The 144179-nt window shown below is 41.0% G+C and overlaps 4 protein-coding genes, 2 non-coding genes and 2 pseudogenes across 9 annotated transcripts; 4 read left to right on the top strand and 4 right to left on the bottom strand.

The window, feature by feature from the left end:
* The first annotated feature begins 24780 nt into the window (after window positions 1–24780).
* On the top strand, window positions 24781–48641 carry APELA (apelin receptor early endogenous ligand). 4 transcript variants are annotated; one of them, XR_004383362.1, is made up of 4 exons: window positions 24781–25031; window positions 26426–26515; window positions 32844–32919; window positions 47766–48641. XR_004383362.1 is itself a non-coding variant. In XM_032863828.1 (3 exons), exons 1-2 carry the CDS (start codon window positions 24956–24958, stop codon window positions 26512–26514), a joined length of 165 nt encoding a protein of 54 aa, XP_032719719.1. In that variant the 5' UTR covers window positions 24781–24955; the 3' UTR covers window position 26515; window positions 47766–48641. The 4 variants fall into 4 exon arrangements, 3 of the variants coding, with proteins under 3 accessions (XP_032719719.1, XP_032719731.1, XP_032719741.1); XM_032863828.1 differs by lacking the exon at window positions 32844–32919; XM_032863840.1 differs by lacking the exons at window positions 32844–32919; window positions 47766–48641 and adding an exon at window positions 39645–39664.
* Window positions 48642–64052: 15411 nt separating this feature from the next.
* Window positions 64053–65468, top strand: LOC116871176 (tripartite motif-containing protein 60-like). Its single transcript, XM_032863718.1, has one exon. The coding sequence runs from the start codon at window positions 64053–64055 to the stop codon at window positions 65466–65468; it is 1416 nt and encodes a 471-aa protein (XP_032719609.1).
* Window positions 65469–77798: 12330 nt separating this feature from the next.
* Window positions 77799–77888, top strand: LOC116871872. Its single transcript, XR_004383543.1, has one exon. It is a non-coding gene; the product is annotated as a small nucleolar RNA SNORD45 (small nucleolar RNA).
* Window positions 77889–80419: 2531 nt separating this feature from the next.
* On the bottom strand, window positions 80420–80523 carry LOC116871744. Its single transcript, XR_004383498.1, has one exon. It is a non-coding gene; the product is annotated as a U6 spliceosomal RNA (small nuclear RNA).
* An 8314-nt stretch (window positions 80524–88837) lies between these two features.
* On the bottom strand, window positions 88838–90247 carry LOC116869310 (putative tripartite motif-containing protein 75). Its single transcript, XM_032860396.1, has one exon. It carries the CDS (start codon window positions 90245–90247, stop codon window positions 88838–88840), a length of 1410 nt encoding a protein of 469 aa, XP_032716287.1.
* Window positions 90248–105512: 15265 nt separating this feature from the next.
* On the bottom strand, window positions 105513–105876 carry LOC116871224 (annotated as a pseudogene).
* A 1735-nt stretch (window positions 105877–107611) lies between these two features.
* On the bottom strand, window positions 107612–110515 carry TRIM61 (tripartite motif containing 61). The gene is made up of 2 exons (XM_032860535.1): window positions 110034–110515; window positions 107612–107630 (listed from the first exon to the last, which is right to left on the bottom strand). The coding sequence occupies exons 1-2, from the start codon at window positions 110513–110515 to the stop codon at window positions 107612–107614; spliced, it is 501 nt and encodes a 166-aa protein (XP_032716426.1).
* Window positions 110516–111321: 806 nt separating this feature from the next.
* LOC116869412 lies at window positions 111322–117009 on the top strand (annotated as a pseudogene).
* The last annotated feature ends 27170 nt before the right edge of the window (window positions 117010–144179 follow it).

Genomic DNA, 144179 nt, shown 5'->3' on the forward strand with positions numbered 1-144179 from the left:
TAAGAAGACAACAAAATCCAGAGAAGTGTTTTGTTGTTTTCAAAGGGAGAAAGAGACTTGAGCAAGTTCATACCCTGGAAAGGAAGCCAGTAGAGAAAAATGGAAGAGAGGCAGAAAGAGGACACTGAGCAATCAGTGGGGGACCCCAGCTACAGCACAACTAGCTAGTGTGTGTCCGTTAGTATTCCTTCCTCAGGAACAAGAAAGCCAAGCAACCAATGGCTGACTGAAGGAAAAATGTGACATGAAGTAATCACTCATACCGCAGTAAATAATAGTCTTTAGAATCCAGACTCATAATTTTAGATACCTCCTTAAAAAAAAAAATTCATGGGGCACCTGGGTGGCTCAGTGGGTTAAGCCTCTGCCTTCGGCTCAGGTCATAATCTCAGGGTCCTGGGATCGAGCCCCGAATCGGGGCTCCCTGCTCAGCAGGGAGCCTGCTTCCCCCTCTCTCTGCCTGCCTCTCCGCCTACTTGTGATCTCTCTCTCTCTCTCTCTGTCAAATAAATAAATAAAATCTTAAAAAAAAATTCATCACAAAGAGATACTTGCATTCCCATGTCCACTGCAGCACTATTCATAATAGCTAAGATGTGGAAACAACCTGAATGTTCACTGATGGTTGAATGAATAAAGAAAATGTGGTACATACATACAATGAAATAGTTCAAGCCTTAAAAAACAAGGAAATTCTGCCTTATGTGACAACATGGATTAACCTTGAAGACGTCATGCTAAGTGAAATAAGTCAGTCACAGCAGGAGAAATATTACATGATTCCAATTATATGAGCTATCCAAAACAGTCAGTCTGCTCACAGAAGCAAAGAGAACTGTGGTTGCCAGATGCTGGGTAGAGGGGAAAATAGGTATAAAATTTCAGTCGTGCAAGATAAAAAATTTGTAGAGATCCGCCACCCAGCAATGTGCCTAGAAATAACAGTATCATGTTGTACACTGAAAACTCTTAATGCTGCATCAAAATCATTTTTATTGCATAGCTAAGAATCCTTTTGTGGAGAAAATGTTAAATTACATATATAAACAAGGAGAAATAGGGGCACCTGGGTGGCTCAGTCAGGTAAGCATCCAAATCCTGGTTTTGGCTTAGGTCACCATCTTAGGGCTGTGAGACTGAGCACCCCCTTGGGCTCCACCTTCGGCAGGAGGTCTCTTGAGAGTCTTTCCCTCTGCCCCTGCCCCCGCTCACATGCACACTGCTCTCTCTCTCTCTCTCTCAATTAAGTTAAATAAACCTTTAAAAAAATAAAATGAAGATCAAAAGTTGTTAAAATAACTATGTTAAACATAGTTTTCTAAATATATACATACTCTATTCCTTGTATGTGCTTTTTTCTTCAACAACTTGTGATTATACTCTATAGTATGTTTTGTAATATTTTGCCCATTTGCAATGTTTTATAAACATTTTTCTTTTAATAAATATAGACTTTTTAAAAAATATAGACATGTTAATGGCTATCTAACATATTACCATATTGCTAAACCACACTTATTTAACCGGTCTTCTATTTATTGGGAATTTAGTTTTGATTTTTAAATATGTAACCAGAGCTGGATTAATATCTTCATATAAACATCATTACATATTTGTCTTATTTCCTCAAAAAAATTCCTCGAATTAGAATCACTGGGTCAAAGGCCATACACGTTTTTAAGGCATGTAATCATACACATTGCCAAATTGTCAGAAAGGTGTTTAAAGCAGCTTTTTTCAACACACCAGCTGTGAATATCTCCCCTTAGTGAATGTCATACAGCACATTATGAAGAGTAAGTTCTAGAAAGTTATGGTCTTAGTGTGAATCCTAACTCCAATACTTACTAATGTTTCCCTGCTATAATCTTAGGCAAGGAATTCAGCTCCTCTGGGTTCAGTTTCCACTTCCATGAAATGAAAATAATAAGTTTCCAGGGATGCCTGCATGGCACAGCAGGTTAAATGTCTGTCTTCAGCTTAGGTCATGATCCCGAGGTCCTGAGATCAAGTCCCACATTGGGCTCCGGAGCCTGCTTCTCCCTCTGCCTCTGCTGCACCCACCTCCCCCTCCACCAGCTTGTGCTCTCTCTCTGACAAATAAATAAATAAAATCTCAAAAACAACAAAAAAAAGTTACCCCATCGTGGAACCACTGCCAGAGTTTAAGTGAAAAGAGTGCCTGGCTGGCTCAGTCAGTAGAACATGAGACTGCTGATCTCATGATCTTGAGTACAAGCTCTACATTGGGAGTAGAGTTTAAAAGAGGAAAGGAGGGAGGGAGGAAGGAAGGAAGGAAAAAGAGATATACTTGACTAGTGTCTGACTTAGAGTAACCTCTTTGTAGTTATTATAATTATTTTATCTGCTTTAAATTATATTTTTACTGATAGTGAGATCAATATACAATTATATGAATATTCAGTTTTCTACTTTTTTATTGTCCATTTCTGTTTTTCCTTTTATGACTTGACTGTTCATTTCCTTTGTCTATTTTTATTAGAGTGTTCACCTTTGTTCTCAATTCATAAATGATTTATATTTAAGGATAACAACTTATAGGACATATATTTAGCAAATATTTTTTAAATTTGTCAGTTGAATCTTAGCATTTTGTGATTATCATGTAGAAGTTTTTTCAACATTCTATTAGGAAAATTTGCACCCGAAAAAGTTGGAAGAACAGTAAATGAAACACATTTGCCAAACAATTAGATTCAACATATTTATTTATTTTTAAAGATTTTATTTATTTATTTGACAGGGAGATAGGGAGCACAAGTAGGCAGAGCAGCAGGCAGAGGGAGAGGGAGAAGCAGGTCTCCCACTGAGCAGGGAGCCCAATGTGGGACTCAATCCCAGGACCCTGAGATCATGACCTGAGCTGAAGGCAGCTGCTTAACCCACTGAGCCACCCAGGCACTCCAGATTCAACAATACTTTAATGAATGTCCTCTATCTATCTCTATATTTTGCTGAGACATTTCAAAATATTTTTGCAGACATCATAGCACTCCCATCCACATGATTTAGCATACCTCTCGTAAAAATTGAGACATTCTCATTTTTATCCACGAACACCAATCCTTCAAATATCAGATACACCTAATTTAGAGAAGTTTTTAGTTGTCTCATTAAAATTCTAAGGATAAACAAATAAACAAGCCTATTAGTCTTCAAAATCCAACATCTTTTGGAGACTAAGCTCTCCGTTCCTGTAAAATTTCTAGTAGGCCTGTAATCATCTACAGAAATCACAAGTGAAAATCACCAGATCTGACTTCTGCCCACAGCAACCTTCGCACCACAGCTGCTGCAAAGAACAGCAGAAGCAGAGAATTGGCCCGAAGCCATGAGAAGCCCACATCACCCTCCATCACCCCACTCCCTCTCTTTTCTAAATATTCCTCATAAAGTAATTTAAATGAGCTTAAGAGCTAAACAGAAGACACCTGGGAACAACTGCTTGAAAGGCAGTTGTGGAAGTTGTTAGCCTCATATAAACACGAGCAAACAGACCAAATAGCAGCTTGAAATATTTAGTTTAACCTTCCGTGCATCGACCGGACATGCAGCTCATTTGTCTGGTAATTACCTCCCATCTCCTAGGCACAAATTTATCTGCTTCAAACATTCCCCAGCAGAGTAGTCTTCCTTTATTCATCTTGGTGCAGTAAAAAAAGGCGGCGTGATATTCCCAGAATTCTTGTGCAACAACATATGCAACAGAGAGAGATTTCTGTTTTTTCCCAGTCATTTCTCTTTACTCAATATTCCACCAGAAGGGAATATTGTTATCGAAATCTAAACCAAATGATGCAAAATAGAGGTTATGAAATATGTGCTCGTCTTAACTCTCCCACTAATGTGACTATTGAAAGTTAGGAGGGATTCAAATATTTTGCTTTTAAATATGACTTTGCAGAGGCTGGAAGTCATTAAAGACTGCACAGCTCAGCACCTGTTCGGTGACATTTAATGAAAAGCAGAAACATCTCCCTTTAGCCACGAATTCTAACAATTTTAAATTATTACCAGTAATGGGCCTGAAACCCATTATGAAAAGTGTGGGGTTTTTGTGCCCTGGAATTTATATCATCAGCAAATCCATGGAAGGAAGAACTTGGGCTGCATCTGCGAGAGAGTGGGTAGAGTCCACAATAACGTGCAACCAACCAGGCATTCGTGAGAGCCCCTTCCAGCCCACACAGCAAGCTAAATACAAAGGGTATTTCCTCCTCTGCTCAGCACCACTCCTTCCTTGCATTTAAGACTCAAATTCTATTCTCACACACAGTTGTTACTTCTCCACATTTTATTAATGCATTTTAAAAAAGGACACAATAATAAAAGTACTGGCTAATACCTATGATTATTTAGAGTTTACAGGTCCCTTTGTATAAATTGTCTTAATACAGAACATGTAAGGGCTCCCAGGTGGCTCAGATACCCAAGTGTCTGCCTGCAGCTGGAGTCATGATCCCAGGGTGCTGGGACAGAGCCCTTCCGACTCCCTCCTCAGTAGGGAGACAGCTTCTCTCTCTGCCCCTCCCCTACTGCTCATGTGTGCTATGCATTCTCTCAAATAAACTATTAAAATACATATATATGACATGTAATAGAGATGCAACCGAGTTCTGTTAAATCAATTTTCTCATTTTTCAATATTTCACAATGATCCTTCAAGAGAATGTGGATAAATAATATAACCATTCAACAGGTAATAAAAGTGGGGCTCAAAGAGATTTCATGACTTCCTCAAGTCATACAGGAAAATGATACTGGGTCTGCCTCAGGAGGTGAGTGACAGAAATTTTCTGTCAACCTGGTACTTGTGCCTCCATGACTCTATACGCAGTACTCAATTCCTTATGTACTCAATTCCTCTCCAAAGCGGCAAGGCTCTGGGTGTTTCTACCCCGGGCACCATTCACCACTAGGGAGAGCAATCTGGGAGGGGTTGCAGGAAATGTAAGCCCTGATGTGCTACTTGCTGTGGTCAGCCAAATCCCTGCTAAATGGAAAACACAGACATCAACATCCATCACTATGAGAAGGAGCAAAAGAACCTGGGTGTTTTACAGAGCAGGGGATTAAGCAAATGGAAACCACACTGCTGAGTTTCAAAGAGACATCAGTAAACTCCAATACAAAGTGCATTTCTGGTGGAGGACTAAAGCTAGAGCTCTGGAAAGATAATTATTAGACATTTGCAGTCAAAGTACCAAGATGGTTAAGGATCCCAGGAATCATGAAAAGCTTAATGTTATTCAATTCAGTATGTGATGCCATGTCTCCCTAGCTTCTGCCGCTGGCTAAAAAAAGATTCTGTTTTGTTCCTCTTCTTATTGTCAAATCTTCGGGGTGCCCGGCCCACTCAATCAGTAGAGCATGTGACCCTTGATCTTGGGGTCGTGAGTTCGAGCCCCAAGTTGGGTGTAGAGATTAAAAAAAAATAAAAAGTTAGGGGCTCCTGGGTGACTCATTCAGTACTGTGTCTACCTTCAGCTTAGGTCACGTTCTCAATCAGTACTGGGTCTACCTTCAATTTAGGATTGAGTCCCGAGTTGGGATCCCTTCTTGGCTGGGAGCCTGCTTCTCCTCTCCCTCCACCTGCCACTCCCCCCGCTCATGCTATTTTGCTGTCAAATAAATAAATAAAATCTAAAAAAAAAAAAAAAAAAAAGTTAAAAACAAAATCTTCTATTCCTCCTACCCTGACAGGTGAATCGGGCAGCAGGAAAAGAGATTAATGTATCATGTTATCAAGAATGAAAGAAGTGGACATTTTACAAGATTGTGCTCACACTGAATGTCATTTGCCAGCCATTGTTGTCTCAACCTGAATGTAATTTAAAGGGTAGTAGAACTGCCATTAACAGTGAAAGTCAGGACTCCTGGCTGGTTCAGTCGATAAAGCACACAGCTCTTATCTTGGGGTCATGAGTTCAAGCTCCATGTTGGGTATAGAAATTGCTTAAAAAGAAAAAAAAAAGAAATCACAAAAGCTGGCATTTTGTTTGCTAAGCCCTCTACTGAGTGCTTGACTGCATTCTCATTTATTCTTCACCCCACCCCCTTTTTAAAAAGATTTTATCCACCCATTTGGCAGAGAAAGAGAGAGAGACACAGTGAGAGAGGGAACACAAGCAGGGGGAGTGAGAGAGGGAGAAGCAGGCTTCCCACTGAGCAGGAATCCTGATGTGGGGCTCAATCCCAGGACCCTGGGACCATGACTTGAGCTGAAGGCAGATGCTTAAGGACTGAGCCACCCAGGTGCCCCCATCTCTTTCCTACTAGACTTTATCTCTATTATCAGAGAAGAAATCTTAAACACACAGTTAACATGAGCTAAAACTTATACCCAGTTTTTCTGATGGGGCTCTTAACTATTATATTATAATGTCTTAATCGAAATAAAATGGCATATGTAAAAATTAAAATAAATGGGGGCTCTTAACTATTATATTATAATGTCTTAATCGAAATAAAATGGCATATGTAAAAATTAAAATAAATGGGGGCTCCCGGGTGGCCTAGATTGTTGGGCCTCTGCCTTTGGCTCAGGTCATGATCTTCAGGTCCTGGGATCGAGCCCCATGTTGGGCTCCTGGCTGGCTCAGTGGGAAGCCTGCTTCTGCCTCTCTCTGTTTCTCTCAAATGAATAAATAAAAACTTAAAAAATAAAAAAATAAACAAAAAGAGAGGGAAATAGAAAAATACCTGAGATGTTACTCACATTCTCTTAAAAAGGCACATTTCCTTTTGTTTCTTTTTTTTTTTTTTAACTATTATTTATTTATTTGTCAGAGAGAGAGAGAGAGAACAAGCCAAGGAGAGGTAGAGGGAGAAGCAGGCTCCCCGCTAAGCAAGGAGCCCGATGTAGGACTCGATGCCAGGGCTCTGAGATCATAACTGGGCCGAAGGTAGGTGCTTAACTGACTAAGCCACCCAGGCGTCCCATCATTTTCATGTGAAATATGCAGATGATGTTTCTTGTCACATCACAAAATGTCATCATAAATGATGTCAATAAAACATGTTCTACAGCACATGAGTGCCTAGCCCAGGACTGGGTGACTGTGGTATCCATCTGGGACAGCTACTACAGACGGTCTGGAAGAGGTAAAGACTCCTTAGTGTTCTCTCCTGACTTGATTTCGAATGGAAAGTAAATATCTGCTTTCTCACTGCAAATGGCAAGTCTTAATGCTTCTTGACTTAGTAACAAGAGTCAAAATATGTCACACAGAGAGAGAATAAAAGACCCACAGTCATCAACCTCTTGGGGGGGGGGCAGAATCATAATATATATTACTTTCCACATTCCAAAGCTGAAAAGTACTGCTTTTTAAGGAGTATTTATGGGGCATCAAAGTCTTCTTAACAAGGATTAGTTGATTTGATGGCAAAGATAGTGAGAAGATCTTCTCTGCAAAAGCAAAGGTGGTTTCATTTTTAATTCTTTAGTTTGACCCCTACGGTCGAGTAAGTAGGTACTTCTAGATTGATGGTTAAAGCTAACTTGATCAAATGAAAAAGTTTGGAAATAAAACCGCAGATAGCTAAATGTGTTGAGATTATTCTAAAACATGAACTGCTGACATCTTCAAGAATTGAGCTTCTTAAAAAGAAAAAGGAAAAGGAGAAAAAAAAAAAAAGGTGAGCTTCCAGAAAGTACCGGAAGCCAAAATCATACAGGTGGCCTTAAAAAGCATTTCAGGTAGTTAGGAGAGGTACAAAGTTATTTGTTGAGCTGTTTTTTTAAAGTTAATGTTTGTTGACCATTTTGTGACAATAGCCAAGTTTATTTCAAAATGCTTTATTTACTCTATTACACTTACTAGAAGAGCCTTTTAAAAGAGAAATTATAGACCTATATGTTTAAGTACAACCCATGAAAATACTGAAAAGGTAATAAGGACATCAATATAAACATTTTGGAAGCTACTTCCTCGCTGTATATGTAACTATAACCGCCCCCCCCAGCCCCGCCCCAGGGGAGGTGGAACTATTTGGGAAGATTAAAAAAAAAAAAAAAACCTGCATAAAGGTTTTGAGGCTACCTCCTCCCTGTCCCTTAAATAATGGAAATAAGATCAACTCTTTTCCCTCTTGCATCTATACAGATCTTTATTAGTCCTAAAAATGATAAGCACCCTATCATTTTAAAATTCTCTAAGTTGGGGTGACTGGGTGGCTCAGTCATTGAAGTGTCTGCCTTGGGTGTTTGTGATCTCAGGGATTGAGCCCTGAGAAAAGCTCTCCCTTCAGCAGTAAGTCTGCTTCTCCCTCTCCCTCAACCTTTGTGATCTCTCTCACTCTCTCAAATAAATAAATAAAATCTTTTTTAAAAATTCTCTAGTTTTATAGGGTGCCTGGCTGGCTCAGTTGGTAGAGCTTGTGATTCTCTTAATCTCGGGGATGTGAGTTCAAGTCCCACACTGGGTGTAGAGATACTTAAAAATAAAATCTTTAGGGGCACCTGAGTGGTTCAGTCAGTTAAGCATCAAACTCTTGATTTTGGCTCAGGTCATGATCCCAGGATCGTGAGATGGAGCCCTGCACTGGGCTCCATGGGGCCTGCTTAGGAATCTCTTTCTCCCTCTTCCTCTGCCCTTCCCCTTCCCTCTTTCTCAATACCTCTCTAAAAAACTTAAAATAAAATATTTAAAAATATATATTTGCTTTGATTTTCTAAGTTTATATGAAAATTACTTTTCACATGTAAATTCCATAGAAAGAAATGGCTGGGAAAAGTAACGGTTGGGGCAGAAGGCCAGCAATTCAGTTAAGTCTGAATTTGTCCCTCCCGTGCCCCACCCACCACACACACTAAGCACTCTTCATTTGTCCATCTCAATATATAGTCAATATATTCTGATAAGATCTCTTTTAATGAGAATGAAACTAATACCAGCTACACAAAAATAACCACATTTATCTTATCTTATCTTATCCTAGGACAAAGGAAAACAGAAACAGCTTTGCAATTGAGCAATGCTGTGGAGTTTAAATAAAGTCAGTCTAGTAGGTTCTTAGTTCACGATTTAAGATTTAATTCAGAACTTCATTTTTTATACACTGAATGGAAACTAGTGAGAAGTTGAATGCTGGTCTTCTATGAGTCTGAACACCAATTTTAATTAACTGGAAACCATTAACAGTCCTCTCTTTATTCCTTTACTGTATTTTCTTTTTTTAATTTTTTTTTTCAAGATTTCATTTATTTTTTTGAAAGAGAGAGCACGTGTGCACACAGGAGCAGGGGGAGGGGCAGGAAGAAGCAGACTCCCCACCCAGCAGGGAGCCTGATTCAGACTTGGATCCCAGACCCTGAGATCCTGACCTGAGCCACAGGCAGAGGCTTCACCGACTGAGCCACCCAATCACCCTTCTCTACTGTATTTTCTACTCAAAACCTGGTTTCTTTCCAAAAGGAACTCCATTAATTGAAGGAAATCTTTCCTAAGTCTTTGTTTCTCTCTCTAGAAGTAAATATCACATATTACCCAAATTTGGAATAATGCAATTTCATAGCACAAAACTTATTTTCTCTATAAATCATTTCTTTATTTAAAAATTATTATGAGCTATCATTTAAAAAAAAAAAAAAGGAAAACATCTAAAAACCAGGCATAAAATGCTATTCACTACAGGACAAAATTTAGCCAGAGAAGCACTCCCACGTATTACTCTAGAGTACAGAATGAGAACAAATCAGTCATCAAATGTGTAGAATGACATTTTCATTAGAAAACATTAGAATATACATTAGAATACGGAGGATGAGAAGAATCAGGGAAAAAAAAACACTTTTTTTAAAAAAGGAAGGAATAAAACAAAAAAAGGAAGGAATACTCCAAACTGCCGCTAAGTGGTAATATTATGAGTAATTTTTTTTTCTTGCTCCTCGCACTTTTTCTACACTCTAAGCCTTATTAAATTTGACAAGGGTGCAGAAAGATCAATGACTTGAAATTGCAAAATCATAACAAAGGAGGTTTACATGTTATTGATCAGGAGTCACAGTTCCAAGCTAGTAAGTTCCTGTCATATGTCCCATAGGCCCTCCTTCTGTCAGCCAGGCAACTTCAATGCAGAATGAGAGCAGCAGTTTTGCCAACATGATAAAATAATAACGAAATCCAAATACTTCCTTGTGTTTAAACCTTAAGATTTCAGAGGAAATAAAAATAATACGAAAGGGCCTTTTCGATACCCCTTCTGTAGTTTATTATCAGAAAACCCAGACAAGGTTTTGAAACCAAAGTAACTGATTCCTTCAGACCTAAGTGTTTTAGTTTCTCAGGGTTTACAAAAATCCCTGAAATGGGTACTATTGATCTAATTTGTGAAGTACGGAGATTGAAGCTTTATTCATTTGCATAAATTAAATGTACCAGTCATTGATCCAGAGCTGACCTTTGTCACTTGGTGGTTGTTTTCTGATTCTCTGGACACAAAGGGAGTAGACAGTAAATTAGAATGACTACCTTTGTCTGGCATTTAGTGATCCGCAGGACAGGTCTTCAGCAACAATGAGTCAGCCCTGGGCTGTGTTCTCTCTTCTGTGTGGACAGGGACAGAGTACCCTTGTGGGATTTAACCCCTACCTTAGTCTGGAGGCCGTGCAAATTAGATGCTTTCACAAAGTTAGAAAAATAACTTCCCAGCTACATTACGATACAAACATGTTCCCCTGAACATAATGCAGTTGAGTCATAAAAATGGTCTGTAGCATGGGTGGTCAGAATATAAAAGCATATACAATGAAGATGGAATCTATTTTGGAAAATATCATTTCCCGGTCTGGTAAAAGCCTTCCAAAGTCAGCTATTTTTCGAAGAAATGTTAAATTACCTTCTGTTTGTTCTTTATCTTTCAACCCTTCTTTGCCTTACGATTACTAAAAATAAATCAGGTCCCTCGTATATGGTGCAGATACAGTGCATAAATAAAGTGCTTGCATCATTTTTTTATATTTTGCTACTTGGAGCTAGGTTTTGGGGACTTACAAAGGTTAATATTTATGAACACAGGTGAAGGCATTATCCTGCAGTATTAAAGCAAAAGTCCAGGGGTTTCCTGCGGTGACAACAAAGTCTTCAAATCCCTCTTCTCCACAACAAAAGTGCACTTTGGAGTTCCTGTGGTAAAAGCTTGGATGTTCAAGTCTGACTGACAGGGTAAACACAGAACAGCAGATGGCAGGACTCCTGTAGAGAATGTCTTTGCATTCCTTAGCCATCAAGTATGGACTGAGCGCCTACTGTGTACCACACATTCCTCTAGGGTCTGTGGATAGATGCACAGAAGACAAGATCCCTACTTTCAAAGAATTTATATTCGTGGGGAGAGACCACTGAAAAAATAAATAAATAAATTTGAGATTGCATTAAATGTGCCAAAGATAAGAAAACAGGACAATATGAGAGAATGTAAGTAGAGGGAGTGGCAGAGAACATGAGAGAAAGCCATTCTACAGAAGGAAAAAGTTTTCCTGGATCCTCTTAGTGTCACTTCTAAACATTGAAGTGACAGAGTAACAGGAGAAAAGCATATAAATTATTTTAAAAGATTTTATTTATTCATTTGAGAGAGAGAGAGCGCACGCGTGAGCACACAAGCAAGGGGAGGGGCAGAGTGGGAAGCAGGCTTCCCCACCAAGCAGAGAGCCGGATGAGGGAGCTCTATGAGGGGCTCAATCCCAGGACCCTGGGACCGTGACCCGAGCCGAAGGCAGACACTTAACAACCGAGCCACCCAGGCGCCCATATAAATTTATTTAATATAAATTTTACATGACATGGGAGCCTTCTGAAGAAAATGAAGAACCAAAGAAACAGGTATTTTTATGCTAGGTTTGATGAAGAGTGGACAGTCAGATAGATATGTGACAGGGTAGAGTCTGAGCTAAGTTTAAACCAGGGGAAATTTTAGGAAGGCATATTTGTTCAGATTTTTCTTGGGGCCCCTTTGACTTAGGAGCTAAGGATGCACCTTTCCTCTAGGTATAGGAAGGGCACCTCTCACGTATGTTCTTTGTTACCTACTTTATGAGGTATGGGAAGACAGAACATCAGAGTGACATACCTGCTTTTGCTATTTTCTCAAACTCCTTCAGCTTAAAATATTTGTTATGCCAGGTGACATATTTTGGGGTGTCATGTCCTAAACCCCATCACTATCCCTGTGAAGTTCTGAAAAAATTTCTGAGAAGGGGAGACAGCAGGTGTAAAGATCCTGTGGGAGGAAAACGTGTAGGTTTTATAAGCAATGAAACATACGAAGGGAAGGGTGGGGTAGAGGGCAAGGATAGATAGATAGGCTGTACCTCAAAGGACCCAGAAGGAACTGGTACCATATTTTTTTTTTTTTCTGTGTGGGAAATCTATCCAAAATGCCTCTCACCATTTATGACTTTGCTCAAGAAAAGTATTTTTTTAAAGATTTTATTTGTGTTTTAAGTAATCTCCATACCCAACATGGGGCTCAAACTCACAACCCTGAGATGAAGAGTTGAACACTCTACTGACTGAGCCTGCCAGGCACTGCATCAGCATTTGTCTTTACATTCCTAATGTTTATCCTTTGTATGCGTCCAGCATAGCTGAGCTGTGTTGTGTTGAGAGTAATTTCCACAACAGTAAACCAGCTACTTTGTTGGAAACTGCAGGTTAAAACAGTGGTTATGAGCGTGGGCTCTGGGTTCTAAAGTCTGACCCAACCTCTTAGTCCTCGGGAGATAGGCATGTTATTAGCCATTCTGTGGCTCACTTTCACGGCTAGTAAAATGGAGAATGAGGAGCGCCTGGCCAGCTCAGACTGTAGAGATAGCACGTGACACTTGATCCAGGTCATGAGAGGGTTCAAGCCCCATGTTGCAGGTAGAGCTTACTTTAAAAAAAAAAAAAAAAAGAGAGAGAGAGAGAAAGAATAGTTTCTTTCTTTCCCACTTTATTTTATTTATTTATTTACTGAAAGAATAGTTTCTGGGGGCACCTGGGTGGCTCAGTGGGTTAAAGCCTCTGCCTTCGGCTCAGGTCATGATCCCAGGGTCCTAGGATGGGGCCCCGAGCATTGGGCTCTCTGCCCATCGGAGAGCCTGCTTCCTCTTCTCTCTGCCTGCCTAGCTCTCTGCCTACTTGTGATCTGTCTGTCATATAAATAAATAAAATCTTAAAAAAAAAAAAAAGAATAGTTGCTGCTTCCTAGTGTTGTTATGGATAATATAGAGAACAACATATGAACTCATGGTGCTTGTCACATACCATGAGTTCTGTAAAGGGTTGCTCTTTTTATTATTAAAGCATTTGTTATTGGTGAACTGAGCTTTTCTGCCAAATGATGAAATATCAAGGATGTTGACTTAACTTCCCGCAAAGCTGTACGTGGCACCTGTGATAAGTCACTGTCTTAAAACTATATAACTCAGAAAGCTTATTTGGGGGTGCCTGGCTGGCTCAGTTGGTAGAGCATGGAACACTCTCTCTCTCTCTCTCTCTTTTTTTTTTTTTTTTAAGATTTTACTTATTTGTCAGAGAGAGAGAGAAAGAGCATAAGTAGGCGGAGCGGCAGGCAGAGGGAGAAGCAGAGGCAGGCTCCCTGCTGAGCAAGGAGCCTGATACAGGGCTCTATCCCAGAACCCTGGGATCATGATCTGAGCCAAAGGCAGACGCTTGATCCCCTGAGCCACTGAGGCATTCCAAAGCATGGAACTCTTGATTTCGGGGTTGTAAATTTGAGCCTCATTTTGGGTGTAGAGATTACTTAAAAATAAAAATATGTAGGGGCACCTGGGTGGTTCAGTAGGTTAAGTCTCTGCCTTCGGCTCAGGTCATGATCCCAGAGTCCTGGGATCGAGCCTCTGCTTGGCAGGGAGCCTGCTTCCTCCTCTCTCTCTCTCTCTCTCTCTCTCTTCCTACTTGTGATCTCTCTCTGTCAAATAAATAAATAAAATCTTAAAAAAAAAAATAAAACAAATAAAAATATTTAGAAAGCATATTTGCTGTTAAGTCATTAGTTGAAGTTAGACCATGAAGTCATGTTAGCATTCTTATTTATGAATCAGTGTATCATATCTAATATGTACTTGAATAACACCATTTAGTAATGCCATTTATGTTGAACATATTAGGTCTCTATGCGTATTTAAAAAGGGCTGGCTAGAATCTGATCAACACTCACTCCCAGGTGGAAGAAGGAAAAACCACTGGTGTAGGAATAAAAAACATATTACCTCTTACCAATCAACCATAGTGGGACTATAAGAGCAGGATGAATTTTGCTAACATAGATCTTCATGACAATTTGAGAGATAGTTTATGCAAGCTACACCTAGCATTATCCATACTTCATTTTTAATCTGTAGGTAGCATTAAAGAATCATTAAAAGTAAATGGTTTCCAAAAAGATGGAAGAGAAAGCCAACTCTTCAGTAATTCTGACTTGAAATTTCCCTCCCCGCACAATTTTGTTGATTGAGATGAAATGATAAAAAAAAAAAAAAATGAGATTCAAAAGGTATTAGAGAGGGGAACCTGGGTGGTTAAGTCAGTTAAGTGGCTGCCTTTGGCTCAGGTCATGATCCCAGAGTCCCACATCGGGCTCCCTGCTTAGTGGAGAGCCTGCTTCTCCTCTCGCGGCCTGCCTCTCTGCCTACTTGTGCTCTCTATGCCTCTGTCAAATAAATAAATAAAATCGTAAAAAAAAAAAAAAAAAAAAAAAGGAATCAGGAAACAGAGCAGGTATTCAGCAAAAAACAAAGTGAAGAAGTTGATCACCTTTGTCAATTTTATTTTTAAAATGAGGTTTTAAAGAAAATAACACTCCATTGTCCTCTGCTACAATCCGGAGGAAACATTGATATGTTAACTATCCTCTTTGCCTGTCTTGCTGAGGTGTGATTAGATGACTAGCGAAGTATTTTCAAAACTTTTTAAAGTTGTTTCCATGAGATGGTAATCCCAGCTCCACAACTTCCTCAAATTCACTTAACTTGCTATGGCTTTGTGTTACATTTTACCAAGAGAAATCACGTTGTACGGTAACTACGTTTGCAAAACAGGTTTTCCTAGAACTAAACAATTATAGACTCCATCGAAATTCCTGCACAGTCAAGCTCTCCTTTAGCCTCCCCTTTGTCCTGTTGCCTCTGCTCCTTTTCTCATCCCATCTTCCCATTCTTCCCTTTTACTTCACACTTTATTCTTTTCCTTTTCAAATGACCAGATTGCCATAAACATTTTTCCTTCACATACACACACACACACACACACACACACACACACACTGCATCTGCTGCTGATTGGCTTCTTCCAAAAAGGACAAAGGGTCAAGTTAGGGGAGCTGTTCCTCAGTTTGTTCCTAGAGATTTGGCAGACTGGCTGAGATCAGTAGAAGGGACTGTCATTACAACTCTGCAGACAATTAAGTAATTGGATCCGTATGTTGCTGGCTTACAAGATTTTAAAAAGCAGTTAACTTTACAGTGGAGTTCTGATCTCAGTAAAAAAGGATGCAGAAGTAAAAGGACACACCTGTAATTATTCTTCTAGCTTACCTCTTACCAAGGGAGTATACCAGTCTTTTATAGAGAATTTGTATTCGTGCTATAACAGAGTTTTGTGCTTGTATTATAGAGGAATGGGATGTTTTAAAGTATTCACAAGAAAGTGGAAGCCTAACCTAAATAATTAAATTTATTTAAGTACATGCCTACATACCTACGTATGCTATAACTCTAACCATTGTATTTCTAAAAATAACACCTGGTCAGGAGTTTAGCAGCATCAGAAATCCAGTATGATTTGTTCACTGGAAGACAAGTGCAGTAATAAGACTTAAAATTCAAATAAGCTTTATTAAAAAAACAAAATTATTTTCACTGTATATACTTAAGGAAACTTCGCCAAGTTTAACATATGATAAGGGTTGTTTTACTCCTGCATCTGTGGAGAGGTAGCTAGAACTCAGAACTCTCCGGTCTCCCTACCTGGATTCAAACACTAGGTCTGTTTGTAGCTTCTATGATGTAACTATGTAACCTTAGAAAACCATTTCATTTCTCTATACCTACATTGTCCAATTTGTAAAACAAGCAGAAGGGGGTTGTTATGAAGATTAAATCAGTTAATTCAAGTAAAGTTCTTACAATGCTTGGCATATAGAAGGTGATATAGAAAGGATCTTTCCCTTTAAACTTGCTTCTAAAAAGAACCATAACTGGGGCATGTTTGCTCTATCATTAACTTGCTTTGGCTTTCAGCAAGCCATCCAATGCCAGTTTTCTCATTGAGAGAAAGAAAGCAGATTGGACTTTCTTTTCTTCTCTTTTCTCTTTTCTTTTCTTTCTTTTTTTGGACTGCATTTCTAACATTCCTCCTACATGTATTTCTAGGACTTTTATCAGACTTCAAAACACATAAACTGGCTTAAATAATGGTATGTGTGAGTAATATGGACTCAACAAATCTAAAACAGTCACAGTAATTGAGTAATTGATCACAAATATTTCCAGTTCAGGTGCCAAGTTTGGGGAATGCAGAAGTCACAACATAATAAACAATCAAATACCCATTCCAGCCAGGTCAAGAGGCATGACAGGGAACTGTATCCAATATTCTTATCAAATAGCCCCTGTGGGCACTCCTTGTAGAAAGGAAGTTGGAAACTGTTCTGGACCAGTTTATCGGGAAGACAGTCAGGCAAAGTGTGGCAGTGCTAGACAACTAGGCTGAGCATTCTGGGATAACATTAATTGGACTGGATTCTCTGAGAAAGAGAAATGATATTTTGCAGCATACTACTAGGGAGTGAAATAAGGGTCAGGGTTGAAAGGATAAAACACTTGGAAATTGATCAAAAAAATTCTCTGTACTTTGTCAACCACACATCAGTTAGTATGATACCATCCTACTGTTCTATTTGAGACATGGATGCTCTACGCTTACACTTTTTCTTTCTCATAAACTGCAACAAAATCTCTGCATATATGAAGTGTTCATGTCATGCTTATTAAATAAATTAGCGTACCCCCTTAAATTTTCAGCCAAAGGAAATTAAAGTAGAGCCGAAAGCTGGGGTTTCAGAGAACTTAAGAATTTGTAAATTTAAAGTGTAAATATCTCACCTTTTAAATGAAGGATCTGACAAAATAACTCGGCCAAAACCATATGACTTGGTGACAGGAACCAGGACTAAAACTTCAAGTTGCCTGACTTCCAAGGTCATGCTATTTCCATGACACCAAACTACCTTCATTTTTGGTGATGAGCAAAATTATCACAAGCCAAGTTTTAATCTGTCAGTTTAATGTTGCACTCTAGACCACTCAACCTTTATGGTTCAAAGAACTTTCAAAATTCCATAATCTCAAAGTCTTAAATACACCCTTAAAGAATTCTAACATAAGGTTTACTAGCGGTTTTATATCATACATAATAAAATATCACACATAAAAATATCATACACAATAAACAGTAATTATTGCTGAGGAGTTACTATGAAATTCCTGAGACATTTTTGATAAAAATAAGCATATAAGCAAGGTTAAAAGTCGGGGTAGAGAAGATAAACCCAAAATGTCTTACTTATTTTATTTATTTTTTGTTTTCTTAATTCTTTTTTTAAGATTGTATTTACTTATCAGAGAGAGAGGGAGGAGGATCAGAGGGAGAGGGAGAAGCAGACTCCCCGCTGAACTGGATGTAGGGCTTGATCCCAGAACCCCAAGGTCATGACCTGAGCCAAACTCTGATGCTTAACCTGACCCAGGCAGGTGCCCCTCACTTTTTCTTCTTTTTTTAGGAGAGAAATACTACTAAGTGGGATCTCTTCTATGTCAATCGAATAATTTTTACCTAATTTGGTTTTCAATAGAAAAATATAGAAAGATCACCAATAACCTTTTTTGTATATCGTAATAACAAACATCTTCTTGATGCCATTTGGTCAACCGCTTTACCCCATTAAATAAGAATCACCATAATAATGTAGGGGCTATCTGGATGTTCCAGGTACATTGCCACCTCTATTACTTTTATACATGACATAATTGAAAGTCTTCTACATCCAACACCACGTTAACTTTTTTCAGGCTTTCCAGCATATGAGGATTAGGAAGATATCTGTACTCTCCAAAGTGTGTGGTTTTTTGTTTCTGGTTTGTTTTGTTTTGGGAATGCGTGTGTGTGTGTGGTGGTTTTTTTTTTGGACTTATGGTTTCTTGTGAAAATATATATTTTGGCTCAGATATTAGCTCAATGCAGCATTTATGATCAGTAATGTTTTTTCAGCCAGCACATATGCCCAAGGAGATCCTGGGAAAATGTTTGAATGAGCATTGTACTGAATACATGTTTTACCACACTCAATATTCTAATTTTATACATTTGATATGTTCAACATGTCTTATTCACCATTTCCTCTAAGTAGGGAGAATGCCAATTTTGGTCACACAAATTTTCAAAACGAAAAATACTGTTATTTACTATGATTTTGCTTTTCTATAATTTTGGTTGTTAACTCCTCTTCACTGCTCATTTGGGGCCCAAGAATGGCAGTAAACAATTAAGGGAGGCCCGGGAGAACAAATGTGGGAAATGAAAACAGAGAGGGTAGTGGGATTAATCTAGACCCAGAGGTGGTCAAAATGGAAACTAGGGTCAAAAGAAAAATGTATACCAAAACCAGATGTCAGTCAACATATTGGTCCAAAATCCAGCAAGAATCAGAAAGCAGAGAAGTAGGAAAAAAGGAAAACCAGGATGAATTAAGACTAAAGGCAGATAGCTGAAATCTAGGCACGGTATTAGGACAAGCAGTCAATATCACCTGAGCAACCAGGAATTCAAGAGGAAACACTATTGGAAAGACAGACTCTCACTGAAGCCATAGTCTGTCTCTACCAGGATCTATTTCAAATGTTTCCATCTGTGGGTAGGAGCTAATTCCACCACAAAGAGAGGCAGGTGGTTAACCAGAAATCAAGAGCAGATCCTGATACTATTAGGATCTGCTTTACTACACTAGGATACTTAGGAATTTTACTAATTCATTTATTTCACACTAAGTTATATGAGGCGCCTGGCTGGCTAAGTCCACAGAGCATGAAATGTTCCCCTGGTGGTGAGTTCGAGCCCCACCCAAGTTGGGTGTGGAGCCTACCTCAAAAAAAAAAAAAAAAAAGAAAAAGAAAAAGAAAACCAATCCAATAAGTTATATAATGAAGACACAGAAATGAAGAAAACAGATTAAATTTCCTACCTTCATGGAGTGAACACTCTACAGGTTATGGAGCTATAATTACAGAGCACAGCTTTTCAGACTTAAAAGACACGTTGTTCTATCTTTACCTAGATCAATCTCCATAAACTACTATTCTATATTGCTATAATTAATTCCTGAACTTGTTTCCTTTCTTTTTCCTTTTCACCTTTTCCAGGTGGACATTTTTCACATTTTCATTTTCGTTATTCTTTTTTTCCATTTTCTTTATTCTTTATTCTCATCCCTTTTTTTTTTTTTAATATCTCATGACTTCTATATTTAATACTCCTAGGTTCTGGAGAAGACATCAAAAGGTGAAGAACACGTCTCCCCACTCAAGGAGTTTTTATTTCTGCAGACGTTCATATGTCTTCAAGAAACTGTCAGAGCAGGATGAATGTACTATGGCCCACAAGGGAGGCATTAAGTGCTACGGTGGTGAAAAGGCTGTGATAACTAAAGGAAATTCTCCAGATCCCCCAGAAGAGAATTGAAATCACTTTCAGTTGGCAGGAATTAGAAAATGCTTATAGAGGAGACCTAATGAATTTATTTTTAAAAGTTAAATGCAATTAGATAAAATTTAATAAGCATTAAATTCAAGAGTGGGGTCTATGTCTGATTCTTCATTTTATCCCTAGTATCTAGAACTGGAGCCCAGAACATAGTGTTAATTACTCAACAAATATTTGTTTGGTCTGACCTTGAATAATTGAATTAAACCCTAAACAATGAGTAGGACCTCAGTTAAATACCTTGGGACAAACAGAGCAGGCCTTTCCAAAGAGAAGAAACCTATAGCATGAGCAAAATTAGAAAAGAAGAAAATGCTAGCACAGAGTAATTCATCCTAACTTGGATGGATGAAGGTTTTCCCAGAAAAGGCCCTATTTGAAAGTTTAATGATTTTATGTGAGACACACAAGTTTCAGTCACATGGTGGTGAAAATTGGAGTCCAGTATCAGGAAGATGTACCCTGAAAAGGTGGTGAGGGAGTAGAACAGTCAGGGTGCCGTCGTTATTTCAGACTTCTGGCCGAATAGGGGCTGAATGAAATTGGGCAGAGAGACAATTTTTAGGTTAGAGAGCACACATTCATAGGGAGAGAGAGAGAAGCAAATAATAAGATGCAGATGGAAAAGAAGGCAAGACCGATGGGGCAGGACCTCTTGGGACACACAAAGACACGGGATCAAAACCAAAGGAGTAAGAGGTCTAGAACTATATAGACACAAGCCTCACCTTGGCTTTACTATTAGCTATTTAATTTAATTTGGGGCAGATCACTTAATTCTGAGTTTGTTTTCTCATCTATAAAATGGAGGTGAAAAGTAAATCATCAGAGTATGGTGTCTAAAAACAATAATTTCTGCTAAATACTTGGCATAAATAGTATTCCACTATAAAAATAAGCATCTTGGGACGCCTGGGAGGCTCAGTGGGTTAAGCCACTGCCTTCAGCTCAGGTCATGATTCCAGGGTCCTGGGATGGAATCCTGCGTGGGGCTCCTTGCTCAGCAGGGAGCCTGCTTCTCTCTCTCCCTCTGCCTGCTGCCTGCTGCTCTGCCTGCTTGTGTTCTCCCTCTCTATCTCTGACAAACAAATAAATAAAATCTTTGAATATATAGTGGGTCAATTAATTAATATAAGTATCTTTTTGGTGGAATCATACAGACAATACACCTACTCATAGAATAATGAATATAGATAAGTGTATTAGCTTTCTAGGGCTTCTATAGTTCTTCTTCTTCTTCTTTTTTTTTTTTTTAAGGTTTATTTATTTATTTTAGAGGGACAGAGAGAAAGAGATAGAGGGTGAAGCCGGGGGAGGGACAGAGGGAGAGAGAGAAACGCAAGCAGTCTCCCTGCTGAGCATGGAGCCTGACACCAGGCTCCATCTCAGGAGCCTGAGATCCTGACCTGAGCCGAAATCAGGAGTCGGCTGCTTAACCGACTCAGCCACCCAGGGACCCCAGTTCCCTAGGGCATCTCTAACAAAGTACCACAAACTAGGTGGCTCAAAACAACAGAAATCTATTATCTCACCATTCAGGAGGCCGGAAGTCCAAAACCAAAGTGTCAGCAGGTTTGGTTCCTTCTTGGGGGATCAGAGGGAGAGGATGTTCTATGCCTCTCTCCTAACTTTTGACAGTTGCTGGCAATCCTTGGTGTTCCTAGGCTTGTAGCAGCATAAATCCAATCTCTGCCTCTGGAGCAACATGGCCTTCTCCCTGTGTGTCCCTGTGTGTTCTTCTGTCTCTCCTCCTTTCTCTTGTAAGGACTCCCACCAGTCATGTTGGATTTAGAGCCCCCTACTCCAGTACGATCTCAATCTTAATGACTTACGTGTGCAAAGACCCTCTTTCCAAACAAGGTCATGTTCTGACGCTCCAGGTTGACATGAATTTTGGGGGGACACTATTCAATCCAGTACAAGAAGTATGTTCCTAACTTATCCTGACTTTTGTAATGTCTTCAAGAGGCCTTTATTGTAAGAACTAGGATTTGGGCCTAAGAGGGAAGAAAGCAAAATGGCTGGGAGCTCTGTTCATGAACTTTTAACTCCATGGATTCGTCTTCCCAGTTGTATAGTGTTGGAGGCCACACCCTCTTCAGTCGATCATTTTCTCATCTACTAAACAGGGAGTAGTACTCCACAGTGTTTGGAGGAAGATTAAGCGGAGTAATACAAGCAATACACTTAGTCTGGTACCTGGACCAGAAGGACAGGGCCTGGTTCACTCAAAGGAGCCTAACCAGCGCTGTAGGCGGGGTGAAGTGGGGTTTTATGTTCACATAAACAAAGATCATTCAACCTTTTCATCTAGCTCCAGGCTACAAGCACTGTTTGCAGAGCCATTTGCATTGTTTTCACTAATCATTTTGCTAGTGAGATTTCTCCATGTCTGGTTGTTCAATACTAACATGAATGATTTACAACCATTGGTAACCCGCATTCCTTAGAAATGCTGGATCACGTGTCATTGTCCTTCAATGTCTAGCACTTCAGTTTGCCCATCGACTTCATAACACTTTATTGCTGAACCCCCTCCCCAAAACAACTGCTTAAATTTGGCAAGAATACTATTTAAATATATAAATAAATAATGCCTTAAGTTTTGTAAATGTAATACATTATCTTATAACTCTTACAGGTAGAAAACCTGGTATTTTATACCATTTTTTTAATAAGAAAATTGATGTTCAAAGTAGTTACATGACAGAGTTTTTGTTTTGTTTTGTTTTTGAAATAATCTCTACACCCAACCTGGACCTTGACTTACAACCCTGAGATCAAGAGTCACATGCTCTACCGACTTGAGCCAGCCAGACAACCCAAAGTCTATATGACAAATGTAACACTTCATTGTATCCTGATCAGTAGAGATGTTCTATATCTTCCACAGTGCTTGGCTTTTACTGTCCGTATTCTAGGTGTTCATTGTTTATCATCTGGTAATGAAAAAGAAACAATCTTAATATACGCAGTCTGTGGCCGTCACTATTTTATCCTAAAGAAAACTCACTATTCTGCCTTAGAATATCCATAAAAGTTGGCCAGAAGTTATATTGTCAAAATCTGGTTTGTTAACTCTCAATTTTGTTAGCTTGCTGTTTTCCAGTATGCTATAATGGGAAGTTTGAAGGGGAAGTGACAATTTGAACCAACCCTTTGTTACTCATGATGCACTTTTACTTTTTTTATTTTTTACTACTTTTTAAAAATATTTTATTTATTTATTTGACAGAGAGAGAGAGATCACAAGTAGGCAGAGAGGCAGGCAGAGAGAGAGGGTGAAGCAGGCTCCCCGCTGGGCAGAGAGCCCAATGTGGGGCTCGATCCGAGGACCCTGGGATCATGACCTGAGCCGAAGGCAGAGGCTTAACCCACTGAGCTACCCAGTCACCCCTATTTTTTACTACTTTTTAAACGTTTATTTTCAAGTAATCTCCACACCCAGTGTGGGGCTCGAACTCACAACCCAAAGATCAAGAGCTGCAGCTCATCTGACTGAGCCAGCCAGACTCCCTAATGCATTTTTTTTTTTAAGATTTTATTTATTTGAGGGTGAGAGCACAAGCAGGGGGAGTAGCAGAGGGAGAGGGAGAAGCAGACTTCCCGCTGAGCAGGGAGCCCAATGCAGGGCTGGATCCCAGGACCCTGGGATCATGACCTGAGCTGAAGGCAGATGCTTAACTGACTGAGCCACCCTGGCGCCCTCTTCTGGTGCATTTTTATATCTTGAGTCCAAATTCTTGTATCCCATTGATTTTGTGGAGCAATGTACTAATATAGCACAAGAATGTAGTACTCTTTGACATTATGTTCACAGTCATCAAATGGGCAAATAGTCATTGGATTTTAAGTGACTTGAAGAATTCTGTATGCTATTGCCTGTTATAAAGTGCAGGCATAATTAGGCAGGCAGGGAATTTCACAGAGTGACTCATAACATTAGGACAAATTGTGCATTAATTTCAAATCTCTGGAAGCCCAAGGTTGTTCATCAACTCCCTGAACCTTGAGAAGATTTTATTTAAATCTTTTATTTTTTTATTTTATTTAAAGTGCCCTAGAATGGCCACTTATAATAAGTTGCACATGCTTTAGATTTGGTATTTAGGTTCTACCTGTGTTCTAGAGTGTATCTATACCATCCTTTTGGTTCGCTTTATAGGTAAATACAGTGGTTTCTGTTTACGACAGCTACATATGACAAGGAAATGCTTCAAAAAAGATCCCAGCGCATGTGTGGGAGCGACAATAGCAGGCTGTTCCTGCGTCTTCTGAATTCAGTGGAAGATGAACTGAGAACTCATTTCTCCACGTCTCATTTCTGTGCCTGTGGTATGTTAGCCTGGTATTCCACTACATATAAAATTTTTAACGGAACACAGATTTCATGAGTTTGTGGCTTTCCTGAACTTCCTTTTTAAAAAATCCTGGATGGTATTGCAGATGAAAGTGATCTCCATTACTTTTTAAACTGCACTTTGTGAAATAAAAATATAAACATTTCGGAACATTCATTCTAAAACCCCAGGAATGTTGATACTAATAGAAAACCACAGAGATTAAGCAATTTAGAGATTTGGAGTAAATAGGCACCACTTGGCCGTGGGTTTGGTAAAGAGAAAGCATTTCAGCACATGTTCTGCCACAAAGTATTTGGGAGTCTTAAGTCAGAGCAGCAGAATTCCTTCTGAAGAGGACAAAAGAGAGACTTCCTGTCATTTCTATTGGTTTCTGCATGTGGGACCAATATGGGCAATGCAAAGTTTAAACAGATGCAAATGGTGAGGGGAGGGGGCAAAGCCCTGCCTCGTTTTACATATTTCTCCACCTCCAGATTGAGTTTAAGTCTCCCCTAGAAGCTTCCACAGCCGACTGCCACTAAGTTACAGCACGCTTGAATGGTTTACTTCACCAATATTTGCTTATGGAAATAAAGGGGAGTGTCGGGGAGGGGGAGGAGGGGAGGAGGGGTTTGCGACCGAGGGAGGCTCGACCACAGCACCAGTAACCTTGTCTGATGTGATCATTAACCTTTCTGGAAAAAGCTGCTGGCCGTTGTCTGAGGCTCGTCAGTAGAATGTGAGGGGAGCCTCACAGATACCGCACAGACTATTCAAGACTGGTTTACGTTGAGAGCTCTTGCTCTACTTCAGGGGGGCAGGAAAATGAGGTTACAACAATTTCTTTTTGCCTGTCTGCTTTTCGTGATGAGTCTTCTTCTTATCAACGGACAGAGACCAGGTAGGACTTTGATGTGCGTGGACCGAGTAACTTGTTTCTGCCTGTTTGGGCCCGTAGGTGGGAGGGAGCAGGATCATGTTCTTGATGAAAATCACTTAGTGGTGCTTGAGGTACCGGTAAATGTGTAAGATTTCAGGAGAATGTTACCTATCCTGGTAGGTCCAGTATTTGAATGTTTTTTTTAAAAAGTAGGTGAATTTTAAAATGATGATAAATATTTTGCCACTGTTTTTTTTAATTCAAAGAAAATTTATTCCTTAGCTATTTTAGATATGTTGTCCTTCTAAGTAAAAAAAAAAAAAAAAAAAAAAAAAAAAAAAAAAAGGGACTGTTTGGTCTATTCACGACAGAGGTCAACAAACTTGGACAGATTTTTAGGTGAAATATAAAATCCAAAGCAGTTGATTAGAAGAACATGTTGCTGGCTGGAGTGGGGCAATGTTATTAATTTGAATTAACAACAAAAATCATGTAACAGGTTGCAGATGAAATCTTGAAACAGGTTATGATAGCTGTTATTTCTAGTTATATAATTAGATGTCTCACTTAAAAATGCAATTTTAGTAGTATTGTGCTAATGGAGCCAAAAATGTCAGAAATATTTATGGTCAAGATAGCATTAATTGACGACACATTTTTCAAAGATGATGTATGCTGCATCGTTCTTAACCAACAGGAATTAGTAAGCAGAGTTACTCTAATGCGCTTTTACTTCAAAACCAAATATCTTAAGACTTCAAAGCACTTTGGCAAGTAAAAAAAATTAGAAGGTTTTCTGACTCAGGAAAAATATTTAAATAGAGGGGGGTCATATTTATTCCAAATACATTAGGTTATTCAGTTGATAATCTACTTCTCCATTTAGAGCAGAAAAGAGTACATAGCTGGTTAAAAATTCAGTCTCTCCTTTTTAGTTAATCAGAAGTCTGATTGCTGAGGTTATTTCAGATGACATTCCCTAGTTTGCCCTTTTACATAAATAAGAGAAAATGTGCGGGTCAGCAGTTCAGAAAGCAACTGACCCTTCTTACAGTTTATAGCAATTGCTAATCAAACTTTTCTGAACTACGGAACATCTTGGACATGTTCTTGTAAAATTAACATTTGTGATTGATTCATTTCAGAGGACGAAAGGTCCAAGAGCACTGAGGAAGAAGTCCTGCGGAAGGAGGAGGTTATTACAGCTAGATCCTGCTATGAACATGAGCTGTTAGGAATATATTCCGTGTTTTTGATTCATAATCATTTTCAGGTCACAGTCACATCTGAACAAGTAGCAAATAACCACAGTATATCTTGGATCCAAAATATTCCTTTACATTCTCCAGATTAAACAATAATTCATTTTCTGAAAACTGCTCCTAATATTTCCCTTTTTTTTTTTTTTTTTTCAGCTAATTTGGCTGTGAGAAGAAAATTGCACAGACACAACTGCCTTCAGAGGAGATGCGTGCCTCTCCATTCACGGGTGCCCTTCCCCTGAGGTATTTCTGACAGAAAATTATTTTACTACATTTAGGCAATGTTCCAGATGAGATATATCAAAGAAGGTCCATTTATATTTTGTAATATGCGATAATACCTTTAAGGTGATACCATTTCAAGGGATGCATACTGACAAACGAAACAGTAAATGACACGAGATGTGAGAATTGCTTTAGTTGCTCAATGAGATAAAGTAAATGCAGGAAAATCTTGATGATTGTTGATTGTGAGTGATAATATGGGGATTACTACTGTGGTTTGTGTTTAGCAATTTCGTAATTGAAAAATCCAGTACCAAGAGAATGTAATTATGAGAGTATCTTTAAACATATGTTTTGAAAAATGCTGAATAGGTCTGTGTGCCATCCAGAACAAACACATTTCTCCTAAGACCATTGTGTCCTTGGAAAGCCTTTGGAGATATTTGCCCAATGACACCATATAAACCAAGTACCATCCTCGATATTTTAATGATTTATTAAACCAGTTTCTTTTTCTTGGCAATATTTCTTTTAATGTACAACACCAATTTAATATTGATACCAACTCATAGAGTTGGTCTTGATGGTTGCTGCATCTTTAAGGATAAATTCTGAATAGAGTTTTGCTCCTCTCTCTCTCCCCTGCCTCTTTTTTTCCTTACATTCATTGAAAGGCCAATGATTTTATCCAGCACCACTACCAGTAACATTGCTTGAATCAATTAACTTCAAACACTGACCAAGTGTGTATTTCTTCATACTAAAAAATAAATGACTTGGCATTCCATTGTAATTATTTTAAGCTCTTTAATTCTTCTAAAATATATCATCCTTTAAAAAATGCCATTGAAATAGCCCTCAGCTGGTTAGCATACAGAGGCAATAGCTAAATTAGCTTATTCAGTTGGTGTGTAGACTGTTGTGTTTATGGCACTATTCATTCAAGGCACTATTCATTCATGGTTGCCGTGCCTCTTGTTCAATAATACATGCTTTCCAAACCTGGTGAAAGTCCCATAGTGGGACATTAAACGAAGGAGCAAATGAGTAATCATTTATCAAGAGGGCTAAGACAAAAAGCCAAGTTCTCTACACCTGTATCTGTAACAAATTACCCTTTGCTATCAAAATATGAAAAACAGGTCTAGTGGAAAAATCCAGAAAGATACAGTAAGAAATTCCTGAGAAGCCAATTAGTAGGGGCTAAAACATTTTCGATGCTAAAAAATCCTTTGGCATGTGTCGATAATGCATTTCAGTCCCACATACAAATAGCGGTAAAATCTGTGCTTAGGAGGAGTGGAGAAGTTCAAGACTTTCCCAGCACTCCTCCACAAATAACAAAGAGGAGAGGAGGCGTTCCACAGTAGCAAGGGAATTCCTGCATATACTGAGGAAGATACCTTGCGGAACGCAAATAAAAGCCTGCAGCCCCAGGTTGTATCAGCTTTCTGCACAAACCACCTGCCCTAAAAACAAGGGTCACAAGTAAACAAGATAGAGTGGTGAAATTTGAATTGTCAGAGTTAAGGAAAACTTTGTAAACCAAAGGGCAATCTAAAGAAAAGCCATGTCAACCATTTAATAAGAGCAGTCCTTTACCAAATTTGGCTGATTGCTGTAAACAACCGCTCCTCGGGTTACAGTATCGATTTTCTCATTTCTCTTTAGATTAGACCAGCCCTACATTCCAATTAAAGTTCTTCGAAGAATGTATAAAACTCCCATTTTGAAATCCAGTGATAGCATAAGAGCCAACATGGATTAAATATTAAGATACTTTTCCAGGATCTTGCTCAACGATGCTGTAGTAACAAGCACCACCTTCAGATGTGAAAGCGTAATCCTCATTTGTCCCAAATACTTGAACACTTTTTTACATGTTCTGCAACACAACAACTTGACAGTTGGCTAAATCACTAGAGACCTAGGTAGTGGAACTCTAAGGCAGAACCTCCCTTTCACTTATCCCCCCTCTGTTTTCTCCATGTTTTGTTTGTCTCCACTATTTTTTATGTAAGCTTTACACCTATCATGGGGCTTGAACTCATGACCCAGAGATCAAGAGTTTCTGTGCTCTGCTGACTGAGCCAGCCAGGCACTCCTGTTTTCTGCATGTTTTAGATAAAAATCACACATGGTTACAGCTAGGGTCATGTAAGGCTGAAAAAGGATAGGTAAGGTAAACAGTTGACTTTGGAAATTGTCCAGACTAACCTTTGAAGTAGCTTACACTTTTAGCTCCCTTAATAAGAATGTCCTATTATCATTGCCATGTAAATTTTACCAGCTCCTTGAGTCCTTCTCCATGATCTTCAGAGACATTTTCCAAACTGTACAACTGAGTTAATTAAATAGAGAAATATGCTGTGTGAAGTTCATTCTTTGAAGATTTTATTTATTTGACACAGAGAGAGAGTGCAAGTAGGCAGAGAGGCAGGCAGAGGGAGAGGGAGAAGCAGGCTCCCTGAGCCCGATGTGGGGCTCACTCCCAGGACCCTGGGATAATGACTTTTGCCGAAGGCAGACACTTAACTGACTGAGCCACCCAGATACCCCTAAAATTCATTCTCTTGATAAATGTTTTTTCTTGCTGGAATAAGTTGGCATCAGGTTCACCCCTAAGTGAATTAGAGTGGAGGAAAACAAGAGAAAGGATGTCAGGAAATCCAAGTTTACAGGCTAATGTGAGAGTGTTAGAGTGGAAAATGAGGTAGGATCCTTCAATTCTAATGATTTTTCTCATTCACCCATAAAATCTCACTACATCAATGCTTTTCTTTATAAATACGTACTCTAGGGGGCGGCTGGGCAGCTCATTCAGTTAAACGTCTACCTTTGGCTCAGGTCAGGATGGGATGTAACCCTGGACTCCCTGTTCAGCAGGGAGTCTGCTTCTCCCTTTCCCTCTGCTCTTACCCCAGCTTGTGCTCTCTCTCTCTCTCTCAAATAAATAAAATCTTAAAAATAAATAGATACTCGGGGCACCTGGGCGGCTTAGTGGGTGAAAGCCTCTGCCTTTGGCTCAGGTCATGATCCGAGGGTCCTGGGATCGAGCCCTACATCAGGCTCTCTGCTTAGCGGGGGGCCTGCTTCCTCCTCTCTCTCTCTCTGCCTGCCTCTCTGCCTACTCATGATCTCTGTCTGTCAAATAAATAAATAAATAAATCTTTAAAATAAATAGATACTCTAGAGAACTACATAACCTATTAATACATACTCTATCACACTTTAATATAATCTCTACATCCAACATGGTGCTTGAATTTACAATCCCGAGATTAAGAGTCATATGGTCCAATGATTGAGCCAGCCAGGCACCCCTGTCTGGCTTTTAAATAATTGTGACATATGTTCATGTTGTAAAATCTTTTCCTAACAGTATGAAAGAATGTAAAGTCGCAAGTAAAAAGTCTCCTAGTCTAACCTTTGGCCCTTCATTTCCCAGAGGCAATGGCTATGAAAGGGTTTTTGGTAAAGTAGATTTAATTTTTTTTTTATTTAAAAAAGATTTATTTATTTTAGAGAGCTCCTGAGCAGGGCTGTGGGAGGGTGGGGGTGCGAAGGAGGGTGGGGGGGGGGAGGAGGAGAGGAATAATTTCAAGCAGACTGGGGCTGAGCACCAAGGTGGGGGTCGGGGAGGGGTGGATCTCATACAGGGAGATCCTGACCTGAGCTGAAACCAAGAGCTGGATGCTTAACTGACTGAGCCACCCAGGCCCTGGTAAAGGTACATTTTAATACATTATTTTAAATTGAGACCAGCTAATACTCTCTTGTCACTCTTGACTACCATTCAAATATTAAGTATTCTCTACTTTTTGCCTTATTCTTACCTCCTCACAGTTACAGGCTTCCCACTCCTTTGACCAGTCCTCTAGCCCTGCCTGCCAATTCTTTCTGCAATTGTCCTATTTATTGTCTTGGCCCTTCTCATTGCATGCTGTCTCTTTGGCTGAACTGTGAAAGCCAACTCTCTAAAGCACAGAATCTCTACTTTTGTGAAGCATTTTATCTTCCACATTAGCAGGACTTTCTGAGAAAACATTTTTTTTTTTTTTGTAAACTCTACACTCAGTGTAGGGCTTGAACTCACAACCCCAAGATCAAGAGTGGCATATTCTTCTGACTATGCTAGCCAGGTGCCCCTGAGAAAAACTCCTACTTACTTTCAGGCACCTCTGATTCCCATATGCCTACATTTAAACCTCTAATGACCTCTAGTTTCCTTGAACTTCTGAACCTTTTCCAATTCATAAGAGATAATTTCTCTTCCAGAGAAAATGGAGATCATCAAGCTTTAAAATTAGACTGCACTCAGACTACATTTACATCTGCTACAACTTCTGTTTTCTTTTCCTCTCCTGGGTATGGTTAATCTCTCTATACCTCAAGAACCTTGATCTAACAGTCACTCCCTTTCTTACTCAGATGGTTCAGTATGTCAAAACTGGTTTGTTTCTTCTTTTAAGAAGAGGAAAACACGTGCACCACTAACCCCATGGTGCTCTCTAGTGACTAGCCTAGGTTCTTCTCTGCGTAGCCAAATTTCTTGAAAAGGTGGCTGTTTCCTTTCTTACCATCTGCTCCCTGCTGCATTCTGGGAAAGATAAACAGTGACTTCTCAATCCAGTGAACACATTTTGATTCTGGTCTCAGTTATCTTGCTATAGGTCAGATAACGAATAGATTTTCCTTGGTTTTGATGATACCATGCTCCATTTTTATTATCTTTGAAACAAATCACTATTCCTTTCAGTACCTGTACACGGTGTCCAATTGCCTACTTGAAATCACCTTAGCTGTTCTCAGTCACTTCAAGTTCATGCCTACAGTGCATTTGCAAATCTCTGCCATGACTTCTGCATACCCATAGCTTATTCTTGTAACTCAGTTCTCTGTTCCAACATTGTAGATGTCATCAGGAAGGACTTCCCTGCATCTGTTCTCTGCAACACTGGGGCACCTAGGTGGCCCAGTCAGTCAAGTGCCTGACTCTTGATTTCTGCTCAGGTCATGATCTCAGGGTCCTGAGATTGAGTCCCACATCAGGCTCTGTGCTCTGTGTAAGTCTGCTTAAGTTTCTCTCTTCTCTGCCCCTTCACCCGGTGGCTTCTCTCTCTTTCTCTGTCTCTCAGATAAATAAATAAATCTTTAAAATAAATACACAATGCAAAAATAAACTCATATAAGAAAGCAGTACCTCAGGGGTGCCTGGGTGGTTCAGTGGGTGGCCTTTGCCTTCAGCTCTGGTCATGATCCCAGCATCCTAGGAGAGAGAGCCCACATCCAGCTCTCTGCTCAGCAGGGAGCCTGCTAACCCCCAACCTCTCTCTTCTGCCCACCTCTCTGCCTACTTGTGATCTCTGTCTGGCAAATAAATAAATAAAATCTTTAAAAAAAAAAAAAAGCAGTACCTCATTCCACCCAAGGTAACTCTATTTCCTTTTTCATGGTTTGTTTTTCTCCATGACACCTGCCACCAGATTTTGTTACTGTTTAGTATCTGCCTCTCTTCATTAGAATGTAAGTTCCATAAGAACAGAGACTTTGCTTTGATGACAGCTATACACCCAGTGACTGCCATAAGCTCCACAGAAATATTTGATGAACGAGTGAATGAACACTTAAAAGTAAAGTCTTCAATTCCTTCCACTCAGATATGTCTCGGAATCTGGAGAATAATTGTAGAGCTATCATATATTAGATGTTTACTATGTATCAAGCTCTGTGCTATGAAATATATATTTTACCTTGACAGTGTAAATTTTAAAAAAAAATTTTTAAAGATTGCATTTATTTGTGGGAGAGAGAGAAATAGCAAGAGAGAGCACAAGCAGGGGGAGAGGGAGAAGCAGGCTCTTTACCAAGCAGGGAGCCTGATGTGGGGCCCAATCCCAGGACCCAGGGATCATGACCTGAGCCAAAGGCAGAGACTTAACCAACTGAGACACCCAGCATCCCTCAGTGTTACTCTTTGAGCTGCCCGTGCTGTAGTACCCAGTTCTGGTTGGTCTCCCAGGCCTATCATTTCTACCTTGAAATATTTTTAAAAATCTGCTCCCCCTTCATCTCTGTTACCACTATCTTAGTACCTGTTAGAGCTCTCCGGCATGACTTCAACTCCTTAACTCATCACTCCAGCCTCCAGTTCTGGAAAATCCTTTTTTTTTTTTTCTTTTATCAACTGATTCTTCCTAAACTGTAAATCCAACCATGTCACATCTTAAGTGATTGTCCCTGTAGCCTTCAGGATAGTGAGAACTTCCACAATTTAAGAAACAAGACCTTACGAAATAACACCTCTCCAGCATCCTGTCACCTCTTCTCCGCCTTCCCTCTCTAGAAGGGATAAGAAAGAATTAACACCAGCCTCTGTGGATTCAAACTCTGACCACAAGCTGACTCACTGGTGGTCACTGGTAAGTCACTTGTCTGGCTTAAGATCTCTTAGCTTCTAGACCATTAAGTTGGAGTTAGTAATGGTGTTAACTTGGCCATACCCTACCTAGCACGGGGTAGCTGCTAAATTGATAGGAGCCAGAGTTTATTATTAACATGACTTTCGAGTTCGTGTTCTTCAGCTCTAGCTGTTCCTCAAAGTATACTTCTGCCTGCAGTGTCCTTACTTGACGCTTTTCCTCGCTGTTCATTCATCCTTGAGAAAAGCTTCCCAGAGGTTGATGCCCCTATGAATTGCATTAGATGTCTACACTGTCCCTCACCCTATTTGTGTAATTCCGTCAAAGTACTTGCCTCACTGCATTGTAAACCTTAATTGCCTGTACTCCTCCCTCCCTTCCTCCCCAGGATGTAAATTCCCTGAAGGCAGAGGGTGGGTGTTCTGCTTTGTTACATTAACATTTGTTAAGTGGAGCACCAGTACAGAACAATGAGCCCTCAACCTTAGTTCAAAGCTGGCCCACAGGTGATTGGAAATAGGGAACTTCATGACTCATAGGTCCTGGAGAAAGTGCGCAATGTGCCTGGAGGGGTCACCTGGGGGAGGTCAAGGGAAATGCCGACCTAGAGACCAGCCCCAGGGCACATGCCAATATTCCAGACTGGGTGGAGTGCTTTGGGATTCCTGGGTTAGGGTCTTGATCGGGTCAATTCAAACCCAAGGTGGGGAGTTCCCCACCCCCCGCAAGGGTTCATATCTAAGGGCTACTTAAAATACAGGGGCCCTGGGAGGCAAGGGAGATTTGATCACAAGGGCTGTTGGGAAGTGATACCTGAATTTCCATTTCTTTGCTACTTTGCTGGTGGTTCTACAGCTGCGCTCCATAGGAGCTTGCCAGAGAGGCTGGTGTCAGCACAGGACCCCTGCTGGCTGCTTGGTTACAAAACACTGGATCTGGAGGCGGCAGTGCCATGGAGTGGCTAAGCGAACCTCTCCACACTGGGTTGGGTTGATCTTCGTATCATTAGCCGATGAAAATGTCCCTGAATACAGCGAGGCAGTCCATAAATGCTAACAGAAGTGAAATGAAACTTTGAGTTATTATCTTAGCAGTTAAGACTTAACTACAATGACACCCTAACACATATTTTCAGCTTTATTTCCTAATACTAACTTGACAAACTGAACTCTGAGTAGCGGCCACTGGCACCTCATCAGGCCTTCCACCAGAGTACTGACCGTCCTTCCCCAGGTCCACCAGTCCTCCTGAGTCTTTCCATCCTCCAACTAAGATTCTCTAATTCATTATTTCCATAATTGCTGCCAACATCATAGGTCACCCTTTGTTGTTCTGTCTTCATCACACTGTTTTGGAAGAATCCTGACGTCTCCATCCAGTCATGTTCCTGCTGCTGGAGGATACACAAGAAGCCAGACTGGAACCACTTTTATTTATTTTTTTTAAAGATTTTTATTTAGGGGCACCTTGGTGGCTCAGTGGGTTAAGGCTCTGCTTTCAGTCAGCTCAAGTCATGATCCCAGGGTCCTGAGATCAAGCCCCGCCTCAGGCTCTCTGCTCAGCGGGGAGCCTGCTTCCCTTCCCCTCTCTCTGCCTGCCCCTCGGCCTACTTACGATCTCTCTCTGTCAATTAAATAAATAAAATCTTTTTTTTATATTTTTATTTATTTATTTGACAGATCACAAGTAGGCAGAGGGGGAGGGGGAAGCAGGATCCCTGCTGAGCAGAGAGCCCAATGGAGGGCTTAATCCCAGGACCCTGAGATCATGATCTGATCATGGTTTAACCCACTGAGCCACCCAGGCGCCCCCTGGAACCACTTTTAAATTCATCATCTCCCCCTTATCGTCTGGCAAGCTCCCACTGCATTTCTGTGCTCAGCTTGCTGCTTCATGCTCCACAATCACTGGTACTTAATTTTTCTTAAAACCTCTGGTTTTAGGCCCTTCTTTGCATTTTTAGCAGCTGACCTTGCCTCTTCACATTACAAAGAAAAGTCTTCAGATGGTGTATCCCTCAACTTCCCAGCACCAAACTAGAATCCCATCTAATCCGATCTCCACCCTGCTCACCCCAATCCTCCTCTGCCCTCCCACCGCCTGAGAAAGCAAGGCCATTCCTTCTTCTCTGTTGTGGGTCCCCTCCCCATCCCTTCCCACTTTATCAGGAATCTGAAACTGTCCCTTAAACATTTTGTTCATTCTCCTCGATCTCTGGATTATGTAACAACATGGAGATTTAAACATGGTAAGAGGGCTGTGTGGGTGGCTCAGTCGGCTAAGGGTCTAGTCCGCCTGTGGACCAGGTCATGATCCTGAGGTCCTGGGATCAAGTTCCACATCGAACTGAGCAGGGAGCCTGCTTCTCCCCTCTGCCTGCACCTCCCTCCTGCTTGTGCACGCACTCTCTCGCAAATAAATAAAATCCGTAAAATTAAAAAAAAAATGCTGATAAGACTACATACTAAAATAGACAACACACAGCCCGGGCACTTCTCTGTGAATGCTCTCAAACCAGTCTTCTGTACTCTTCATTTCTGATCCACTATTTTCTTTTTCAATACTCTTGTTATATTTAATTGTAAACCCTACACCTAACACTGTGCCCGAACTCAGTTTGTTACAGGTCCATCAGTGCTCACAGTGCCCTGTTCTCAGTCATGCCACTTTGAAGAATGAAGAGTTAGACCAGATAGACTGGTGGGCAGCAAACCAAGGTTTATTGGGCGATAGCAAAGTCAGAGTACTAAGCTCCCAAGAAGGGAGGGGACCCAAGAGGCTTGCCAGTGGAATTTCTAAGTCTTAGGGTTTAACCGGGCTCATGGGAGGGCTGTTTTAATCTGATTAACCCTCCCTGCACCTGTCATCCAACCAGGTTTTTGCCACGTGGGAAAGGGTGGAGGGCTCCTTCCAGGGTGGTATAAAATCCCTTTAAGGGTGGTTTCCTCTTGGGGAGGGAGTGGGGAGAGGGAGGGCGGTGGGGGGGCAGGGGGAGCGTTGTTGTTGCTGCCAGCATGCCTTGCAACTATCCTTCGTCATGACCCTGAGATCAGAGCTGCATCCTCTGTTGACCAACCCAGCCAGGCACCCTGTCTGATCCATTATTTTCCATCCACACCTCAAGCCACTCTAATCCTTTTACACCTTTAAAATAGCCATTGGGGCACCTGGGCAGCTGGGTTGGTGAAGTGGCTGACTCTTAATTTCTGTTCAGGTCATGATCTCGGGGTCCTGGGATTGAGCCCCGCCCTCAGGCTGCAAGCTCAGCACAGTCTTGCTTGAGATTCGTGTTCTCTCTCTTTCTTTTTCTCTCTCTCTCAAATAAATAAATAAATAAATCTTTAAAATAAAATAGCCTAACAACTATGTCTGCAAAAATCCCTTACCTTAGATTTCTGACACTATACTGCTTTTCCATCAAGTTCTCAGCCAACCCTCTGTCTCCTAGGTAGACTTAATCATACCTAAAAGGCTTGCAAGCTCTAGTTTTCCTCTACCTTCTTCTACTCCATTTCAGCCTTTCCTTCTTTCTTTATTTATTTCTTTATTTAAGGTTTCAGTATTTTATTTATTTTACTTTTTTTTTTAGATTTTATTTATTTATCTGAGAGAAAAAGCACAAGCAGGGGAAACAAGCAGCAGACAGAGAGGGAGAAGCAGTCTCCCTACTGAGCAGAGAGTAGGACATGGGGCTCTGTCCCAGGGGCTGGATCACTAGGATCATGACCTGGGCCAAAGGCCGACGCTTAACCCACTGAGCCATCCGGGCGCCCCATTTTGGTTTTTCATTTTAATTGAAGTGTACTTAAAACACAATGTGTTTCACCCATTCCTTTGGCCTAAATCTCTTCTTTACACTGACTGGGGGGAGAAGACCATCCAAATGAAAACCAGTAAAGCCTATTTATTCAGAGCTGATTCAGCAGCTGTCATTTGTTTTTGGCTGAGGACAAGAGATAAGCAGGGGAGTTGGAAAGTTTTATAGTGAAAAAAGAGAAGGCTTTGAGGTATGATCTGATTGGAAGTTGTTGGTATGGGGAAGTTGAAGTCAGGCTACCTAGAAATGAGGCTTCCTATGTGATTGGTTTGGGGTGCATATATGGCTTTCTCTCCTTAGTCCTGAATTGGGATCAGAGTAAAGAAGGGCAAAATTAGGGAACCTGGTAGTTACTGAGAGAATATGGACTATTTGAGGCCAGTTGCTACCCAGGTCATGGTTGGGCTTCCTCAACTGGTTGCTGTAGCATTTGCAGATCAGAGTTCTGTTTTATGGTCTTTATATAGTCTGGCCATGGCCATTGTCCATTTATATGTTCAGTCACTCCTTTCCAAACTTACTTCCTCTCTAGTTCACATGACCCAAGCCTCACTGCTGTCTGCCTTGTACCAGCTGCCTCATACCTACTTTTGCGTCTCTTACCCATTCTTCATATTCATAGCTTCATACCATTCAAGAGCCTTTAGTGATTTCTCATTACTAATAAGATTAAAATCAAATTTTTTTAAAGATTATATTTTTAATTAATCTCTGTGCTCAGCACGGGGCTTGAATTTACAACCCCAAGACCAAGAGTTGCATGCTCCACTGACTGAGCCTGGTACCCCAAAATAAACTTTTTTTCTTCCCAAAATAAAATTCTTTTTTTTTTTTTAGATTTTTTTAAAATTATTTATTTGATAGAGTGAGAGAAGGAGAGATAGCACAAGCAAAGGGAGCAGCAGAGGGAGAAGGGGAAGCAGGCTCCCTGCTCAGCAGGGAGCCCAATGTGGGACTCCACCCCCGGACTCCGAGATCATGACCTGAGCTGAAGGCAGAGGCTTAACCCACTGAGCCACCCTGGTGCCCCCCAAAATAAAATTCTTAATGTAGCCCACAAAACCGCATGATCAAGCACTGCTCTGTCTTCTGCCCTATCTGACCTGACTCACTAGCTGTATATGTCCTTTTTTCACTTCAGAGCTTTCACACATTGTTTCTCTGGACCTAAGATCAGGATGTTCCAGCCCTTCCCTTCACCTAGTTTATTCCTACTCAGTCAAGAACTTTGATCAAATGTTAATTTCACTCCTGTGTGTGCGAGCTGGCTGGCTCAGTCAATAGCGCATGTGACTGGATCTCAGGGTTGTGAGTTCAAGCCCCACATTGGGTATGGAGATTACTTAAAAATAAAATCTAAAAAAAAACATGGGTGCCTGGGTGGCTCAGTTGGTTAAGCATCTGTCTTCAGCTCAGGTCATGGTCCCAGGGTCTTGTGATTGAGCCCTACGTTATGCTCCCTGCTCAACAGGGAGCCTACTTCTCCCTCTCCCCCTCACCCCCCACCATCCTCTGCTCGTGCTCTCTCTCAGATAAATAAAATCATTAAAAAGAAGAAGAAGAAAGAAATTGTGTTAGAGCTTTCAACTTTATGTGGACTCAATTTTTCTCTACTAATATTTTTATATATACAAAAGCTATATATATATATACACACATAATTTAAACACATGTGTAATGCATTTATTACCTTGCCTCTTTAGGTTGCTAAACTTAGTTGTATTTATTTGTAGATCTGGAGACAGTCTTTTTTTTTTTTAAGATTTTATTTTTGTAAGTAATCTCTACACTGAGCATGGGGCTTAGACTCATAACCCCAAGATGAAGAGCAGCAAGCTCTACCAGCTGAGCCAGCCAGGCACCCTGGGAGACAGTCCTCTTGAACCACTCTTCAGTTTCTTTGTATGGACAGCCTTAATTTATTTAACCTGGCTATTGATGGATATTAATGTATTTATGTTATTTTGAACAGCACAATGAACATGTATGCACTCATCTTAGAACACTTGTGCATTTACTTGCAAAACATTTCTAAAAGCATCACTAGGACATGCATATTTTTTAATTTTTTGAAATATTTATGTAGTGTATGATTTACCTATTTTAAGTTGTACTGTTTAATGGGTTTTATTATATTTAAGTAGTTGTGTGACATCATGATAATTGATTTTAGAGCATTTTCATGCCACCCCATAATGAAGTATTCATACCCATTAGCAGGCACTTCCCATTTCTCCCCAGCTCTCTGATCCTAGACAACTACTAAACTACTTTCTCTCCCTATAGATTTGCTATTCTGGACATTTTATATAAATATCCTTAGGATTTTTTTCTTGTATGATCGGCTTATTTCACTTAGCTTAATGTTTTCAAGACCCATCCATATGTAGCAGATATTAGTACTTCATTCGTTTTTAAAGATGAAATAAAATTGCATAGAAAGATTTTGTTTATCCAGTCATTATTATTTTCACTATTTGGTTATTAGGGATAATTCTCCTCTGAACATTCATTTATAATTTAAGTTTATTTATAATCTCTACACCCAACATGGGGCTTGAACTCATGACCCTGAGATGAAGACTTAAATGCTCTAGTGACTGAGCCAGCCAGGCGCCCTTCATTTATAAAATTTTTGTTTGAACAGATGTTTTCAATTCTCTTGGGTATACACCTAAGATTGAAATTGCTGGGTTATATGGCTATTCTCTAACTTACTGAGGAACTGCCAAGCTATTTTCCATAGTGGTTGCAGTATTTTACATTCCTACCAGCAATATATAAGGGTTCCAATGTCTCCACATCCTCACCAACATTTTTTACTTTAACAATCATGGGGGTTAGTACAGTAGTCCCCCCACCACCCTTATCCATGATTTTGTTGTCCATGGTTTCTGTTAACCTGCAGTGAACTGTGGTTCTGAAGCAGATGATCCTCCTGACCTGTCTTCAGAAGGTCAGTGGTTGCCTAACATTGTATGGCGGCGTCTGCGTCATTCTCCTCACTTTATCTCATCTTGTAGGCATTGTTTCATCTCACATTACCACAAGAAAGGGTGAGTATAGTAAGATAAGGTATTTTGAAAGAGAGAGATCATATTCACATAACTGTTAATTGGTTTATTGGTATAATCATTCTATTTTACTAGTCATTGTTGATCTCTTACTGTGCCTAATCTGTAAGTTAAATTTTATCATAGTTGTGTAACAATAGGAAAAAACATAGTATATATACATAGGGCTTGGCACTGTCCATGGTTTCAGGTATTCACTAGGAGGCTTGGAATACATCCCTCGGGCTAAGAGGGACCTACTGTAGCTCTTTGTGATTTTGATTTGCATTTCCCTAATGACTAATGATGTTGAGCATCTTTTCCGGTACTTACTGGCCATTTGTCTGTCTTTGGAGAAATGTCTTTTCAAGTTCTTTGCCCATTTTTCAGTTGGCTTACTTATCTTTATTGTTGAGTTATGAGCATTCTTTATACTTTGAATACAAGTACTTCGTTTGCAATTATTTTCTCCCATTCTGTGGGTTGTCTTTTCACTTTCTGAGTGTTACTCTTGAACACAAAAATTGTTAGTTTTGTTAAAGTCCGATTTGCCTGTTTTTTCTTCGGTTGCTTGTGCTTTAGGCATCATGTTTTAAAACCACTGACAAGGGGCACCTGGGTGGCTTAGTTGGTTAAGCATCTGCCTTCAGCTGAGGTCATGATCCCAGGGTCCTGGAACTGAGTCCCACATTGGGTTCCTTGCTCAGCGAGGAGCCTGCTTCTCCTTCTTCCTCTGCCGTTCCCCCCTGCTTGTAGTCTTTCCTTCTATCTCTGACAAATAAATAAAATTAATAAATAAAAATAAAAAATAAAACCACTGACTAATCCGAGGTTACAAATATAATTTACACCTATGTTTTCTTCTAAGAGAGTCTGTAGTTTTATCACTTATGTTTATGGCTGTGATCCATTTTTTTTTAAATTCTTCTTCTTATTTTTTTAAATAAAGTCTGCCCGAATATGGGGCTCGAACTCACTACTTTAAGATTATGAGTCACATATTCTACTAACTGAGCCAGCTCAGAGACCCTGACTAAGATCCATTTTGAGTTCAGTTTTATATGTGGTGTGTGTGTGAGAGTCCAACCTCCTATTTCTGTGGTCATCCAGTTCTAGCACCATTTGTTTGAAAACACTATTCTTTTCCCCCATTTAATTATGCAGGCACTATTGTTGAAAATCAATTGACCATAAATGCAAGGTTTTATTTCTGGGCTCTCAATTCTATTTCATTGATCTATATGTCATTCCTTGTGCTAATACTGTTCTTTCATGATTATTGTAGTATTATAGCAAGTTTTTTTTTTTTTAAGATTTTATCTATTTATTTGACAGAGAGCACTAGAGGGAGAGCAAGCACAAGTGGGAGGCAGAGGGAGAGGGAGAAGCAAGCTGAGCAAGGAGCCTGTATGGGCCTGGATCCCAGGACTCTGGGATCACAACCTGAGCTAAAGGCAGACACTTTAACTGATTGAGTTACCTAAGTGCCTTATAGCAAGTGTATATATATATATATATATATATATATATATATATATGTATGTATATGTATATTTGTGTGTGTATATATGTATATATGTTATATACATATATACACTATATGTATATACATATACGCATGTGTATATATATATACGTATATGTATATATACATATATATTTTTTTTTTAAACTTTTTAGTTTATTCATTTGCGGGAGAGAGACAGAGAGTACCAGCAGAGGAAGAGGAGAAGCAGACTCTCCTCTGAGCTGGGAGCCTGCCATGGGGCTCGATTCTAGTACCTGGAGGTCACGATCTGAGCCAAAGGCAGATGCCCAATCATCTGAGCCACTCAGGCACCCCCTATAGCAAGCTTTTAAATAAGAATGTGTGAATCCTCCAGTTTTGTAGTTCTTCAAGGTTTTTTGTTTGGTTGGTAGGTTTTGTGGTTTTTGGGGGGGTGGTTATTCTAGTTGTCTTGAATTTCTGTATGAAGTTTAAGATCTGCTTATGGGTTTCTGCAAAGAGCCAGCTGAGATACGGAAAGGATTATTGAATCTATAGATCAATATGGGAAGTATTGCCATCTTAACAATTAAGTTTTCCAACTCAAGACCATGGAATGTATTTCCATCTAGGCAGATTTAATCTAATTTTTTTAAACAATGTTTTGTAGTTTTCAGAATATGAAGTTTACACTTACTTTGTTTCTTAAAGTTTATTTCTTTTCTTTGAGTAATCTCCAAAGTGTGAGGCTTCAACTCATAATCCCAAGATTAAGAGTCTCACACTCTACTAACTGAGCCAGACAGGCACCCCTTCACTTATTCTAATTTATTCTTAAGTATTTTATTCTTTTGATGCCATTGTGAATGGAATCTTCTTAATTTCATTTTTGAATTATTCATTGTTAATATATAAAAATATAATTTGATTTTTGTTTATTGATACTGTATCTTGTAAACTTGGTGAATTTTTTTTATTCATTCTCATAATTTTTAGTAGATTCCTTAGGCTCTATTATGTATAAACTCATGTAATCAGCAGATAGATACTTACACTTCTTTCTTTTTAATTTTTTCTTTTTTTTAAAGATTTTATTTTTAAATCATCTCCATACCCAGCTTGGGGCTTGAACTCAAAACCCCAGGACCAAGAGGAACATGCTCTACTGACTGAGCCAGCCAGGGGCCCCTACTTCTTTCTTTCTAATCTGGATGTCTTTTATCTTCTTTCCTTGCCTAATTGCCCTAATTAGAATCTCTAGTACAATGTTGTATAGAATTGGTGAAAACAGTCATCTTTGTTGTTACTTGATTTTAGATGGAAAGCATTCAGTCTCTCATCATTAAGTATGTTAACTGTGGGTCTTTGTATTTGTCCTTTATCAGTTTGAAGAAGTTCCCTTTAATTCTTAATTCGTTGAAAATTTTTATCCTGAAAGAGGAGTGTTGAGTTTTAACTTTTTTTTCCCTCTATATGTGTTGAGATTATCATGCATTTTTTTGTTTTTTGTTCTATTGAAATCATGTGTGACATTGAAATATTAAATGGTTGGGGAAAAAAATAAAAATTGGGTAAAATTCACCAGTGGAGCCAACTGGCCTAGGGCTTTTCTTTCCTTTTTTTTTTTTTAAGTTTTTTATTTAAGTTTAATTTAACATAACTGTATTACTAGTTTCAGAGGTAGAGTTCAGTGATTCATCGGTTGCATACAACACCCAGTGCTCATTACTGCAAGTGCCCTCCTTAGGTACTGCAAGTGCTTTTCCCATCACCTAATTACCCCATCCCCCCGCCAACCTCCCCTCCAGCAACCCTGTTTGTTTCCCATAGTTAAGAGTCTCTTATGGGTTTTTCTCTGTTTTTGTCTTTTTTTTTTCTCCTTCCCTTCCCCTATATTCATCTGTTTTGTTTCTTAAATTCCATGTATGAGTGAAATCATACATAGGACTTCTCTTTGTGGGAAGTTTTTAAAATTGCTAATGCAGTCATTTTTATTTGTCATGTGCCTAATTAGATTTTTTATTTCTGGGGCGCCTGGCTGGCTTAGTCAGTAGAGCATGTAACTCTTGATCTTGGGGTCATGAGTTCAAGCCCCACGTTGGGTGTAAAGCATACTTCAGGAAAAAAAAAAAAAAGTTTAAATTTCTTCTTAAGCAATTTTGGTAGCTTGTATCTTTTTTTTTTTTTTTTTTTTTTTAAGATTTTGCTTATTTAACAGAGAGAGAGAGATCACAAGTAGGCAGAGAGGCAGGCAGAGAGGGGGGAAGCAGGCTCCCTGCCGAGCAGAGAGCCCAATGAAGGGCTCAATCCCAGGACCCCAGGACCACGACCTGAGCCAAAGGCAGAGGCCTTAACCCACTGAGCCCCCCAAGTGCCCCGGTAGCTTGTATCTTTTTAGGAACTTGTTCTTTCATCTAAGTTACCCAATTTTTTGGTACACAGTTCTTCAGAATATTTCCTTATAATCTTATAAAAATGTTACTGTAAGGTCAATAGTGATGTTTTTGCTTTTATTTCTGAGTTTAGTAATTTGAATTTTTCTTTATTCTTGGTCAGTCTACGTAAGGTTCATTAGTTTTATTGATCTCTTCAAGGGACCAGCTTTGTGGTTTGTTCTTTTTTGTTATAGTTTCTCCATTCTCTATGTCATTTATTTCTATTTTAATCCTTACTTTTTTCTGCTTGCTTTAGGTTTCATTTGTTCTTTTTTTAGTGTGTTAAGGTGAACTGTTACCTTGCTGATAGAGATCTGTCTTTGTCTTCTTTTGATACAGATGTTTAGAGTTACAAATTTCCTTCTAAGCATTATTTAGCTACATCCCATAAGTTTTCATATTCATCTCAAGGTATTTTCTTTCAAGATTGTATTTATTTATTTACTCACTTACTTATTTGACAGAGAGAGAGAGTGAGAGAGGGAACACAAGCGGGGGTGGGGGGGAACGGGTGTGGGGAGTGGAAGAGGGAGAAGCAGGCTTCCTGCCCAGCAGGGATCCCAGGACCCTGGGGTCATGACCTGAGCTGAAGGTAGACACCCAATGACTGAGCCACCCAGGAGCCCCCATCTCAGAGTATTTGCTTACTTCCTTTATGATTTCTGATTTGATCCATTGGTTGTTCAGCAGCGTGTGGTCTCTTCCCACGTATTTGTGAATTTTTCAAATTTATTTGTTCTTGATTTCTAACTTCATCCTGTTGTTGAATCATCTATTTGTCCTTTTAATTTGGTCAGTTTCTGCTTCCATGTATTTTGGGGTCTCTGTTGTTAGGTGCATATATCTTCATAATTCTTGTATCTTCCTCAGTTGACTCCTTTTATCATTATAAAATGTCTTTGTCTCTAATAACTTTTGGTCTTAGAGTTTATCTGACATTAGTATATTTGCTTCAGCTGTCTTATGGTTGCTGTTTGCATATCTTTTTCTATGCTTTTAACCGATTTGTGACCTTTGAATATATGTGTGTTTTTTATACAGTTAGATTAAGTTTGTTTTGTTTCGTTTTACCCAGTCTGACAAGATCGGCCTTTTGAATGGATTGTTCGGTGATTGCACCTTTTTTTTTTTTTTTTTAAAGTAGGCTCCATACCCAGCATGGGGCTTGAACTCATGACCCTGAGATCAAAAAATCGCATGCTCTCCTGACTGAGCCAGCCAAGTTACCCAAATTCACATTTAATGTTATTATTGATATAGTTGGATATACAGTTGACACTTGAACAACCTGGAATTTCATATTGTGTCCTTACAGTAAAGTAAGCTAGATAAAAAGAGATGTTACTAAGAAAATCATAAGGGGCACCTGGGTGGCTCAGGTGGTTGAGCATCTGGCTCTTGATGTCTGTTGGTTTAGGTGATGACCTCGTGGATTGTGAGATTGAGACCCACTTCTGGATCCACACTCAGCTCGGAGTCTGCTTATCCCTCTGCCTCTGTTCTTTCCCCCCCACTCCCTGCTCTTGCTCTCAAAAAATAAATAAAAATCTTAAAATCATAAGGAATAGAAAATAGATTTATAGAATCATATCAAAAAAGAATCCATGTATAAGTGGACCTGTGTAGTTCAAACCCATGTTGTTCAAGGGTCAACTGTATATCTGATATTTTACTTTCTTAGCAGTTGCTCTAGGACTTAAACAGTATACTAATTTATCAGCATCTTCCTCAGATTATGCTATTATTTAAGTCCATGAGATACAGAAATACCTGTATAGCTGTATTCTCTTTCTTTTTAATTTCACTAGTTATATACACATCTGTATATGTTACATATACAAATTTGTTAAAACCATTACTTTCTGCAATTTTAGGTCCTTTAAGGCTGAGAAAAAGAAGGAGAAGAAATACATGTTTATAATAGAGTTATTATATTAGCCTTCTTATTTACCATTTCCAGTTCTTGTCATTAGTGGATTTTTCTGATGTCTTAGTCTATTCAGGGTGCTATAGCAGAGTACCGTAGGCTAGGTGGTATTTCTCCCAGTTCTGGAGGCTGGTTCATAGATATCCATCTTCTCACATGGTGGAAGGCACTAAGGAGCTCTCTGGATTCTACTTGGTAAGGGCATTAATCCCAGCCATGAAGGCTCTACCTCATAGTTTACTCACTTCCCAAAGGCCCTACCTCCAAATACCATCACATTGCAAATTTGATTTAAATACCTGAATTTGGGGGACACACAAACATTTAATTTATACCACTTGAATCAATGTTTCCATTTGCTCTATTCCCTCAATTTCCAGAGACTTCAAAGACCTTTTTTTAAAGCAGGCTCCATACTCAATGTGGAACCCAACGTGGGGCTTGAACTCAAAACCCTAGATCAGGACCTGAGCTGTAAAGAGTTCAATGCTTAACCAACTGAGCCAACTAATTATTTAAAGGAGCGGCACTCCTTTAAATAATTTTTTTTTTTTAAAGAAAATGACTCAGTCGGAAGAGTATATGACTCTTGATCTCGGGGTTGTGAGTTTGAGCCCTATATGGGGTGTAGAGATTATAAACAAACAAACTAACTTAAAAACATTTTTTTTTTTCACCAGCTAAGATTGTTTCATCAGGAGGAAGGGTCACAGAGATCCTTGTACCCTCATTTAAGAACCCTCTGGGTTTGCACTTTTTTGTCTTTTAAGTAAGCTCTACACCTACTGTGGGGTTTGAACTCATGATCCCCAGGAAATCAGGAGTTGTTCACTCTACCAACTAAGCCAGCCAGGTGCCTCTAGGCTGTGCGTGTTTTAAACATGGATACCTAGTAGTAAATTGCTCCGTAGAAAAGCTACGCCACCTTACATTTCCAATAGCAAGTTGTAAGGCGGCTTATACTACACAGTTTTGCCAACGCTGGGTGCTATCAATGTTTTTAATCTTTTCTAATCTGATAAGCAAGAAACCCATCTCATTTTATGTTCCAAATTTAGGCAATCTGAGGTGATTTCTAGAAGAGGCATACCTGCATTTTTTACTGCTATTCATTAAAGTTGACACCTCACTGTGACTGTCAGGCAAGTGAAATGTTAAAGATGTGGAAGCTTCCAAAAATGAACCAAGAGAGTGCCTCATGTCTTCACAAGGGGGTCAAAACGAATTGCCTAGGGAAACCTTGATACCAATGATTGTCTTCCTGTAAAAGATCCATTTTTCTTTTTAAAAAATTAGTTACATGTTGCCCTACCATATATTTAAAAGTTATTGCTAAGTATTAATTTAAATAGCTTCATAACATTAAAAGATTTCTAGGGACCATTTTATCTATTAAAATACCCCAAATTAAGATACTGGGTTCTGGGGGTGCCTGAATGGTTCAGTCAGTAGAGCATTTGACTCTTTTTTTTTTTTTTTTTTTTTTAGATTTTATTTATTTATTTATTTATTTGACAGTGAAAAAAAGAGAGCAGGAGCAGAGGCAGTGGCAGGTGGAGGGAGAGGAAGCAGACTTCTCACTGAGAAAGGAGCCTGATCCTGGGCTCTATCAAAACCCCATATTATGACCTGAGCTGAAGGCAGACACTTAACTTGCTGAGCCATCCAGGCACCCCAGACGTGTAACTCTTGACTTAGGGTTTGTGAGTTCAAGCTCCAGGTTGGGCATGGAGCCTACTTGAAAAAAGATACTGGTTCTGATATGTTTTTGTGGACCTGCTCCACATAAATTGTCTTAGCTAGTAAAATACCAAGAATCAAAATCCAAAATACTAAGACAAATAGCTGGGACTGCTCATGTGGGTCACTGAGCAAATAGAGATTAGGTGAAAAATAATTCAATGAAAAAAATCTCTTTAATAACATAAATTCAGACTTGAAGAAATAGAGGTACTTTTTCTATATTAAAAGGTAAGAAAATACAAAGTATACTGAGAGTTAACTCTCAGTACTGAAAAACATTGGTAAATTTTCATAACTCATTATCTGTTTAAAAAAATTAAGCATGGGTAAATTGGTCTGCTGGATAGCATTTCTTATTATGTTTCTTTCTCCTTTGCCTTCCCAGGGTGGACCTTCTCTAGATAATCGTACCTGGTCTACCAGAAAAGGAATGAAGGAAAGATACCCACCCACACCATAGTGTGATTGCTTAGAAGTTCCTGTACAAAAAGGAATCATTTGAAAGCACCTGGGATGGTTTATTAGTCTTACAGGATTCTCTTCCTGGTTTCTCTTTAGAGGGGAAAATAACAAATTCAAAAGCAATTCCAGTCTGAAGCACAATTATTTGCTTGTATATTAAAAATCTCTCATCTTTTTCTGCACATTACTATTCCTAGAGGAGTTAAAATAAAAACACTTTTTAATGTCTTAGTACAAGAATTAAAATTTTTCTTTCATAATTCTATAATTCTCCACAAGTATTAAAATGTTTGTATACGTTTGTATATGTTTGAGTGATTTTTTTTTTCCAAAAATGCTAAATCTCTAATCAAATGCTTTGACCGTTTGGCTTTACAGAATAAGGATACATTAATTGGTTCATTGATTATTTATATAGTGAAACTAAGAAGCTATTAATTGCTATCAATTTTATATTATAGGCTTTAATGTTTATGAAAGTATTTTTATTTTGAACAAATACCCATAAAGTCATAAAAGAAAGTTTGAAATACTAAGATGTTAATTTCTGAATCTGTCTCTCATCATGTAATTGTAAGAAACCAGTGCTTTATTTCCTTCCCAATGTGAGGTCTTCCCAAGTTGTTAAATACACTCTTAATTTGTATTTATTAAAAGACTAAAGTTAGCACAATGCCATGAAGTTTTTATTTTACTGTAAGTTGATTCCAGGTATGAAATTTATGAAATCTTGATTAGAAATTTTGCTTGTAAACATTGTAGAGTGGAAGAAACAATAAACCGTTAACCCTTATTTTGATAAAATAAAAGTTTGGGAGCACCTGGGTGGCTCAGTCGGTTAAGCCTCTGCCTTCGGCTCAGGTCATGATCTCAGGGTCCTGTGATCAAGGTCCATCCCCATCGTGTCCCCTCCCCCTTCCCAGGCTCTCTGCACAGTGGGGAGCCTGCTTCCCTTCCTCTCTCTCTGCCTACTTGTGATCTCTGTCAAATAAATAAATAAAAATCTTTAATAAAAAAAATAAAAGTTTGGGATTGGTATATTATAAAGAATTTGAGATAGAAATTCTGAAATCACAGTTTGTCTCCCTTTCATAGTTAATTAATGGTATCTTTTGGAATGGAAAGTACTGTAAAACACTGTAATTAACTTTAAACACAAAAGATGTTTTATGAAATGTATTACCTCATTTAAATTGGGTACTATTAAATTGTAATTCCTTTACACAAGTGCATTTCAGTAGAAACAGAAGCTGTTATCAGTTATATTTATGTTTAAAACATGTACTTGTTTTAAATAAATAAATAAATAAATAAATAAGACATATACTTGTTTATATATTTTGTACCAAAAAAAGAAAAACAATACAGTTCAGGGATGCCTGGATGGCTCAGTGGGTTAAAGCCTCTGCCTTTGGCTCAGGTCATGATCCCAGGGTCCTCGGATCAAGCCCCACATAGGGCTCTCTGCTCATCAGGGAGCCTGCTTCCTCCTCTCTCTCTGCCTGCTTCTCTGCCTACTTGTGATCTCTGTCAAATAAATAAATAAAATAAAATAAAAACTCAGTTTGTATTCAATAAGACAGTTCAGATACTGTCTTATTGAATACAAACCAACAGTACAGACTCACATTCACAAAGCTAAAAACTAGCCATATCATTGTAATTAAATGGGTGTAGATATCTGCCCAAACAACTATAAGTTTTCGATAAACATCCAAGTGTCCAGTTGTCTTCATTTTGTATAAGAAATGTTCAGAATGTTGGGCACAGCATGGCAAAAATGCTTCTGATACTTGTCTTTATTTTCATTTTTTATTACTTTCAGTTGTGGCATTTAAGGTTGTAGATCCTTGATACATACCCTGCCACTGCGAGCTTTTTTTATTACTTAATTCAGGATTACCAGGGTAAGGGCAAAAATTCTTTCAAAATCTATAAAAACTCAACAACCAGTCACATGTATGCTGGAAGTGGCATACCAGAACAAATCCATGATAATGGAGCCAAATTTAGTCACTGATGAGATGGAGGGGGAGACCAGAGGACCTCAAATATGTATACTTTAAACTTAACTTCCCCTATGATTTGATGTTTGTTTTATTATTTTTTATAAAAGTTTCAGTTAAAAGTTCTTTGTAATTGCTAACATTTTCAGAACCCAAAGGAAAATAGATGTTACATAGTTTAATCAAGATGCTTAAGGGGATCAGAAGTAATGGTGCCACCCCAATTTGGGGCCATGAGGTGAGTCAGGGAAGTGGAGCAGATGGCAACACGTGGACCAAATAAGAATTGATCCTTCCCTCTTGGCTTAGTTCCTTCCAAACTCTGAAATCAGTGCAGTCTTTGGTTCTGTTTTTGCACTATTTTTATTCCTTCCCAGAGCCAGGACTAGAATATGTGGACACAAAATTTAAGGGCGTGCTCAAAACCTCACTAAACAAGTAATGGTTTAACAACATTTTTGAGAAAAATAAAAACACCCAAAAAAAAATGCATGATGAACAAAATATCAATTTTTTAAATAAAGACAGGATCAACCTAGCCATGTTAGAGCCTGAAGCAAAGGGAAAAAATGAGTAATTCTAATTCAGTAAGAAGAACCTTATTTTAGCATATTGAAGTCGCATTCCAGGCTTTGTTTCTTCTCTTTGTTCTCACTTCCCAAAATGACCTCATTCTGTAAACCCTAGGTCTGTATCCCATTTTCCATTCTTGCCTTCCACCCCGCCAGAATGTTCGTGGAAAGAACATTGGATACTAGCTGTGGCATCTTTTTACATCTAAGCTCTCATCCTACTATAAAATCATAATTGGATTCCAAGGAGTCTCAGTAAGTGGTGGTGAGGTTGGCTTGAGGCTGGTCCCTGTCAACTGCTCTGCAGAAAAGCCCTCAGCCTTATCTGGAAGTTTGTTATTTGATTGTACACTGGGAATCCACAAGAACTACCTATGCCGCCATCTCACTACATATTTAGGAATATTACAAAACTCACTTTTTACAAGTTCTCATAATACCGTATATCAACCGCTTTGTGTCACTTGCTATGTAGTAAGTGGCTATAGAATATTCTCAAAAGTTTTTACTTTGATAATGGGTAAAAGTAAAGAATATTTTGGTATGTATCCATTTTTCTATTTTTAATGTAACATGTCCTGGGAGCATGTGTTACTATATTAGTTTCCATACTATTTTTTCTTCCATTGAGGTGTTAATAAAATTTTTGTGTTTCATAACTCAAATAGTTATGCTTAACTAAGTACAACTTGTATAAACTAAGCCATAAGTATCATGGAAAGTTCAAATACAACAAGTAAACCAAAACAAAAATATTTCTAATTCTTTAGTATTTGGTAAGATATTTTAATAATATTAGCTTTGAAAAATAAAAAACTTCCAAATTTGTAATGTGATAAAAACAAAAACAACAGGGGCACCGGGGTGGCTCAGTGTGTTAAAGCCTCTGCCTTCGGCTCAGTTCATGATCCCAGGGTGCGGGGATCGAGCCCCACATCGGACTCTCTGCTCAGTGGGGAACCTCTTCCCCCTCTCTCTCTGCCTGCCTCTCTGCCTACTTGTGATCTCTCTTTCTGTCAAATAAATAAATAAATAAAATCTTTAGAAAAAAACACCACCAAACAGGGTGCCTTCTGTTAAAATAGCCCTCCCTGTAATGAGATTATAGATGATTGTTGTCCATATTGTTTTCAGAATGTCTGAGCCTCTTTTTAAAAAAAGTATTAATTTAGGAGGGGCACTAGGGTGGCTCAGTCTTGATTTCAGCTCAGGTCATGATCTCAGGGTTGTGAGATCAAGCTCAGCACTGGGCCTGAAGCCTACTTAAGATTCCCTCTCTCCTAACTCCCTAGTTGCCTCCCTACTCTCTAAAGAAAAAAAATACATATTACTTAGGCTTACAATTTAATTTTAAAAGTGCACTTGAGGGGAATCTCAGTGGCTCAGTCAGTTAAGCATCTGACTCTTGATTTCAGCTCAGATCATGATCTCAGGATTGTGAATTGACCTTGCATCAGGCTCCCCTCTTGGTGGGGAATCTGCTTGAGATTTTCTCTCCTTACCTCTTCCTCTGCCCCACCCCTCTGAAGCATGCTCTTTGTCTCTCTCTCTCTCTCTCTTTCTCTCTAAAAATAAACACGTCTTTAAAAACTTAAAAAAAGTATGAGCCACAGGGTGGCTTAGTCGGTTAAGCATCTGCCTTCAGCTTAGGTCATGATCCCAGGGTCCTGGGATCGAGTCCCACATTGGGCTGATTTATCATCAGGGAGCCTGCTTCTCCCTCTGCCTGCTCTGCCTGCCATTCTCCCTGCTTGTGCGCTTGCTCACTCTCTGACAGCAAATAAGTAAGTAAACTCTTTTTAAAATAAATAAATATGGGGAGCCTGGGTGGCTCAGTGGGTTAAGCTGCTGCCTTCGGCTTGGGTCGTGATCTTGGGGTCCTGGGATGGAGTCCCGAGTCGGGCTCTCTGCTTGGCTGGGGGCCTGCTTCCTCCTCTCTCTCTGCCTGCCTCTCTTCCTACTTGTGATCCCTCTCTGTCAAATAAATAAATAAATAAATAATCTTTTAAAAAAATAAATTAAAAGTGCACTTGCTAAAAAGGGAGAGGAGGACAGGGAGGAAAGAAGGGACTCAGCCTTTTGCAAAGTAGTCTCCCTATAACTCTATTGGATTAAGCATTATTTTGAATGTTTTATTTATTTAAAAGATTTTATTTTTTTGACAGAGAAAGAGCATCAGCAGGGGAAGACCTGAGCCAAAGACAGACACCTAACCAACTGAACCACCCAGGCACCCACCCATTTTTAGATGAAGAAACTGAAACTTCGAAAATGGAAGTAAACTAAAATCACACAGCTAGCAAACTGATAGAGCTGGAATGCAAATCCAAGTGCCTTCCAAAATGTGCTCTTAAGTATTAGGATATAAGAGGAGTTTTAAATTATCAAAGCCACATCTTTTATAATAACATGGAATAAAAAGTAGTTTCCTGACCTGCCACTGAAAACTGGGGCAAATTTTCTAGTGTGTAGATTTTTGCCCCCTCTTGGAGACAGATTGCTTTAGTGGTCACTACTTCAGCTTACTTAGCAAGAGCCCTGTGTGTCCATCTGTGTGATTCATACTTAATTCAACAAAGTTTGGATTAATTCCTTCTCAACTTTCCTTCTGCGCTTTTAAGGAAACTTGGAAATCATTCTGTTGGCTTTAGCTGTTTTTTTTAATTAAAATATTTTTTTTATTTATTTGACAGATGGAAATCACAAGTAGGCAGAGAGGCAAGCAGAGAGAGAGAAGGAAGCAGGCTCCCCGCTGAGCAGAGGGCCCGATGCAGGGCTCGATCCCAGGACACTGAGATCATGACCTGAGCCAAAGGCAGAGGCTTAACCCACTGAGCCACCCAGGCACCCCAGGCCCATAGATTTTAGTTTAGTTTAGTTTTTTTGTTTGTTTCTGTTTTTGTTTTTTACCTTTACAAATGATACAGCTCTTTCTCAACTCCCTCTTCAAGGCAGTGGCTGCAATGGCTGTGGTTCAGTCATGGACACGCAACTCTTCTGTCCGTGACCAAGATTGACACACCCTGGAGGTGACGGGACAAGAGATGGCCGCCCGATTCAGGTTCATGTAGCCTTGCTGGAGGGTATCACTCCAGAAGATCAGGTTGAGCTCCTGGCAGGCCTACCTCTAGAGGCTGAGGCTACCCTCCATCAGTGTCAAGTGGCGGCTCTGACCACCCTGAAGAAGCTCACCGCATGCCTGGAGACGAAGTCCATGGTTCCCTGGTCTGCACTGGGAAAAGAAGAAGGAAGACTCCCAAGATGGCCAAGCAGGAGAGAAAGAAGACAGGCAGAGCAAAGTGGCAGATGCTGGACGACTGGCACTCTGTCAGTGTTGTGCCCGCCTTTGGCAAGACAAAAGGCCCCAATGCCAACTCTTAAATCCATTGTAATCCAGATTTTCCCCCAATAAAGCCACTTAGTTCAGTCAAAAAAAGAAAAAAAAAAAAAAGAGGAGGAAAGAAAAAAGAAAGAGCTTTACAAATGAAAGAAAACAAAATGGACCACTTATACCTGCTGCTTCTAAATCTCATTTCTGCTCTCAGGGAAACAGAAATAGGCATTTTCAGATGAATTTATATAGTGTGTGAGTGTGTTTAAGATTTTATTCATTCAGTTGAGAGCCAGAAGGAGAACAAGTGGAGGGGGTAGAGGGAGAAGCAGACTTCCTGCTGAATAGAGAGCCTAACACAGGACTCAATCTCCAGTCCTGGAGATCATGATGAGAGCCAAAGGCAAATACTTAACCGACTGAGCCACCCCAGACGCCGTGTGTGTGTGTGTGTGTGTGTGTGTGTGTGTGTGTGTGTGTGTGTTTTAACACTACATTTGCCATGTCAGATGTCAGTGCTTTAGCTCATAAAAATCTCATTTAATTGGGGCGCCTGGGTGGCTCAGTGGGTTAAGCTTCTGCCTTCAGTTCAGGTCATGATCTCAGGGTCCTGGGATCGAGCCCCGCATCGGGCTCTCTGCTGAACAGAGAGCCTGCTTCCCCCTCTCCCTCTGCCTGCCTCTCTGCCTACTTGTGATCTCTGTCAAATAAATAAATAAATAAAATCTTTAAAAAAAAAATCTCATTTAGTCTCCAAGAAGTCAAATTGTACTGTGTCATGAGCATGCTATAAAGACACACACATTTGTGTCTTTCCACAATGTCAGCTTTATTCGGTCATAAAGCAAGGTTAACAAAATTGTAAAGCAGGTTGAGGATTCCAAACTCCGTGACATTTCACCATGCACTAATTTGTCTACTTACACGGCATACAAAGCCCAACACAAGTCACACAACAAACAAGACAGAGGGTAGGAAGTTAACGAACCAAACGGGAAGTCAGTCTGTGGGTGTGTAGTTGAGGTAAGTCTTGGATCTGGTCCAGGTCAGCTCTTGGCACTTACTGCTTATTATGTTCAAGCAGTGAGGGATCTCGGTTCTGTTCAGAGATCAGTCAGGCAGAGCCTTTGGTGGCAGCTGCCTTTTTTCAAGTGGTCAGACATAGAGGGGTCAATGTCTGAAGAGTCTGACAGTTTGCTGCCAAAATCCTCCCCTTTTAAAGGAATTTAATTAATCTTGGGCCCCTACAAATCTCCTTTGCTTCTGCTTATCAGTTCTGGGGTGTCATCAACTGCTGCTGGTCTCAGTGCTATCTGGCTGCTGCAACACCCATGACTGTTTGTGTCATTGCTTGACATGAGTGAAACATCCTATTCTCTACATATTGTTACCGCCCAACCCCCATTTTCTGTGTGCTGGATGAGAAACAGGTACAAAAAGATAAACTGCCAAAGGTTACACAAAGCAGTGCTTTGGTTTTATATTCCTACGAGCCTGGTTCCAAAGCCAGACCTTAACCATCACTTTTTCCTCTCTACATGCAGAAGCAAACAAATACATGTATGTGTACCCATACATATACACATACATATATGTTTCACACTACATATTAAAACTTTGTCATGTGCCCTTGCAGGCCTTTACTTATGCGCATGAGTGTAGGCAGAGGAAGAGCAAGTTGCTAAAACAAGATGGAGCAGCCAGAGACCAAGAATACAAAGCATCCAGAGAATAATAAGCATGAAAAATCATCTTTAGCTGAGAAACTAGATCACTGATCAACTAGGAAGAGTTTCAGTCCTTACACAGGAAGATTAAGGGTGAAGGCCAGATTGCTTCTGAACTAGTCTTGTGGGATGTTAAATAATTGTTTTTAAAAATTTATTTTATTTGACACAGAGAGAGCGCACAAACTGGGGGAGCAGCAGGCAGAGGGAGAAGCAAACTCCCTGCTCAACAGGGAGACCCATGCAGGGCTTGATATCTGGATTCTGGGATCATGACCTAAATGGAAAGCAGATGCTTAACCGACTGAGCCACCCAGGCACCCCTTAAATAATTCTTTTTTTTTTTTTTTAAGATTTCATTTATTTATTTGAGAAAGAGACAGTGAGAGAGAACATGAGCGAGGAGAAGGTCAGAGGGAGAAGCAGACTCCCCATGGAGCTGGGAGCCCGATGTGGGACTCGATCCCGGGACTCCGGGATCATGACCTGAGCCGAAGGCAGTCGTCCAACCAACTGAGCCACCCAGGCGCCCCCCCTTAAATAATTCTTAAAAGCAATGCGTTGAGAAGAAGAATCCAATGCATAACGATCAACTCCTTAATTAGCACATAGCAGGTAGGCTGGCCCTATCTGGATGGATTATGATGTACCCTACAGAGCATGGCCAGCCTTTCAGGATTCAGTGTCATATCAATGTCATAAATAATTTTTTACGTCATGAACTGTGATAGGAAATGACTCAAATTTTCTGTCTCACGATATTTAAATTAAAACCATGTACTCATCCCACAATAAAAGAACAAAGGAAAAGGGGGTAAGCTTTCACCACTAGCAATTCAAAAGGTTTAGGAAGCACCAATAACAATATTTGGTGAAGAATCTCTAATTCATACCCGTATTTTTTTTTAAGATTTTATTTATTTGACGGAGAGAGAGAGACAGTGAGAGAGGGAACACAAGCAATGGGAGTGGGAGAGGGAGAAGCAGGTTCCCCACTGAGCAGGGAGCCTGATGCTGGGCTCAATCCCAGGACCCTGGGATCATAACCTGAGCCAAAGGCAGACGCTTAATGACCGAGCCTTCACACCTGTATTTTACTTCCCACCACTCACCACTTCCCAAAATTCTTAAGTCACTGAATTGTAGCCAATTCTCCTTTCAAAATTCAAAATTTTATTTTATCATGGTAAGGGTTTAAAATGCTTCACTGGCCAGGGCGCTTGGGTGGTTCCGTCAGTAGAGCATGAGACCCCTAATTTCAGGTTCCATATTGTGTGTAGGGATTACTTAAAAAAAAAAAAAAAAGCTTCACCGGCTTTTCTTTACACTATGAAACCGTAGTGACTTTATAAAGATCAAAATTCTCCATTTTGCCTGAAAAGTATTGCAGCAGCTATTCTGGCCTAGCTCATCGGCTTCCCAAAAGCCATTTTCCATCTTTTCTACTTCATACCCCTCCCTACTTCCCCCTGAGGTGCCAGCCAAGGGTACAGAATCTTTCATTCACCAAGTTCTTTAGAATTACCAGCCTCCTCACTGGCACTTCCTTCAGCATTAAAGTCTTACGAAGTAACTCAAATCCACTCCTTAAATTTCACCTTAAATATCACTTCCTCAGAAGGGACTTTGGGTGAGTCAGAGTTGAGGTGGGGCATAGTTCTACAGGGTGGGACGGACCCACCCACTAACCCACAGAGATGCAAATTGATCCATTAAGGTGACTGCTTCCCTTTCGCTTCAAAGCTTACTACCTCCTCACCTGCCATCCCAAAGTAAGCCCGTCTGCCCCAGAACTCTGCCTTCCCTTAGTGTCTGAGAGGAGGAAGGCGTTCTTTTAAAATCAACCTGAAATCTTACTGTGATCCTCAAAGTGCTCACAGGAATAAAAATCATAAGAATATACAAAAGGTTGCCACTGAGAAAAATCAATTGATGACAACAGCTGCTTGATTACTTAAGGAAACGCCCTCAGCAACGCTCAAACACTCTTCCCAATTTCCTTGGCCACTAAGGGACATTGAGCATGAGCAGGCGATTACCTACCCACTTCCGGAGGGACAGCCAATCACCGCAAGGGTCGCGGGTGTGCTTCTGGTGAGAACCGCCCATTCACGCAGATTAGGGCTCTCTGTTGAATGCTGAATCAGGCTCTGGGGCGCAGCGTTTCTGCTCTGAGAGGTGCTGAGTACGTCGTCGGTTCCAGGTAAGCCGAGGGGGGTGTCGTTAGGTTCAGCTGAGCAAGGGCCTCCTCAGCATCTGCTGGGCGCCAGACCTCGGGGTCATAGCTTGTCTAAGACTGGGTCTCCTCAGTGTGGCGAGGGTCTTGTGAAAACGTCAGCTCCTTATTCTCAGACATGTGGAATCAGGATGGGAGTGGTAGCCCTGTTTCAGTTAAATTTTCGAGAAGATGTTGGTTTGAACGAGAATTGTGAAATTATTGGGTTATTGCCAAAGAATTACCGTCTTTGGTGGAAGAGAGGAGGGAGGCGAGATGGGAAGTTAAGAGAATGGAGTGGTAGCCACCATTTAAAAACCCACTACTCCACATTGCGTACACCTCCTGGACAATTGAAATATCCTTTAACTCTCACAAAGATCTTACCATTGGGAATGAACCATTTCAGCTCTTGAGATGAGCTGGTTTAGGCTCGGGCAAGTTAAGAGTCATCCAAAGTGATGGTGGTTGAAACTGAGAGCTAGAAATCTACCACAGGTTCTCTTTATTCATTAAGTACTTCTTGAGCACCATTGTATTGCCCAAGAATAAGAATAAAGCTGGAGACACTTTCCCACCAAGAAGCTCACAGTCTGGCAGAAAGAGTTGGACATACCTGCTAAGGAATTTCAAAAATTATTGTAGAATCAAATCAGAATTAGGATGTATGATTGGGTGGGGAGCTAAGCAAACAGGCTAGGAGCAGCTCTTGATGGGTCTTAAAGCTTCATTTTTCTTAAAGCAGCAGTTCACAAACTATGGTCCCTTGAGCAGTAACATCATCTGGGAACTTAGAAATAAAACACACCAACTGAATCAGAAACCAGGAATTTGGCCCAGTAGTCTTTTACCAAGGTGTTCGGGTAATCTTGATGCTATCTAAGGTTTGAGAGCTACTTTCTTAGAGTAATAAAGGACTAGTGGAATGTTTTAAGTGGAAGATAAAAGGATTGTATTTATATTTGGAAAGATCAGTATAGCTACAGAGTTAAGGAATTGATTGGAAGCACCATTCTGTTTTGGAGTAGAAAGGGGTCTCATACTATAGTGGGAAGAGAGAAAAGGACAGTTAACTGGGGTGGTAGCAGTCTGTTCCCACAAAGCTGGTTCTTTTGGCTTTATAGTCTGTTAATGGCTTTATTCTGGAAAGTAGGGAAAACTGACCAGTGTGTGCACTTGGAAAAAGTGGGGCACAATGATACCTGGAGTGAGTATTTTATGTTCCTTGAACCCTACTGAGTCCTCTTTTTTTGCACATACTTTTTAAAAAAGTTACATTTTTTTCTTGATTTTTATTTTCCCATTATCCTTTGCAATTCCGTATGCTGTTATATTGGGCAAGATTCTTAAAACTTCTTCAGCCCGTTTTCTAATCTCTGACCATTCTATGCAGCCTCACCCTGAACCCAGTGCACTCCACATCTTTTTTTTTTTTTTTTAAAGATTTTTTAATTTATTTATTTGACAGACAGAGATCACAAGTAGGCAGAGAAAGAGGAAGGGAAGCAGGCTCATGGCTTCGCAGAGAGCCTGATGCGGGGCTCAATCCCAGGACCCTGGGATCATGACCTGAGCCGAAGGCAGAGGCTTTAACCCCCTGATCCACCCAGGCGCCCCTGCACTCCACATCTTAGCTTACTCAGAAGTACCTGTTTTAGGAGCTCAGGAGCCTGCAGTTCTTCATCTTGGGGTTGTGAATTTGAGCCCCCTGTGTGATGTAGAGATTACTTAAATAAACTTTTTTTTTTTAAAAGTACCCATTTTGAAAGTTGTCTTTCTGTTTTTCAAGATTTTATTTATTTATCAGAGAGCAAGAGAGAGTGCACACACAGGGGGAGAAGTGCAGGGAGCCTGATGTGGGGCTCCATCCAAGGACCCTGGGATCATGACCTGAGCCAAAGGCAGATAGATGCTTAACCAACTGAGCCCCTCCATTTTGAAAGTATTAAGCAAGAATGAGAAGTCACTGAAGCCTTAGTCATGAGGTATAACATAGTGTGGACAAGTAGGAAGAATAGGTTGGAAGAGACTATGCTTTATTTTATGTAGTTCCGTGTTATTGGAATTTATTACAAATTGAATGTATTTTAATATAGAATTAAAAGTTCATTTTAAAATTTCTGAAGCTCCTCTCCTGTGCCTCCAAAATCAGTGCAAGAAAATTTCCTACATCACATTATTATAGTGAACCTGGTGGAAGCTAATGCCTTTACCAGTCATGAAGGACTTAGCAACTATATGAGACAGAGCAACTTTTAGGTTTAATATCAGTAATTTTTATATTATGTGCCTACACAGGCGCACGCGCATGACTCAGATACTGTGGGATCAGTTCCAGACCACTGTCAGAAAGCAAGTCAAACGAATTTTGTTCCTCAGTGCGTATAAAAGTTATGTTTGCCTTATACTTTAGTGTGCAATAGCCTTATGTCTAAAAAAATCAGTGTACATACTTTATATAATTTAATGCTAAAAATGCTAACCATCATTTGAGCTTTCAGTGCATTATAATCTTTTTGCTGGTGGAGGATCTTGCTTCTGTTTGATGGCTGGTGACTGATCAGGGTGGTGGTTACTGAAGGTTGGGGTGGCTGTGGCAGTTTCTTAAAATGAGACAGTGGAAATTGCCACTTTGACTCTTCTTTCATGAATGATTTCTCTGTTGACATATGATACTGTTTGATAGCATTGTAGTCACAGTAGAAATTATTTAAAAATTGGGAGTCTATCCTCAAACCTTGCTACTGCTTTGTCAGCTGAGTTTATGGCATATTCTAAATCCATTTCAACAGTCTTCATAGCACCTTTACCAGGAGTGGGTTGCATCTCAAGAAACGACTTTTTTCTCCTTGTCCATAAGCAGCTACTAACTCTCTTTTTATAAAGATCTATTTATTTATTTATTTGACAGACAGAGATTACAAGTAGGTAGAGAGGCAGGCAGAGATCGAGAGGAGGAAGCAGGCTCCCTGCTGAGCAGAGAGCCCGTGCGTGCGGGGCTCCATCCCAGGACCAGGACCTGAGCCAAAGGCAGAGGCTTTAACCAACCCTGAGCCAACCAGGCGCCCCAAGCAGCTACTAACTCTTAATCCATTCAACCACAGTTTGTTAAAACAAACAAAAAAAACCTCAGTATATGAAAAGTACAGTCCTGTAATGCAGATAAAATAAGGTATGCCTGTATGTGTAATAGAAGTATGTGATTTCTGCTAGATTGCTGAGAGCTTTTGAGATTTTATGAGCTGTCTTATAATACTTTCTATTGCACCTTTGTTAAATGGCAGGCACTGTGACATGTGCGTTAATTTTATTTTCGTGTTTAATAATTAGAATATGAGATAGTATTATTTCTTTCTTTGTGAAAAGAAAACTGAAATTCAGAGAAACTAATTTGTCCAAGTGCATACAGCTAGTTAAGTGGCAGAGTTAGATGAAGACCCAGTTCTATATGGTATTGCTGTTTCTCGATGTGTGTTAGGTTTTTGCTGTGATAGTGCTAGAATCAATAAAGCCCTGTCCTTCCTCCTAAAAGTGTTTGAGTATGTTATCAAATGTGAAGAATTGTGACTGTATCAAATATGAAAAATATAAGTTGCTTTGAAATAGACGTAGAGGGATGCAGAGGATTCTGCGGGAGTGTGAAGAAGGGACAGTACAGCTTTGTGATTATCGTGCCAATTAATGCAATGTTGTATGCGTGTACTCAGATTATTGCAGACTCATTTTTTACAGCTCTAATTGAGGATAATAGCTCCTAATTTATAGGGTTGTTCGGAGAGTTGAATTGAATCAGTGACTACATGAAAGATCCTAGCTTAGTGCCTAACACATACTAAACCGTCTTAGAGAAAATTTGTCTTGGTTGGAGTCTCCAAAAGATGCAGAAATTAGTCCCAAGGAAAGAAGGGAGGAAAAGGTAATGTAACCAGTTGAGTCATTTAAGCAGGAAGGAGAACATAACATCTGTTTAAAAAAAAAAGAAAAGGAAAAAAAACTGCTTTCAGGAACCATAGGCAGGTGAAGATGAAAACAATAAGGTATGAAGGGTGAAGGGCTCTGAATGGTAAGCCAAGGGGGGTGCTTTGTCTTGACTGTTGGTGAGTTGTTGACAGGTTTTTAACTGAGAGGAAAGGTTTAATCATTTAAACAGTCATGGTATGAGGGATAAGTTAAAATTATATAGCAAGAAGCAGTAGGTAAATGTGGAACTTGGGATAGTCCACCAGGACAAAGGTAGAGGCAGAAGACACTTATAGATTGAAAGTTACTTAAGGGTGCTAATGAGTAAATGTAACATGTGGGCCATATTTGGATCCAGGTTCAAATAAATGTAAAATAGAAAGGTGGGGCACCTGGCTGGCTCAGTAGGTGGAACATGTGACTTTTAATCTGAGGTTGTAGGTTCAAGCCCCACGTTGAAATGTTGGGATAATGTGAAAAATAAAATCTTTAATAAATAGCTTATTGGCCAAGAACAGTAAACACGTTGGCTGCCATTTATGTGATCTCCTTATTTAAAAGGGGGTTATAGGGGAACCTGAGTTAAGCGTCTGCCTTTGGCGTGGGTCATCATCTCAGGGTCCTTGGGATTGAGCCCTGCATCAGGCTCCCTGCTCAGTGGAGAGCCTGCTTCTCCCTCTCTCTGCCTGCCACTCCCCCTGCTTATGCACACTTTCTCTGTCAAATAAGGAAAACCTAAATAAATAAGGAAGGAAGTAAATAAATGTTAACAATCCCCATTTTTATAGATCAAAGAAATGGGATTAAAAAAAGCTATATGGGTTTTCCTGAAGTATACACTAAGTAGCTGAACCAGGATTCAAATGTAATAGACTTTTTTTCTTTAAAGATTTTACTTACTGTGGGGGGAGAAGGAGGGAGGGAAAGAGGCAGGCAGAGGGAGATGGCAGGGTTCCTGCTGAGCAGGGAGCCCAATGCAAGGCTCAATCCCATGACCTGAGTTGAAGGCAGATGCTTAACTGACTGAGCCACCCAGGCACTCCAGGTGTGTTGGGTATCTTAAAAACAAGCTGGGAAATTTTCTCACTACCTTTTCTTTTCTTTTTTCAGATTTTGTTTATTTGAGAGAGAGCACAAGCAAGAGAGTGTACAAACTGGGGAGCAGCACAGAGAGAGGGAGAAAAAGACTTACCACTGAGCAGGAAGCCCAAAATGGAGCTCAATTTCAGGACCCTGAGATGAAAGGCGGTTGCTTAACTGTCTGAGCCACGCAGGTGCCCCTCTCCCTAACTCTTTTATTTCGAACATTTCAAACCTATAGAAAAACCTTTAGATAAACTTTTTGCTTAGATGCACCAGTTTCTAACTTTTTGTTACACATCTTAAAATTATTGAGACTTCTGAAAGTAAGTTGCCACCATCAAGATGGTGTCCCTGCCTCCCGAACTATATATTGCCTAAGAACAAGGATGTTTTTACTTCTTACCTATGGTAAATTAATATGTTAACACGATTTAATACTGATAGAATATGAAATGTAGTTCATAACTAAAGTTCTCCCATTTACCCAGAAATATTCTCTTAGTTTATCTTTTAAGATCCCAGATTCAATCAGGTATTGTATATTATATTTTTGTCTGTCATATTTCTGAAACTTCTTTGTGTTTTTCATGACATTTACATTTTGAAGAATACATACGGATTGTCTTGTAGAATGCCCCCCTATTTAAGTTACACTACTTGTTTTCTTATGACTGGATTGAGATGGAATTTTTTTTTGCAAGGTTATCTTACAGGTTTTGTTGCTGCTGTTGAAATATGTGAGATGGATGACTATAACTATGAATTCCTATTTTGTTTTGTTTTTTAAGAGCTTCTACACAATGATTTTAGCATTTACTGATGAGTCTTGTGTGACTGTTTCAATACATTGGTGATTGTGGTGTCATATTTTTAACTTAATGTCTTTCTTATCCATAGGAAGGATTCCTAGTCTTGACCTACAGGTGCGTGCTTGCTTGCTTGCTTTTTTATTAACATATAATGTATTATTTGTTTCAGGGCTACTACAGCTGCTTTCTTGAACAGGAAAGTCATTAAGCCTGACTTTATAGCATTGAGTGGGAAGAACAGCAGCCCAGCTGATACGTTCTAGTATGCAATAGACTACAGCCTGTGGAGTATTCTTGGCAAAAGACCTTAGAGCTAAGGGGCAGGGGGATAAACAGGTTTATATAGACTATTACCAACATGCCAATCCAGTGAAACTGGAAGCTGGTCAGTTTTCAAGGTCTGTGGGAGGATATCATCCACTGTTCGTTAGCTGGATCTTGAGCGATAGAGAGCCAAGCTTTACTAAAGGACACACTACCTTACTCACCACCTTTATTCACGGCTCAATGGAGTTTATGACAGCCCTGGCAGACCTCCAAACAGGGGCTAGCTGTCCCATCTGTCTAGACTACTTGAAAGAGCCAGTGACCATCAACTGTGGGCACAACTTCTGTCTCTCCTGCATCAGTATGTTCTGGAAGGATTTAAATGGTACTTTCCCCTGCCCATTTTGCCGTTACTGCTCTCCAGAAGGGAAATTCACAAACAATCCCCAATTGGGCAATTTGATTGAAATTGCTAAGCTACTACGGTTAAGAAGAAGCAAGAGGAAGAGGAAGGAAGAGAAGCTTATATGTGAAAAACATAATCAGGTTTTGACATTTTTCTGTCAGAAGGACCTAGAAGTTTTATGTCCACAGTGTAGTTTCTCCACTGATCACCGGAGTCACTATATTTGGCCCATAGAGAAGGCTGCTCCTTATCATAGGAAAAGATTGCAGAATTGCATTGAACCATGGAAGGAGAGAGTAGAACAAGTTGAAAAGGTGATAACTATGCAAAGCAGAAAATCATTGGAACTGAAGAAGAAGGTACAGTGTAGGAGAGAAGAAATAAAGTCTGAATTTGAACAAATTTTGTTGTTTCTCAAAAATGAGCAAGAGATTGTTCTTCGGCAATTACAAGATGAAGAAATGGATATTTTAACAAAACTAAATGAAAACCTAACAACATTTTCAAGTCATCTTTCCACATTAAAACATCTATCAAAGGAGATAGAGGGTAGATCTACTAAATCAGAGCTGGAATTACTGACAGATGTTAAAAGTATCTACCATAGGTATAAAACCTTAAAGACCCCTGAGCCTTTTTCATTCCAATTAAAGGAATATGGTTACCATCTTGCTCCACAATATTCTGGCCTAAATAAAATTATCAGCCGATTTCAGGTGGATCTAATTCTTGATCCTGAAACAGCACATCGTAAGCTTATTGTCTCAGAAGATAGAAAAACTGTCCAATATGGAAATAAAAGGCATAACTTACCTCATAACCCAAGGAGGTTCTATCTCTGTCCAGCTGTTCTGGGTTCTAGGGGTTATAATTCTGGGAGGCAGTATTGGGAGGTGAAAGTGAAAGATAAGCCTGAATGGATCGTGGGTGTCTGTAAAGACTCTCTTCCCAGAAGGAGAAAGAAGCAACCAATTCTAGCACAGGATGGATTATGGGGTGTTGGACGATGTAGTCAGAGTAATTATATTGCATTGGGTCCTAAAAAAATTAATCTTCTGCCAAAAGTAATACCTAGAAAAATCGGCATTTTTTTAGACTGTGAATTGTGTGAGATTTCTTTTTATAATTTGAGTGATAGATCCCTTCTCTATATTTTTAACTATTATTTTACAGAAACTCTTTGGCCTTATTTCTATACTGGAACTGACTCAAAACCTCTTAAAATCTGTACAGTGACAGATTCTGAATGATGAATTATTGTAAAACTCTTACTTTCGTTGTTTGTTTCATGTGGTGGATAAAACTAAGCCAATGAATGTAGTCTCAACAGTTCTGTTGTGGTTTTTGTTGTTGACTTTTTGCTTTAGTTTTGTTTTAGTTTTGGTTTTCCCTTTAACCAACCAGAATGATTTTATCTTCATTTCAGCAGCTTCTAAAAAAATACAATTATAGGGTACTTGGCTGGCTCAGCCAGTACTACTTGCAATTCTTGATCTCAGGTTGTGAGTTTGAGCCCCACGTTGTAGGTAGAGTTTACTTTTTCTTTTAAATGTGGTTATAATGAGACAGAAGAAAGAAAAGGAGGTGATGCCCATTTGCAGTTGCACCGAAAGCCATAAGATTCTTAGGAATAGACCTAACCATAAAGGATCTTTACTCAGAAAACTACAGAACCCTCATAAAAGAAATTGAAGAAGACACAAAGAAGTGGAAAAATGTTCCATGATAATGGATTAGAAGAACAAATGTTGTTTAAATGTCTGTGCTACCTGGGGCAATCTATACATCCAGTGTAATCCCTATCAGAATACCATCAACTATTTTTTTTAATATACCATCAACTTTTATCACAGAGCTGGAACAAATAATCCTAAAATTTGTATGGAACCAGAAAAGACACCAGATAGCCAAAGGAATGTTAAAAAAGAAAACCAAAACTAGTGGCATCACAATTCCAGACTCAAACTGTTACAAAGATGTAATCAAGGCATTACGGTACTGACACAAGAACAGACACATAGATCAATGGAACAGAATAGAGAGCCCAGAAATGGAGCCTCAACTCTATGGTCCGCTTATCTTCAACAAAGCAGGAAAGAAAATCCAGTGGGAAAAAAGACTCTTCAACAAATGGTGTTGGGTAAATTGGATAGTCACATGCAGAAGAGTAAAACTGTACTATTTCCTTACACCACACATAAAAGTAGACTCGAAAGACCTCAGTGTGAGACAGGAACCCATTAAAATCCTAGAGGAGAACATAGGCAGTAACCTCTTCAACCTCAGCTGCAGCCACTTCTTGCTAGGCACATCTCCAAAGGCAAGGGAAACAAAGGCAAAAATGAACTATTCGGACTTCATCTAGATCAAAAGCTTTTCCACAGCAAAGGAAACAGCAAAACCGAAAGACACAGAATGGGAGAAAGTACTTGCAAATAACATGATCAGATAAAGGGCTGGTATCCAAAATCTGTAAAGAACTTACCAAACTCAACACTCAAAGAACAAATAGTCCAAACAAGAAATGGCAGGAGACATCCAAGTGGCCAGCAGCAATTTCATGTGAAAATGTTCTCAACATCACTTATCATCAGTGAAATACAAATCAAAACCGCAATGAGATACTGCCTCACACCAGTCAGAATGGCTAAAGTTAAGTCAGGAAATGACAGATGTTGGCTAGGATATAGTGAAAGGGGAACCCTCCTACATTGTTGGTGGGAATGCAAGTTGGTGCAGCCACTCTGGAAAGCAGTATGGAGGGTCCCCAAAAGTTGAAAATAGAGCTACTCTGTAAGGCAACAATTGTACTACTGGGTATTTACCCCAAAGATACAAAAAGGGGACACCTGCACCCCAGTGTTCATAGCAGTGTCCACAATAGCTGAACTATGGAAAGAGCCCAGATGTCCCATCAACAGATGACTAGATAAAGAAGTGTGTGTGTATATATGTGTGTATGATGGACTATGACTCAGCCATCAAAAAGAATGAAATCTTGCCATTTGAAACAAAGTGGATGGAACTAGAGGGTATTGTGCTAAGCGAAGTAAGTCAGTTAGAGAACGGTAGTAATCATACATCTCACTGATGAGTGGAATTTGAGAAGCAAGTCAGAGGATCATAGGGGAAGAGAGGAAAAAGATGAAATCAGAGGGAGACAAACCATAAGAGAGTCTTAAAATCATAGGAACAAACAGGGTTGTGGGAGGGGAGTGGAGGGATGGGGTAACTGGGTGATTGATAATAAGGAGGGCACATGATGTAGTGAGCACTGGGTATTATATAAGACAGATGAATCAGGCCTGTACCTCTGAAACCAATAATACATTTGTTTAATTAAATTTAAATGAAAAAAATGTGGTTATAATGCCTGTTTTATAGACACATTATGGGATCAGTTGGAGAGTAATTGTCAATAAAAGTCCAGCATTTTTTTCTGTATTGCATACATATTTTGCTTATATATATATACACACACACAACACACACACATTTTGTCTATATACACACACACACACACTTTATGGAAGGCAGACATGACCATTCCAGGACTACGGGCTCTGTAAAGGCAGCCCCTTTCCACTTTATTCTGTTTACGTCAATATTTCTCTAACATGTTTTGCTCTTTTTATCTTGTGTGTTGACTTAGTATTATGGAATATGAGGTAATACCCCCACCATATACATGCAGCATATACTCATTACATTAGGTAAACACTGTAAATCATCTTCCTTCTGATAATGCAGAATTTAAGAAACAAGGCAGAGGATCATAGGGGAATGGGAGAAAATAAGAAACCAGAGGGAGACAAACCATAAGAGACTTTTTTTTTTTTTAAGATTTTATTTATTTGACAGATCACAAGTAAGCAGAGAGAAGGGGGGAAGCAGGCTCCCCTCTGAGCAGAGAGCCCAATGCAGGACTCGATCCCAGGACCCTGAGACCATGACCAGAGCTGAAGGCAGAGGCCCAACCCACTGAACCACCCAAGTGCCCCCCATAAGAGATTCTTAATCTTAGGACACAGTGTTGCTGGGGTGGGGGTGGACGTTGCGGAATGTGTTGTGTAAGCCGGATGAATCGCAGACCTGTACCCCTGAAACAATCCATGTTCATAATAAAAAGAATGGGAAGGAACGTAGGAGTAGAAAAGAAAAAATCCCTCTATTCCTGTTTGGACACTCTACCCGTGGCTATCTTAAGCTACCACCCTTCATTTCATTTTAGGGACTGATCTCTTTCTCAGAATCCCTTTTGATTTAGATCTTCTAGTTTCGTTTGTTCATTCATTCTTTTTCAGAGTTTGTTAGCGAGAGCATGAGCTGGGGGTGGGGGACAGGCAGAGGGTAAGGGGCAGCAGATTTCCTACTAGGTGCGGACCCAGGACTCAGGTCATGCTTGAGGCAAAGTCAGATGCTTAATTGCTTGAGCCCTGTAGGTTTTCTTTCTTAGGCGTTCTCTATTCTGAAAATTGAATCTCAGTAGATAACATAAAATTTAGACCTGTATCAACAACAAAGAAACACTGCCGAGCCTTTGATTGGAGTTGTATTGAATCTAGATCAATTTGCATAAAATTCAGATCTTGACAATATTGAGGCTTCTAATCCATGTACCCATTTATTTGACTATAACTTCTCTCTGCAATGTTTGTAGTTTTCAGTATACATGGTACAACATCCTGTCGGTGTTAGCCCAAGTACAGTCCACTGGGTTTTCAACAAAGATGATTTTGTTACCTTCAAATAGACATTTTAGTTGCTTCCTTGACAGTCTAAGTCCTTTTCCGTTTTTTCTTTTTCTTCTTCCTTCCTTTTTTTTTTTTTTCCCCTGATTGCACAGACTAGGACCTCCAGCACAATGCTAATTCTTAACATTTTATGATTGGTTTTACCCGTCATTTTACTGCTCCTATTTCCTTATTTGATTTTCATACTTTTTTCTGGTTTTGTTTTTTTTTTTAAGATTTTATTTATTTATTTATTCAACAGAGAGAGATCACAAGTAGGCAGAGAGGCAGGCAGATAGAGAGAGGAGGAAGCAGGCTCCCTACCAAGGAAAGAGCCCGATGCGGGGCTCAATCCCAGGACCCTGGGATGATGACCTGAGCCGAAGGCAGAGGCTTTAACCCTCTGAGCCACCCAGGCGCCCCACTGTTTTCTGTTTTATTTAAATTCAGAGTATTGTTCATTTCAGAGTTTAGTTGTTCATCAGTTGTATATATCAGTTGTATATAACACCATTAAAGAGGACTCATTACATCATGTGTTCCTAATGCCCATCACCCTGTTACTCCATCCCCACATGTTCCTCCCTCTTTTTTTTTATTACTTAGGATACCTCTCAGTCTTTACATAAAATTATTTAATACTGGCAATTCAGTATTCTTTGATCATTTCCCCACTGATGTTATTTAGTTCATCTTCTGTAAATAATGTATAATTTATACATATTTATACTTTTAACAAAATAGGACTATCGAACATAATGAAAAAAAAACTCACGTATGCTTGGTCCTAATGTTAATAGAACATTACCAACACCTTTGAGGTTTCCTTTATGCCCCTTTTCATTATGTTCGATAGTCGTATTTTGTTAAAAGTATAAATATGTATAAATTGTACATTATTTACAGAAGATGAACTAAACATCAGTGGGGAAATGATCAAAGAATATTGAATTGCCAGTATTAAATAATTTTATGTAAAGATTCAATCCCAACCTCTTCAGTTCCTGGTCCTATCTAGTTACCTCTGCTATTTTCAATTTGATAGTCCGTTGTTTCCTGACCTTTTACTGTGTATGTTTATATCCGCAAACAATATGTTAATTTCTTCCACATGTTTTTAAAATTAACAGTTAATTACAACATGTATGGTTAACAGTGTTAATTTCAGGTGCACAATATAGTTATTCAATTCTGTACATTATTCAAAGTTCATAAGTGTACTCTGGTTTCACATATATTTGAGTTTTACATAAAGTTGATTAATCATGTCTTGAATATTTTTCATTCAACATGTTCATGAAATTGATTTGTCATGTTTTTGCTTAAAGTCGTACTTCGTTTTCATTCTACTTTTGATAGATAGTTTGAAACTTTCAACAAACAGCTGCTATGAAAATTATGCATCTGGTTTCTTTGGGGAGTGAGTTACTAAACTTTCTTCTTTATTGTATAATAGCAAATTACTTTCCAAAGTGTTGTGCCAATTTATACTCCCCTCCCGACACACACACACACAGTGTATATATGTTTTCATTGCTCTGCCTCAAGAGTACTTGATTTAAATTATATATATACACATGCTTTTTTTTTTTACTAATTGCAATATGTTAAATGTTATCTCCAGTCTTAATTATTCCCATGATCTCTAATAGAGTATATTTTTGTAGTTTAATAATCACTAGTTTTTCTTCTGTAAAATACCTGTTAACCTCCCACCCTGTTTTCCTGTTAGTGTGTCTTACTGATTTATAAGAGCTCTTTATATTTTCTGGATTTTAGTCCTATAGCAATTATATTCACTGCAGATATCTTCTTCAAAATTTATCTCACTCTTACTGTGTCTTAGTTAAGTTTGATTCAATCTTTTTTCTTGAGGTTTGAATTCTTTTTGAAGATGTTATTTATTAGAGAGTAAGCATGAACAGGGCCAGAGGGAAAGGGAGAAGCAAATGTTCTGCTGAGCTTGGAGCCGGACGAGGGACCCCATCCCATGACTGTGGGATCATGACTTGAACTAAGCCACCCAGGTGCCCCAGAGGTTGTTTTTTTTTTAGGAAATCCTCCCCTACTCTACTCCAGGGCCATTAAAAAATCTATATGTACACTTAATCATCTACTTGGAAGTTGATTCTGTTTGGGGGATGGGTCCTGCTTATTAACTTAACTATACATAATGTATGAATGACTAATGGTTACAACACCATTTATTGAGAGATCCATAATTTCCCCAGGTACCACTTATATCTACATTTAATATGTTCTGCTGGTCTGTTTGTCTATCCTTGGTCTATCCCAATACCATACTCAACTCTTGCAGATCTCTCATTAGTATCTGGTGACAGTTTTCATCTCTTCAAGGTTACCTTGACAACTCATGGCCTCTTCCATACAAATTTTAGCCTGCCATATTAAACACCATAACTTGGGGCACTTGGGTGGCTCAATGGATTAAGCCTCTGCCTTTGGCTCAGGTCATGATCTCAGGGTCCAGGAATCGAGACCCACTTCGGTCTCTGCTCAGCAGGGAGCCTGCTTCCCCTTCTCTGCCTGCCTCTCTGCCTACTTCTGATCTCTCTCTCTCTGTCAAATAAATAAAATCTTTAAAAAAAAATACCATAACTTGGAGATTTTGTTTTATTTGAAATTGCATTGAAGCTATAAATCAAGTTTGAGAAAACTGACATGTTTATTGAATTGCCTAATCCATGTATGCCTTTACATCTATTGAAGTCTTTAAAACTACTACAATACCCACCAGTGGGATACCTTAGGGAAAACTAAACATTCTAACTCACATGACTTCCACGGGGTATTCCTGACATCAAGATTACTCAGAAGAATACTGAATATTAGGCAAGTTTGCATCTGTAGCTTCATTTCCATGAAAACCCTTCTAGTTCACATAGTAGCCCAAGAACACTTTTGGGTTCCCTGTGAGATGGTTCAGGTAGAAGTAAATGAGACATTGAGCAAATGAGAGACCTGCACTGACTTAAAAGCTTCGTATCTCAAGAAGCACTTAAGTTTTGTGACTGACCTGATGAGTGTGTTTCACGGACTGGAGATTGCACTGAAGAGTTATATGGTCTCTGGAGGAAGCACATATACTAGGGACACCAAAAGGGCTTTGAAGTTCTTCAAACTTGTTAGGTTTTAGAACCAGTTCCCTTATCTTTAAAACTGAAAAACAATCTGCATTATAGGGTTGATTAAAGACAATGTTCCCAGCTGCCACCCTCAGTAATACCAAGACTACAGGTGTAGTCTCCCCTTCCTCCTATCAAACTCAGCGCAGCTAAGCATTTTATTTATTTGACAGAGCGAGGAAGGGAACACAAGCAGGGGTAGTAGGAAAGGGAGAAGCAGGCTTCCTGCTGAGCAGGGAGCCCAATGTAGGGCTCACTCCCACACCCCTGGGATCATGACCTGAGCCGAAGGTAGACATTTAAGGGCTGGGCCACCTAGGTGCTCCGAACAAAGCATTTTGTACTTTAAGAATAGCTCACCTGGGGCACCTGGGTGACTCAGTGGGTTAAAGCCTCTGCCTTCAGCTCAGGTCATGATCTCAGGGTCCTGGGATCGAGCCCTGCGTCGGGCTCTCTGCTCAGCAGGCAGCCTGCTCTCTCTCTCTGCCTCTCTGCCTACTTGCAACCTCTCTGTCAAATAAAAAAATAAAATCTTTAAAAAAAAAAAAAAAGAATAGCTCACCTGGGGGCGCCTGAATGGCTTAGTCATTAAGCATCTGTCTTGGGCTCAGGTTGTGTTCCCTCTCTTGCTGTGTGTGTGTGTCTCTCTGTCAAATAAATAAATAATCTTAAAAAAAAAAAAAAAAAGCTCATCTGATTTCCTTTACAGAAGGGATTTGACTCACCTTTATTTTTAAATCTAGTTTTAATGTTTCAATTATTCGTATTATTTACAAGATTATTTTACAGCCACTATTGCCAGCTTCTCAGAGGCCACCACTTCTCAGCTCTTGTTCTTAGGGTGTTTATAATCACTAAATAACAGGCTAACAATAGTACTTATATATTTTTCAGTTTTTGATATTATCATTTAATGTCTTACTTTGGAAGATGAGAATTTAGAGCAGTTGTCACTCTTTGGTCCTCTCCTAATAGCATTCTTCATTTTCTATAGAATGTTTTCTGATGTTTACAAAATATTCTGACTATGTTAGTGCCATTCACCTCTTAGCCATATATTATGAAATAATATTTTGTTTCTCTACAACTTTGCTTTGCCATAGTTAAAACAGTTCTATTTCTCATTGCCTTTGTTTCCCATGTCCTTATCCTTAGTTCATCCCCAAACTGTCCCTACAGTTCTCCAAATTTCTCAGTTTTAACATACTTAGCTTTCTACCACTTTGATTTTGCCAGCTACTCTCAAGGAGCCCTGTGACTTCTAATGCAGACCGGTTCACGAAGCCAGCTGCTCATAGAACATCTTGGGAATGCCTTTGGCATCTCAAGTTGATTTTTGTGTTTCCGTATGGCTTTCCATTTGAAGGTTGTTTTTCATTGACAAGGCCCTTCAGTAGCTTCCTAATAGTGGTCCATGGGAAATAAATTCTTTGAGACTTTAAAAAGGATTTTATTTTAGAGGCACCTGGGTGGCTCCGTAGGTTGGGCATCTACCTTCGGCTCAGGTCATGATCCCAGGGTCCTGGGATTGAGTCCCACATTGGGCTCCTTGCTCCTCGGGGAGCCTGCTTCTCTCTCTTCCTCTGCCTGACATTCCCCCTGCTTGTGCTCTCTCTGCCCATGTCAAATAAATAAAACATTTTTTAATAAATATTTTATTTTTAAGTAATCTCTTTACACAACATAGGGCTTAAAAACTCACAACCTCAAGATCAAGAGTTGCGTGCTCCACCGAGTCAGCCAGGCACCCCTTTTCGAGACTTTCAAGTATGAAAGTATGTTTAGTCTATTCTGGTATTTAACAAAGTTTCTCAGTTTCTGGTTTTGAAATAATTGTTACATATTTCTAGCATTTTTTGTTGTGAATATACTGTTAGGATGTCTGACATGTGTTTGAAAATACATCAACAGAGGGTGCCTGGGTGGCTCAGTCGATTAAGCATCTGCCTTCAGCTCAGGGGATGATCCCAGGGTCCTGGGATTGAGCCCCACATCAGGCTCCCTACTTAGTAGAGCCTGCTTCTCCCTCTCCCTCTGCCATTCCCCCTGCTTGTGCTCTCTGGTTCTCTCTCTCTCTCTTTAAAATAAAATGAAATCCATCAACAGAAACAATGTGCTAAAGCATGACAGAACTGCATACAGAGTTAGTCAGTTTCTCTAATCAGGAATTCACATTCCAGGATGATCAGGTGGCATTCCAATAGCAAACTCAAGCTCCAAGTGCTGCAACATTGCTTCAGATATATAAATTATAGATATATAGATAGATATAGATATATATTTGCTTCAGTCATCTTAATCTCTCATATATTCTGAAGCTATAATTAAACTAATGGATTATAATGGACATAAAAAATGGGGTGAGTTTGATGAAATTAGTGGTATTGGACATGTATGATTTGACTGAAAGATTAGAGTTATTCACATTCTTGCATGGATAGGACAATAATGCTAGGGAACGCTGTAGTCTATACCCAATGAAAAATGAGCCTGGGGGGCACCTGGGTGGCTCAGTGGGTTGGGGCCTCTGCCTTCAGCTCAGGTCATGGTCCCAGTGTCCTGGGATCGAGCTCCACATCGGGCTCTCTGCTCAGCGGGGAGCCTGCCTCCTCCTCTCTCTCTCTGCCTGCCTCTCTGCCTATTTGTGATCTCTATCTGTCAAATAAATAAATAAAATCTTAAAAAAAAAATAGAAAAATGAGCCTGGAATTCCCAAACTGTCTGGCCGTTGATTCTAAGGACACTGGTGGCCTCACAGTAAGTATAAAGTTAGATGAATTCTGCCTTTATGGAATTGTGTTTGCTTCAAGTGAACCGTTGGTGCAAGATCAGAACACCTAAAAAGAATGCTGGGAACACTGTTTTACCAACAAGGCTATATGAACGTACAGAGTCTGCCTGCTAAGTAAATGACTATCTCAAATGGGTCCTAGAGGGCGCCTGGGTGGCTCAGTCAGTTAAACATCTGCCTTGGGCTCAGGTCAAAATCCCAGGGTCCTGGGGATTGAGCCCTTCTGCGTTGAGCTCCCTGCTCAGAGGGGAGTCTGCTTCTCCCTCTCCCTCTGCTGCTCTCTCTGCTTCTGCTCTCTCTCTCTCTCTCAAATAAGTAAATAAAATCTTTAAAAAAATAAAATAAAACGCTGAAACCTACAACAACAAAAAAAGGACTAAGATAAAATGAAGCAATATGGTAGCACTTGGAGCTTGAGTTTGCCATTAGAACACCACCTGACCATCCTTGGACATGAATTCCTGGCTAGAGAAACAGACTAACTGTGTATACAGGATTGATTAAAAGTCATACTTTAGCACATAGTTTCTGTGGAGCATTTTATTTTATTTTAAAGATTTTATTTGCTTATTTGACAGAGCAGAGGGAATAGCCGGTGCAAATCCTTCAGGAGAGATTGTAACTGGCCTGCAGGAGTAGCGAGGAATTCAGGATGACTAGAGCACAGTAAATACGTGGGAGAATAAGAGGATCGAGAAGCAGCGTGGGCCTGAATAGTATGTTGTGTGGGACATGATTCTAAGGTGACTAAATGCGATGGGAAGTCAACGGTGGGTTTTGAGCAGAAGAGCGGCACCTGTGTGTTTTAAAAGAATCACTCTGGCTGCTGTGTTGAGGATAGCCTGGAGGAAGCAAGTTTAGAACCAAGAAGAGAAATGAGGAGGTTGTTGGGATAACCCAGGAAAGAAGAAATGGTGCTAGGACCAGTGGTGGAGGTGGTTAATAGTGGTCTAATTCCAGCTTTAGTGAGTGAGTGCTTCCTTGTGAATAAAACACTGATGTTTCATTCCAAGCAGAAAAGACAAAAAACGAAAACCGTTTTGCTTTGCGTTTCCGTGGTACACCTCTCAAATGGCCGCGTTTGAAATACCAGTAAGTCTTTGCCATTAACAATAATTGCAGTGAGCAATCGGGGGAGTCCCATACCCCACAGCCAGTCACAGCTCAGCCTTTCCCCCTTTCCCTTCTCGAAAGCGCAGCTCACTGGCTTCCTTAACCAAGAAAACCAGCCCCAATTCAAAAGCATAGAATCATTTCTGTGAGAAAATAATTTATTGATTGAAAAATCAGTAGTGTACTCCCAGCACTGCTCTGTCCCTGCCAGTTTCTGGTTCCTTAATATTCCTCCACCAACATGGTCACCCAGGAAGCCATCTCTATAATATTCTTTTGCCCATTTTCATGACATCATCATGCTTGGTCCTGATTGTCCCCTTTCCAAACCTTCCCCATCACCCAAAATAAGGCAGTGGGATAGTGGAAAGAGCATACATTTTAAATCCCAAGCTAAGTTGATCTATTTGTACTCATTACTAATTTATTGCCTCTTGATTTTTATCTTTTCAAAAAAATCAGCTTTGGGTTTGTTGATGGTCTTCCATTGTTTCTAATTTCACTTTAATTAGTCCCTTTCAGCTTTATTGATCTATTATTCAAAATAGTTTTTAAAAAAATAGTTAAAAAAAAAAAAAAGATTTGGGGCACCTGGGTGGCTCAGTGGGTTAAGCCTCTGCCTTCAGCTCCAGTCATGATCTCAGGGTCCTGGGATCTGGCCCTGCATCGGGCTCTCTGCTCAGCAGGGAGCCTGCTTCTCCTTCTCTCTCTGCCTGCCTCTCTGCCTACTTGTGATCTCTCTCTTTCTCTCTGTCAAATAAATAAATAAATAAATATCTTTTTAAAAAAATTTTTAAATAAATATTTTATTTATTTACTTAAGAGGGAGACAGAGAAGTGGACTCCCTGCTGAGCAGATATCCTGATGAGGGGCTTGATCCCAGAACCCTGAGACATGACCGGAGCCAAAGGCAAAGGCTAAACCGACTTAAGTCACCCAGGTGCCTTATTCCCAGGCCTGCAGGCCCCACATCACTGAGGGGTTCCCACAGGACCCCTAAGAAGAGCCTGTCTTGCCCATGATGAAAGAGGACGATTAGGGTTTCATTCATAACTGTAAAGTTTTTTTTTAAGTTGGGGGTTACTAATTTGTTTCACTAGAATGGCAGAGGAGATGTAAACAATTTTATTACATAGGCTTTTTATTCAATTATGGAAAGACCACAAATCAGGTACTGTATTTTAGTTAAAAATTGCTTTAATTCAACAGAACAGCTTTTGTGGCTATTTAATGAAATCTGTAAATAGGAGGTGGAGTTCAAGAAATCCTGGCTGAGCAGTTTTTAACTGCAGGCTCTAAAGTATGTCAAATACAGAGAATATTCTGGAATATAAGTGTTTATTCGTATTTGAAGATGAAACTAAACTTAGATCTGTCCTGGAATATTAGTTATGTAGTAATTTGGTTAGAGAGCATTCTGGGTCTGTGCTTCTGCATTCAGCTTTTACATGGTTGACTCATGCAGAGGCCCCAACCGTGACCGTGAGCCCCCAGACACATGCTGTCCAGCCCGCACACAAGGAGCCTGTTCACAGTCCTGCCAAGTACGCCCCCAGCCTCGGACCTGCTGTCACCACACGAGGAAGCTATCTTTTGAAATTTGTGTACTGACCCCACTGACCCCAATTTGATCAAATTATGTATAAAATTCTTTTTAGAAGAGATGGCTCATTAACAGGGAGGAGATTGTTATATTGCAATTGTAAGAATAGCCTTAGACATTTAGATTTTTTTTTTTAATATATATAATAGGGAAGATTCAGCCATCACTGGAGTGTTTTTAAAATTCAAGAACAGGTCAATGATGAGCTGGCATGTATTCTGAATCCGAAGCTGATTATTACTACTTTAAGATGCTGGCGAGGATGCAGAGAAATGGGAACCCTCCTACACTGTTGGTGGGAATGCAAGCTGGTGCAACCACTCTGGAAAACAGCATGGAGGTTCCTCAAAAAGTTGAAAATAGAACTACCGTATGACCCAGCAACTGCACGACTGGGTATTTACCCTAAAGATACAAACGTAGTGGCCCGAAGGGGCACATGCACCCGAATGTTTATAGCAGCAATGTCCACAATAGCCAAACTATGGAAAGAACCTAGATGTCCATCAACAGATGAATGGATAAAGAAAACGTGGTATATATACACAATGGAATACTATGTAGCCATCAAAAGAAATGAAATCTTGCCATTTGCGATGACGTGGATGGAACTAGAGGGTATCATGCTTAGCGAAATAAGTCAGTCGGAGGAAGACAACTATCATATGATCTCCCTGATATGAGGAAGTGGAGATGCAACATGGGGAGTTTGGGGGGTAGGAAAAGAATAAATGAAACAAGATGGGATCGGGAGGGAGGCAAACCATAAGTGACTCTTACTCTCACAAAACAAACTGAGGGTTGCTGGGGGCGGGGGTTGGGAGAAGGGGGTGGGGTTATGGACATTGGGGAGGGTATGTGCTATGGTGAATGCTGTGAAGTGTGTAAACTTGGCAGTTCACAGACCTGTACCCCTGGGGATAAAAATACAGTATATGTTTATAAAAAAATTTAAAAATTAAAAAAAAATTCAAGAACAGCAGAAAGAAGCATCAGCTGGCATTCTTCTAACAATGACCTGTCTTCAGAATTTTTGCTTCAACATCAAGGGAAGGGTTCATTTTTCTACTTTCAACCAATTAAATATTCTGGATGAAACAAGTCACTCATTTGCCATGACCTTTTAGAAAAGTTATTTCGTTTAAAAAAAAAAAAGTACCTATTATTAATCTGTATTTGCATTGACTATGTTTTAGTGTATTTATAAATGGTGAGCTCAGTTTCTGAAATTAAACCTTTCATTTGCAATTTCCAAAAAAATAATAGTTTTTATTATATTCTTCTGCTTGTTTTAGGTTTGATTTGTTCACCCTGTGGTTTATAGTGTACATGCGGCTCAGTGGGTTAGAGCCTCTGCTTTCGGCTCAGGTCATGATCTTAGGGTCCTAGGATCGAGCCCTGCATTGGGCTCTCTGCTCAGCGGGGAGCCTGCTTCTCCCTCTCTCTCTTCCTGCCTCTCTCTGTCTACTTGTGATCTCTTGTCTGTCAAATAAATAAACAAAATCTTTTAAAAATTTTTAAAAATAAATAAATAAAATAATCTGAGGTCATCTTCAAATAATATTAACATTTCCTTTTCAGGTAGGGAAAGGGATAGCCCCTATAAAAGTATATTATCAACTTCTCTCGTTAATCCTTTACGCTTTTAGGGTCATACATATATGCTAGAAACAGACTAATACATTTGTTAGTATTATTGCTGTAAGCAGCAGTCATCTTTTAGAGCTATTACCTTCATTGATTCCATTTTTGATGTACTTCCGTTCTTTGTGTAGATATACATTTCTGGCTTGTTCTGAAGAACTTTGATTACCATTCCTTGTAGTATAAGAATAGCAATGAATTCCCTCAGTTTTACTTTTGTAGGCATTCCATTATCACTTTTGAGAAGTATTTTCATTAAGTATAAAACTACGAGTTCACACGTTTTTTTCTTTCTACACCTTAAAGATGTCACTTAAAATCACACACACAAAAATCTTTCTTCCACTTACAAGTGGTAAACACAGAATTCAGAATTTTAAAGACTGCACACTGGTTGAGTTATACTGCATGTACTTACTCTCCTATATATGTAAAATAAGAAAATAAAGCAGAATGCACAGTAGTTTTTAAATAGTTCATTGTTCGTAATCTATTACTTATACAGATTGTAAGAGATTAGGAATCATACCCAGTATGACATAAGGTATAAGTATTTTGGTAAAATATCACTTGAATAGATATAAGACTAGGCATTCAAATTATAAAATTAAACTGTGCCAATTTCATAGTTCAGAAGAATGATAGTCCTACTGGATTTTACTTTTGTGGAAAAAGAATTGCGCCTGTAACTACTGGAACCCCTGCAGCAAAAGTATCCCAGTTCTGTAACTGAATTCTATAGCCTGAAATCTGTCACGATGGCATCTTCCTCCTTTTCCTGGGATTCTTAGCAACTTTTATATCCTGTTTGGTTTTGTCTTTCATCTCTTCCACCTAGTAATGCCATCGTGACAGGTTCTATTTTGGATTGTAATTCTGAGGCGTCTTTTGAAATCCCAATGTCTCTTCTCTCCTTAAAATGGTAAGATCAGATTGTGCTGTGATAGGATCTAGAATCAGATTTATCTTGAATTGATGTTTTCTGAGCCATATGTTGTGACGAAAGTCTGTAATCATCATTCTTTAATTAAAATGAAAAAGCCCTGGAGTTTGTGTCATTTAATACCTGTTGTGAATGCATGCGTGCATGTGTGTGTGTGTGTGTGTGTGTGTGTGTGTGTGTGTGTGTCTCCTAATCTTCAAAGAGGGGCAGGATGCTGGGGAACTACACAGAAAATAGAACGCTTCATGAATTTACCTGTCGTCCTTGCATTGGGGCCATGCTAATCTCCATATCCTTCCAGTTTTAGTATATGTGCTGCCAAAATGTGCACCCTGTTGTGGATACTTTCAATATTAATTAATTAGTAATTGCAAATCTGCTATCTCAATATATTAGAGATGTGAGTATGAAAGCGTGGTCTGAAAGTTTTGTTATCAATTAATTTGCGTCTAATACCCTATCCTTTGTACTTTAAGACTTTCTAGGCTGTAGCTAGTTACTTTCCAATAAGAGCATCCATTGCTCAAAACCAGAATCTAATCTCTCCCTCTAATATTCAGCTATCTTCTCTAGCTTTAACGTTTTTCTCCTTTACGTGGCTATTGCTTTTTCTTTGAGGCATCTTGTTCTACAGAACATGTGAGCCCAGTGGGAGACTACAGTGCAGACATAAATGCTCTAGGTCCTTCACAAAAAAAGCGGTGGGAACCTGATAGTATTTCTCTTCCTGTCTTTTCCTTGTGCTACTTCTGATTTGCGCTTGCTTGGCAATTTCAGTGTGATCTGCTGGGGGCTGCTCCCTGGGTTGGCAGAGTGAGGGGCAGATAAGCCAGGAAGAGGAAGCACTTAGCTTCTATAACTGATGGATGCAAGAGCAACAACAGTTGGACAGGACAGTCGTCATCAGGTCTGTAAGGAAACAGGAACAGCGAGGGTAGCTGTATCTCAGTGAGAGCTCTGCAGGACAACCGACACGCCCTCTCGGGGAACCCCGTGCTCACCCAGCTGACCCTACACAGCCAGGTCCCTAGGTGCTGGGTCTTGGGAGAAGAGGACAGCTTCTCTGTTCACACATGATGTCTTTCCCTCTTTCTGGCCTTCATCTTGCTGGTGGTCTCCAAAACCAAGATTGACCTCCTCCTCCTGTCACACTGGGAGCCGAGGCCCGGAAGCCCCCGATAACCATTGCCAATCACAACTTGGCTGGCCACCCTTTGCCTTCCAGACTCTTAGGAGTTGATGCCCCCTGTAGCACCTGAGGCAGTAGGAGCTGGAGGGAGTTTGAGGTGCAGAGTTGTCCTGTGGACTAGACGTTTTTGCATTTTTAAGAGACCGGGGTGTTTGGTTGGTTTGTTAGTTTTCTGCCACCCACCCCCAATCTGGCCAGACTGAGTGCACTTCATATGAGGAACTCCCCACAGACTATTTGCTTCCTTCCTTTCCTTTTTCTTTCTCTTTTTCTTCCACAGGGTGTGATGCCTACCTCCAAGATGACTCCCAGTGATCCCAACCGCTTTGCAAATAAGTGGGGCTGTGTTACTACTTCTAGCCAACAAAGTAAGTGCAGACATGATGAGTGCTACTTTCTGCCTGGCATGAAGAGCCACAGGCCATCACAATGCTGTCTCCTTCATATATTTAAGTAATTTTTTTGTTTTCGCATAATTTTAGATACTAAGCAAGGTTGCACGGATACTACAGAGAGTACTCATGTACTCCATACTCAGTTTCCCTACATTACTCTAGTACCTCTGTCACAATAAATGAACCAGTATTTATGCATTATTAATTAAACTCCACATTTTATGCAGATTTTATGAGTTTTCCCCTGCTGCCCTTTTTCTGTTCCAGGATCCCATCTATGATACCACATTATTTAATCACCTGTAACCTTAGGTTCCTCTGGTCTGTGAGTTTCTTAGACTTTCTCAGACAGTTTTGAGGAATATTATATCAGGTATTTGGGGGACATGTACCTCAGTTTCAGTTCATTTTCTGTTCCCATAGTTGGACTAGAGCAGTGGATTTAGGGAAGACCATAGGGCTGAAGGTGCCATTCTTATTACATCATATCAAGGGTACTTGGTATCAACATGGCACGTCACTGGATGATAGCACCCTTGATCATCTTCCTAGTGTTTGTAAGCTTCTCTACTCTGTATAGTTATATCTCTTCCCTTACTTTTCCATGCTGTAATCTTAGGAGCAAGTCATCGCCCTCTTTGGAAACAGGTCATAGTGCTCTCTTGACCTCTCTAAGACAACTCTCCAATGGTGCTGTCACAAGTTAGAGGATAAGGGCGCCTGGGTGACTCAGTTCGTTCACTGCCTGCCTTCGGCTCAGGTCATGATCCCAGGATTCTGGGATCGAGCCCCACATCAGGCTCCCTGCTCAGCGGAGAGCCTGCTTCTCCCTCTCCCTCTGCCTGCAGCTCTGCCTACTTGTGCTCTCTGACTGTCAAATAAATAAATAATCTTAAAAAAAAAAAAAAAAAAAAAACAAGGTCAGAGTGTTTGGATCTTGGACTCACTCAGTGGAGCCACAGTTTCAGTCCTGGACATCACAAGAACAAGACATAAACTTTGTGGTGCTAAGCCATTGAGAGGTCAGGGTTTACATATTAGAGCAGCATAGCCTGGTCAAATTTGACAAACAACATTTTTACCCTGTATTTCACTTACTATTTTGTTCTTTTTCAATATCATTTTGGCAATATATTGGGGGCTCTTGCAATACCATCTAAAGTGTAAGATTTTCCATTTCAGCGAAAAGCCTTTGGGGTTTTGACAAGGATTACATTGAATCCATATATTGCTTTGGGCAGTATTACTATCTTAACCATATTCAGGCTTCTGATCCTGAACATCAGATATACTTCCATTTATTTCGGTCTTTGGTAATTTCTTTCAGCAGTATTTTATAGCTTTCACAGTTTAAATTTTGAATCTCCTTGGCTAAATTTACCCCTGAGTGTTTTATTATTTTTTTAAAGATTTCTTTATTTAGTTGAGAAAAAGAAAGAGAGCACACACATGCAAGTGGGAGGAGGGGCAGAGGAAGAGAATCCCCAAGCAGACTTCCAAGCTGAGCAGGAAGCCTGACACAGGGCTCGATCTCACGACCCATGAGATCATGACCTGAGCCGAAACCAAGAGTTGGAAGCTTAACTGACTGAGCCACCCAGGTGCCCCTCTTCTTTTTAAGGCTACTATAACTGGAATTATTTCTTTAATTTCTCTGTAGAATGTTCATTGCTAGTGTATAGAAATACAACTGATTTCTAAGCATTTGAGCCCTGATCTTGTATCCTGCAATTTGGTTTCAGACTGCACCTTCTCAGTCTGTTAAACAGATTACTTTTCTGAAGTGGGTGATTTCCAAGTTTCTCTTCTGGCTCTTTTCTCAGTTGACATCTTTGGTTCCTCATCTCAATGCTTCCAGGCATAACAGGGCCCCCCGGATAGCTATACCCTCTTATCACACTGCATTCATAGGCAAGAGAGCAGTGTGGAAATGGCAGCAGATCCAGGCTTCTCTATGTGCTAAATAGTAAGCAAAATGTTTTGATTTGGACAGACAGAAAACTCTTGATATGTTCTACCCATTGCTCCTGGTAACCTTGGTCTCATAAATCCCAGTTAGGCATCTCATTTAATATCTCATGCATGAGAATTTTTATGAGCTCTCACTGCATGTGAGGCACTAAACCGGAAGTCTGGAATGCAAAGTTCCCATCTGGAGTCCCCACCTTCAGAGAACAGTTCAGAGAATGGGAGAGATGTAAGCTATATGTTTCATGGACTTCTTCAATGCAGATGGCTATCTACTCAAGCAATAAGAAAGGTTTTTCTTTGGGGAGCTTGGGTGGCTCAGTGGGTTAAGCCTCTGCCTTCGCGAGCCCCACATCGGGTTCTCTGCTTGGCAGGGAGCCTGCTTCCCTTCCTCTCTCTCTGCCTGCCTCTCTGCCTACTTGTGATCTCTCTCTGTCAAATAAATAAATAAAAATCTTAAAAAAAAAAAAAAAGAAAGAAAGGTTTTTCTTTAAGCAGCAAAACAAAAGCTAGTAATTTCCCAATGAACACCATATAGTTTATTTGTTGTGAACTTATTAAAATGAAAAATATAGATGAATTCAGTAAAAAATTTACTTGTTAAGTAGAGTACACTAAAGAAACAAATTGCTCTCTTATCCTAGGCCACAAGGGCTCCTGGCACTCCTCAAATATTACCATTCTTGTTTCTCCTGTATCTTTGCAGGAACATCCATTTATATCCACATATGAAAGAGCAGAATTTTTTTTGTTTAATTTTACAACATAAACATGCTATATGTGTAGTGTTCTGTAATTGGGTTTTTTTAATCCTTAAATATATCTAGACATATTTCATATCCACCTACATAGAGTAGGTTACTTTTTTTTTTTAAAACATTTACTACTTCTTCAATCTAAAGCCAAATGTGATAGTTTATACTTATGGTAGATTTTGCAGAACTAGTAGTGTACTTTTTTATTCTTATAAAAGGTTTTATTTATAATTTCACAGGATTTATCATAGATACCCTCATGTTCCCTGTGAAAAATTTGTAATGACAAAATGTTAGACTGTTGTGGACAGAATTATGTGAGAAAATAAAGAACTGTGAGAAAAATAAGCTTTTGTTATTTCAGCCGCCCAGTCTATATTTTGTTACAGTAACCCAAGCAAACTAATACATAGATAACTATAGAAAAAGAGGGACAGGGGCTCCTGGGTGGCTCAGTGGGTTAAGCCTCTGCTTTTGACTCAGGTCATGATCTCACAGTCCTGGGATGGAGCCGCGTTGGGATCTGCTCAGCAGGGAGCCTTCTTCCCACCCCAACCCCAACCCCACCTGCCTCTCTGCCTCCTTGTGATCTCTCTCTCTGGCAAATAAATAAATAAAATCTTAAAAAAAAAAAAGGGAGGGACAAAAACCCACTATCTTACACCATGCACTTACAAGTCCCTCCTTCCCACCATGGCATATGGCAAGGGACTGAGAACGGAGAAGGCAGGCGGGATGCCAGAGGGCCCAAGTGTGGCTCTATCCTGTAGCAAGGCTTCAGTAGCCATACTGAGTGAGCAGGGTGCTGTACCCATGATCCAAGGCATACTGGCCAGATGAGTATTACAGATTTAGACTTAAGGCCTAGGAGAGCCTCTGTTTCCAGGAAGTCTCAGTACAGATCTTCCATGACTCATGATGGGGTCATTTTTCAATAAACCCATCAAAAATTGAAAATATTTTAATAATGTTGCAAAATAACCTACCAAACAGCATAGCTTAGCCTAGTCTACCTGAAATAGTCTCAGAACACTTACATTAGCCTCAGTTGGGCAAAATCATCTAACACAAAGCCTATTTCATACTAAAGTGTTGAATATTTCATTGCATCCTGTACTGAAAGTGAAAAACAATGGCTATAAATGTATTGGTTGTTTACCCTCATGGGCACGTGGCTGACTGGGAGCTACAGCTTGCCGCCACAGCCCAGCATCATGAGAGAGTAGCATACCACGTGTTGCTAGCCCAGGAAAAGTTCGAAATTCAAAATTCAAAGTACAGGGTTTTGGTTGTTTTTTGTTTAGTTTAGTTTAGTTTTGTTTTGTTTTGTTTAAGATTTGTTTATTTATTTTAAAGACAGAAGAAGGGGAGTGGCACTGGGAGAGGGAGGGAGAATCCCAAGTGGACTCCACACAAAGCGCAGAGCCCCATGCAGGGCTCAATCTCACAACCCTGAGATCACAACCTGAGCTGAAACCAAGATTCGATTGCTTAACCAATGGAGCCACCCAGGTGCCCTTGAAGTGCAAGTTTCTATTGAATGTGTATCACTTTCACACTGTCATAAAGTTGAAAAATTGCAAGTTGGATTGTCTGTGTCTAACAGGGGCTTACAGAATAGAGCTGAGGATCTTGCACTGAGAGCCCAGGTGCAGCTTATGGCCATCATGTTGGTCCAGAGTCCCAGCAAGCATGAGAGGAAGGTGCTGCAACCTCTACAATGATGTCTCTGGGGGCACTAATAGGAATGCCTGATGTATTCCTATTTAGACAGATTCTAGATCCCTTCCTTGGAAGGAGCCTCCTTAAAGGTGGGCTGATTTGCAAGTAACAGTATAAATGGCCTTAAGCAAAATTTACAGATGAGGAATAAGTTGCATCCAGAACCCCCAAAAAGCCTAAAAGATGTTGGGCTTGTTTTCACGTTGTGGGTTTTTGAGATAGGTCTCAATAGCTCTTTCTTTCTTTCTTACTTTCTGTCTTTTTTAAAGATTTTATTTATTTGTTTGAGAGAGAAAGAGAGAGCATGAGTGGGAGGGGCACAGGGAAAGGGAGAGAGAATCTCAAGCAGACTTAGGCTGGGTACAGGATCCCATGAGCCTGAGACCAGGACCTCAGCCAAAACCAGGAGTTGGATGCCCACTGTCTGCGCCACTGATGTGACCCTGTCCATAGCTATTCCTTGACAGTGTCAGGGATAGAAGTGCCCTCACATTACCAAGTAGCTCTCAAGAAATTAACCAAGACTGTAGTCAGAGATCTCTGGAGGAGTATGTCATAAATATAAATCATTTATGATTTAGAGAAAGTTGAATGTAGTAAAAATATTGCCTCAAAGATTATATGCCAAGACAAAACTATTGAGGTAGCTAGAATTGCTAGGTAAAGGTGTATGATAGCCCTTTGGAGGTGAAGGAAAGTTATGGCTGGGAAGCTGCTGAAATAAACCCTATATCTAATATACTGGCCGAATCTATAATAGCCAGATATTTACCAGTTGTTGCTTGAATGGAATTATCAATTATGACAACACTGGGTGGGACCACAGCATTAAGGTTATAGGGATTCACTGTGAGGTGCTATCCATTCTTCTCAAGTTAAAGAGAAAGTTAAAGATAGCAAAAGATAGCAAAATCTGCATGTGAAACAGAGAAGCAGTAGGGATAACCTCTACTCTACATAGATCTTCAATAATATATTTCAATTCTTGAACGCCATTTTAACTAATGTTTAGTCATATGATCTGTTGGGGTAGGGCATTCATCCGGGTCCATTTTGTGAAGCCAATTTGTGTCAATGATTTAATTTTACTACTCACTGGGTCAGCTCATCCATGCCTTCTGGTAGGCATGTTAGGAGAATATGTGGCTGTGACCATGGGGAATTTAGGCAAGGCAACCATTCTGATAGCTAAGATGAGGCATACCTCTTCGATGTCTCTTTTATTTTCAGTAGCATCATTAACATTCTAGTAGGATCCCACGAAATCAGCATCTAGGTTATGAAGGCACAAAATAGACTCTCACCCTTTTATTTTGCCTATTCTATAGATTTTTAAAAAAGATTTTATTTTTATTTCAGAGAGTGAGTGAGATGGGGAGCATGTTGGATGGGGAGGGGCAGAAGGAGAAGCAGTCTCCCTGCTCAGCAGGGAGTCTGATGCGGGCCAGATCCCAGGACCCAGGGATCATAACCCGAGCTGGAAGGCAGACACTTAACTTACTGAGCCACGTGTTGCTAGCCCAGGAACCTGTTCTATAGATTCTTTTAGTAAATTTCAACTTGCCAATTAGGTCAAATTGTGGCCCTCTGTTCTACTGCTTCATTTCTTTTCCCTGATTCCAGTCTTTCCTTCCTTCTTTCTGATTTGGATTCTAGATCCTTTTCTTGGAGGAGACCCCATTAAAGGTGGGCTGATTTGCAAGTAAAGGCATAAATGTTCTAAGTGCATGATTTCTTTGGGCAGCAGAGAGAAAGAGAGAGAGAAAGAAAGAAGAAAGAAAGAAAGAAAAGAAAGAAAGAAAGAAAGAAAGAAAGAAAGAAAGAAAGGAAGAAAGAAGAAAGAAAGAGAGAAAGAGAGAAAGAAAGAAAGAAAGAGAAGAAAGAAAGGGGGAGGAAGGGAGAGAGGGAGGAAGGAAGGAAAAAAGAAAGGGAGAAAGAAAGAGGAAAAGAAAGAAAGAGGAGAAAACCTCTGAAGAAGTTAGTTAACATTTCCGTAAGTCTGCTCAGAACACCAATGTCAAGATCAGGTTGCATAGCCAGGGTGGACCCTCACCCAAAATTTTGTTCGCTGTAAGGACTGATGACACCACACACACCAGAAAGATCTGAAGAGATTTATTACTCACATAATCTGGATGGAAACACCATCTCTATCTTCCAAGGCTGTCCCCCATAAAACATCATTGAACATATAATGTGGAGCAGTCAGTACCTTATTACCACCCAGAAACGGGACGGACCCACTGAGAATAGTCTCCCTACAATTATGTCTTTTCTCCTGCATGGCATATAAAAGGCACTTACATATGAGACTACACTGTAACTGTACAAAATGTGTAATAAATCTAATACAATATATGTACAGGTAAATACATAAATGTACCAAAAAATCTATTGGAGCTGTAAAATTATAATGTATATACTTCGATCTTAGAATTCCAGAAACAGTTAATCCCCAAATTTCTTTGGCTATTAAAACAAAATTTTTAAAAAAAGAAAACAAAATGAGAAAATGTATTTAAGTCACAAAAGTATTAAAACATTGGCACCACATTCACTGATAGCTGTACAATATTCCACTCACTGTCCGTAAGTTAGACAGAAAATGAAGCCAAGTCACAGTTCATAATCCCTCACTGCACAGATCATGAGAGGTTTGGAGTCATGCCCCACACAGAAGTAAGGCTTCAGGACTTCAGAAAACGTATCCATGAAAGAATGGATATGAGACCTGTCATTCAAACTGTAAAAGGAAATCTCCCCCAACTCATAGTCCAGATAAATGCCAACCCCTTTGGGCTTTTCCTTCAGTGCAAGAGCGACAGGAGCGGCCCCTTGTGCGACATAGCCACCGTCCTGCAGCTGAATTGTCCAGCATCTGTTCCCTCCTGACAAGGGCCGCTTGCCCTTCCTGGAAAGGGGGTCCTTACAAAGCCCCACAGCCCACTCCCGCTTGTCACCGACCTGCACCTCCCAGTAATGTCGGCCACCATCGAAGCCCTCAGAACCCAGCACGACCAGATCCATCAGAAATCTCTTTGGATTCTGAGGAACGCCTGGCTTTCTCCTCACAAATGTCACTGACTTTTTATCCTCAGAGACAAGCAGATTCGGGTGTGCAGTCTCAGGATCCAGAGTAACCTCTTGTCCAAACTTCTGTACAACTTTCTGCAGAGCCAAGTACTGTGGAGGGAGACTGCATCCTTCAGTCCTTAACTGGAAAGAATAGAGAGCTGGGGGCTTCAGGCCTGCACACCTGTCCTCGATCCTCCTGACACCTGTCAGCAGCTTCGCCTCCGACATCACACTCCTCTCTGCCACCTGGTTTAGGAGGCGTCGGACAGTGAAAACGTGGTCTGAAAGGGCAGTGATGTTCGCACAGAGTTTCTGCTGAATGTCTCTCTCTTCTTCCGCTAGCCTTGCCAGGACAGCCTCTTGCTCACGGTCTACACATTCGTTCAGGTGCTCAAACTCAGAGGTTAATTTCTCACTCTGGTACCGCACCTTCTCTCTCAGTTCTAAGAGTTTTCGATCTTGGGTGGCTACTAGTTTCTGAACATCTGCCACCTGCCTCTTCAGCTGCCTGATGTAATGGCTGAGCCTCTGCCTGTGATGAGAGGCGGCCTCCTCCACAGGCCTCACCAAGTGGCCCTGGTGGTCAGGGGGCTGTGTGCACTTGGGACACAATACCTGGAGGTCCTCCTCACAGAAGAGGGTCAGGACCTTGTGCTTCTCACACAAATGTTCCTCTTCCAGCCTCCTCTTCTTGGTCCTGGTGATGTGGAGGAGCTTGGCAATATCAATCATCCTTCCCAGCTGGGTGTTGCTCCTCAAGTGCCTCTCCTGGCATGCGTGACGGCACACGGGGCACGGGAACCTGTCCTTGAGATCAGCCCAGGACCGCTGGATGCAGCAGCGACAGAAGTTGTGCCCACATTCGGTGGTGACGGGGTCTCTGAGGTAATCCAGACAGATGGAACAGTTGGCTTCTGCCTGGAGCCCTGCCAGGGCTGCTGGGACTGCCATTGGGCTGTGAAGGAAGACCTGGACTGAGGTGGGTTTTCTTCAAGAGCTGGGGCTTTGAAGGCTCTTTCCACTGAGAAGACTCAGACGCACCCTCAGATCTTGCTGTTCTTCCTATCGTGAACGTTTCATTCCTTTGAGGCAAATGGCCTCAAATACAAAGATAGGTGCCCAGGGAAGCTGCAGCCAGTCACAGGTTAGTGGGCAACCAGCTGCCGTTGGCAGTTTGGAGGATGTGAAGCCAAGTTATGCAATTCTCTTGGTCAGAATGTAGACACAACTTCGAAGTGCCTCTTCATCCCTGGAGAGGAGAAAATATTGTTTCATGTAAAAAAAATATACCGTATTTGTGGCCCTGCTCACTGTCACATTTGAGGCAGCCACCAATTCTTCTCTCCACCCCCAGGATTCTACCTACACCCACACCAACCACAGGGAGCTGCATGGCATTGCAGAAAGTTAAAGGCTTTGCAAATTGAGCGTCCATCCCGAGTAGGATTTCCCCTTACTCATTATCTGGGGGATCTGGGGAAAATAAATGACATCCTCATCTCTAAGAAAATCAAGTAAATAAGGATACAAATCCCAACTTCAATCGTTTCAATCTTGTCAAAGATCCAAAAAAAGAACCTGGTATTTTTTTGGTTTAAAACACAGATATTTCTGGGATGCCTGGGTGGCTCAGTTGTTAAGTGTCTGCCTTCAGCCTGGGTCATGATGCCAGAGTCCTGGGATTGAATCCCACATCAGGCTCCCTGCTTGGTGGGAAGCCTGCTTCTCCCTCTCCCATTCCCCCTGCTTGCGTTCCCTCTCTCGCTGTGTCTCTCTCTGTCAAAGAAATAAATAAGTTCTTTAAAATAAATAAATAAATAAATAAATAAATAAATAAAACACAGATATTTCTTAAACCACAGCACTGAATTCATAGTATGTCAAAATTTACTTTTCACTTAAGCATCTCAACTGCAGGATGCATCCAACTGTGTACATAAGTGGTTTGGACTAGATTAGATTTACTCTGAGGACCCTGCCAAGTCAGAAAGCTGTGATTCTGACAAGATGCATAGAATGAAATTGGAGATCAGGAATTCGATGTGAGAAAATACTAAGAAACACACACATATATACACAACTACCCTCCATAACCACTGATGAGATACCAACTAGTGAAGATCGGTGGGGACAAGATCCCCAAAAGAGGGCATGGAGTTTTCCCTTAGTAGCAGTTACTGATTCTGAAATATAGGCTGAAAGGCTGAGGCCAACTCTCAAGGTTGAGGGAACAAATGTGAACTAAAGGGCACCCCACAGAGGATGTGTCCTGGTAAATACTCCACACTCTAAATTGGTATCAGTGAAGTGTAACACAAGAGAGAGTCATGAACGGGACACCCCTTAAAAAGTCCATTGATTTAATCATCAATTTAAAGCAACAAATTGATTTAATCAATTTAATCACTGATTTAAACCCTGATGGGTTTAAGGCAATCTCTGCTTGATTGTCAGAGTTCCCAAAATGAATTTCAAGGTATTAAAATATAAAGTCTCAGTGATCTGTGCTGTCACTGAAACATCCATACACAGGTGGTGAGCATGTGAGTTGGTATAACCACTTGAGAAAATTGTTTTGCATTATAACCTACTTGGAACTCACGCATATATTGGGACCCAGTTATTCTACTCAGGCTGTATAACCATCGGGAAGTATGAACCAGAACAGCTTCAAAATACATGCACCAACAGACCTACATGGAGGTTCATGACAACATTTTTCACAAGCCCAAACTTCAAATAATTCCAGTGTCTGACATTAGAATGCATGAATGAATTGTGGTGTATTCATACAATGGAACATTAATCAGCAATGGGAAGGCACTAACTCCTCTTCACCCCAAAACTTGGATGAGTCACAGAGATATGTTGTGTGAAGAAAAACCAGTCACAAAAAAATATAGACTGTGTGTAGGAAAAATGACTTAATGGTGTTAGTCTTCAGCACAATCGAAGTATTTGGGGAGGAGAAATAGGCTAGTAATTGGGAAAAACATTGGAAATATTTCTGGGGCGCTGTCAATAATCTTTTTTTCCCCCCAAACATATAAACAGCTCTTATACCAAGTAATTCAAACAAACATATGAATAATCTGGATATAAAAATGGCCAAAGAAGATAAACAAATGGCCAATCATGAAATTGAAGCAGATCGTTTTAGTAATGTAGAGACATGAGAATGAAAAACAAGAGAGATTATTCTTTGCATCTCATGAGATTGGCAGAGATTTGAAAGACTGCAAACAGAGGGTAGTGGAGCTAGAAGGAGACCATGAGATCTTTTATAAGTAAGAGAGTATTTACAGAGAAGGAGGAAATGTTCCTAGTAGCAACAGGCCTGGCACACAGAAGGTGACCAATGGTAACGAATGATACCCCAGACTTTCCATACTCGGGACCCTCAGAACCTATCTCTGACTGAGTCCAGCACCCATTTGGGCCTCCATGCATCTGCTGTCCATGCATTCGGATCTAATCATTACCCTCTCCCACAGGAGGACCCTCCCATCTGGAGGGCCACATCCTTCCCCTCAGCTCCAGCTTCTCCAACCACCAAGCTCTCCACAGCTGTCACCTACCTTCCCTTTTCCAGCAGGATGAACTCCCTCTGGCCCCACCATCTTTGTACCTGCAGATCCCTTTGTCTCCTATGCGGCCACCAGCTTTCCATTCATTTGTCACTTCCTCTTGATCCGACCTTCCTGACTCTGTGATGGGTCACCTCTCCTAACACGGTGTCACAGAACAGTAAGGATAGTATCATGAATTCATCTTTTAAGTCCATGACTATTGTAAATTCACACAGGTCCTGGATATCTGCATTCCCTACAGAGCCATAACCTGCATGCTATGACCACCATGACTGTATCACCAAGTATCTCCTCAATCCTTGGCTAAAACTGTTGAAAGACTAAACTTGGCCAGGTTTCTGGGTCTCCCTTAAAAACTGAGTGTCTTTGGGCAACTCGTTTATACCCTCTGAGCATCTGTAAGCAGGCAGGTGGTTAGATTAAGGAAGATCAAGCTTGCACAGCATCTGAGCACCAGAGATCTTGGCCTCAGCGCTATTCCCTCCACTCCCCACCTATGGGTAATCTGCCCCTCACTGAGACCTCCCGGAAGAGGATTTATATGCGGTTTCAAATCAGCCCCTCTGGGAGCTTTGTCATACACAGATAGTTGTCTACCTGTTTTCTGCTCCTAGGATAAGACAACGTAAGAACTATCATTATTTTTAGGTGACTTAGGACAAGGGTCACTGAGGGTAACCATAAGAAATGGCATGTCTTTTAAGAGAAACCAAGCCAAGGGAGGCCTGGGTGGCTCAGTCAGTTAAAAGAAACCAAACCCAAGATGAGATTCCCTTGCAGGGTGCGATTTCTGGCCCTGCAGGAGCAGGAGCTCAAGGGAGCAGGAGCTCAGGGGACTACAGCTCGTACCACTCTCCAGCCCTCTCTCCCAGTCCCTACATTGTCCCAACTCCCTGCTTACCTGGGACAGGTGACTCTGGACGGGTCTGTGAGGCTTGCACCCAAGAAGCTCACCTTCAGGGTCGGCCGAAACCACTGCGCATAAGAAGCCACTGCCCATAACGGTGTGTGACCACCCCATATATACATGGCTTGGTGGGTGGAGCTATTAGGGGCCCGCCCATCAGTCTGCTCGCTCCTCCTCCGCGGAGGAACGGTGGGGTCCAGAGTACAGGTGAGGCAGTTTCAAGGTGCTATTTGGTGGGGAGGGCATCTTTCGTGATTGAATCAGACCAGGTGGAGAGGGCTGTGTTAACACGCATAATCTCACTTGTGCCTTTGCAGTCCTCCCCAATCCCATTTTGGCTGATGAGGAGACCGAATCTGAAAGGTTAATGAGGCCAGTTCATTCCCCCACCCGCCACCCCCCCACCCAGGAATGTAATTCAGGTGCTGAGTGACACCGTGTCCTCGCAGTACGTCCGTCCAGCACTGTGCAGCACGAGGACTGTGGAGCATCCTGCAGGAGCAGGTTTCAGGTCTGCATCTCCTGAGAACTCTCAGAGTCTGAGCCTGTGCCTTGGACGCTCTAGTGGCAGAAACTGCCTTTTTCTTAAGCGGAGCCAAGGTGAGAAAGCCAGCCCCGTTAGTCCCTATGTAGGTAATTGCTTCCGTTGTTGCAGTCAACAACCAAGTCCTTGTCTTGCGGCATGTGCATGCCCTGGTCTGAGGCCAGCACCTCCACCCAGCACTTCCCACAGGGCGCCCAGCCCCTTCACATCTCTCACAGCTGCCTGGGGGAGTAAGTCCGAAGCTCATGGGTTTTTGCTGGGTGGTGGGTGGCTGGCCCTCACCTAAAGTGAATGGAATCATAGAGGCTTCCTCCACACATTGACTACGGTACCCCATAGTGGGCCGTGAGGCAGAGGCAGGGAGAGAAGCTGCTTTGGGAATGGCGGCCGCTGGAGGAGGCCCAGCCTGTGACCTGAAATAAATGACATGTGTCCTTGCTCAAACCAAACACGTTTCTGAATCTCACATAACCTTTACAGCAGTTATGGTTCCCAATTTAAAGATGGGAACATTGAGGACCAGAGAGGTTAAGAGATGGAGAGGGGTGAGAACCCAGGCAAGGCTAACTCAGAATCCAAGAGCACAGCTACCATGTATTCTGCTCCAACCCCCACCCACAGGGGCAATGACGGGCACTTCCAGTGGAGCCCCCTGGGGGGGCATTTCCTTATATCTTATATATATTATTTCATAAGGCTCCCTGATGAGCCAGGAGCCTGCTTCTCCCTCTCCTTCCTCCCCTCCCACCTGCCTGAGGTTACAGCCTGCACCCTACCCCCGCCTCCTGTTTCGAGAGACCTGTGTCCTTTTTTGTTTGTTTTTTAAGATTTTATTTATTTATTTGAGAGAGAGAGAGCACAAGCAGGGGAAAAGTCAGAGGGAGAAGGAGAAACAGGCTACCCACTGAGCAGGGAGCCTAATGCTGGGCTGGACCCCAGGACCCTGGAACCTTGACCTGAGCGGAAGACAGATGCTCAACCAACTGAGCCACCCAGGTGCCAGTGACCTGTGTCCTTTCTTAACAATCACTCCATCACCACCCATATAGGCATTCTACATTTGACTGTGTCTCTCATGTCAGTGCTCCAAGGGCTAGTATGGAAAATGAATAGAAAGTGCTTCTAAAATAATTTTGTAGGGAAAATAGTTTTCTGCATGTGAACACAGGATTCTGTATATTAGAAATCAGCAGGAATTCATTGCTTGTGGTTAACCGTATTATGCAGCTAAACCAGGAAAAATGATTAAATCGGCCACTTAAAATGAAACATTGTCATTCGTGAATACTGATAGATCATAGACGGCAAAAATATATTTTATGTTTTGTACTGTAAAAGCAAATAATAGGCCTAGGGGCACCTGGCTGACTCAGTCAGCGGAGTGCACAACTCTTGGTCTCAGAGTTGTGGGTTCAAGCCCCACTTTGGGTGTAGAGATCACTTAAAATCTCTAAAAAAAAAATCATTAATAGGCCTGTATTTCAGTAATTTTTAAAAAACCTCTCCCCACAATATACGTGGATGATTCCTAAATGATATGTATAGATAAACCAAGCATAGCAGTAAAAATCAGTAGCCACCAAGCAGCCATAGTGACACAAAGTAACACTTTGTATTTCACCAGGATGCATGCATATTTAAAATAGTTTATCAAGTATACTGGTGTGGTGCCTGGGTGGGAGAGACTGCGAGCCTAGGATGAAGATAAAGGGGAAAACTAAAAATTAAGAGATTAGCCTTCCCTGAATTACCATATATAATGAGCTGGCAAGGTCCCCCACACAACCAACCAAATGAAAATGAAGCAACCAAGAAAATTAAATGAGTTTCAGTAACATTCTCCTGAGCACCAAAAACTGTGGAAATGATATCCTATACATATGGAGTGGGAATTCAGTTTGTTAATCTAATACCTTTTTTAAAAAAATTTTTTAATTTACCATAGACTGAAGTATGCATATTTAAAAAATCAAATGATACAGAAATGTATAAGATCAAAACAATATTGTGTCATCTTCCCCAATGTTAGCTCCTATTATCTTTCCTGTATGTTTCTGCATTATTACTTTTTTTTACTTTTATTATTTTTTTTAGTAAACTCTAAACCCAAAGTGAACTTGAATTCATAATCTCAAGATCAAGAGTCATATATTCCTCTGAATGATCCAGCCAGGCCCCCTATCTTTTGTTTTTATACATTTAAATATGTAACTATATTTCTATATTATATGTATATATCTATATTATATGTATTACATGTATATATCTATATTATATGTATGTATATGTATATGTATATGCATGTAAATGAGATGGGATGATCTTATATATATTATTTCATGGGTTTGCTTTTTTTTTTACAACTTAGACTTGTGCTTTTTATATTTTTTTATGGAGATATAATTGGTATGTAATATTTTACTCATTTTCAGTATACAATGTAATGATTTGATATATTTATATATTGCAGTGATTACCACAATAAGTTTTAGTCAACATCCATCAGTACACATAGTTACAAATGTGTGTGAGATGAGAACTTTTCAGATTTGCTGCTTTAGTAACTTTCAAATATACAATACAGTTAACTATATGGGGCGCCTGGGTGGCTCAGTGGGTTAAGCCTCTGCCTTCGGCTCAGGTCATGATCCCAGAGTCCTGGGATCGAGCCCCGCATCAGGCTCTCTGCTCAGCAGGGAGACTGCTTCCCCTCCTCTCTCTCTGCCTGCCTCTCTGCCTACTTGTGGTCTCTCTCTCTGTCAAATAAATAAATAAAATCTTTTAAAAAAATACAGTTAACTATAGTCATCTTACTATATATTATCCCCAGGACTTGTTTATCCTATAACTGGAAGTTTGTACCTTTTGATCACATTTATCCATTTTGCCCACCCCTCCCACTTCTAGCAATTGCCAATCTATTGTCTGTAACTAGAGGGGTTTTTTTTTGTTTTGAATTGCTTTGTTTAGATTCCACAAATAAGTGAGATCATGCAATATTAGTCTTTGTCTGACATATTTCGTTTTTGGTTTTTTTTTTAAAGATTTTATTTATTTGACAGAGAGAGCATAGGTGGGGACAGGAGGGGCAGAGGAAGAGGGAGAGGGAGATGGCAGGCTCCCTGCTCAGCAGGCAGCCCAATGTAGGGCTCGATCTCAGGAGCCTAGGAACATGACCCAAGCCAAAGGCAGACACTTAAACCTACTGAGCCACCCAGGTGCTCTCTGTCTGACATATTTCATTAAGCATAATGCCCTCAAAATCTAACCATGTTGTTGCAAATGACAGGATTTCCTTCCCCTTTGTTGGCTGAATATTTCATTGTGTGTGTGTGTGTGTGTGTGTGTGTGTGTGTGTGTATTTTATGTATATATATATATATATATATATATATATATATGCATACATATCACATTTTCTTTATCTGTTTACATGTTGATGGACACTTAGGTTCTTTCCATGTGTCAGCTATTGTAAATCAGGCTACAATGGAAGTGGGAGTGCAGATGTCTCCTCAAGAATGTGATTTCATTTCCTTCAGATAAATACCCAGGAATTTAATGACTAGATCACATAGTAGATCTATTTTTATTTGGGGAAGAATCTCCATACTGTTTTCCATGGTGGCTGTAGCCAATTTACCTTCCCACCAACAGTGCACATAGTTCTCTTTACTCCACATCCTTACCGATACTTGTTATCCCTTGTCTTCTTGATAACCATGCTAACAGGTGTGAGGTGATACCTCATTGTGGTTTGTTTGTTTAAAGATTTATTTATCTATTTGAGAGAAAGTGCAGAGGAGAGGAAGAGGGAGAGAAAGTCTTAAGCAGACTCTGGGCTGGGTGAGGAGCCTGTCTCGGGGATCAGTCTCACCACCCTGAGACCTCAACCTGAGAGGAAACCAAGAGTTGGACACTAACCAACTGAGCTGCCCAGGTGCCTCCATCTCACTGTGTTTTCGATTTGCATTTCCCTGATGATTACTGATGTTGAGCATTTTTTCATGTACCTGTTGTCCATTTGGATATCTTCTTTGAAACATGTCTATTCAGTTCCTCTGCCCACTTTTTAAATCAGATTGAGTTTGTGACTTCATTATAAATTATATATATATATAATGAAGTCACAAACTCAATCTGATTTACATATATATATAATATATGTATAATATATATTATATATATTTTACATATATATAATATGTATTATATATTATATATATAATATATTATATTAGATATTAACCCCTTAACAGATATATGATTTGCAAATGTTTTCTCCCATTTGATAGGTTGCCTTTCATTTTGTTGTCTCCTTTGCCATACAGAAGCTTTCTTTTAGTTTGACATAGTCCCACTTGTTTATTTTGCTTTTGTTTTATCCTTTTTAAAGTATTAAATATTATGTGTGCTTATTTATGGCACTCATACAGCCAAAAACTATTTCACTGCAATTTTCTAAATTGCTACCAACTTTACACACCAATAGAATATTCAAAACTATAAGCAAGAATGGAAAACCAATAATTTTAGGTTTTATGGAAACCAAGTTGTTATTTGTTACTAAAACAGAAGTCTCAGGCACCTGGGTGGTTCAGTCCATTAAGCATCTACCTTCAGCTCAGGGCTGGGATCAAGCCCTGCATAAGGCTCCCTGATGAGCCAGGAGCCTGCTTCTCCCTCTCCTTCCTCCCCTCCCACCTGCTCATGCTTTCTCCCTCTTTCAAATAAATAAATAAATTATTTTAAAAATTTTAAAAATGCAAGGCACCTGGGTGGCTCAGTCGTTAAGCATCTGCCTTCGGCTCGGGTCACGATCTCAGGGTCCTGGAATTAAGCCCGGCATCAGGCTCCCGGCTCAGCAGAAAGCCTGCTTCTCCCTCTCCCATTCCACCTGCTTGTGTTTCCTCTCTCACTGTGTCTCTCTCTGTCAATTAAATAAATAAAATCTTTAAAAAAAAATTCTAAAAACCAAAAATCTCAACATGAACACAGAAGAAATAAGGTGTATGGCATGTTGTTTTCAAGACACAGCAATACACAGATATTATATATGCCACTGTGCTAATTCCTAATATCCTACCTGTCCTTTACAGTTGTCTTTGAAAAGAAAGTATTTCCCATGTTAAAGGGAAGATTGGGATTTTTTTCACGCCTAAAATATTTTTAATTTTGTCTTTTTTTTTTCTTTAAGATTTTATTTCTTTATTTGTCAGAGGGAGAGAGAGAGAGAGCACAAGGAGGGGGAACAGCAGGCTGGGGGAGAAGCAGAAGCAAGCTCCCCGCTGAGCAAGGAGCCTGTTACAGGGCTCTACCCCAGCACCCTGGGATCATGACCTGAGCTGAAAGCAGACGCTTAACTGACTGAGCCACCCCAGCATGCCGATAGTGTTCATTTTTGGATGATTTCCACCCACAGAAATGTTGAAAGAGGAGTCTAGTGACCATAGTATATTCTTCATGTAGATGGGCCTGCTTTTATTTTGCCCCACTCCTTTATCACTCTGTTTATTCAGAGCTTTATTTTTCTTTTATGAACCATTGGAGAAGACAAACGCTTTAATAGATTATGTGCTAAGAATAAGGATGTGCTCCTGGCTAACCACAGTGCAGTTACCATATAAGAAATTTAGCACTGATACAATCTGTTACATCATAATTGAATATAGAGTCCCTATTCACATTTCCTGAGTCGTCCCAATAATGTTCTGTACAGATTTTTTTTTCCTGATCCAGGACCCAATATAAGATCACAAATTCCATTTAGTTGCTGTTTTTACTCTCCTTTGATTGGGAAGAGTTCTTCAGTTTTTCTTTATCTTTCGTAATATTGACACTTTTGAAGAATTCAAACTACTTATTTTGTGAACCATCCCATAGCTGGAACTGTCTGATGAATTCTTCAGATGTAGGTTAAGCATTTTAGGCAGGAATACTAAATGTGTGATATCAGGTCCTCCTCAGTGCATCATGTGGATTTTACATATTACTCCCAGCAATTATGTTTTTATATGGGTTCATGAATGCAGGGTTGTTTTTTTTTTTTTTTTCTCACATGGTAAATACATTCTCTTTTGGATAAATAAGATCTATCCTGGAGATGGGAGGTGGTAGTGGTTGGCAGAGAAGTGACAACTTTACTGTTTATTTTTTTTTAAGATTTTATTTATTTATTTGACAAAGAGAAATCACAAGTAGGCAGAGAGGTAGGCAGAGAGAGAGGGGAAAGCAGGCTCCCTGCCGAAGGCAGACACTTAACCCACTAAGCCACCCAGGCTCCCCATGTTTATTTATTTATTTTTTAAAGATTGTATTTATTTATTTGACAGAGAGAGCAAGAGAGAGAGAGAGAGAGTGAGAGAGGGAACACAAGCAGAGGGAGCAGGAGATGGAGAAGCAGACTCCCCACAGAGCAGGGAGCCTGATGTGGGACTTGATCCCAGGACACTGAGATCATGACCAGAGCCCAAGGCAGGTGCTTAACAACTGAGCCACGCAGGTGCCCCGATTTTACTGTTTCTTTGGTGTAATGACAGCTAAGAGCTGAATTAACCCTTATAGTAAAGAGGAGGGAATGTGGGACTAATAAGCCACACCAGGAAGACAAAATCAATTAGTAATGTGTGCAATGTACCATTTTGGTGTATGAGATTTATACATTCCATAATTAACTAATTACTTGACAAATACCACAAGTAGGGGTTCCTGGATGGCTCAGTTGGTAGACCCCTTGATCTCGGGGTCGTGTTCGAGCCCCACATTGGCCATAAAGATTATGTAAAATAAATAAAAACAAATACCTCAGATATTTATTGAGCAATTATTAGTAACCAGGCACCATCATAGGAGCTGGAAATACAGGACTGGAGAACAGCAATTCCCCACTGCCTTGTCTCCAGCCACTCACACTCTGCCCTGCCTCAGGGTCTTTAAAAATATTTGCCCTCAAATGTGAAAACAGGGGTGCCTGGGTGGCTCAGTGGGTTAAAGCCTCTGTCTTCAGCTCAGGTCGTGATCCCAAAGTCTTGGGATCGAGCCCCGCATCGGGCTCTCTGCTCAGGGGGGAGCCTGCTTCCCCCTCTCTCTCTTCCAGGCACTCTGCCTACTTGTGATCTCTGCCTGTCAAATAAATAAATAAAATATATATTTTTTAAATGTGAAAACAGGGGCGCCTGGGTGGCTCAGTGGGTTAAAGCTTCTGCCTTCGGCTCAGGTCATGATCTCAGGGTCCTGGGATCAAGCCCCACATTGGGCTCTCTGCTCAGTGGGGAGCCTGCTTCCTCCTTTCTCTCTCTCTGCCTGCCTCTCTGCTTACTTGTGATCTGTCAAATAAATAAATAAAATCTTCAATAAATAAATAAATAAATAAATAAATAAAAAGAAAAATAAAAATGTGAAAACAATGTCACTTGATTTACCACCAAGCTCCTCTGCCACATCAGAAAACTATTCATCTCCACATCTCAGTAGCAGACCCTCCATTGGACTAATAGCAAATGTAGAAATCCTTGGAAGCATGTTTGAATCCTCTAACTCCTTAACCCCAACCAATCAAGCCAACAACAAGTCCCATGGGCATTAGCTTGAAACTGTGTCACTGCCTCTTCTCACCACCTTGCTTAGGGCCCCTGCGTTTATGCCCTCCTCCTCACTGCCCCCCTTTAAAACCACAGAATCTTAATGGGGGAATGTCCCTGTTCATGAGCCCTGACAAGCTGAAAACTGGTGTAGAGTCACAGCTGATTCTTGTCAATCTCAATGTCAAGAACAGAATTAATAAGCAAAGGAAAGTAAATAAACACAGACAAGTATTCAAGTGACTTTGCTGCCAAATGAGTTATGAAATCACTGAAAAGGGGTCAACCGAGTAATAAATCCTGATAGCCGTTTGTTTTGAGGTTGCAGTTTGAAGAGGACACAAAGATATCAGTTCTTCAAATCACCTATTCTAGGACAATGTGGAACAATTGTCTAAGTCAATTTCATCAAGATTGTTTTTCCCTGGGGTATAAATCTACACAGTAACTCATATTACAGACAATGGGATTAGCCAACCCAACAGGGAGAATATATATATATTTTTTTTTTCTGTTATATATATATATATATGTCATAAGGGGAATATTAGTGGGAACATTCAAGTTAAAGCTGCTTTGGAGAGAGTTCAGAAGGATTTGAGGAGGGGTACCTGGCTGGCTCCATCGGTAGAGGGTGTGATTCTTGATCTTGGGGTTATAGTTTGAGCCCCATGTTGGGTGTGGAGAATACTTAAAGGTTAAAATTTAAATTAAAAGGGGCACCTGGGTTAAGAATCCAACTCTTTTTTTTTTTTTAAGATTTTATTTACTTATTTGTCAGAGAGATAGAACACAAGCAGGGAGAGCAAGCAGGCTCCCCGCTGAGCAGGACTCTGGGATCATGACCTGAGCCGAAGGGAGATGCTTAACCCACTAAGCCACCCAGGCATCCCAAGGGTCCAACTCTTGATCTCAGATCAGGTCTTGATCTCAGGGTCATGAGTTCAAGCCCTGCGTTGGGCTCCATGCTGGGCATGGAGTCTATTTTAAAAAATAACAATAAGGGGCGCCTGGGTGGCTCAGTGGGTTAAAGCCTCTGCCTTTGGCTCAGGTCATGATCCCAGGGTCCTGGGATCGAGTCCCGCATCGGGCTCTCTGCTCAGCAGAGAACCTGCTTCCTCATCTCTCTCTGCCTGTTTGTGATCTTTGTCCGTCAAATAACTAATGAAAATCTTTAAAAAAATTTTTTTAAATAATAATAATAATAAAATAAAAATTAAGTTAAATTTTTTAAAAAAGGATTTGAGGAACATGTTATTCTAAACTGGAGGAAAGTTAATTCTTGTCATATAGCAGGGGAAAACATGGCTGAATGTGTCCTCCAGTTGTGCGGAAAGCAGAACTTGAACGTGATGAACTTGAATACTTAGCTGAGGTTGCCAAGCAATGTACTGAAGGGACAACCTGGTTCCCTTCTTGCCGCTTACAGAAAAATGGAGAGGAAAAAAGCAAATTGAGGGAAGAAAAAAGGGAACGAGAATTTGATGATTTAGGAGGGCTCGACCTATCTAGATTGCAAAAATAGCTAAACGTAGGAGCTCCACTGTTGAGAGAGTGTGCTGGGCAGAAGACCAGGGTTGTGGCTGCACGCATTTGTGCTGAAGTTCTTAAGGGTCACTGGTTCCAGGCAATTCTGAAATCCAGTAAGCAAATGCCTTTCAGTTTCAAGACTTCAGAGTCATCCTCTGTGGCTAGAGACCCTGCCCTCAGGGTCCATATAGTTTGAACTTTATGGAATCACAGTTAATACACTGTGCTAACTGTAGAGACTCCTGGGTGGCTCGGTCTGTTAAATATCAGCCCTTGGCTCAGGTCATGATGATCTCCAGGTCCTGGGACCCAGCCCCACATGGGGCTCCCCGCTCAGCAGGGAGTCTGCTTATACTGCTCCCTCTGCCCCTCCCCGCCCCGGGCTCCTGTTTTCTCTCAAATAAATAAAATCTTTAAAAAATTATATATGTGTATATATATATACACATATATAATTTGTGTGTATACACACACACACACTGTGGTAACTGTATGTTGTGTTATTTAATTAACCATGGTGAATGAATTTTGTGCTTATCAAAACAAGGCAAAGGAGAACCGCCCCTGTGTTTTTGCTCTAACTTTATTTATTTATTTTTGAGACATTGTTTTTTAATGTTATTTTACACATACTCACTTTCACATTCTTATACAGCACACACACCAAATCACCAAACTTGTCCCTGTAGTATGGGTTAGCCTAAGTCAGTGAAATGACTGTTTCATCTACCTCAGAATTCCACATTTTCCTTATAACCCCATTAGAAATCTTATTTTGTATCATGATTAAACATTACAGAAGGTAACTCTATTACCTGGTGGATCTCAATTAAGACTAGGCTGACAATAGGGGCCTCAGCTATCATTTGTCTTTGTGGGGAGTGACAGTCATTTGATTTCAACCACTAAGTGTATCATTTGCAAAGATCCTACAAACAAATGGCTCTGGGTACTATTATATAACCTGTGTGCCTCCGTTTCCTTATTTGCAAACTGGGGATAACATAGGTGTCACGGGGTTGTTAAAGGGACTCAAAGAAGACATGAAGTATTTTGAAGTGTCACACATGGCAAAGCCAGGGTTAGAAATTCTTTACTGCTGGAGTTCCTGTGCCAGCTTAGCCACTTACTAGTTCCAGGACACCTTTCCTCTTTAAAAGGGCGGTCATTTATAAGCGGAAACACTCCTCTGCCTGAGACATCTAAGTTACATCATGCCAGTAACAGAACACCTAGATTGAGGAAAAGGGTCAAAATATATAGAAATATCTTCTGATGACTAGATTTCTTGGCTTGTGCAAGTAGCCTGCCTCTGCTCTCTACGCTCCCCTGAGATTAAAAATAAGCTTGACATGATCTGAAAAAATGGTCTTGGAAGGCAATTCAAATGAACTAATGTATGTAGAATATTAGAAAATGCTTGGTACCATCTAAGCACTGTAAGAATGAGCTACTCTCACTCTTTACATACTTTTATATTATTAAGAGTTGTTAGAAATATCACACAGCTTTCAAGAATAAATGTAACCAAGGTCTGTTACTTTAATTTCTGAACTGATTATAAATTCAACATCAACCAGAGTTTGAATTTCATTAGATCCATGACAAGTTTCGTATATAAGAGCTCATTGTTTGCTAAATATGAAGTTCTGAGCTCTCCAAAATAGACCATTTTGAACTGATCTAAAGAAACGGAAGGTTTAAATAAGATGGTGTAAAAGATTCCATTCCAAGTAACTTATTGAACACTGGAATTCTGTCCTGTCAATGTTGGTGCTGAAGGAGACTCTATGGAAATTATTCAGAGGAATTAAAAGAAACATCCAGATATTTTAAGGGCCACTTTTCTCAAACTGTCCAAGTCTTCCATAGCTGCCATCAAAAAATTCTACCTATCACTGACCTCCATTTCCTGTGTTTCAGAAAAAGCAATCACCTAAAAATAATGAAATCCCCAAACACCATAGAAATGGGTATACTAAACAAATTACAACAGCAATAACAGATCAAGCCTTTTGACATTTTTATTACTCAAAACAGTTTCATTTTTTTTTTTTAATTTAGTTTTCTGACTCTGTGATTTTGCCTTCAACACTTTCACAACAATTTTCTGCTCCTCGATAAGGAAAGCACGTTTGATCCTGTCACGAACTCACTTGGCACACATGGAACCACCGTAGGCCCTGCTGACATGTTTTTTTCATTTTAGACAACCTCATAAGCACTTTAGGTCTCACAGCACGAATTCCTCTAAGTCGGCCCGGGCAAACGCCACATGCAGATTTGGGAGCTTTCCCAACCTTCTTGGTATAAAGGTAAACGATTCTATTACCTGGGGTTCGGGACAGCCTAGTTTTATTAGAGGCTGTATTATAGGATAGCCTACGACGGTAGGTCAAACGCTGGACCATTCTTAATGCCTACGGACGCCATCCCCAGAAGAGGAAAACCTTCGCTCTAACTTTAACTCAACCTTATCCCTGGCCTTTATCGTGTCATTTAAGTAGCTTCTGGGCTCCTTACCCACAGAAGCCTTGGCCAATTAAGAAATTTTTTTCCCCTCTCATTCCAATCTGTTTAGACGTTACTCTCAACAACTTTTCTAATGACTCACCAGGATTTCATTATAATAATGCTTTATAATTCTCCCACTGAGAAGTGTTTTAATGCTTATTTTGCTTAAAAAGAAACATCTCTGATGTGGGTGAAGTTATTGAGTAACTGCTGTCAAATGAAGCCAAAACTATTACCAGTTTCTGCGTCAATCTATTCACAAGTTATAATTGGAGAGTTTTAATTCTAGCAAATTCTAGCACTATTAATGTGAGTTTCACTGATGTCTAATTGGAATCAAGAATTGTGGCAAATGATGGCTTTTCACCTCATATTAATGTATTCTTTCCAGCCACCTTCCAGATAAGTGGGGCTTTGCAATTAATTTTAGAAAATGGAATAACTGAAAATGCATGTCACTTCCTGCTGTTGGTTTTCAGCCTCAGTGTTGTCATTCTAATGCCCTTTCTAATTGCAGTGACAGTGCTGAGAGATCACACCTGTGATGGATGGAGTTTAATTGCTGGGTGGAGTACTAGAGCAGTGCCCTTCAAATCCACACTTTACATGAAAAAGTAGGATGTTTTATCTGGCCAAGCAGCTGAGATAAGCGCTACACACTGTCCTGATCAACATAGGGGTTCCTCCTACCTCATCAAAAAGGATCCAGGGGCACCTGAGTGGCTCAGTCATTAAGCAACTTTGGTCATGGTCCCAGGGTTCCGGGATAGAGAGCCGCATTGGGCTCCCTGCTCAGTGGGCAGCCCGCTTCTCCCTCTCCCCTCTCTTACTCCCCCTGCTTGTGTTCCCTCTCCCGCTGTCTCTCTCTGTCAAATAAATAAAATCTTAAAAAAAAAAGAAAGAAAGAAGAGAAAGGGGTTCCAAAAACTCTCCTGAGCATCTTCCTCAAATTTTAGACATAAACTACAAATATACAAAATGAAATTTTTTCACAGATTTTCTCTCTTTTGGAGAGAGAGTTGGGGGGGGGGCCAAGGGACAAGTAGATGCTATGTTGACCACAGACCCAGAAAGGGAGCTCCATCCCATAACCTGAGATCACTAGCCAAGCCTAAATCAAGAGTCCCACGCCCAACAGACTGAGCCACCCAGGCCCCCCAAAAATAAAACTCTTTATTACCAAGATTTATAAACAATATACATATAGGATTCCAAATATAAGTATTTTCTAAAATGACAGTTTAACATAATGTAATATAACACAAGTATGTGGTGTTTTGAGGTTATATATGAACCTGGTTTTCAAAAATGCCAAGACAAGTCTAAATAAACAGAATTCTGTAAATACCTTGTATAAACAAAGACAAAATGAAAAACTGACTGTGGTACTTTTGTACCTTAAGAGTATTTATAAATTTGCTTAGGTTGTAATCCTGGCCACTAATTAATAAAATAAGGTCTATACACACTGGGTTCTGCAAAAGTGCTCTAAAACCTTCTGGCATTAAATGGGCTTCTCAAAAAAATAAAATAACATAACATAAAATAACATAAAGTAAAATAAAAAATGGGCTTTTCTAAATCTGACAATACCGAAAGTAGAAGACCATTTTCTTCAATATATTGTAAAGCATAGAATTTAATACTGATTCAATCAACTGGTGAATTTCTAGAAATGGAGAATACATAGGAAAATTATAAATGTTGCAAATGCACTTATGAAAATTTGAAAAGATAATGTAAAAAAATTTTTTATTAAGTAAACTCTATCCTCAACTTGAGCTTCAAACTCACAACCTCGAGATCAAGTCACATGCACTGTGGACTGAGTCAGCCACACATCCCAAAACCTGTAATTTTTATATATTTGACTTTGGGATTACAAAAGCACTTTGCATTTGTTTCCTGCACCATTTATATGAAGTGTTCGTGCTAAGTAATACATCATAGTTACTGAAATAGAGAGGCACTATCTCTCAGAGAGATGACTATCTTTTAGGTGTTAACACAACACACTGCACTATCTTTGCAATTTCCTGTGAATATAGAATCACTTTTAAAAAGGTAAAACCCACATGCAACCGAAGCCCAAATTACCATAATTCTTGGGATCATATCATTCCAACAATTAGTAATTATATAATTAACATTCCAAGTGGCATGTGTGAATAACAGAAAGAAAAATATCAACCTGCGAAGCCCCCAGGTATTTCTTTATTCATGAGTTACTATACTGTAAGGTCTGAAGTAGGTCCAATATAGAAATAAGCCCTAAATTAAAAAAAAAAAAAGACATAAGCCCTAAATTCTTCCCTAAATGTATCAGTGTTAAGTATAGATATGAGAACTGTTACTCAAATTAAACCTTCCCCAACTCGTAGTCCAGAAAAATGTCAATCCGCCTGGACTTTTTGGACCAGACAGAACTGGATTTACTAGCATCCATCTTTGGGGGACAGGGGTCACTGCATTTCTGGGAAAAGATTCCTACAGACAGCTACAGCCCATTGACCATTTCCTCTTACTTCCACCTGCCAATAATGCCTGCCAGAAACAACCCTCTGGAGACTCAGGACAGCTGGTAAAAAAGTAAAGTTGCTGAGATTGTAAGAAAAGTTTGTTTTCACCTCTCCTAATGTTGCACTTTTTCTGTCTTCTGAGATAATAAGATTGGGATGAGCAGTTTCAATATTTAGGGTCAATTTGACCTTAAACAGACTGATAATTTTCTGTAGGTTAAAATATTATTCAGGAGAACCAATATATTTTTTCTTGAATTCATATGAAAAGAAGGCTGGTTCGTTTAGGTTTTCGTGCCTGTTATAGGTACTTTCTTTTTTCTAAGAGATTATTTATTTGAGAGAGAAAGGGAGAGAGCACAAGAGAGGAGAGGGGGAGTAGAAGAGAGAAGCAGGCTCCCAGCAAGGAGCCTGACACAAGGCTTGATCCAATGACCTTGGAATCATGACCTAAGCTGAAGGCAGATGCTTAACCAACTGGGCCCCCCAGGTGCCCCGGTTATAGATAGTTTCTTTTTTTTTTTTTTTAAGACTTTATTTATTTATTTGACAGACAGAGATCACAAGTAGGCAGAGAGGCAGGCAGAGGGAGAGAGAGCAAGGGAAACAGGCTCCCTGCTGAGCAGAGAGCCCAATGCGGGGCTCGATCCCAGTACCCTGGGATCATGACCTGAGCCGAAAGAGGAGGCTTTAACCCACTGAGCCACCCAGGCGCCCTATAGATAGTTTCAAAACTGAGAGCAGCTCCTGTTCTGACTATACACCTATCTGCTATTATTTCAAACAGGGACCTTTTAGAATGCTCACATGCTGTGAGAATTTTACTTTGTTCTCATACAGTTTCTCTTGAATGGCTTTCTCTTCAATCTGCAATTTTAATTCTTCTCTTTAAGAAAACTCTTTTTTTTTTTAAGATTTTATTTATTTGACAGAGATCACAAGTAGAGAGGCAGAGACAGAGAGAGGGGGAAGCAGGCTCCCCACTGTGCAGAGAGCCCCATGAGGGGATCGATCCCAAGACCCTGGGATCATGACCTGAGTCCAAGGCAGAGGCTTAACCCACTGAGCCACCCAGGAGGCCCTCTTTAAGAAAACTCTTAAATTTGACTGCCTTCGGCTCAGTCATGATCCCGGAATCCCGGGATCAGTCTCCCAGTTCAGCAGGGAGTCTGCTTCTCCCTCTGACCTTCTCCCCTCTCATGCTCACTCTCTCTCTCTCTCTCCCAAATAAATAAATAAATAGGGGCACTGAGTGGCTCAGTGGTTTGGGGCCTCCGCCTTCGGCTCGGGTCATGATCTCGGGGTCCTGGAATCGAGTCCTGCGTCGGGCTCTCTGCTCAGTGGGGAGCCTGCTTCCTCCTCTCTCCTTCCCTGCCTACCTCTCTGCCTGCTTGTGATCTCTGTCTGTCAAATAAATAAATAAAATCTTTAAAAATAAATACATAAAATCTTAAAAAAAAACTCTTAAATTGTTTAAAATCAGAGTGTAATTTCTCCTTTGATTTCTTATCCTCATTCGAAATTCAAATGATTCTGAGACTTGCATTTCTAACCCCTTTTCAGTGTCTTCAAGCTGCTTCTTCAAGGGCTCCATGTAGCTTTTGAGCTTCTTCCTGTGGTCAGCCGCAGCTCCCTCGATGGGTGTCAGGGGGTGGCCCCGGTGGCCGGAGGAGACCTTGCACCGGGGACACAGCAGCTCCAGGTCCTTCTCACAGAACAGGGTCAGAGGCTGACCGTGCTGCTCACACAGGGCTTTCCCTTCCTGCAGTCTCCTCTTGCTCCTCCTGGCGGGAAGCTGCTGGACCAAATCGGTCACATGACCTAACTGCACGTTCCTCTTGAAGTTCCTGTCAGGACAGTGGTGGAAGCAGACGGGACAGGGGAGGATGTCCTGTAGGTCTTCCCAGCGCTGGTGGATGCAGGAGCCACAGAAGTTGTGCCCACAGTCAGTGGTCACTGGGTCTCTCAGGTAATCCAGGCAGATGGGGCAGCTGGCCTCGGCTTGGAGCTCAGCCAGGGAGGCTGCAAAGGGCATTTTATAGTCAGGGTTTCTGTGTGAGGAAACTCCCTTAGAAATGTTTGGTTGTCCTGGAAGTAGGAAAAGTGAGAGGCTGAGAGGGCTCCTCAGCCTTCACCCTCCTTCCTGGCAGGTAGCATCTAGGGAGTCACAGCCCCTGCGTTTAACTACTGCTTCATCCCCTTAAGTCCCAGGGGGAGCTTCGCTAAGAAGTCACAGTACATACCAAGTAGTGATGACCCTGGCACTTCCTCCTCTTGCCTCTGGTGCCCAGCCCAACTGAAGTAGAGCAATGGAATTCTGCTGGCCAGGAAAGAACCATAATCCACATCACCAATTCATTCCTATGGGCAAGACACTCATCTGAAACAGAAGGTCACTGAGCATTAATGCCATCCTTCCAGTACAATCCCTCCTTAGCTGAAATCAAAAAGTTGATGAGGTGGAATTTTCCCCATAGATACATTCTAGTTAAGAATGCAGTAGTGGGGTGACTGGGTGGCTCAGTGGGTTAAAGCCTCTGCCTTCGGCTTAGGTCATGATCCCAGGGTCCTGGGATCGAGCCCCGCATTGGGCTCTCTGCTCCTCAGGTAGCCTGCTTCCTCCTCTCTCTCTCTCTCTGCCTGCTGCTCCGCCTACTTGTGATCTCTCTCTCTGTCAAATAAATAAATAAATAAACATCTTTTAAAAAGAAAAAAAAGAAAGAAAGAAATGCAGTAGGATGGCCATTGCAGTACACTAAGCTCCATAAAGACGGCCCCGAGGTAAGTGAGAGCCAGCCGGGCACTGATCATTCTGTGCCTCGCTGAGGAAAATACTTAATCATGGGCAGAGCAGGTCCTAAGAAGCTGAGAAACAACATGGCACCATATGCATTCATCTGTGCAAACTTGCGGAGAGGAGCACAAGAACCAGCATCTGGATGCTTCTGTCAACCTCTCAAGAGTTTTCTAAGAAGTGCTTGGAGAGGTGGAAGACCATGTCTGCCATAAAGAAAGGAAAATTTGAAGACATGGCAAAGGTGGACAAGGCCCGTTATGAAAGAGAAATGAAAACTTTTTGTTCCAAGATCCTATTTATTTATTTGACAGAAAGAAAGCGAGAGAGAGAGAACACAAGCAGGGAGAGAGGGAGAAGCAGGCTCCCCGCTGGGCAGGGAGCCCAATGAGGGGCTCAATTCCAGGACCCCAGGATCATGACCTGAGCCAAAGGCAGATGCTTCACTACTGAAATTAGTTGAAGTTGCCTGGGTGCAACCTGAGAAAGTAAAACTTAAATGCCCCCTACAGAGGAAGCCAAAAAGAAACTCAAGGATCCCAACGCAACCAACTGGCCTCCTTCTGCCTTTTCTTTATTCTGCTCTGACCATAGGCTAAAAATCAAAGGAGAACATCCTGCCCTATCCATTGGTTATGTTGGGGAGAAGACAGGGAAGGACGAGGAGCAGCACTGCTGCAGATGACAAGCAGCCTCACAAAAAGGCCACTCAGCTGAGGGAAAAAATGAAAAGAATATTGCTGCACACGACACGCAAGGGAAGCCTGAGATGGCAAAAAAGGGAGTCAGATAAGCTGAAAAAACACAAGACAAAGAAGGAAGACCAGGGAGATGAGGAAGATGACGATGACGATAAGTTGGTTCTCGAGCAGTTTTTTTTTTCTTGTCTATCAAGCATTTAACTCCCTGTATACAACTCAGTCCTTTCAAAGAAAAAAATTGAAACATAAGGCTGTGTAAGATTTGTTTGCCCTATAGTGTCTTTTGGCATAGTTAACACACGACCGAATGTGTCTTTAGACGACCCTGTCCTGGTGGTATTTTCAATAACCACTAGGGGTGGCAAACTCTGATTGCTTTTAAGTAAATACAATTTTTTAATGAAAAAAAGACAGTAGGAAATATAGAAGTATACATTTTGCTTGTTGTTGACAGTAACAACAATAAAAGTAATAGCCGCAACTAAAAACAACTCAAATGGCCAACAAATGGGTGACTGGATCAAAAAATTGTGGTATATCCTCAAAATGGAATAGTATTCAGCAATAAAAAGGAATGAACTATTAATTGTCATTGGGGATGGGGTGGGGTGGTTGTATAATGTAGAGAAAGATTATAAAAGAGGATTGAGAAAATGTCTGAGGTTGGTATGTGTATAAGTAGTCACTATCTTTTTTTTTTAAGATTTTATTTATTTATTTGACAGACAAAGATCACAAGTAGGCAGAGAGTCAGGCAGAGAGAGAGAGAAGCAGGCTCCCCGCTGAGCAAAGAGCCTGATGCAGGGCTCAATGCCAAGACCCTGAGATCATGACCTGAGCCGAAGGCAGAGGCTTTAACCCACTGAGCCACCCAGGTGCCCCAAGTAGTCACTATCTTGAATGTGGTAATGGATTCATAGATGTGTACCTGTCAAAATTTACCAAACTGTACACTACAAAAACCTATAGTTACTTTTATGTCAACTATCCCTCAAATGGCTGTTTTTGTTGAAAGATAAAACTCTTTCCTATTACACACATATTTGATGTTCAGTTAAACCCTAAGTTAAGTAACTTCCTAGCTGTTCCTTTAGCAAGCTCATAAGGTGGTCTATCATCTATGTTGCCAGGCAACACTGCTTATGACAAAAATGACCTCTAGTTGGTAAACTGCATCTGGACTGGGAGGAACTAAAAATATACCATAAATACCGGAAGGGAATACTATAGCTCTGGCCTTTGTTGAGTATGGTGATCTTGTAATTAGTATGTCCTTTGAGGGACCACGGAAACTATACATATAGAAAACTGTACCAATCTGAGTGATTCTCTCACTTCCCCAGTTGTGGATCTGGTCCTGCTAATCCTGATTTGTCACCTGGCTGTGGGCGGGAGGGATGAGGACTCCCACTGAAGAAAGGTACTTAACACTGACTTGCTGGCCAGCTTTGGTTCATTACCATATACTTCTGCTCTGTTAATAAATACGGCCTACAACAGTCTTGTGAATGAGAATACTTTGTTACTCAAAATTGTCTGATGTGGGGCACTTCTGCGTGGCTCAGTCAGTTAAGCCTCTGCCTTTAGCTCAGGTCATGATCCTAGAGTCCAAGGATCAACCCCCGCGTTGGGCTCCCTGCTTAGCAGGGAGCCTGCTTCTCCTCCTCCCTTTGTCTCCTGCCCCCTTCCCACCCTGCTCATGCTCTCTCCTGCTCTGTCTCAAATAAATAAATACAAAATCTTTAAAAAAAATTTTTTTAATGATCTGGTGCAACAAGAAAACCATGCAAATATGAATACTGACTAAATATGTGGTTAAAGAATTAATTAATTTTGTATGTGTGCGATAATAAGGCGTCTTTTTTAAAAAGACAGTCCCTATCCTTTAAAGATAAAGCTCAAATATATATATGCGACGTTACGTATGGGGAATATTGTCTAGAATTTTCTTCAATATAATTAAGAGGAAAAAGAGGAAAGAGGGTGGGCTACAGATGACAGAAGATACCAAAGTGTCGGCAATTATTGCAGCTAAATGATGGGTTCATGAGGGTTCATTTATTAATTCATCTATTTCTGAATATGTTTGAAACTTTTGTTCTAACTCTTCCATTGAGAATGTAGAGAGAATACACAAAACTACTGATAGAAGGCACTGGAGAGCAAAGAATTCCGTCAGGACCTGAGAGGCCAAAATCCTACAACAAAGGTAGCCCATACTGGCCTCTTTTTTTGATCTCTCAAGGAATGAGGACATTGTCTGCATGGGGAGTAGGTTTCTGTTTTTATATATAATGTGCGTACACAGTATGTGTACCCTCGCTCACTACCTCCCTATTCTAACACACTACCTTCAGTTATTCCCTCTCCTCTTGTATCAATTTATGTTACATCATCCTATCAGCATATAAATGAGGGGTCATTGCTCCCATCCCCAAAGGAAATCCTCTCCAGATTTCACTCCTCCTAGTCCCATCTCATTCCTCTGGTCTTTTTACTGAAAACTCCTTGCGTGGGATGTGTGGGTGCCTCAGTCGGTTAAGTGTCCAATTCTTGACCTCAGCTCAGGTCTTGATCTCACAGTCATGAATTGACCCTTAAAAAAAAGAAGAAGAAGAAGAAGGAGGAGGAGGAGGAGGAGGAGGAGGAGGAGAAGAAGAAGACAGAGAAACAAAACAAACCTTGTGAAAATTTTCTCTATTTTCCATTTCTCTCTTGAATCCACTAGAAAGCAAGTGTACCTTATCCCAATTCCATGAATACCCTTTTCCAAAAATTAACCAATGACATCTACTTGGTTCAAATAAGTAGTCATTTTCTGTCCTGAACACACTTGATCTATCAGCAGCATTCGACACAGCTGGTGACTCTCTTCCGGAAACCCCTTCTTGTCCTGGTTTTCAGACCACCAACTGTTTTTCCTTTTTGGCCATTTCTTCCAGTGTCTTTTGCCAGAGACACCTAATCACTACCTCCCAAGTACACCACAACTAGAGTCGCCGGATTTAGCAAAGAAAAATGCAGGACAAACTGCTGTAATTGAAATATCGCATGGCATATACATATCCTAAAAAGTCATTTATCATTTCACCTCTAGCCTGGATCTCTTCCCTAACTTCAGATCCATGTATCCAACCATTCCTTGACATCTCCACTCACGCCTCAACAGGCATCGCCACCTCGAATCTGTTCAACAGAACTCCTGCTATTCCTATGTAACCCACCTCCCACTGCAGCCTTCCTTTCTGTTAATGCTTCCTCCATTTTAGCAGTTACTCAGGCTAAACAGATCCATGCCATCCATGATACTTCTTTTATGTCCCAGGATCACCAAGTCCTGTAGACGTTCTTGCCAAAATGCACCCAGAAATCAATCACTTCTCATCACTCCCATAACCACCCACGTGCTCTGAGCCACCTTCCATCATTTCTTGCCCAAATTACTGAAGTAACTTCTAAAGGTTCCTCTGCTTCTTCCTTTCTTTCTTTTTTTAAGATTTTTAAATTTATTTACTTGAGAGAAAGAGGGAGAGAGAGCACAGGCAGGGACAGTGTGAGAGGGAGAAGCAGACTAGCCACTGAGTGGGAGCCTGACCAGGTGTTTGGCCCTAGGACCCTGGGATCATGACCTGAGCTGAAGGCAAACACTTAACTGACTGAGCCACCCAGGCATCCCTTCTATTTTTCTATTTTCCATCTATTTTCAACACAGTAGCTGATATTCCTGGTAAACTATGAATGGATCATGTCATCCCTCCACTCCAAACCACTCCAAACCCTCCAGTGGTTTTCCACTTCACTCAGGAAAGTTGACCTAGGGGACCCAACATATATCCGCCCCCCCCCCCCGCCATTTTTGTCTTCACTTCCAAATTCTCTATCACTAGTCCTCTCTGCTCCAGCATTCTGGCCTCCTTGCCATTCCCTGAACACTTTCCATGTATTCTTCTCAAATACTTATTTAATTCACTGAATACTTAATTCACTGATTAAGTATTTGATTAATTCACTACTACATGCTGGCTACTTAGGAAATAAAATGACTCAGGAAGTAGTACTATTAATGCCTCTGTTGTATGGAAGAGAAAAGATTCTAGGAGGTTATATAATCTGTCCAGCATCTCACAACAGGACTGAAGTCCTGTAAAATAATAAAAAGGATGTTTACATAATAATATATTTGTACCTATAGCCATCTCCAGATACAATGTTTAGCAACAAGAGTCCAAAGTGGGGGAGTCACCACTCAGGAGCAGCTCACACTACCCCACCTTCCTCCCATCCCCTCCTTACTCCTTGTCCAGTCTAGTAGGGGACACAGAGATGTGGGGTCCTGGCCACAGCCACAGATGGAACAACCCTCCCGGCTGTTCCAGAATTGCATCCCCTCTGGATCAGACTGAGTATCCACCCTGCAAGCCAAGTTTTTTAAAGGTCTCTTAAAGGTCAGTCTCATCTTTCTCTCCCCAAACCTTCAATGTGCACATAAAGCCTCCCAGGTCCCCCTGATTAGGTTGGTTCAATCATCAGAACCTGTCAGAGCCCGGAGTTCCTTCCTTCCTAGAAGGAATGCAGGGGAATGAGGTGCTTCTGAGTCTTCCAATAAAGTCTGGACCCCTGCCCATGACCCCAACTCTTACCCAGGGTGAGTCCGAGTCCGGTCTGGCCTAAAGGATCCCAGCACAGCGTTTCTGGCCCATAGAGGAGAATTCCAGAACCCGTGGAGGCTGGGGGCCCCCGGGACCTGCACTCCCTGTTACTCAGATGACTGAGGAACCCTTCCATGAACCCTGAGACTGTGGCCAAGTGCCCTTGCCAGGACACCCCATTCCCAGCCCTGGCTCTCGGCTGGCGCAGTCGTCCCCACTGGCATCCGTGCAGGCCCGGAAACCTTCCCGAGGCCCCGCTTACCTGCAGCGGCCTGCTCACCTGCTCGGTTCTGCTCGGGTTTCCAGCTCTGCTTGTGAAGAGCGGCTCTCACACCTTCGTGACTCGCCCAGGATTGAGGAACCCCTCCCTTCCCTGCAGCGCTGACGTGTTTCCTCTTCCTCGTGGGAAGAACCAACCTCCCCATCACTGTAAAGGTTGGAGTAGTCCAATTCCCCTTCAAAGCCCTGCAGGGAGTGTCCTTTCCTGGGGTCCTGGTAGAGGGTCAGGGGGAGGGAAGACGCTCTGGCCGGTACTGGAAAGGGGGCGGGGGGTAGAATCCGATTTGACTGGTGGATGTATATAGCAGTTTTGTACTAGCGGAAAGTGGGTGTGTGGTTTTTAAAAACGTTCGGATGTGTTGAGATGGGGTAATCTCAAGCAAAAACTGCTCTTTTTAGTTGACACCCGACTAGTAACCTCTGAGGAGTTGACCTTCAGCCGTGCGCTTTGCCTCCATCTTCTTCATAGACCCAGTCATCTCCTCATCGGCCCGCCCGTTTGTCCCTCCACTCAGCAGACTGTAAATGCTCGCTTTGCTGGATCCTTAGAATCCTAGAACACAGAGACAACAGCCAGCGTGGAAACCAGACATCCGACCATTCCGGGAGAAGAAAAGCAACGCAGATTTTTTGCCCTGTTTCTGTGCGGATGACCATCCACTCGGGAGACAGGGTAAGGCTTTGTTCTTCCAGAACCCAAATCTCGGGCCTTCGGAACTGTGCGCTGAATGGCGTCTGGCGCCATCTGCTGGAAATCTTGAACAGTTACACTGGCGTATGGTTCTAAAACTTCACATTATCTCAAAAAGAATGTGGGGATATCGAGTCCTCTAGTGGACCATGCAACAGATGCCCAAGACCTAGAGCTGTAAAGTTTCTAGCCCTTGGTTTTTCTTGAAGTGGTCTGTGCACATTTAGGTATATGTGCATTCATTCTTTTAACTACTTCTTTTAACTACTTCTTTTAACTACCGAGAGCAAAAGTAACTTCTCCATTGCCTCTTTTGTTCACTTCACATATGGTCTTAGAAATGCTCCCCCTAGGGCGCCTGGGTGGCTCAGTGGGTTAAGCCTCTGCATTTGGCTCAGGCCGTGATCTCGAGGTCCTGGTATCCAGCCCCGCGTAGGGCTGTCTGTTCAGCGGGGAGCCTGCTTCCCCCTCTCTCATTCTGTGTGCCTCTCTCTGCCTATTTGTAATCTCTGTCAAATAAATAAATAAAATCTTTTAAAAGGAAGTAAGGAAGTAAAGAGAGAAGAGAACAGAAAAGAAAAAGAAAAGAAAAATGCTCCCCCCTGACGCCTGGGTAGCTCAGGTGGTGATCCCAGAGTCCTGGGATGGAGCCCAGCATCTGGCTCTCTGCTTAGCAGGAAGCCTGCTTGTCCCTCTCCCTGCTTGTATTCCCTCTCTCGATGACTCTGATAGATAGATAGAGAAATATAAATATAATAATGTTCCCATATTGGGGTGCCTGAGTGGCTTACTTGGTTAAACCTCCAACGACCCTTGATTTCACCACAGATCATGATGCCAGGGTCCTGGGAGAGAGCCCCAAGTCTGGTTCCCTGCTCAGCGGGGAGTCTGCTAGTTCCCCCTTCCTCTGCCCCTCCCTGCTTCCCCACATATGCATTTGCACTCTCTAGCTTGCTCGCTCTCTCTCTCAAGTAAATGGATAAATCTGAAAACAAACAAACAAAAAAATTTTCCCATATCAGCACTGATATTTCACTCTTTTTTTTTTTTTTTTTTTAAGATTTTATTTATTTATTTGACAGACGGAGATCACAAGTAGACGGAGAGTCAGGCAGAGAGAGAGAGGGAAGCAAGCAGGCTTCTTGCTGAGCAGAGAGCCCGATGCGGGACTCGATCCCAGGACCCTGAGATCATGACCTGAGCTGAAGGCAGCGGCTTAACCCACTGAGCCACCCAGGCGCCCCTGATATTTCACTCTTTAGAGTCAACTTTGAGCAAAAGCCTAAATGGGAAATGTATTCATGGTAGAAAAGAGAGTTTCTGGAGAAAGGATACCCTTCCTGCTAGATCAGTGTTTCCTCCAGTATTTTTCTACCTTTTCATTTTCAATAAAATGGGTACACTACTAGGTTAGGGACCCTGTGCTCTATGCTTTATTCAGACATACCATGGATGCTTCACAAGAATTCTGTATTGTAGAAAGAACTGTCTCCCATAAACAAAAGGGGAAAGGGAGACTCAGGACGCCGACTTGGGGCCACAGGGATGCAACTCACTTCTCTGCATTGCCACCACAGTCTGTCTCTTTCAAAAATACTTGTAGGTCTGTAACTTTTTGTTAACCTCTTGACCTGGCAATTCCTGATTTGAGAATACTCTCCCCAAAGAAAGTCAAAGAAGAGGAAAATCGTGTATAAGATTTCCGTGCAAGCAGTATTTATCAAATGGAAAAATTAGAAACACGCCACATACAGGAGAAACAGAATGAGCTTGAACCTTGGTGTTGAGACAAGGAAACTACAGGGACCCCATGAAAAATTGCTTTTTTTGCTCCTTTTCTGGATTCTATTTTTGCTCAGACCCACACCCCAGGCCTTACACACGTATTAGAGAACCAATCATGTATGTTCTTTTTTTTTTTAAAGGTGAAGGAGTTAAAGATTTCTTCTGCGTCTTCTAGCACACTAGATAACATCTAAGGGGCGGTGGGGCAGGGTCATCAGGAATGTTTTCCCAGACCACTGACTCATCAGGACCCCAGGCTCCAGGGCATAAGTAATTTATGGAGGGCACCGAAACAGTCGTTTTTTGTTCCTGGATTACCGAGAAGGCAGGTACACCAGACCACTGCCCTCAATAAAAACCCCCAGGCCCCAAGCAGAAAAAATGAGACTCTTTCTTTAACACTCTGTCGGTATCTATACTGTCTTTTTCTTTTTTTTCCTAAAGATTTTATTTATTTATTTATTTGTTTGTTTGTTTGATGTGAAACCATTGAGAGTGTACATTTTAAGATCTACGAAGATTAAAACAGAACAAAGCAGAATTATGAAGGATCTGAGAGTTCCCCTTAGTTTTGAGCTAACAAGTTAGCCTGCCCCCCTTTCACGGATGCCCACAGAAGACACCACCCTCATACACAAAGTACACTCTTACTCATGATAAATTTTACGTTACTATTGGTGTCCCTAGCCCCTTACTCCCCCATCTCATGGGGTGGACCTAGATGAATGATGTGCACAGGGTGAATTTGCATGTCAGTCAAGGAACCTCAAGTTCAACTTCAAGGAACCTCCCAGTCTTCTCTAACAGGCTGCAAGCAAACCTGCCCAAACTTCACCCCACAGGAAAGCATCATCTTTTATTATATTATACAGCAATCATACCTCACTCTTTGGAGAGCAATTCTATATCTGTCTTCCTAAGCATTTCCTCCTGCATACACCCTTGAAACGATAGTCCAGAACCAAAAGGCAATCAATGCCTCTGCTCATGAGATGTGCAGAAACCCAAGAGACCTACAGAGAATTTTCTCCTAACATTACACAGAGCAAGGAGAAGCAGTAAACCTGAGTGGGCTTGGAAACCTGGATCTTCAATGAAAGTATTAACAACAATCCTGTGCGCACCTGGGTGGCTCCGTCAGTTAAGCATCTAACTCTTGATTTTAGTTCAGGTCATGATCTCAGGGTCATGAGATGGAGCCTGGAGTAGGGCTCACACTGAGTGTGGCATCTGCTTAAGATTCTCTCTCTCCCTGAGGGCACCTGGATGGCTCAGTTGGTTGAGTGTCCAACCCTCTATTTCATATCAGGTAGTGATCTTGGGATTGTGGGATAAGGCACTGTGGGCCCTGCACTCAGCAGGGAGTCTGCTTGGGATTCTCTTTCTCCCTCTCCCCCTTGTACCTCCCCCTCAAAAAAAATTCCTAGTGGAGTAGGGGATGAAGCTGTAAAGAAGACACACTATGGATCTTCAAGCAGTGGTCTGCAGCCATGATTCACAAAGTGTGCTCTCTGGAAAAACAGCATCAGGACCACAAAGGAATTTATTAAAAAATACAAATTCTTGGGCACCTGGGTGGCTCAGTGGGTTAAGCCTCTGCCTTCGGCTCAGGTCATGGTCTTAGGGTCCCGGGAGCGAGCCCCACCATCGGGCTTTCTGCTCAGCAGGGAGCTTGTTTCCCCCTCTCTCTCTGCCTGCCTCTCTGCCTGCTTGTGATCTTTCTCTGTCAAATAAGTTTAAAAAATAAATAAATAAAAATAAAAATAAAAATTCTTGAGCCCTGCCTCAAACTGAATGAATCAGAAAATCAGGGGTTATGGGTGGTGGAGCAGAGGAATTGTGATGTCTAAATGGGATGTCTCTCCCAGTCGGATGGGGGCCCCCAAATGTCGGGAGATGATTGGGTGGAAGCAGTGGCAAGAGGGGAAGAATTCACCTGAGGCGGAACAAAGAAATGTATTGAATACACCCTAAGGGAGCTGTGGGCAGGACAGCAGAGGAGAGGCTGTTTCTAAAGGGGGGAGGTGCAGAGGTAGGGGGACAATGGTTTTGGTTACTGCCTAGTTGTAAGTAGCCCATGGGTCACTTAGAGCCGGTGGTGATTTTGAGGTGGGTTGCCTGGTGGACCTGTCTGTATTCAGCCCTGGGCTCGCTGTGGACCCTTTCTGCATTCCATCTCCCAAGTCTGTTTGCCTAAAAGGGACCTCTACAGAAGTCAGTCCATGTTATTAAAAGCCTAGCAAGTGATTCTGGTGTATCCTAAAGTTTGAAAACCTTTCATCTGGAAATTCATCTGAAGGAAGCTAGAATGTGTCATCCCAAAATATGCCTCTTTGACATTAAAGTGATTTTGAGCTGAAGGCAATTAAGCAGTTGCAAACCCAGATAGGCTCCTTCTCTTCTGCCTAAAGATGGTGTATAAATGCTCGTACTGCAGACAGTTGCTAATCAGCTCAAAGAGGACACTAGAGGAATCTGCAAACAAACTCTAGTCCGTTAATTCCGGGCCATATATTTAACTTCCCACATTTTGTAACCCTAGGAAACCTCAAACTACTCTTTTGTCCTCCCATTTCTCTACGAATATATTGTTCTTTGTTGAAGATACTCCATCAGCTGGAATATAAACCACCATGTTTACTTTTCCTTTAGGTTTCTCCAGCTAGCAGGACATAGCATGCCTTAATAAACTGTTTTTTCTCTTACTAATCTTTTTGTTTATTTTTTTTAAACATTTTATTTATTGAGGCACCTGGATGGCTCAGGTAGGCAAGCATCTGCCTTTAGCTTGGGTTCTGATCTCCAGGTCCTGGGATCTTCAGCCCCAGGTCATCGGGCTCCCTGCTCAGTGGGGAGTCTCCTTCTCCCTCTGTCTCCCCCAACTGCAGCCCAGTTCATGCTCTCGCTCTCTCTCAAATGAGAGATATTTTAAAGATTTTATTTATTTATTTGAGAGAGAGCATGAGCAGGGTGGGGGTAGGAGAAGACAGAAGGACAAGCAGGCAGATTCCCTGCTGACTGAACAGGGAGCCTGACTCTGGGCCCAATCCTAGGACCCGGAGATCAGGACCTGAGCAGAAGTCAGATGCTTAACCCATGGAGCCACCAAGGCCCCCCTCTCTTTTTGTTTAAAACTCCCAGCTGAGTGTTATACGTAAACAATGAATCTTGGAACACTGCATCAAAAACTAATACTACTCCCAGGTATTTTGTGGTGACTAACATAACACAATAAAAAATAAAAATAAAAATAAATAACTCCGAGAGGAAAATGGTGTTGGGTCCAGGGTAAGTCTTGCCTCCCCCTACATCTTCAAAGTAAACAATCCTTCCCACCTTATTGATTCCATCTGAATGAAGCCCCACACAATGATAAAGGAAATGATTACATCACAAAAGAGGGAGGAGAATCCTGTGCTAAAAGAGAATTAAGTCTCTCAAGATTGTGGGATAAGGCACTGTAATAGGCGCCCCCCCCCATAAGCCCCGTAGCTGCCCGTGGTCCCATCATTTCCCCATCTCTGTCCCACCTCGTCTGACCTCATCCCACCACCCTGCTTCAGGATAACGACGATTTCTAGCAGGAGCCTCCTAACCATCCAATCTGACAGCTGCGTTTTACCCCACTTCATCCACCCAACTCCATAATCTGATCTCTAAAATGCAGAGACACCTTTTCAAAATCATGTGTCCCTAGGCTTAAAATCTGCTAGTTCCCATTGCTCTCAGATCCATACCCCAAATTCTTTTTCTTTTTTTTTTTAAGATTTATTTATTTCTTTGAGAGAGAGAGTGCACACGTTGCGGTGCAGAGGGAGAGAGAGAATCTCAAGCAGACTCCATGCGGAATGTGGAACCTGACCTGGGGCTCAATCTTAGGATCCTGAGCTCATGACCAGAGCTAAAACCAAGAGTTGCATGCTTAATCAGCCATGTCAGGCAGGCACCCCAAGAACCCAAATTCTTAACATGGCTTTATGCTAACTGTTCCCTGATTCCCTCACTTGCTTCCTGGAATGTAATTCTCTGTGCCACCATTCCAGGAAGAAACGTCACTGATAACTTCTCAGTTTACCAAAGCGCAGGGGCTTTTGAAGGTAGATCTCTGACCTTCGAATTCATTTCTACCCTTAACCCACTGGGTTAAGAGAGGAAGTTGCTAGTGTAACTGGACTAATGGGAGTCTACTCCTTAGTGAGTTACCGATAGAGATGACACTCTTAGAGTTGTCGCACAAATGAATCTTTATTTGCAGCAAATGAAGAGATCACAAGGAATAATTTCCAAAGCCTGACTACTCAAACAGGGGTGAGCAGGTTCTTTTTATTTAGGGTTTAGGATGAATATTTAGAAAGGGAAGTTTTGGAAGGGCGGACATAAGGTTGCACAGGTGTACTTAGAAAATATGTCTATTCGTGCCTCATATGCTGTGTTAACGAAGCTTGCGTTCTTCATAGGATGAAGAGTTTAATGTTATAATGAAGCAGAGGTAACTGTTGGATACTTCTGGGCTCATCTAGGCAGGCCACTGGCTTGGTGGTTGAGTTCAGGTTGGTTTAGGCTGGCCTAGGCTGGCTAGTTCTTGGTCTAAACTAGCAGATAGTCTGGGACTATTCTGTGGTAAGACCACTCGGGTTAAGGAATTTGGGGCCTTGCTTGCTCATAGGCTGTAATCATGTCTGTTGACCTTGAGTCCAGGCTTCTGCAGAAACAGTATATTTGTTAGTGGGGCCTGAAAAGAAGCAATAGATAATTAGGGAGAAACAGTTTTCTGAAAAACAAGTTTTACATTTCCTGCTAGTTTTAACCTCATTAAACCTATTGGGCATGGTTTCAACAGGTGCCCGGCAGTAGGTGGACTTAGTTAAGCCATTTACCTGAGGCTCCTGTTTTATTTTTATTTTGGTCTTCCTGCATGATTTGCCCTCAGACTGTTTTTTTTCTTCCACCTTCTATATTTTCTGTTGGCCAGTTATAGTGGATGCCATTCACTCATTCTCCCAGCAGCCCTGAGTGTTGGGAGCCACCATGCGCACAGTTAGAACTCCCTTGGGTTCAGCTACCCCTGCTAACGGCTTGCTGCAAAGATACAGAGTCCGGGCAGTGTATAGTGAAGCTGCTCTTGACAAAATTTCCTAGTACATTCAAATCTGAAGACAGGAGTGGGGTTCCCTGGCCGTATGCCTCAGGAAAGATGGTTATTTGCAGCTGGCATATGGGTGGTAGGCAAGTAGAAGGATAAAAATAGCTATTGTAAGGGGCACCTGGGTGGCTCAGTTGGTTAAGCAACTGCTTTGGCTCAGGTCATGATCCCAGGGTCCAGGGATCAAGCCCCCCTGTCAGGCTCCTTGCTCAACAGGGAGCCTGCTTCTCCCTCTCCCTCTGCCTGCTACTCTGCCTGCTTGTGCTCACTCTCTCTCTCTGTCAAATAAATAAAATTTAAAAAAATAGCTATCACAGGCACCCTAATGGCAATGTCAGTAAAGTTATTTAATCCTCAAAACCGGTGTTTTGGGGCACCTGGGTGGCTCAGTGGGTTAAAGCCTCTGCCTTCGGCTTGGGTCATGATCCCAGAACCTTTCTTTAAACACTGAATTTAAATGACAAATACTGAGTATAATTTCTGATCCAGTTGTTTTAATAGGCTTTTAAATTTTTTTAAAATTTTTTTAATTTTATTTATTTATTTGACAGAGATCACAAGTAGGCAGAGAGGCAGGCGGAGAGAGAGGAAGGGAAGCAGGCTCCCTGCTGAGCAGAGAGCCCGACGAGGAGCTCCATCACAGGACCCTGGGATCATGACCTGAGCCGAAGGCAGAGGCTTTAACCCACTGAGCCACCCAGGCACCCCTACTAGGCTTTTAAATTAAACCTCTTTGTACTATGTATACTATGTACTCACAACATAACTATTAGTGTGTGTACATGTAAGTCATATGAGAAGTGATTGGCAACTAAATGTCAGGCACTAGTTCTGCTGTTTGAGAAAGGACAGGGATCCAGGAGTCCCTACTCCCCTGGAGAGGCAGACAGAAAACAAACACATAACACTCCTGCCTATAGATATTTTATTTTATTTTCTCAAATATTTATTTATTTATTGTAGAAAGAGAGAGTGGGGGGAGGGCCAGAGGGAGAGGGAGAATCTCAAGACAACTCCCGCTGAGCGTGAAGCCCCATGTACGGCTCTCTCTCAGGACCGAGAGATCATAACCTGAGCCAAGACCAAGAGTCTGAAGTTTACCCAACTTCCCCACCCAGGTGTCCCTAGAGGTCTTTTAACGAAACATTTTATCACAGTTTCTTGGGGCACCTGGGTGGCGCAGACAGTTGAACGTCTGCCTTTGGCTCAGGTCATGATCCCAGAATCCTGGGATCAAGCCCTCCATCAGGCTCCCTCCTCAGCCTGCTTCTCCCTCTTCCTCTGCCTGCTGCTCTGCCTACTTGTGCTCTCTCTCTGTCTCTCTGCCAAGTAAATAAACAAAATCTTTTTTAATAAATAAGTTTCTGGGGCACCTGGGTAGCTCAGTGGGTTAAAGCCTCTGCCTTTGGCTCAGGTCATGATCCCAGAGTCCCGGGATCGAGCCCCGCATTGGGCTCTCCACTCAGCAGGGAGCCTGCTTCCTCCTCTGTCTCTGCCTGCTTCTCTGCCTACTTGTGATCTCTGTCTGTCAAATAAATAAATAAATAAAAATTTTTATAAAAAGTTTCTAACCTCTGATACATTGCAAACATCAAGTATCAGATAATGCAGCTGACAGAAAAATAAGAATGGAAATTGGTGCAACAGCCTTCAAAACCTTTGTGACTCTTTCTGCATGAGCTGAGTACGCACGTTCTCTATGGCTCAGCAATTCCACTTCTGTTAATTGACTTTATAGAACTGTGTACACACGTACAAGAATGCTCATAGCAGCACTATTCCTAACAGAGAAAATGTGGAAATGACCCAGTGTTTTTCCTTTTTTTTCTTAAGATTTTATTTATTTATTTGACAGAGAGAGATATCACAATTAGTCAGAGGCAGGCACAGAGAGAGGGGGAAGCAAGCTCCCCGCTGAGCAGAGAGCCTGATGGGGGGCTCGATTCCAGGACCCTGAGATCATAAATAAAGCTTTAACCCACTGAGCCACCCAGGCGCCACCCGACCCAGTGTTTTACAACAGAAGAGATTAATAAAATTGTACTATGTTCCTAAAAAGAAATGCAATCCATCAGGAAATAAGTTTTGGGCCACTTGGGTGGCTCAGATGGTTAAGCGTCTGCCTTTGGCGCTGTCATGATTCCAGGGTCCTTGGATTGAGTCCCGCTGAGGCTCCCTGCTCAGTGGGGAGTCCGCTTCTCCCTCTCCCTCAACTGCTCCCCTGCTTGTGCTCTTTCACTCTTTCTCTCTCTCTCAAATAAGTAAAATCTTTAAAAAGAAAAAAAAGGTTTTGAAAAATTAGGCAAAAAATGGATTTATTCCCCACACATAATCTTGAGCTAAAGAGCCTAGAAATAAAAGACAATGTATGATTCCCTTGTATGAAGATAAAACATGAAAAACCAGTCTGTGGTTTTAGTGGGGGGTACGGGTTATATTTGGAGAGTGGCAGTAATGATGAAGAATGGCCAGGAGGGGGCAAAAGTGGGGGCGGGTTATGTTTCTATTTTTGGACCTGGGTGGTGGTTACAAGGCTTTGTTCTTTTTGTAATCATTCATCAAGACAGGCAAAATGATGTCTGTTTGTGTTTTTATGTCCGTGTGTCTACATTAATAGAAGTTTATTATTATTTTTTTAAAGCTGCTATTTTGTCTCTATGGGTATGCCAGGGAATCTGTATTTACCTCAAGATTTTGGTGATGGTAATAAAGCCCCCTGTTGCGTCAGCAACTGGAAATCATGGTGAAAAGGACTGGCTTCAGTGCATAGGAAGACAAAACTGAGAACCCATTCCTGGTCACTCACCAGCCAGCGGCATGACCACTGACACGTCACAGGGTAGGGCCTCACCAAGCTTTGGTATGGCCGAAACTCTCTACCCTACAAAACCTCCTTTGCCCTTTGCTCAGAGGACCACAGAGTGGGGCCATCGTGAGAGTGGACTCTGGGCCAAGACTCTGGGTTCGAATCCTGTCTCTACCAGCTATTGGCTGTATGCTTGGCAGCATGGGTTCACTAACTGCTGTGTGCCTGTTTCCTCCCCCGTGAAATGAGAGTTGAGAGAAGTGGGAAGCAGGCACTGGAACACAGAAGCTATGTACGTGTTTTCTGTGATGGTTGTAGGTATGAATGGCTCCGGAAGCCACTAGAAGTCAGCCTATGCTGCGAATCTCAGGTCTGGACTGTATGGTCCCCGTGAAGGTGGTTTCTGAAACTGGCTCCGCCGCTTCTCAGCTGTGCCCCTACTGGGTGCCAGGTGCACGTTCACGCAGCTGTGATGAGGCCCGAGATCTCAAATCCAGTTCGCTTTATTGGTGACTATAATGGTGTTCAGGTGCTAGTTAGAGAAAGGGTTTCCTCTTGATCTAGCAGCTTCTAAAAATAGACATTTCTGGTCTTTATGTAAGACGACAATATGGGGGGCACCTGGGTGGCTCAGTGGATTAAGCCTCTGCCTTCGGCTCAGGTCATGATCCCAGGGTCCTGGGATCAAGTCCCACATGAGGCTCTCTGCTCAGCAGGGAGCCTGCTTCCCCTCCTCTCTCTGCCTGCCTCTCTACCTACTTGTGATCTCTCTGTCAAATAAATAAAATATTTAAAAAAAAAAAAAAAACGACAATATGGAGGGGTGACAGGGCCTGACACTGGTTTGTGTCTTTAAAAAACAAAAAAACACTTGTTTCTTGGATGCTAACTTGTTTTCTGGATGCAAAATTTGTGAACAGCTTCATGTATTATCACAAAGAGAACACTGCTCTGAAATAACCATTAGATTTTTAAAAAGATGTTACCAGCAAACTCCCCTAACCAGCCCCCAGTCTTGGGGTCAGGATACTTTTCCTAAGAGCCATGAAAAGAGATGAGTTTTTTAAGCAGAGGGAAAATGAGATGATTTTTTTCTTTCCTTGAAAAGTGTATTCCCCTGGGGCCTGGGTGGCTCCGAAGGTTAAGCGTCAGACTCTTGGTTTGGCTTGGGTCATGATCTCGTAGTAGTGAGATGGAGCCCAAGCATGGTGTTTGGCTCCATGCTGGGCCTGGACTCTGCTTCCCTCTCCCTCTGCCCCGCCTTCAGGTGCTTGTGCGAAGGCTCACTCTCTCTCTCTCTCAAAAAGAAATCTTAAAAAATATATATTTTGGGGGACACCTGGGTGGCTCAGTTGGTTAAGCGGCTGCCTTCGGCTCAGGTCATGATCCCAGCGTCCTGGGATCGAGTCCCACATCGGGCTCCTTGCTCAGCAGGGAGCCTGCTTCTCCCTCTGCCTCTGCCTGCCACTCTGCCTGTGCTCACTCTCACTTTCTCTCTCTCTCTCTGACAAATAAATAAATAAAATCTTAAATATATATATATATATTTTTTTTTTTTAATTAAAAGAAAACAAAAATGCATTCCAGAGAACAGAATGATGGTGGGAGAGCGGCAGGGAGCAAAGAATATGCCAGAAAACAGAGCAGTGATCCAGGAGAGAGCTGCTACCCCCCTGACTTGGAGATGGAAATAGAATAAAAGTAGTTTGGACAGGTGTGGATGAAGGAACCACTCACTAAAATAGGGAACCGTGTAAATTTAACACACTTGGGAGAAACTGAATTCAATGAGAGGCAGAGCTAAGTATTGGTGATTTAGGAAGAAGCATCTAGAAATACCAAAAGGCAATTGGATTTTTTGGTTCAACTATCTGAACTAGAGGTGCAGAGTTAAAAATCTCCAGGACATAGGTGCTAACTGTAGCCTCAAAGGTGAGGGAAATCCAGTACAAAGTAGAGCACTTGGAAATTCTAGCAGGCATCAGAATGGATGGGAGTGCTTATTAATACACAGTGCTTGGCCCCACCCCCAAGGTTTCTGATTTACTAATCTTAAGGGAGAAGGAGCAAGAAGCTGCATTTCTTTCTCTTCCTCCCTCCCTCCTTCCCTCCCTCCCTTTCTTTCTTTCTAGAAGCTGCATTTTTAATAAGCACCCAGTGGTGCTAATGATGTTGCTCAGGAGACTATACATTCAGAACTGTTGGTGTCCAGTAACAGGGGGTCACATATAACCTTTTGGATTCTCTAAGTGCCCTATTTGTCATTTCTTCCAGTTTCTTGTCTTTTACCAAAGCAACAAATCAGTGTTACATATTCAACACAGCAGGCGAGTCGTTCCCTCCCAGTGTTCACACAATTAGAAATACATTTCTAGTTCATTTTTCAGGGTAAGATCCCTCACTTAATTGTTCTCTAAATCCCTGCCAGCAGTTCATTCCCTGAGACCCAGGCAGGGCAAATCCCAAATTCCAGGCTAGGAGCGGGTGGCTGCCCATCCTCAGAGAACTCACAGAATCAGTTGTTCAACTTTGATGCCATTTCTGGAATAAAGACTCCGAGAGTTCTAATTATCAGTCTAGCTCCCCGAGATCAAACCCTTCACCTCCATCATCAGGCTTGCAGGAGCACCTGGCGGGCTCAGTCGGTAGAGCACACAATTCTTGATCTCAGAGTCATGAATTAAAGCCCCATGTTGGGTGTTGAGCCTCATTAAAAAAAAAAATTATAGGGGCACCTGGGTCGCTCAGTGGGTTAAGCATCTGCCTTTGGTTCAGGTCATGATCCTGGGGTCCTGGGATCGAGCCCCACATTGGGCTCCCTGCTTAGCAGGGAGCCTGCTTCTCCCTCTCCCTCTGCTGCTCTGCCCGCTTGTGCTCTCTCACTTTCTCTGTCAAATAAATAAATAAAATCTTAAAATAATAATAATAATAGGGGCGCCTGGGTGGCTCAGTGGTTTAAGGCCTCAGCCTTCGGCTAAGGTCATGATCTCAGAGTTCTGGGATCGAGCCCCGCATCGGGCTCTCTGTTCCATGGGGAGCCTGCTTCCTCCTCTCTCTCTCTCTGCCTACCTCTCTGCCTACTTGTGATCTCTGTCTGTCGAGTAAATAAATAAAATCTTTAAGAAAAAAATATTACCATGGTGCCTGAGTGGCTCAGTGGTTTTTAAGCATCTGACTCTTGATTTTGGCTCAGGCCATGATCTCATGGTTGTGAGAGGTTCTGCACTGGGAGTGAACTGCTTGGGATTCTCCCTCTCCCTCTCCTCTGTACCCCTGCCCCACACTGCTCACATGCTCTCACTAAATAAATAAATAAATAAATAAATAAATAAATAAAACGAATTCACTACACAATTGAGAAAATGCTAAAAAAAAAAAATTTTAACCAGTTTGTATTCCACATCTCCCAAGGTTTTGTTCATTCATCTTTTTTCCTCTTTTCCTTTTTGGTCACAGTCTTTTCACTCCTATGGACCTCATACCCAGTACCAAAAATGTGAACATTTTCTTACAACCTTTATATTTCCTCCTCTGTGTCATTTAATACCTAATACATACTCAAAATTCCCAAGTTGTCTCATAAATGCCTTTTTATTTTTTATTATTTTTTATCTTTTTTTTAAAGATTTTATTTATTTATTTGACAGACGGAGATCACAAGCAGGCAGAGAGAGAGGAGGAAGCAGGCTCCCTGCTGAGCAGAGAGCGCCATGCGGGGCTCAATTCCAGGACCCTGGGATCATGACCTGAGCTGAAGGCAGAGGCTTTAACCCACTGAGCCACCCAGGCGCCCATCATAAATGCCTTTTTAAAGTTTTTTTTTTTTCAAATATGGATTCAGAGAAGTTACATGTTTCACATTTAGAAATTTTTTCATATTCAAGGTTTTGTGGGGTTTTTTTCACCCTGAAATCCCATTGACTTTTTGAAGAGATTAGTTCATTGTCCTGTAAAATTTCACATTTACATGTTGTTTTATCCTGTAGTCATTAACTTCTTCCTCCCCTACTCCCTGTATTTGTCATAAACTGAAAGGTAGCTACAAAAGCTTGTTGAATTCAGAATCAACTTTTTTGTGTGTGCGTGGCAGGAATGCTTTGTAGGTACACAGTGTAGTTCATACAGTATCAGAATCATAAAAGGTACACATCATGGCTGGCTGCTCCCCTTTAGCGATACTGTGATTGGTCAGTGGGTTAGGACAGTGATGGGCTAGGTGATCCTTTAGCACTAAAATGCTAAAAGTCTTAAGCACTGAAAGGAAGAAATGTAATTGTCATTATCTGCAGGCAGTATGATTGTCTTTTATGAAACTTGAAGAACCTAAAGAGAAATTATAAAGACTTAAGGGGATTTAAACAAAATTACTGTATTAAAAATCAATATATATATGTTTTAAGTATTTCGATATGTGAGCAACAAACAGAAAAATACAATGTTTAAAGCAAATCTTTTACAATTGCATCAAATGTAAAATAACTGGAATGAATCTAACTACTAAATGCAAAGGTTTTCTGATCAAAATCATGAAACCATGAAATGCAAAACTTTTGCAAACAAAATCATAAAACATTTGGTAAGACAGATTAAAGAAGACCTTTATAATGTAAAAGTGTACACATTCATGGTTTGGAAGATTCAGTATAGTAAAGGTGTCATTTCTTTCCAATTTGGATCACAGATTCAATGAAATCCCCAATATAATCTACAAGGACATTACTATAATAATATAATATGACTTCATTTTTTTTTTGTTTAACGATTTTCAAGGGAGCAAACTAGAGGGACAAGTCACTGTGGGAAGTATTAATGTAGAGGAGTTGATAGCCTATAGACTCTTCAGAAAACATCTATTATATTTGAACTATTTCCCATATGGTCTTTTCCTTCATGCTGGCAATACATTTTAAAACAATGACATATATGTGCTGATGTAGAACAAAAATAAGTGAAAAATAAGCAGTTGTAGAATACATAGATTGCTCCCATTTGAAGATGTACAAGCAGAATGTTCTATGCACGTAATATATAAATTATATAAATGTTTGCTCTTGTATGTGTAGGCTATTTGAGAAGGTTCATCAAAAAGCCATTAAATGTGATTCCTCTAGAAAGGCAAATGGTGGGGTGCCTGGGAGGCTCAGTGGGTTGAGCCTCTGCCTTCCACTTGGGTCCTGGGATCAAGGCCCATGTCAGGCTCTCTGCTCAGCAGGGAGCCTGCTTCCCCCTCTCTGTCTCTGTCTCTGCCTCCTTGTGACCTTTCTCTCTGTCAAATAAATAAATAAAATCTTAAAAAAAAAAAATAGGGGCGCCTGGGTGGCTCAGTGAGTTAAAGCCCCTGCCTTCAGCTCAGATCCTGATCTCAGGGTCCTGGGATCGAGTCCCGCATCGGGCTCTCTGCTCAAGCAGGGAGCCTGCTTCCTCCTCTCTCTCCGCCTGCTTCTCTGCCTACTTGTGATCTTTGTCTGTCAAATAAATAAATAAATAAATCTTTTTTTTTAATTAAAATTAAAATTAAAAATTTAAAAAAAAAATAAAAAGAAAGGCAAATAGGGGAGAGAAAGTCATTGTGTAACACTTCTACCAGGGGCAGTTTTTCTGTAAAATAGTGTTATTATTTTACCCTGGAAAACTTTTATGGAAGATAGTTCTGGAGTGCAGACATTTGTGTTCCTGATTCAAGAAAGCCTTTATGGATGGATGTCTTCATGTAATGGTCTAAACCTTCATTCTGTGGCTTATGCCTCTCCGGTCTGCCCTGGGGCTGCCTGTTGGTGGGGAGAGTGCTATTAGCCCCGTGTTCCCGCCTGCTAGTCAGAGTCTGTGGACACTGAGTACACTAAAGGTTTGATGGTTGATGGATGCTTCTCCCTCTCCCTCCACCCCCGCCATGCTCTCTCTCTCTCTCAAATAAACAAATAAAATTTTTTTTAATTAAATCTCCTTATAGCTTGCAGTCCACTGACAAATGCTTGAAACAGGCAGAGTACGACATTCTGCTAAGAACTCCCAAACAACTTAATGTCAATGTCCTGCTAGAGGAAAAATCAACCTTAGCTTGACGATAGCTAGGTCTCCAGGATCCTATAAGTCTTCTTTAACATATGAAAATCATTTTGGGTGGCGTCTAGGTGGCTCAGTGGGTTAAAGCCTCTGCCTTTGGCTCAGGTCATGATCCCAGGGTCCTGGGATTGAGCCCCCGCATTGGGCTCTCTGCTCAGCAGGGAGCCTGCTTCCTCTTCTCTCTCTGCCTGCCTCTCTGCCTGCTTGTGATCTCTGTCAAATAAATTAATAAAATCTTTGAAAAAAAAAAAAGAAAAGAAAATCATTTTGGAAACTCCCTTTGTTTCTTCCCCTCCCAACTTAAAAGTATATAATCAATCACTCCTCACAATCCCAGTGCAGCTCTTCCTGCCTGTGGGTCCCATTTTAATAAAACCACCCCTTTTGTACCAAGACATCTCAAGAATTCTTTCTTGATCATTTCTTGACCATTGGCTTCTTCTTCTTCTTCTTCTTCTTCTTCTTCTTCTTCTTCTTCTTCTTCTTCTTCTTCTTTTAAGATTTTATTTATTTATTTGTCAGAGAGAGAGCACAACCAGGGGGAATGGCAGGCAGAGGGAGAAGCAGGCTCCCCACTGAGCAGGGAGCGCAATGCGGTACTAGATCCCAGGACCCCGGGGTCGTGACCTGAGCCAAAGGCAGATGCTTAACCAACTGAGCCACCCAGGTGCCCCAACCATTGTCTTCTGAACCTCGCATCAAATCACATCATTTGGTGCCTAACGTAGGGCCCAAGTCTTCTCATCTGAACTTTGAGACTTGGTGCAAACTTCCTGAGTACTTCCTCTTCTCTTCCTTTACTTTCATTACTTTCCAAGGAGTATGGCCTTATTGGAACACTTTCATGTCAGTTGCTCAGGCTGCCTTCCTCCAGCCCATGGCTGCCCCAAGGAAAGGAATTAAAAGCCTGCCTTTGGCTAGAAGCTATTACCTTGGCTGGGATGGTAATAAGACCCAAAAAGTTAATGTCCTCTCTTTATTCCTATTCCTTTTTTTTTTTTTTTAAGATTTTATTTATTTATTTGACAGACAGAGATCACAAGTAGGCAGAGAGGCAGGCAGAGAGAGAGCAGGAAGTAGACTCCCCGCCGAGCAGAGAGCCCAATGTGGGACTCGATCCCAGGATCCTGGGACTCGATCCCAGGATCCTGGGATCATGACCTGAGCTGAAGGCAGAGGCTTTAACCCACTGAGCCACCCAGGCACCCCTCTTTATTCCTATTCTTATGCAAAGTTGTCCTTGTTGGGCACAGGGCTGTCACCTAAGTCACTAGGAGGCTGTCAATCTCGAAACTCCCATGTGAAGTCTCCTCCTCATTGGTCTAATGTGATCTCCTCCACATCCCTTTTCTAACCACTACTGGCTGTGAGACCTCTATCTGGAACCAGCCTAAACCAGCACCCAGCTGAACCAAACCCAACCAGAGACCATTTCCTAGAGAAGTTGGCTGTAAGGACTATGTGTTGGAATGTTGGTTAGATCATGATGGATTTGTTTTCACTGTCTTCTGTCAATATCCCCCACTAAATACTTCAGTTATAAAATTGGGTAATTCCCCCTTGTAAAACTTTTCCAGTGTTTTCCATGGGTTAAAAATGGCAGATTCTTCATCTTGGTCCATATGCTGGCACCCATTTGTGGTCTAGAATGCAATGGGGCAGCGGAGGGACACCAGCATCCCTTCTATAGGGCAGGGCAGTGATCATAGCAATTCTGCTCGAGGGACACCTCGTTTCACTTTGACACCAGGAAGCTCTGACATATCCTAAGTGGGATGCCATCCAGGAGTTGGGGGGATTTTTTTGGTAACGGGCCTTCTCTTCTTTTCTAGAAGCATGGGCTCTTCTTCAGTTCCCAAGGACTCTCCCATGGGATGCCTTTTAACTCACTGAAAACAATTCAGATTGCAAGATTTGAGGGGGGAAAAAGAGCTGATCGTCCTTTGTAATACTGCATGGCCTCAGTACTCCTTAGGAGACTAGGAAAAACAGCCCCTTAATGGGACATTAAGCTTCAGTATGATCTATCAGTTAGATGTCTTCTGCAGGAAACAGGGCAAATGGACAGCGGTACCCTATGTCCAGACCTGCATGGTCCTGTATTAGGACCCCAACCTAAGGGCCTCCTGTAGAATGTGTTTGGCTGCTAACCAGTCTAGTAACCCCTCTCCTGGTATATTGGATGATTGTCTAAACAGGCTTCCTCCGGATAAACCCAGGTCACTGAGGAAACAGGCCATCCCTGAGTCTCTCACTGGTCCTCCTAATAGACCCAAGTTACTCTAGCCATATGTGGGGACTTCTCCCTCATTCATTTCCCAGTTAACAGCTATGAAAACTGAAGCCACTGTCTCTGGTTAGTCTATCTCTAGTTAGTCTGTTTAAGGAATTTTCCCAAGCAGCTACTGAAACTCCTTTGGTTCGGGAAAGCTCCCTGTCTTCTCTGGCCCAGCATGACTGCCTACTTTCATTTGTTGGTGGAGAGAAAACCTATCTTTTCCTCTATCTGAGCTGATGAGCTTTAGGACCGGGAGTCCCCTTTCTCTGCCCACCCGATTTTTAACTGCCCCCTTACTTGGTGCTGCCTCACCTCTTCTGCCTTCCCCTCTCCCAACTCCTGTTTCCGCACCACCTTGGGCATGGCTTGCATGACTGGCTCCTGTACCATCCTTGGTGTTTCCAGCACCATTGGCCCTTTCTTCTACACTTGCTGTCAAGGAGCAAAGAGCACCCCCTTGAAATGGAAGATAGTTTGAAGAAAGGCAGGCAGGGGCAAGGGGCCCCCAACCTAAGAGGATTTCACACCACCCTAGAAGGAGCCCTTCACCTTTTCCCATGTGAACAACTGCCTGATAGGTAGATGAGCACGTGGACAGAAACCTGATTGGGTGACAGGCGCATGGAGGGTTGATCAGATTAAAAGAGCTGCCAACAACCTCATAAAAACCCTTAGACTTAGAAACTCCCAGGGCAACCCTGGGTCCCCTCCCTCTTTGGGAGCTTTGTACTATCATCCAATAAACTTTGCTTTGCTGCCCCCCACTCTTCATCTGATCTACTTCTTCATTATTCATTATTCAAAGCCACGTGACCAAGAACATCAGGCACTAAAGGAAAATAAATGCTGAAACACCCGGATTTATACCACCCACTTCAGATTTCCCCACCAGTTCCCCAGGCAAAAGCTGACAATGAGGAACAAATTGACTGACTTTTAAGTGGACCCAGGTGGAACACATTTGGTATTTAAACCAATTTAAGTTTGTTGGTTTAATTAAGAAAGACATGTCTTTAGAGTTATCAGCATTAAATATAAAACTTTTATCCTACCAAGGTTTACTATGGGGGGATTTTTATATAAATATTTATACAAATATATAAATAAGCTCACGTTACCTCTGTTGCAATTTGTCAGCAAAAAGGTGACTTAAAATGATGGGTTAATTTTGTCTGTCTCAAAGTTTTCATGGGTAATTGTTAAGATATCTTTCAAAGTCTTTGGTATCCTAGAACTTTAAAGGTTCACTTGGATGATGGATTGGATTGAATTCATTGAACACCTAAGTCTTTTCCAACTGAGATAAAATTCTGAAGCATTGATTACTAAACATTGGTTTGTGCTTTTGGTTTCTTATTGTAGAGAAGCTGAGGATACTTGGGTCTCTTGGCAAACATGCTTTGTGCTTTATTGAGTGTACTATTGAAAAAAAAAACATAGATTTTTACAATTATGAAATGTATTCATAAATTTACCATCTAAAGAATTGTGGTGGGGGGACACCTGGGTGGCTCAGTGGGTTAAAGCCCAGGGTCCTGGGATCGAGCCCCACATCAGGTTTTCTCTGCTCAGCGGTGAGCCTGCTTCCTCCTCTCTCTCTCTTCCTGCCTCTCTGCCTACTTGTGATCTCTGTCAAATAAATTAAAAAAAAAAAAAAAAAAAAAGAATTGTGGTGGGGCACCTGGGTGGCTCAGTTGGTTAAGCAACTGCCTTCTGCTCAGGTCATGATCCCGGACTCCAAGGATCGCGTCCCGCATCGGGCTCCCAACTCCATAGGGGGAGTCAGCTTCTCCCTCTGACCTTCTCCCCTCTCATGCTCCCTCTCACTGTCTCTCTCTCAAATAAACAAATAAAATCTTTAAAAAAAAAATTCTGGTGTAAAAGACAGTTCGTAATTGGTTGCTATTTAGTTTTCACTGGAGACAAAGGTTTCTAAGAGTTGAAATTCTTCTGCTAATGTAATTAAGACTGGAAATAAGGGCAGCAACTCTGAATTTAAAAGGTTGCCGAAGGTTTGTAAAGGGAAATCTTTGGAAAGGAATTTCATATGTGGTCAGGACTAAAGTTGCAATGAGTAGAATTTATTTGTTTGTTTGTTTGTTTGTTTGTTTTAGAAGGTAGCGGGAAAAGGAAGAGAGGGGACAGAGAAAGAGAGAGAATCTCAAACAGACTTCATGCCTAGCTTGGAGCCCCACCCAGACTCTATCTCACAATCCTAAGGTCATGACCTGAGCTAAAATCATCGAAGGTTAACCAGCTGAGCCACTCAGGTGCCCCCAAATGAAAGAATTTTAGAAATACACTGGTATAAGATTGAAATTCTCTTTTTCTCTCTTCAAATAAAAACAAAGTTTTCTTGGATTATTGGTATGCTCTTGAGAAGAAAATGTAAACAAGGGTTTTCTTCTCTTTCGTCTGCCCAGAACACCAAAGTTTCTATGTTTTGTCTTTATCAGGTCTTTGATTATTTAAGATATAGATAGATTAAGATATTAAAGATATAAAGATAATATAAAGATATATTAAAGATATAAGATATAGATAGATTAAAATATTTACAACTTCTCAATACTAAGGAGCTAAGCTTTGCTAACAATGATATAACCCTACATATTTGCCCTTGGAATCTCTTATTGCCACGGTGGTTAAATAAATTAGCTTTAAATTTTATAATGATCTGTAATCCTATTTAGGCATGTGCTTTATAATTCTCTGAGGTCTTTAACAAATTTCCCCAAGATTTAAATTGTAAATGAAGTCTTCTTTATTTGGTATGTTAAGTTACTGGAAGCACTGTTAAATAAACCTTCAGTTTATTTGAGCAAATTCTGTAACTATTCTAGAGCTTATATGCAATTCCTAAAGTTTTAATATGTTTTGATATGAGGCCATCACTTGATGTTCTGACTATTAAAGTGTCATGTGTCACAGAAATAACTAGATTTCCTTGCCAGCTATATTACTTTCAACAAACCTTGCTTTGATGCCCACCACTCTTCATTCATCCAGTCTACCTCTTCATTCTCTGAAGCGGTGTGACCAAGAACCTTGGGCACTAAAGGAAAAGAAATCCTGCAACAGTAAGTCTCTTCCCAAAAATTTTAAATTATGAAATATTTTAGTCATACATAATAATAGAATATTAAAATCACCCCCAGTATACCAAGAACCCAATCACTATAATTGTAACCTTTTTGCCAGTCTTTACTGGGAGTCCTATCATTCTTCTTGCCATTATTTTTTTTTAACATTTTATTTATTCATTTGACAGAGAGAGAGAGATCACAAGTCGACAGAGAGGCAGGCAGAGGGGGAGGGGGAAGCAGGCTCCCCGCCGAGCAGAGAGTCCAACATGGGGCTAGATCCCAGGACCCCTAGACCATGACTGGAGTTGAAGGCAGAGGCCTAACCCACTGAGCCACCCAGGCGCCCTCTTCTTGCCATTATTTTGAAGGAAGTCCTGAAACATGATGATTTCACTTGTAAACATTTTATTATGTATTTTAAAAGAGACTCTTTTAATTTATGTATCTCTAGTACCATTAATTATCTCTACTTAAAATAATTATCATTGGGTGCTTAGGTGGTACGGTCAGTTAATCATCCAACTCTTAAAAAAAAAAATCATTCAATTCTCGATTTCAACTCAGGTCTTGATCTCAGGGTTGTGAGTTCAAGCCCCACACTGGGCTCCAAACTGAGCATTAAGCCTACTTAACTATAAAGAAATAAAATAATTATCATTACTTTTGTTAAAGATTTTAATTATTTATTTGAGAGAGAGAGCCTGAGGGAGAGGGGCAGAAAGAGAGGGAGAACCCCGCTGAGGCAGGACCCCTGGACCCCGGGATCATGACCTGAGCCAAAGGTAGATGCTTAACCAACTGAGCCACCCAAGCACTCCATCATTAATTTTTTAATAGTGTTTATTTTTTATTATGTTTTAAGTTTATTTTTTAAATTCAAGTATAATTTATCATTAATGTTTTAATCATTAGACATCCAACATCTGAAATTGAATTATGATCTATTTTGAAATTGTACCAAATTAGATCAATACACAATAATGGTTTAGTATGTCTTTCAAATCTACTTTAATTCCTAAATTCCTCTATAGTTTCTTTTCTTTTACTTTTGTGTTAAGGAAACATGGCTGAATTTTTAGTAGAGTTTACGAAAACATGAAAAACTCACCAGTCTTTTCTACATGAATTAAAGACAGAGAGTTGCAGTCTCCCTCTACAATATTTAGACCAGCAAAAAATGTTTGGCACATTTCAGGCATTTTGACACTAGATCCTAAAACTGCCCACCACAAACTTACTGTTCCAGAAGTAGAAAAAGTGTGATATTTGATATGAGGAAACCAAACTGTCCTCCTAATTTCAGTCCATTTAATTTTCAGTACAGTCCTAGGTTCTGAGGGATATGAGGCTTGCAGGCATTTCGGATAGATGGTTGTAAGAGGCACAGGTGTGTGGACCTTTGGCGTATGTAAGGAATCTTTGCCTGGAAATGCTACTACATTCCCAAGGAATGGGTGTTGGCAATTCCATCATCACTCATGCAGGCAATATATAGGATACCCCACCAGGCAAATGGACTGGGCTCTCTGGATTATGAGTTGGAAGAGTTTCCATTTTACAATTTGAATGGTAAATTATATTTGTTTACACTCAGTAATATGTTTACAGAAGTCTTATGCCTTACTTCCATATTGGATCTCCTTGAAAGTCTGCTGCAGTCCATGTAGCCAGAGATGAGTCCTATGTTCATAGTACTTCTGATAAAAAGTACAACTCCATTTTGATGTTGGAGTGCTGCTAAGCTTTAAACCTTACCCACATTTCTTCTTCTTTTGCCTCACATCCTGGCAAGCTGGTTAGGTAACCCCTGGTGCTCCCTCCCATGGCATGGGTAGGAGGTTCAAACAAAACAAAACTTGTCCTCCTAGAACCCACAGTACAGCCCCACCCTCTAGCCACCACACTTCTTTCCCTGTTTTGTGAAATCATCTTGGACCTTTCCAGGTGGCCATCTTGCTTCCACAAAGTCTCCTTATGTGAGTAAGGAACCTTTCCAAACCTAGTTTGTGTGACATTATTGGTCTTGACATTTGGACCAATAATGTGGTGGATTTTGCCCAAATCTTGAGTGAGTTGGCTATAATGGTACTTAGGATGTCATATAATCTCAGTTTAAACACTAAGGAATTTTTGTTATTTTTTCCCAAGTACCAGAAGACAGTCTTGTTATCACTCTGTTTCTAGAAAAATAACTGTAATATGGTATTTACTGTGCCTATTTTATACAGAATGTTTGGAAATCAATACAAATTATCTTGCAATTCTAAAATAATTACTCAGACTCAACAACAACCACACAACACAAAAAACACCTATCATAAATATAAATCTCATTCAGGCTTTTGATGGAAGAATTAGTGAAAGCTTGAAAAATAGATGAGATCAATCTATGTAGATGGATATTTTAAAACTTCAGATATATTTCAGTGAAAAAAAGTGACATGCAGAATACTGCACAAACTTGCTCCCATTGGTGTAAATACAAACTAAAGAGTGTTTGATTGTTTGTATATTTATGTATGCAAAAGACACTGATGGAGGAATACTGAGGGAAATTTTTTTTTAAGAATTTATTTATTTATTCGACAAAGAGAGATCACAAGTAGGCAGAGAGGCAGGCAGAGAGAGAGGAGGAAGCAGGCTCCCCACTGAGCAGAGAGTCCGATGCAGGACTCGATCCCAGGACCCTGAGATCATGACCTGAGCTGAAGACAGAGGCTTAACCCACTGAGCCACCCAGGCGCCCCAAAGGAACTTTTTTTTTTTTAAAGATTTTATTTATTTGTCAGAGAGAGAGAGGGAGAGAGAGCAAGCACAGGCAGACAGAATGGCAGGCAGAGGCAGGGGGAGAAGCAGGCTCCCTGCCAAGCAAGGAGCCCGATGCGGGACTCGATTCCAGGACGCTGGGATCATGACCTGAGCCGAAGGAAGCTGCTTAACCAACCGAGCCACCCAGGCGTCCCCAAAGGAACTTTTTAAAATGTAATTTCTCTTTAATTTATTTTTTTTTAAGATTTTATTTATTTATTTGACAGATAGAGATCACAAGTAGGCAGAGAGGCAGACAGAGAGAGAGCGAAGCAGACTCTCTGCTGAGCAGAGAGCCTGATGCGGGGCTTGATCCCAGGACCCTGAGATCACGACCTGAGCTGAAGGCAGAGGCTTAACCCACTGAGCCACCCAGGTGCCCCTCTCTTTAATTTTTTTTAAAGATTTTATTTATTTATTTGACAGACAGAGATCACAAGTAGGCAGAGAGGCAGGCAGAGAGAGAGGAGGAAGCAGGCCCCCCGCCGAGCAGAGAGTCCGATGCGGGGCTCAATCCCAGGACTCTGGGATCAGGACCTGAGCTGAAGGCAGAGGCTTTAACCCACTGAGCCACCCAGGTGCCCCTCTCTTTAATTTTTTTAAAAAAGATTTTATTTATTCATTTGACAGAGAGAGAGAGATTACAAGCAGGGGAGCAGAGCCAGAGGGAGAAGCAGACTCCCCACTGAGCAGGGGGCCCCATGCGGAACTCAATCCCAGGACCCTGAGATCATGACCCGAGCCAAAGGCAGATGCTTAACTGGCTGGGCCATCCAGATGTCCCTCTCTTTAATTTTTTTTAAGTAAGCTCTACACCCAACATGGGCTTGAACTCATGACCCTGACATCAAGAGTCACATGCTCCACTGGCCCCTAAAACTTTGATTATAATGCTGGAGAAAGCCAGAGCAAGTAGTGTATTTCACATCTCCATAGTCTCTTTTGATCTGGAAGAGTTTCGAGTCCATCTGTCTGTTTCATAACATTGATCTCTTTGAAGAGCAGAGGGTAGTTATTTTGTAGATTGTCCTTCAGATAGGTTTGTCTGATGTTCCCTCATGATTTGGCTCAGGTCTGCCTCTTAGCAGGATTAGCAGAGAAGTGCTGCTAAATACTTAGTGAACCACATCAAAAGACACGTGCTATTGGTGACCATCGCTACTGGAAACAGAAACTGGGGTCACTTAGTGAAGGCGATGCCTGCCAGAAGACTCTCCACTGTAAAAAATGCTGTTATTCTTCTAAATTAATCTCCACAAATTTTTCATTAAACATAGGGATAGACTGAAGACTTGCATTCATGCAAGAACTCCAAACTTTTCTGTCCCACACTTCATTCCCCTGGAAGCTGCTGAAAAATATAATCTACCAGGGCAAGGGACTGGCCTCTGAAGGAAAAGCACCTGGGAAGCTGGGAAAGGGAAAGCACCTCAAGGGAGACACCAAAGGACTCCTCGAGATGACGTCTGGGCAACAGCCCAGGGAGCAGCATCTCTGGATCAGAGCGGGTCAGAGGCTCCCCACGGGGCTCCTGCAAGACCCAAGTACTGGAAGGCCAGGTGTGTGTGAATGAATTAAGGGAGTGTCCAGACAATTTTGGATATAGTTTAGGAATAAAATAAACACAAGGAAGGAAGGAAGGGGAGAAAGAAAAGGAAGATCAGGAGAGTGGTTGCTTCTTAGAAACTAGCAATGATGAGAATGCAAGCTGGTGCAGCCACTCTGGAAAACAGCATGGAGGTTCCTCAAAAGGTTGAAAATAGACCTATCCTATGACCCAGCAATTGTTTATGGGGTATTTACCCTAAAGATACAAATGTAGTGATCTGAAGGGGCACGTGCACCTGAATGTTTATATCAGCAATGTCCACAAGAGCCAAACTGTGGAAAGAAACTAGATGTCCATCAACAGATGAATGGATAAAGAAAATGTGGTATATATACACACAGTGGAATATTAAGCAGCCATCCAAAAAAAAAAAAAGAAGAAGAAGAAGAAGAAATCTTGCATGGATGGAAAATAAGTCAGTCAGAGAAGGACAATTATCATATGATCTCACTCATATGTGGAATTTAAGAAACAAGGCAGAGGGTCATAGGGGAAGAGAGGAAAAAATGAAACAAGATGAAACCAGAGAGGGAGACAAACCATAAGAGTCTTAATGTTAGGAAACAAACTGAAAGTTTCTGGAGGGGAGAGGAGGAGGGGGATGGGGAAACTGGGTGATGGACACTGGGGAGGGCATGTGTTGCAATGAGCACTGGGTATTATGTAAGACTGATGAATCACAGACCTGTGCCCCCTGAAACAAATAACACATTATATGTTAATTTAAAAAATAAAAAATAAACAAACAAAAAAAGAAACTAGCAATGATTACAGGCGTCACAGACCTGTTGTTTGTAATAAGCCTAGTAGAAAAATGAAAGGTTTATCTTCATGTGTATCTTTACTAGAAATGAAGGTTAAACAAAAAGGACAAATACTGTCTCTCTGCTCTTTGTCACTGCTTAGGAGAAATCCAATGAGCCACAATTGCTAGTGTGATGGCACCGAAATGCAGAGTGAAGGCCAGCCTTGAAGCCTAACTATAGGAAATGTGGATGGAGGTTGGG

This window comes from Lontra canadensis, unplaced genomic scaffold (genome assembly GCF_010015895.1).
Source record: "Lontra canadensis isolate GAN:19392208 unplaced genomic scaffold, GSC_riverotter_1.0 scaffold1, whole genome shotgun sequence".
NCBI lineage: Eukaryota > Metazoa > Chordata > Mammalia > Carnivora > Mustelidae > Lontra > Lontra canadensis.

Bases quoted from the DNA above. Each gene is read 5' to 3' on its own strand.
- APELA (XM_032863828.1), top strand. From the start codon at position 24,956: ATGAGGTTACAACAATTTCTTTTTGCCTGTCTGCTTTTCGTGATGAGT. The intron at 25,032-26,425 runs GTAGGACTTTGA...TTTTTTTTTCAG, and splicing joins TATCAACGGACAGAGACCAG to CTAATTTGGCTGTGAGAAGA.
- LOC116869310 (XM_032860396.1), bottom strand. From the start codon at position 90,247: ATGGCAGTCCCAGCAGCCCTGGCAGGGCTCCAGGCAGAAGCCAACTGT.
- LOC116871176 (XM_032863718.1), top strand. From the start codon at position 64,053: ATGGAGTTTATGACAGCCCTGGCAGACCTCCAAACAGGGGCTAGCTGT.
- TRIM61 (XM_032860535.1), bottom strand. From the start codon at position 110,515: ATGCCCTTTGCAGCCTCCCTGGCTGAGCTCCAAGCCGAGGCCAGCTGC.